Source organism: Manihot esculenta, chromosome 4 (assembly GCF_001659605.2).
Source record: "Manihot esculenta cultivar AM560-2 chromosome 4, M.esculenta_v8, whole genome shotgun sequence".
In the NCBI taxonomy this organism is placed as follows: Eukaryota; Viridiplantae; Streptophyta; class Magnoliopsida; order Malpighiales; family Euphorbiaceae; genus Manihot; species Manihot esculenta.
Genome location: NC_035164.2, coordinates 2,370,923 through 2,495,848, shown reverse-complemented (window position 1 = coordinate 2,495,848; position 124,926 = coordinate 2,370,923). Strand labels below are relative to the sequence as shown.

The 124,926-nt window shown below is 31.0% G+C and overlaps 10 protein-coding genes across 22 annotated transcripts; 3 read left to right on the top strand and 7 right to left on the bottom strand.

The window, feature by feature from the left end:
• The first annotated feature begins 720 nt into the window (after positions 1-720).
• Positions 721-5,340, top strand: LOC110613486 (double-stranded RNA-binding protein 2). 2 transcript variants are annotated; one of them, XM_021754641.2, is made up of 3 exons: positions 721-1,242; positions 3,498-3,717; positions 4,190-5,340. In XM_021754641.2, the coding sequence occupies exons 1-3, from the start codon at positions 997-999 to the stop codon at positions 5,116-5,118; spliced, it is 1,395 nt and encodes a 464-aa protein (XP_021610333.1). In that variant the 5' UTR covers positions 721-996; the 3' UTR covers positions 5,119-5,340. The 2 variants fall into 2 exon arrangements, with proteins under 2 accessions (XP_021610333.1, XP_043812014.1); XM_043956079.1 differs by having other exon boundaries at positions 1,105-1,242; positions 3,415-3,717.
• A 26,884-nt stretch (positions 5,341-32,224) lies between these two features.
• LOC110613525 (homeobox-leucine zipper protein REVOLUTA) lies at positions 32,225-40,038 on the top strand. Of its 2 annotated transcripts, XM_021754699.2 has the most exons (18): positions 32,226-33,315; positions 33,864-34,023; positions 34,418-34,497; positions 34,588-34,678; positions 34,795-34,890; positions 35,018-35,131; positions 35,226-35,309; positions 35,476-35,631; positions 35,703-35,777; positions 36,326-36,432; positions 36,606-36,789; positions 37,351-37,539; positions 37,660-37,740; positions 38,101-38,235; positions 38,428-38,762; positions 38,964-39,069; positions 39,317-39,466; positions 39,724-40,038. In XM_021754699.2, the coding sequence occupies exons 1-18, from the start codon at positions 33,083-33,085 to the stop codon at positions 39,871-39,873; spliced, it is 2,526 nt and encodes an 841-aa protein (XP_021610391.1). In that variant the 5' UTR covers positions 32,226-33,082; the 3' UTR covers positions 39,874-40,038. The 2 variants fall into 2 exon arrangements, with proteins under 2 accessions (XP_043811932.1, XP_021610391.1); XM_043955997.1 differs by lacking the exon at positions 37,660-37,740 and having other exon boundaries at positions 32,225-33,315.
• A 2,250-nt stretch (positions 40,039-42,288) lies between these two features.
• On the bottom strand, positions 42,289-46,996 carry LOC110612908 (CASP-like protein 5A2). Its single transcript, XM_021753760.2, has 4 exons — positions 46,798-46,996; positions 46,172-46,507; positions 43,634-43,766; positions 42,289-42,787 (listed from the first exon to the last, which is right to left on the bottom strand). The coding sequence occupies exons 2-4, from the start codon at positions 46,390-46,392 to the stop codon at positions 42,596-42,598; spliced, it is 546 nt and encodes a 181-aa protein (XP_021609452.1). The 5' UTR covers positions 46,393-46,507; positions 46,798-46,996; the 3' UTR covers positions 42,289-42,595.
• Positions 46,997-50,835: 3,839 nt separating this feature from the next.
• On the top strand, positions 50,836-60,045 carry LOC110613287 (serine/threonine-protein phosphatase 6 regulatory subunit 3). Of its 2 annotated transcripts, none has more exons than XM_021754339.2 (19): positions 50,836-51,226; positions 51,989-52,092; positions 52,228-52,314; positions 52,404-52,479; positions 52,572-52,646; positions 52,759-52,812; positions 53,000-53,059; positions 53,150-53,266; positions 54,267-54,361; positions 54,469-54,677; positions 54,982-55,079; positions 55,295-55,398; positions 55,544-55,709; positions 55,879-56,001; positions 56,379-56,461; positions 57,833-57,974; positions 58,138-58,167; positions 58,390-58,460; positions 58,954-60,045. In XM_021754339.2, the coding sequence occupies exons 1-19, from the start codon at positions 51,188-51,190 to the stop codon at positions 59,765-59,767; spliced, it is 2,547 nt and encodes an 848-aa protein (XP_021610031.1). In that variant the 5' UTR covers positions 50,836-51,187; the 3' UTR covers positions 59,768-60,045. The 2 variants fall into 2 exon arrangements, with proteins under 2 accessions (XP_021610031.1, XP_021610030.1); XM_021754338.2 differs by having other exon boundaries at positions 58,951-60,045.
• Positions 60,046-65,100: 5,055 nt separating this feature from the next.
• Positions 65,101-68,721, bottom strand: LOC110612806 (auxin response factor 10). The gene is made up of 5 exons (XM_021753612.2): positions 68,532-68,721; positions 67,321-68,426; positions 65,767-66,674; positions 65,563-65,631; positions 65,101-65,448 (listed from the first exon to the last, which is right to left on the bottom strand). Exons 2-5 carry the CDS (start codon positions 68,383-68,385, stop codon positions 65,367-65,369), a joined length of 2,124 nt encoding a protein of 707 aa, XP_021609304.1. The 5' UTR covers positions 68,386-68,426; positions 68,532-68,721; the 3' UTR covers positions 65,101-65,366.
• A 7,411-nt stretch (positions 68,722-76,132) lies between these two features.
• Positions 76,133-82,639, bottom strand: LOC110613871 (protein-tyrosine sulfotransferase). 8 transcript variants are annotated; one of them, XM_021755239.2, is made up of 15 exons: positions 82,314-82,639; positions 82,177-82,211; positions 81,844-81,912; positions 81,531-81,692; positions 81,365-81,436; positions 80,165-80,453; positions 79,234-79,374; positions 79,031-79,135; positions 78,766-78,913; positions 78,615-78,664; positions 78,466-78,534; positions 78,258-78,377; positions 77,288-77,422; positions 76,493-76,570; positions 76,133-76,406 (listed from the first exon to the last, which is right to left on the bottom strand). In XM_021755239.2, the coding sequence occupies exons 1-15, from the start codon at positions 82,341-82,343 to the stop codon at positions 76,383-76,385; spliced, it is 1,527 nt and encodes a 508-aa protein (XP_021610931.1). In that variant the 5' UTR covers positions 82,344-82,639; the 3' UTR covers positions 76,133-76,382. The 8 variants fall into 8 exon arrangements, with proteins under 8 accessions (XP_021610931.1, XP_021610932.1, XP_021610930.1 ...); XM_021755240.2 differs by having other exon boundaries at positions 76,133-76,400; XM_021755238.2 differs by having other exon boundaries at positions 76,133-76,570.
• A 2,923-nt stretch (positions 82,640-85,562) lies between these two features.
• Positions 85,563-88,886, bottom strand: LOC110613273 (UDP-xylose transporter 1). Its single transcript, XM_021754325.2, has 9 exons — positions 88,637-88,886; positions 88,491-88,541; positions 87,855-87,997; positions 87,592-87,776; positions 87,219-87,286; positions 86,991-87,123; positions 86,343-86,504; positions 85,817-86,089; positions 85,563-85,672 (listed from the first exon to the last, which is right to left on the bottom strand). The coding sequence occupies exons 3-9, from the start codon at positions 87,973-87,975 to the stop codon at positions 85,583-85,585; spliced, it is 1,032 nt and encodes a 343-aa protein (XP_021610017.1). The 5' UTR covers positions 87,976-87,997; positions 88,491-88,541; positions 88,637-88,886; the 3' UTR covers positions 85,563-85,582.
• A 3,093-nt stretch (positions 88,887-91,979) lies between these two features.
• LOC110612949 lies at positions 91,980-98,390 on the bottom strand. Of its 2 annotated transcripts, none has more exons than XM_021753813.2 (15): positions 98,257-98,390; positions 96,458-96,577; positions 96,211-96,322; positions 96,054-96,131; positions 95,860-95,964; positions 95,407-95,490; positions 95,184-95,299; positions 94,879-94,980; positions 94,678-94,791; positions 94,522-94,578; positions 94,364-94,430; positions 93,813-93,866; positions 92,902-92,976; positions 92,423-92,458; positions 91,980-92,311 (listed from the first exon to the last, which is right to left on the bottom strand). In XM_021753813.2, exons 2-15 carry the CDS (start codon positions 96,475-96,477, stop codon positions 92,219-92,221), a joined length of 1,113 nt encoding a protein of 370 aa, XP_021609505.1. In that variant the 5' UTR covers positions 96,478-96,577; positions 98,257-98,390; the 3' UTR covers positions 91,980-92,218. The 2 variants fall into 2 exon arrangements, with proteins under 2 accessions (XP_021609505.1, XP_021609506.1); XM_021753814.2 differs by having other exon boundaries at positions 98,325-98,381.
• A 3,190-nt stretch (positions 98,391-101,580) lies between these two features.
• LOC110613266 lies at positions 101,581-107,008 on the bottom strand. 2 transcript variants are annotated; one of them, XM_021754312.2, is made up of 4 exons: positions 106,843-107,008; positions 104,754-105,887; positions 103,146-103,816; positions 101,581-102,883 (listed from the first exon to the last, which is right to left on the bottom strand). In XM_021754312.2, exons 2-4 carry the CDS (start codon positions 105,854-105,856, stop codon positions 101,862-101,864), a joined length of 2,796 nt encoding a protein of 931 aa, XP_021610004.1. In that variant the 5' UTR covers positions 105,857-105,887; positions 106,843-107,008; the 3' UTR covers positions 101,581-101,861. The 2 variants fall into 2 exon arrangements, with proteins under 2 accessions (XP_021610004.1, XP_021610003.1); XM_021754311.2 differs by lacking the exon at positions 106,843-107,008 and adding an exon at positions 105,993-106,789.
• A 3,798-nt stretch (positions 107,009-110,806) lies between these two features.
• Positions 110,807-114,777, bottom strand: LOC110613255 (cytokinin riboside 5'-monophosphate phosphoribohydrolase LOG1). Its single transcript, XM_021754297.2, has 7 exons — positions 114,516-114,777; positions 113,863-113,960; positions 113,550-113,580; positions 112,281-112,380; positions 111,338-111,408; positions 111,092-111,235; positions 110,807-111,010 (listed from the first exon to the last, which is right to left on the bottom strand). The coding sequence occupies exons 1-7, from the start codon at positions 114,633-114,635 to the stop codon at positions 110,918-110,920; spliced, it is 657 nt and encodes a 218-aa protein (XP_021609989.1). The 5' UTR covers positions 114,636-114,777; the 3' UTR covers positions 110,807-110,917.
• Positions 114,778-124,926: the final 10,149 nt, after the last annotated feature.

Sequence of the window (124,926 nt, the reverse complement as noted above, 5' to 3'; positions counted from 1 at the left end):
ATTTTAAAGAGTTTAAATTTGATTCGTTAAAATTTTTTTAAATTTAAACCGAAATTAAATTTTAATCATTTCGAACAGTAGTCGAATATTAAGAAATTCGAGTGAGTATTAAGAAATTCGAGTCGAGTATTAAGAAACTCAAATTTCAAAATAAGTCGAATATTAAAAAATTTAAGTTTTGTTCGTTTAGCAAATAAAATTAAAAGAGTCGAGTTTTTATCGAGTTTAATATTATATAGTTGACGAGTATGATTTTTAATTTAAAATTAATAAATTTAAAATTAAAATAATTTTAATTAAATAAATATATTTATAAATTAACACATAAATTTATAAAGATAAATTTTTAAATCTTAATAATTTAAATATATATAACTTTAAAAGTATAATTAAACTCTATATATAGCTTTAAGTTTCACTTATGAAATTATATGTAGGTTTAGACTGCTCACAAATTTTAATAAGTAGAATACTATAAAATTTAAATTTAATTTATTTAAAAATTAAATTAAATATAATTAAATTTTTATAAAAATAAATTTCAAATACCTCAGCAACGATTTGATTCACATCATCGTTAAATTTTCTACATTCACAATAAATATATATTAGAAAATTCTTATAAAAAAAAAAAAAAGGAAATTCTCATTAAAGATCACATCCATGCAGCCTAACGTTCAGTTGACTCAAAAAAAACTAAAGCATTAATAAATCCCAAATATTTTAATTAAAAAAATAGAACTAAAAGAACTTCTCCACTCACTGAAATTACTCATTTCTCCTCTCTCTCTTCCATCTGCTCTGCTCCTTCTTCTTCATCCTCTCTCAAATCCCCAAAACAAAACCCTAAAACCCTTGATCTGGCCGGAGCATTCCTTTCCACCTCCGTCCTGATCCCTCAATTCTCTTTCCCTCCACCTCAAATAAACGAAACAAACACAGAGAAGGAAAGCAAGTGACGGAAATTCAACAAGATAGAGAGATAGACAGGCCGAGATGTACAAGAACCAGCTGCAGGAGCTGGCCCAGAGGAGCTGCTTCAATCTTCCGTCGTATACCTGCATAAGGGAAGGCCCTGACCACGCCCCTAGATTTAAAGCTGCTGTTAACTTCAACGGTGAGATCTTCGAGAGCCCCCACTATTGCTCAACTCTCCGCCAGGCTGAGCACTCAGCTGCTGAAGTCGCCCTCAACTCCCTCTCCAACCGTGGCCCCTCTCATTCCCTCGCCGCTCGCATTCTCGTAAGCAAGATACACTCGCTTTTCTTCTTTTCACTAAATTGTTCAATAATTTTTTGGAATTTTTTTTTCTTTTATTGATGCATATCATTGTTCTTTTCCATTTGATTCTTCTTCTTCTTCTTCTTCTTCTTCTTCTTCTTCTAAGCTTGACTGCGAAATGGATTTTTTGCTAACGTGCGCCGGGAGCGTTACTATTTTCCCAGATAACTTTTAATTTTTCTTTCTTTTTTTTTTCTGGGCTTGGTTAGCGTGTTGCTGCAGCACCCATCAATGCCCCGGCGAGTCCGTTATGGACTTGACGAAAATGCCCTCGTTTGTGGTCTCTTCTCCTGTTCTTGCCGTGCCTTGTGTGCTATACTGAGCTTTTATTAACGCCGGCTTTAATTTATTTCGGCTATCGTGCCTGAAGGAGTCAAGGAGAACCAACGGCTTATCTTGCGTACGCGGCTCATTGATGATCGCCGGCCGGTTTTTTTTATAATCGTGTGGACGAGGTTGTCTTGAGGCCGAAATGACCGGAATGCCCTCAGTTCCTTTTCGCAAAGCGCCGTGTGATTTTCATTTTCTTTGACCTTTAACAATAAATTGAATGTCTTTCATATATAATAATTTATAGAAAACTGTGGGAACTGAGGAAGTTTCTACGATGTAGTAGTTTCAGTTTGTCTATATACCTGGAAAACAGCCTTACTTGCGTTGTTTTCTTGGGTGATGAAATTGATTTGCTCGCTGATAGGGTTAGGGGTTAGGGGTTAGTTTGGTCACTTCAAGAATGTGGGTTTTTGGTCCTTTTCCTTTTCTGGTAGAGCCTGATTGGTTACCAAGAAAACGGAACGCAGGGAAAGAATAAAAAAATTTTAAAATTGTTTTCCCTCATTTGAATTTGGTATCTGATACAAGATCTTATACTGGATAAAGATTTAGCTAGAAATTATATTGTCATAAATATATTAACAGCTTTATTACGATGTTGTTTCCCTGATATAGATGCTTGAACAGGGAATCTAGATGTCTTGATTCATGAATTAAGGGGTTTATTGTTTATTGGCTGGATGATCAAATAAGTTAAATCTTTCAATTAAATCATGGGGGTAGGAATATTAGATTATCATGCACCAAGATAGTAATACCTTCAAGTGCCTAACTTACGCCTCTTGCATCGCCAATTTTATTATTTGTCAAAGACTGCGGCACAGATCTTCTTGGACATGCTACATCTATTGTTTTCTCAAATAGCACAATCCTCCCACGACTTCATTTTCCTGCTTGTTTGCAGTCTCAAAGTTTTAGGGATTTTCCCTGCTTTTTACATGTTTAATTTGACAACTTCCTTTTTAAAATAATTATTCTCTTACAATCCTGTCAACCTTTTATTTTGCTAGTTATTATTTATGAGGAAGTAATATGGTAAATTAAAAGGTTAGAAGGATGAATTCAACCATGCAAGGTGAACTGAAGTTAACTAGTGTTTATGAACCATTTGACAACAGTGATTCAAAGAATCCTTCTGATTAGTGAGCTCAATATGACATTCACATAAGATGGGCATTTAACCAAAGAGCTATACTTTTTAATTGTAGAAGTTTTCATATATTATAATCTCAATTGCAATTAAGATTCAGTATCACAGGGGCTTAAGAACTTCAAACCTAACCATAATGACATGGGAAAAGGGGGAATATTTGTAGCCATGTAGCTAACTGCCCAAGTAGGCCAGATTAGCTGAATTTAGAGATTGAAAATTTATTTAGGACTTCTCATACATAATTTTGATTCCTAAACAGTGGATGGTTTTCTCTGAAGGCTCAAGGCTGTCAGTAACCAGAACTGATAGGACTGTAGGTTCTTAGTGCAGTTGAAATGAACTTCTAACTTTATTTTGGTAATGACAGCTGGTATGTCTGCCTTAACTTATCTGAAAAATAATGAAACATATGTGGTGTTCCTCTGTTTTGTACTTCATCTCACAAACATGCTTGCTCATCTTTCATCAATTTAGACTTGCATAAATTTATGTAACTTGCATCGCATAGCATTTTATGATTGTGCCCATTTAGTGGCTTTTTTCTGTATGCTTGCTAGTACAAGTATCTTTATGAAGGTTTAGCTGTGATGTTATATTAGTATGTTATATCTTTGGGCTGTTCCTTTTGAATCTTGTGTTATTTTCAGCCTTCAAGCTCAGCATGAAGATTGTCCATTATTCCTGGCTCGTTAGTTTTGTGATCTTCTTGATGTTAGGTTTCTGTTGTCAGGATGAAACTGGTGTATACAAGAACCTTCTGCAGGAAATTGCCCAAAGAGTTGGCGCTCCATTGCCACAGTATACAACATTCAGGTCAGGCCTGGGGCATCAGCCTGTTTTTACAGGGACAGTCGAGTTGGCTGGAATTACATTCACCGGAGAACCTGCCAAGAATAAGAAACAAGCTGAGAAGAATGCAGCAATGGCAGCTTGGTCATCTTTAAAGCAATGTAAGTCCCTGTCAAAATTTTCATTTTGTATGTATGTATATAAATAGATATTAAGTAGCGATATCTTCTCCAATTGGAGGATGTTCAACAAACCTTTATTGATGTCCTAAGAAAGATTTAATATTTCACAATAAGAAAAGAAAGGAAATGCCACCAATGAGAGTTCCATCTGACTTGGACATGCATGTAACATTGCCCTGCCTTGGTGCCCTGAATTATAATTTTGAAAATTCTTCACAAGCAACCTTCTGTTCAAATATTTTAGATGATTTTTCCTTATTTTATTTAATATGCATATGTTAGTATATCCGGAGGAAGATTGTCTTCTGGAAATAAATAGTGACTTGTCCTGCCTTTGGCACTCTATGCCAAGCCATAAATGTTGGTAAACTTGTCTCTGAGTTGTTAGCATTGCATCTCTGTTAATGCCACTTATGGTTAAAGTGTAAATGTGTGTGTTCTTTATGGCCAGTGGCAAAGGAAGATGCAAGTTCTTCATCTGAACCAGAGAACATTGATGAGATAGAACAAATCACAATAGCACGTGCCTTATTGAATTACCGTCTGAAGGAAAAGATAGCGATGATAAACTCTGGCAACTCCCCAATACCATTTTCAAAAAAGTTTCAAATTCAGAACCCACGGCCAACTAGTCCACTACCTGCCCATGCTACCTCATCTAAAATCCTTCCCTTAATTTGCCATAAGACAACTCCTCGAAATAGACCTACTTCAACTGCAGCAATTGACAGACCTGTTCCCCCCAGACCCACATCAGCCACAACAAACGATAGAACTGTCTCTCCACGACAATCACCTGTTCCAGAACTTTGGGCAACTCATCATCAGAAATTTCCTGCAGCAGGAGCGGCTCCTTATGTCCCTATCCGACAATTTGGGCCACATTGTCATGGCATGGCTCAACCAGTTAGAATAAGAAGTGTAGTGCCTGTTTTCGCTGCACCTCAACGCCAATCACCATCATTCTCTCCTCAGGTGATGCAAGGGCTACCTCAACAACCTCCTCCTGTTACCATTAGGCAAACTTCACTAGCATATGCTGCTCCACCTCCAATTCGAAAAGAAGATCCTATGAATGTTCAAAAGGTTCATCCAGCTGTTTGGAAAGAAGAATCCCTGGCTGTTGAAAAAGATAATCTGGCTGCTCGGAAAGATCATCTGGCAGTTGAAAAAGATCATGCATGTGTTCTGGAAGAAGGATCTCAGGGTGTTCAAAAGGAAGATCCTCTATACATTAGGAAAGAAGATCACCCAACTGCTATTGCTGCTGCTGGACCAAATAAATCACCAGATCAAGTGGAGGAAACTTGGAGCCTAGCTATAGATACTAAGCTGAAAGAATATGAGACAATACAAAGGGTGGAACAACTCAAAATCTGATCATGGCAGGGGAAGAGTTGGATCCATGGAGACAAACTAATGATTTTTACGCTTGTCTCACTTTTGTTGTAGTATCTCCTCTCGTCTTATTATATGAGTGTTTCTATTTCAACCTTTTTTGCTTTTCCTTTCCTTTTTTGCTTTTAATGTTTTCCATTTTGTTCTCTTAGAACTGCAGGCTAAATTAGTATGAGTAGTGCCATATCCTTGCAATTCATTCAAGAGTTTGCTTTATATTAGTAGGTGAATGGCCATATGGTGGTATAAAAATGATGTTGATAATGTTTTCGCTCAACTCAGATAGCCTTGGGATGAAAATAAGTTTTTAAATCTCCAAATGTGAAATGGATATTTGATTGCGCCTGGTAAGATTGGCCGTCACTTTCCAGTAGCGTAGGATAACTCTTGTTATTGTGTTGGTGCTTAGTGATTAGGTCTCTCTTAGAAAATTTATTATTTAATTTTTATATTATTAAAAAATTTATTATTTAATTTTTATATTATAAAAAAATTTATTAAATAGTATTTATATTATAAAAATATTTATTAATTAATCTCTCAATTTGAAATATATATTAAAATGATTTTTAATATGTTTAAAAATTTATTAATTAATTTTTTTATTAATTTAGCCGTTTTATAATGTTTTATTATTTAATTTATGTTATTCAAAAAAAATTATTATTCAGTTTTACAGTTGTATTTTTAATTTTTTTTTTTAATTTTTTGATATGGAGAATATTTTAAATGTTTTAATATATTTTTTAAAAATTAAATGATTAATTAATAAATTTTTTATAATATAAGAATTAAATAGTAAATTTTTTCTATTATAAATGAAACTATATAAATGTTGAATTCAATACAAAGAGATTTTTCATTAAATAAACAATTTGTCCATTATAAATGAAACTATGTAGGTATTTGAGCCAAATACAAAGAGTTACTGAGCCACTGGGTTACAAAAGAAATTGAAGTCCTTGATGGCCTTGGACACTGGGGAATGGGCAATATATTGGATTTTGCATGGCTAAGCAGGCTAAGAACAAAAACAAAAAGGGTTAAGTGCAGTCCAAGAAGCTAAACACACCATCAACCCAGCAAAATCCATATTACAATCCACACCCCGTCCCAGGCTTCAGGCCCACAACCTAGAAGGCACGAACCAACAAAACCCACAATGAACTAAAGCCCACAACCACAACCACAACCCACAATTCATAAGCACAACCCAACCAACCAATCGACACACCCTGTCCCAATGCACCATTCTGCTAGAGCACCATCCACTGCCATCACACGACAGAGCAGCGACACCCACCAAAACAATACGCAGCAGAAGACCCAACACTGTTTTCCAATGACAAAAGACAACCAAAGTTAAAAGAACTAGCCCTGCATGCACCAAAACAGAGGAGGAAAGCTCTCAGGAACAAATAGGAAAGCTCAAAAGAAAATCAATCGCGCAGAAGGAGATGCCGTTCGATTTAAGAGAGCGTGAAATTACTGGATACATCAGTACAGTTTCGAGCAGGCAGTGTCATATCGATGAAAGTTCTCTTCAAATGTGAGCCATCAACCTTCAAAATTAAGTTCAATGAAAAAAACCCTCCTAAAAATTGCAGGAGACTTATTTGGAAGGTATAAATAAATACAATTGGAGCAATTTTAAAAAATTAGATTTTAATTAATAAAAAAATATAAAATGTAATTATAACTAAATTAAAAATATATGCCATTAATTTTTTTTAATAATTAATATTTAATATTAACCATAGTATATAAAAAAATTGTATGTAATAATTTACAATGTTTTGACATTTAGCGGTTTAGGGTGTTGGGATGGGAATTCTATATTTCCATATATTTATTATAAAGCATTCACCATTCGGTCGATTCGATTCAAAACCGAACTGAATCGAGTAAACCGAAAATTGAAATTTTAGTATTTGTGAAAATCAAATCAAATCGATTTTGATCAGAAACTGAATTGAATTGAATCAATCTGATTCGGTTCGGTTTGATTCGGTTTGATCGGTTTTGATTTTTAATAATTTTTTTATTTTTTACACTTTATTTTTAATATTTTAAAATTTAATTAAAATATTTTAATTTTAATATGATTTAATTTCTCTATATTATTGAAAAAATATATTATTATCAAATCGGTTCGGTTTAATTTTTTCGATTTTTTCTGATCAAAATCAAATCGAATCGAAATAATTGAAATTTTTGAAATTAAAAATCGAACTAAATCAAAATGTATAAAAAATTGAACTAAATTTTTAAATCAATTAGATTCGATCGATTTTTTCAATTTGAATCGAATACGGCGTACCGCACATTAAATTGTGAATTGTAAATTCCAAAACCAAGCCCACAATAGGAGGACCAAAGTTTGGGCTCCAGCGACTGGATTTCTGGATCTTTCTTTAAGTTTATTATTTCTTGAACCCCATCTCAATGGAAATGCAAGGTTGCTAACTGCATGATTGCCTCATCAATGAAAAAATTTATAATTATTAATTATTAATTATTAAAAATACTAGCAGTAACTTAAAATTTGGTGAATTGTACAAGTCTCCATGAATTTAATATGAATTTAAAAAATATATTAAAATAATTTTTTTTATAAAGAAATCTATTTATTTATAGTGTAATTCATATAGACGAGGTAAATATTTTTTGCCGACCTTGAATTAATTAGCTGCTGCAAATCACATGCAGGGCAGCCTCAGTAAATAGTGTGGGGGCGGCCCACTTTGGACTATCACTTTTAATTAATTTCGGCTGGGCCCAGCGTTATCATAACATCACGCCAATCTACTTTTATACTCGTTTTTTTTTAAGAAAAAAAAACACACACACGAATTAAATAATAATATTAAAACATAAATTAAAATCATAGCAAATTATTTATTTTTAATCCTTTGTATTCATTTTATTCTCCTATATATAATATGGCAAATTATTTCTACTTTTATTATAATTATTAATTATTGATAAAAAATCATTTTAAATAATTTAAGTTTATTTTTTTACTGATTCAAAATAATTAATTTAAATTATTTAATAATTATTAAAATTTGCTATATATATATTCCTCACCATTTTTGTGAGATTTTCTTTCAATTCCATAAATTGCTGACTCCGTAATCTTTTATCAGATCAATTCGGTTTAAATTGAATAAATTAAAATTTAAAATTTTAATATTTATAAAAATTAAACTGAATCGATTTTGATTAGAAACTGAATTGAATTGAATCAATTTAATTTAATTAGATTCGATTCGATTTGAATTTTTAATAAATTTTTTATTTTTTATATTTTATTTTTAATATTTTAAAATTTAATTGAAATATTTTAACCTTAATATAATTTAATCTCTCTATATTATTGAAAATAATAAACTATTATCACTAATCAATTCAATTTGCTTTTTTTAATTTTTTCTTATAAAAATTTAACTGAAATAATTAAAATTTTTTAAATTAAAAATCAAACTGAATCAAAATATATAAAAAATCAAATCAAAATTTTAAATTAATTCGATTGGATAAAATTTATGATATTATTATATCATGATAAAATTTTTGAATATTGTAATTTTCTAATAACTCTATCTCATCTAGTGTCCTTTTAATTAATTAGGTGAAATACTTTTAATAATATTATTTATTAAAAAAAAAGAAAGTGGAGTTCATCCATAATTAGGGGTAAGCCGTATTCAGTTCAAATCGAAAAAATCAATCGAACCGAATTAATTTTAAAATTCGATTTGATTTTTTATTTAATTCGATTCGATTTAGTTTTTAATTTCAAATTTTCAATTATTTCGGTTCGGTTCGGTTTTTATCAGAAAAAATTAAAAAAATCGAACTGAACCGATTAGTGATAATAATATATTATTTTCAATAATATAGAGAAATTAAATTATATTAAGATTAAAATATTTTAATTAAATTTAAAATATTAAAAAATAAAATGTAAAAAATAAAAAATTTATTAAAAATAAAAACTGATCAAATTGAATTGAATCGAATCGAATCAGATCGGTTCGGTTCGGTTCGATTTCTGACCAAAATCGATTCGGTTTGATTTTTATAAATACTAAAATTTCGATTTTTAATTTATTCAGTTTGATTCGATTTTGAACCGAACCGACCGAATGCTCACACCTATCCATAATAATTCATGAGCTAAGCCTTTCACCTCATTATGAATTATCCACAAAATATGGATGAGCTCTTTATTTTCCTTTTCTAAAGAAGGGATATAAGTTCAAGAGAGTGAAGACATTCAATTTAATCATATATATATATATATATATATATAACAAAAAGCATATCTATCTCTTTTGAAGTTGAATGGTTTGAGCTTAGCCGACTTATTTAAATCCACAGCTCAATCCAACACTAGTTTTGCTATTCACATCATTATTACAATCTTGAACATCAATAAAAGTGAACATAAATAAAAGTTGACAACGAAGCAATTAAATTTAAATTTTATGACAAATTTGAATCGAACTTAATTTTTCCTATCGATAGAGATCTATGATAATTTTTCGAAAATAAAATTTTGAAACATACGACTTTCAAAAGTGTAACGAGAGCTCCAAAGTTGTCACAAAGTTTCATGTTAAAATTTCACCATTTAGGAGATTAATTTTACATTTTAATTATTTTTTTAGATATTTTTATAATTTTACATATTATGATTTTTTCTATTATAAATAATTTTACTTAGATTATTTTAGACTGACTTTTTAATTTTTGAAAAATTTCAATAAGATTTTTTGACTTTTAATCTATCGTTTCTTTTATATCATCTTAATTAAATAACATTAATTAAAACTCTCAACGGAATCTAATCAGTTATTTATCAAATGTCTTTTCCTTTGATAATTTCTTCGTCAACTATTCTAATTCTCCGTCCTATTCGACTAATTTTGATTCGAAACTGTCCATTTCAATTTAAAAATATACATATATAATTATTTTCCTTCAACAACTTTTTCATCAACTATTCTAATTCTCTATTCTATTCAACTAATTTTATTTCGAAACTACAGATTTCAATTTAAAAATATACATATATAACTAATTAAAATTAAATTAAGGTTTTTATCTAAATTTTGAATTGTGTTAAAATCTCAAATTTTTTAAAAATATAAAATTGATTCAACACTCTCATACTTTGCATGTAAATTGATTCAAATCAAATTGATAGAATATGATCTAATTCAAGATTGATTTAGTCGATCTCTATTAACACTCTCACATATTGTATGTATGTAAATGACATTATTCGACTAATTTTAAATAAAAAATATTAATTTCAATTAAAAAAATAGTAAATTATATATAGCTAACCATTATTATAGAAAAATTTAATCTAAATTTTTATTTTAGTTCAATCATATTGAATTTGACAATTAAAATGTACAAAATTTCTTCCATATCAAATTCAATCTAATTCAAAGCTGATTAATATAAACTCGATCAATTTTCAATTTCAAATTATATCAATTTAGGAATTATTTCGAGTTTATAGTCGAATCAACCATATAATACACAAAAAGGAAATATCATTTGAATTTGTATATGATCAGCAATCCATGAAGTTAGGGATATGGGTGGTAAAAAGCCAGAAATTGAACTTACCCCCATAAGCTTATAAAGGCTAATGATGAAGCAAAGGGTCCTTGTTTCTACAAATAGAAAATGAGGGAGCATCACAATTAGTGAAGCTTGTATGTATGTTGTCATTTCCATTCATTAATTAATTGGTATTGAGACTATGCTTCTTTTAATGTTCTTTGTTCATAAATGAACACTCAATTCAGGACTTGTTTACACAGAATTAGCATGTTGTGTAAGGACCCTCCACTTTCTTTTTTCTTTTTAAAATCTTTATCAATCTTCCTAAATTAATGCTCCCAACATTATTCTGTTCGATACTTTGAACCACAAACATCCAAACCATTTACCCATCTTGCATGTTGATGAGCATTCTATCAATTTAAATCGAATAAGTTAAAAATTAAATTTTAATATTTTTGAAAATTAAATCAAATTAATTTTAAATAAAAATTAAATTAAATTAAATTAATTAAATTTGATTCGATTTAGTTTGATTAGATAAATTTTTTTAATAGGTTTTTTTATTAAATTTGATTAGATCGTAAACATATATCATGATCCTTAAAAAATTTTACATCTCATTCATTATAATAATAAAAATAAATTTTACATCTCATACATTATAATAATAAAAATTAATTCTACATCTCATACATTATGATAAAAATTTTACATTTCTAAAAATAGACCGGTCTATTATTCCGCCCTTCAATTTATAATTAAAGTAAACCGGACTAACCCATGTGTGGGTCCGTGAAAATGGCTTAGCTCAGTGATTTGATAGAAGATAGGAGACCATATCTAGTTATCTTGCAGTCTTACCAGTACGTATGTTGGAAAAATTAAATAGCCGTCTGATAGAAAACAGTACGCTGACATGTCCGTACGTATGGATTCGAGTGATAGAGACATATAATACTGCAACAGAATGGCGATTATACGTTACCAGAATGACAAAAGGAAAACAAATAAAGGAGAAGAGGCGTGATTTTCTCTGACTAAATTTACTCCCATACTGTAAATTCTACTTTTTAAATTTCAAATACTTTTTTATTATTAGGTTCGGTCAGACTGTAAACACGTATTTTGATTCTAAAAAATCTTATATCTCATATATTATTATAATGAAAATTAATTTTTAATTTGTTTTAATGAAAAAACATAATGGTAGAATAACAACTGATTGGAAGACTTAGAACTTACTCATTTACTTGCTACACTTTAAAAAATATATAATATTTTAATTAGGTGTCTTTTAAAATATTTTTTTTTAAATTAGAAAATAATTAATATTAGGGGATTATAATTTTAAGTCAAGAAACTTTTCCTTAAAAAAGAAATTGTAATTTTGTTAAATAGAAGGGAGGATTCTTGACTAGTTTTGGTAGAACAACATCCATAACCACCAAGAAAGAGCAATGGCATCTTTATCCATATGTGGGTTAAAGTTTTTATAGTGAAAACAACAGAGCATGAAGAAGATTACAAGAGACTGAAAATGATGTTCAATTTTTTATTTTTTTTTTTAAATTAAAAAGAAAAAATAAATTAAAAAAAGTAGTACTCTTGCCTCCTGCACAAATAATAAGTGTGTCATAGAAGCAAAGGTGGACTTTTGAGTGGGACCAAGTCTCCACTTCAACGACACCAATCCCCAAAAATAATGCCACGTCAGCGTTCTATTGATTTACGCAACATTCTTATTTTAATTTTTCTGAAAAGATTTTGTGCGGGTGTGGATCTGGCCCAGACAATATGGGCCCACATGATTGAACCTAATGGATGGGGCCCAATAAGAGGGATTAAGGAAGCACTGCAATTATTCCTTTCCTATGAGAAAAGCAATGGCTCATGTCAAAAGCAGATAGCAACCCTCCACCCATTAGGAAGAAAGGTGACTATCAATAAATAAAAATAAAAAATAAAATATATTTAAAAAATATATATATATAATAATGTCAATAATAATAAGAAGAGGGGACAAAATGGAAGGATGTTAATCCCATCACCTAAAGTTTTTTTTTTTTTTAAAAAAAAAAAAACATTTGACTTTGTTATTGCTCATCATTTACAATTGATTGTAATAAATTATAAAATATATTATATTTTTTAATTTAATAAAATTTTTGTTAAATTTTATTGATTGTTAAATTAAAAATCCTTCAAAAATAATATATTTTTGAATTTAATAAAATTAAAATATAAATATTTATTTTTAATAAATTAGGATATAAATATTATAATTGTATTATATATTTAAGAGTTTATGACCATTAGATTTTATATGCTCCGAGGGAGGCCGAAACTAAGAGAATAATGCTGATCTAAAATCTATCAAACCCTTCTTAAGTTAACCGATCCAACATCTTAAGTCCTGATTTAGACATGCGGAACAAGCCGAATCCACCACAAGTCCAAGTTCCACTAATCTAGCCCGATGATGTAATGTGAAGGAAAATAATTGGTCCAGTCACTTCGCAATTCTACTCACATGCACGCCGAGAAATTAAATAATCGTCTGGAGTATAGAGGGTTCTGACACATCCGTACGTACGAATCTAAATAATAAAAACAGGTGGCACGGTAGCAGAAAGACAGTTATACAAAAGGAAAATGGATAAAAAAAATGAACGCCTTCTTCTCCGATTAAGCTCACACAATCACTGTAAAATTATTTTTTTAAATTTCAGAATATTAAGAATATTTTAATTATTTTAAAAATAATTAATTAAAAATTAAATTAAAAAACTACAAAATTATAATATAAAGATTAAACTACTGAATATTTGCAAATAGAGAAATATGTGGGTTAATTTTGGCATATTTTGAAAATATAAATGCAATTTATCTCTTTTCTAAGTTAATGGTTGATTATAACCTAATCACCTAATTATTTATATTATCTATATATTTTCATTTTTATTTTTTATATGATTTTTTAAAATAGAATTAGATCCTAATTAATAAAAAAATATAAGATTCACATATATTTAAATTCATAAATTATAATAATTAATATAAAAAAAAAGTAGTAAGAAGATTGGTAGTGGGTTTTAGCCAAGTGAGTGGCAAATCAAGAAAGCAAGATGGGTAAATCTTGAAAGATTGGGAGACAGAATTTAATGGAAAAAATAATTAATTATATAATATTTGTTTCTTAATTTGAAAACTAATAACTACACTAATTACAATGCCATGTGTCATAAACCACTTAATAAATACTTAATGTTGTGTACCATTAAAATATATTTAGAGATAATCCGTATTTGTTTGAAATAAACAGTTGATCGAATTGAAATAATTTAAAATTTTAGTTAATTTAATTTTTAAAAATAATTTAATTTTTATTTTTAAAAAATTTAATTTAGTTTGATTTTAATAAAAAAATTATTTAAATTAAATCGAATTATTTTTTTTGAAATTCATGATTTGAAATTAAAGAAATCAAATTTGAAATCTATCAAATATAATAAATAAATTAATAAGAGTATAATTATATTTTTTTAATAAAAAAATTATAATTTATAATAAATAAATTAATAAAAGTATAAAATATTTTAAAAAACATTTATAAATTAATTATTTTCTTAAATATTCAAATAAAAGATTACGTTGAAATTAAAACGGTCATAGTTGTTTAGACAAAAGTAGGAGCATTAATTTTGGTGTGCTTAATTTATACCAAGTCTACTTATCTTGTATGGAAAATTACATTTAAGTACTTTTTTTATTATTGTGTTTTTAACATTATCCTTGATTTAATGCCAAATTTTTCATTTGTGTGATACATTTATTAGAAGTAATAATTTTTTTTATCAACTAGATAAAAATTGACATATTCTTATTTTATACAATTTATTATGGATTATAAATTAAATAGTTCTTATTACATAATTATTTATATAATTATAAGTCTGAGTGAAATAATAAATTAATGATAAACTAACCACTCAACAAGTAATATTATTTATAATTTAGGACAAATAGACACAAGAAGAGTGTGAGCATATAGCTAGGGGTGAGCATTCGGTCGGTTTGATTTAAAATTGAACTGAATCAAATAAATTAAAAATTAAAATTTTAATATTTATGAAGATCGAATCGAATTGATTTTGACTAAAAATCGAATTGAACCGATCTGATTCAGTTCGATTTAATTCGGTTTGAATTTTTAATATTTTTTTATTTTGTACAATTTATTTTTAATATTTTAAAATTTAATTGAAATATTTTAATTTTAATATGATCTAATTTCTCTATATTATTGAAAATAATATATTATTATCACCAATTGATTCGATTCGGTTTTTTTAATTTTTTTTTCCGATCAAAACCAAACCAAACTGAAATAACCAAAAATTTTAAAATTAAAGTCTGAATCGAATCAAAATAAATAAAAATTTAAACTGAATTTTTAAATTAATTTGATTCGATCAGTTTTTTTAGTTTGAACCGAATACTACTCTTTAAATCAATAAAGTGTTTAAATATATTAGAAATACAATGTGTCAGGTTCTTATTTATATGATGTAAAAATAAGGTGAGCGTTCATCAGTTTAGTTTAAAATTGAATCGAATCAAATAAAATCAAAATCAAAATTAAAATTTTAATATTTATAAAAATTAAATCGAATTGATTTTGAATGAAAATTGATTTGAATCAAATCGATCTAATTTTTATTTTTTATATATTACTTTTAGTATTTTAAAATTTAGTTGAAGTATTTTAATATTAATTATAATCTTATCTCTCTATATTATTAAAATAATATATTATTGTCAGTTCGATTTTATTAATTTTTTCAATAGAAATTAAACTAAATTAAAATAATTAAAATTTTAGAAAATAAAAAATTGAAAGAAATAAAAAAATAAAAAATAACCAAATCAAAAAGAATAAAAAACGAACCAAACCGAAAAGAATAAAATCAAACCGAATTTTTAACTTAATTTAATTCCGTTGATTTTTTCGATTTGAACCTAGTATTACTCATTTATATATAAAAAATGACTATTATTATAAATGCATAAAAATAGAAAATTATGGATATTATTATTAATATAAAATTAATAATTTTTTTTTAAAATGAAGATTGGAAAAATAGAATTTGAGATCTATCAAATTTAATGAGATGCATTTACCATCAGACTAAGAGTAATAAATTAACAATGGTCACTTATCATATGGTTAAGAATTTAAAGTTGTATCCATTAGTTTTTTACTTGTTATTATAGTGGATAATGTTATTTTTTAAAGTATAAAATTAATATCTTGTATAAAAATTAATAATTTTAATTTTTCTTAAAAAATAATTTTTTTTATGTAAGTATAAAAATAGGAGATTTAAAAATTAAATATTAATTTTTGTACGTAATTAAAAATTAATCTCTATGTTTAGGAGTCCGTTTAAATTGATTTTTATATGTATAAAATTTTTTATACTTAACTAAAATTAAAAATTAATTTTATACTTATATATTATAATTGAAATCTATCTAAATTGATTTTTATAAGTATAAAATTTTTTATATTTATAGAATATCAATTTTTTTATTTTAAAAATTAAAATTATTTATAATGATAATAAATATAAAAAACTGTAATGGATAAAAACTATAAATTCACCAATTTTTAAAAATTAAAATAATAATAAATCAATTTTTTATTATTAAAATAAAAAATATTAACTAGTTAAAAGAGTATTTTAATTATTAAAAAACATAAAATTTATAGTAATGGTCAAATAATTATAATTTATACTTTATTAATGAAAATTTATTTTATTATTTTTAATATTTTTAAATTGAATTATATTGAATATTATTTTAAATTATTTTAAATATTTTATAACTAATATATTTAATAAGATTATTTTATTATCAATAATTTTAAAAGTAATGTTAAATAGTAAGTATATTAACTAGATTTAAAAAAAATTGTTTGATAATAATTTTAATTAAAATAAAATTAAGATAAATTATTATTATTATAAAATTATTAATAAAAAAATTAAAAAATTGAATAATAATAATTTTTAAATATATTTAATAATAAAAAAGATTAATTTAATAATTTTATAAGTTTTCAACTATATAAATAATAATAAAATAAATTTATTCAAATATTAAAATAATAGAATTTAATTAATAAAAAATTAATAACATAAAGTGAAATTGTAATAAAATAAAATATATAATTTTTTTAATAATTAATTTTAAATTTTACTAATGTAATATATCGATATAATATTGATATAATAAATAATGTAGTAATTTTATTAATTTTTTAATAATATAAATAACTGTAAATATAATTAAAATATTTTAAAAAATTAAATTTAATTAAAAAATATAAATTATAATTATAATAAAATTAAAAATAGCGAATCTCATTACTGTTAACTCTAGCAATAATAATAAATTATTGTGTATGAAGTGTGAAGGAAGAATGTCAGTGGGCAGCACGTGATGCTACTTTTACCGCATGCCGAGAGGACGGAGGCAAGAACTTGAAATTTTGTAGAAAAATATACGAATTACGTTTGGAGATATTGAAGGAAGTTTAGAGTTATGAAAAAAAAAATTTTTAGTATTATGATAAATTTACTACTCACTCACTATATTATAAAAAAAATTTATTATTTAAATTTATTAATTTTAAAAATATATATATAATATTTTTTAAAATATATTAATTTATTTATTTTATTAATTTTAACAGTTAAATATTTTATATTTCATCATTAAAATTTTTTAAAAAATTATTAATTAATTCTTTAATTTTATAAAATATAAACTGAAACAGCAAAGAAAGAAGGTACAATAAGGACACATATCGTACCAGCAACCGAAAAATATTTTAAAGGGAATGAAAGTGCCGCAGCAGCGCAGTTAGTGCCCTACTAAAAGGAAACTCCTGTTTCCGCCACTGAGCGGACGGACAAACGTACGAAAATGGGAGAAGAAGGGGGATTGATTGATTGATTAAATTTGAAGCCAATTGGTGATTTTAATATACAATTATTTATTTTTCTTAAAAAAATAATATTTATTTAAAATAATAATGGTTGGAGCTTTTTTTTTTTTTTTAATTTTTTAAAGAGTGGTCTGGAATTAAGAAACTGTCCTTTAACTTGTTATTCAAAGAGGAAGAGAGAGGTTGCGTCTGTCGTGGTCCTGTTTTTCTCATATTTTTTTAAGCTTTTGGATCGAAATTGTCCTTGTTCTGCACAATAATCTCGAGACTGCCATTCTTCCATCCAATTTTTATATTTCTTAAATTATTATTTAATTTATTGAAGAATATTCTTATCTTTCGGCTTATTATTTTAACTTTTTCTTTAATCTTTGTTTTATATTATCAGCTATTACTTCCTCATTTCACTCCCATTTTATATTTGAATAAATTATTATGAGATTTTAATAAAATTAATTAATTAACCTTTATTATTCTTATAGCTAATTAAAAAGTCTTTCATTATTTTAAAATATAATTATTTAATCCTTTTTAATAAATTCAGTTAATTTTAAATAAAAAATTATAAATACGTTTTTAATTGAGAAATTTAATCAAATTTAATTAATTAAATAAAAAATCAAATCAATCGAATCGAATCGACTATATATATATATATATGTATAATTTTAAATAAACTCTATTTTTCTTCCGCCGCAAGCTTCACCTTCATTTTTCTCTCCCTTCCCTCTCTTTGTTGATAGACACTGAAATATGATTATTTAGACTCCATTAAAAATTTTAATCAATAATGTTTAATCAAGATAAATTTTAAAAAATGAAAGGTTAGAATTCGAAATTTTTTATTAAATTTTTGAAAATTCAAATGTGTGTCCAACTATTAAAAAAATTACTATTTATAATAAAAAAATATTAATATGAAAAATTATGATAAAATTTAAACAAAAATTGTAGAATTAACTCCTTAAACGATGAATTTTCTCTTAAACTTTGCAACAGGCTTACGACTTTTATCACATTTTTAAAAGTCATGTGTCTCGAAATTTTCTTTTTAAAAAACTATTGTAGACCTCCAACGGACGTTAGCAGTAAAAGTTAAATTCGGTTCAAGTCTGCTATAAAATTTAAGACTAATTGCTCCACATCATTATTTTCCATTTGTAAAGAACTCGACTTCGAGTTGTCATCAGCAGGATAGTACTGAAATAGATCTGTCACGTTAAACGTCTTGGAAATTTTTATATGACTTGGGAGGTCAAGAACATAGGCATTGTCATTAATCTTCTGAATAATCCAAAATGGACCAATCTTCTTTGGATCAAGCTTTTTCTATCCTCTACCATATTATTTGCACAGATACACCATAACTTGATCACCGACATTAAAGGATTTGAAACGCCTATATTTATTAGCTGCAACTTTAAACTTGTCATTGGCTTCCGCAAGGCATTGTTATACCTGTTTGAAAGCGTCCACATGCTGATTTGCCAAGTTGTTTGCTGCAACACTATTATGAAAACCTGTAGGAAGAGCAATAAGATCAACTGTATGTGCTAGCATTCTCTTGTACACAATGGCAAATGGTGACATCTTTGTAGAGCTGTGAACAGAACTATTATAAGCAAATTTTGCTTGGATAAGAGCAAGATCTCAAGCAGTTTTCTTATTACTATTGATGCAACACAGAAGATTGTCAATAGTGCGATTCACCACTTTAGTTTGGCTATTAGTTTGAGAATGAGCAGCACTGTTGCATCGAAGTTCAATCCCAAAACACTTCCATAAAGTCACTCAAAAGTGGGCTATAAACTTTACATCTCTATCAGAAGTAATGGTCTTAGGAATGCCATGTAAACAAACAATCTCATAGAAAAACAGTTTTGCAATATGAAAAACATCATTAGTTTTCTTACAATAAATGAAATGTGCCATTTTGGAGAACTTGTCAACGATAACAAAAATAAAATCAGATCCACATTGAGTATATGGAAGACCAATAACAAAATTCATAATCAAGTCCTCCCAAGGGTATTTTGGAATAGGTAATGGAGTATATAAGCATATGTTATGGGCATATGACCTTTATGAGTTTCACAAACTGGGTACTTCTATACCATCCGTCCTGTATCCGCTTTTATTTGTAGCCAATAAAAACGCTCATTTAAACCAGCAATAGTCTTATTACGTTTTAAATAACCATTCAAACCTCCACCATGGACCTCTCGAATTAATTTTTTTCGCAAAGAAGAATGAGAAATACATAACCTGTTATCCTTAAAAAGAAATCCATCATGTATCAAGAATCCATCAGCAAGCTGACGAGTTTGGACCTTTGCCCATATATCAGCAAAATCATCATATGTAGCATACAAATCCTTCAGAAATTCAAAACCCCGACCTCTTATCTAACTGTAATCAACAAAGTAGCCCTCCTACTCAAAGCGCCTGCTACCTTATTACTATAGCCAGCCTTATATTTTATGACATAATGAAAAACGACAGAGCTTCAAAATAAGTTTCTCATTAAGCATGCATCTTATTTATATATTTTTTAGTTTTAAAATAAATCAAAGATTGATGATCTATGTGAATAATAAACTCTCGTCCCATCAAATATTATTCTTAAGTTTTAAAGGCCCCGAACACTGTATATAATTACTGCTCATAAATAAACCACTTTTTCCTAGTATCATTCAATTTTTCACTAAAGAAGGCAATAGGCCTATTAGACTGCGATAACATACCGCTAATCCTAATGCCACAAGCATCACATCCAACCTCAAACAGTTTATCAAAATCAAGTAGAGCAAAAATAGCGACAGAAATAAGCTTATCTTTAATCTCCTTAAAGCTTTTGTTGGAAGTGTCAGTCTAAGTAAATTTTTGCACTCTCTCTTTTTTCAAACAATCTGTGATAGGGGCAACGATGCTGCTGAAATTTCTGATAAACCGTAAATAAAAAGTAGTAAGTCCATGAAAGCTGCGAATTTCTGAAATATTTATGAGAATGAGCCAGTTTCGTATTGTTTCTACTTTCTTCTCATCAACATGTATCCATTTTGCACTAACAATAAATACAAGAAACAGAACGCGCTCTGTCATATGGATGCATTTTTTAAAATTAATAACCAGCTCATTTTCTTGCAAGGCTGTCATGACTTGACGAAAGTGCTGTATATGTTCTTATTTGCTGCAACTAAAAATCAAGATGTCATCAGAATAAACAACCATGAATTTGCATAAGAAAGGTTGCAAAACCTAGTTCATAAGTCGTATGAACATGCTAGGTGCATTCGTCAAACCAAACGGCATAACCAACCACTCGTACATGCCTTCCTTAATTTTAAAGGTTGTCTTCTATTTATCTCCCTCCTTAATTCGAATGTAATACCCGGCTAGACTCCGGTATCGAAATTCCTACCGTCCGGTGGAATCTCGGATATCAGAAGCCTCTAGTAGGGTAGAAACATGTTTTCTTAAAATGTTTTAATGTATTACATGATTTTAAATGAAAAGGAAATGAGTTTTTGCATGAAAACAACCTTGGAGGAAAACCCAGGTTCGGCCGCCGAACCTCAAGTTCGGCCGCCGAACATGGCATGCATGCGGAGGCACGTTCGGCCCCTGAACGTGGCCTGGCCAGCCACTATAAAAGGGTCCCTTAGCCGAAAACGGGCGAGTTTTTCTCCCCATTGTCGGCCAAGGTGAGCTCTCTGCCGTTCCTCACCAATCTTTGAGCTTTTCCTTCAAATCTTTCACGATTTTCACAAGTTTTCATCTTGTTTTAAAGATTTTCAAGTTTTGAGCAAGTTTTGGAGCTTTGAGGTCCAAGAACTCAAATCTCTCCCATCTCCGAGTTTAGGTCATCTCTCTCTCGATCTTAAAGAGGTAAGAGCCGATCTTAAGCTCATTGCATGTTTTAAGTAAGTTTTATGTAAGATCTATGAGGTAGAATGCATGTTTAGCTTATGGTTAGGTTTATGAGCTTATGTTGTGATTTTGAGCAATGTGTTGTTGTTGTGTGTTGTAGTTGGAGTTTAAGATAGTTTGAAGCCCCTAGGAGCCAATGTATGTATATTTGCATATGTTGGTATGAGAAGGAGAGGTTTTTGTGCAAAGGGAACCAAGTTTCTACCCTTTGGCAGAAACCAGGTTCGGCAGCCGAAGGACTTTCGGCCGCCGAACCTGCCTGGGAGGCAGGCCTTTCGGCTGCCGAAGTTGCCCCCGAAAAGAGACTTTCGTCTCTGTCTGGGACTTTCGGCCGTCGAAGGTGCCGCCGAACCTGCTTGGGTTTCGGCTCTGGAGGGACTTTCGGCCGCCGAAGGTGCCGCCGAACCTGCCCTGTTCAGCCTTCCTTTGCATGTTTTGCATGATTGTTTTAAGGTGTTTTAGGGGGTTTTTGGGGATGTTTTTAGAGTTATGTTCTAGTTGTTTGGTCCCTCATTTGAGTCCACCTATGTAGGTTCGGACCCGAGGAACCGAGGACCCCAGCAGTGAGTCAGTTGCTTCAGTCAGTGTCAGAGCTAGCCAGAGGTGAGTAGAATAACTCCTTATGTTTCAAGTAAATAAATCAGTTTTGAGTATGTTCATGCATCACGGATGCCATGTGATATTTTAGGTTGTTTGCATTAGAAATCACGAATATGTTGCATTGCATAATATGTTGTTGATGTGGATGAATACTGAATGATCCATTAGCCCTCATATGTTATGACATGATGATATGGTATGGAAGTCCAGGTGTGGCCTGCACTACGCCCCTGGCACTATGTAAGAGAAAGACCGGACGTGGCCTGCACTACGCCCCCGGCACCATGGATTATATATTTTATGTTATGTATAAGAGAAAGACCAGGTGTGGCCTGCAATACGCCCCTGGCATGATTGGAATATGTAGAGGGCTAAATGGTGACAAGTTCATCCTTGATATGATTAGTTGTGATGTGATGCATTTCATGTTATCATATGTTTAAATGTTTTATTATTCTGCTCACTGGGCTCTAGTAGCTCACCCTTTTCCCAAATTCCCCAGGTTTGCAGGTACAGGGTAGACCAGGAGTGTAACAGCCCGAAAACCGAACTGCCACCGGCACTAGGATCCAGATCGACTTAAGGTCGCCGGAACCCGTAGTAAGCCTGCTATCCTGTCTGTATACCTGTGAAATCCCATACATGATCATACATTTTCTGTAAAAACATAAAACTTTTCTTCATTCCAAGGCTTAACCTGTGCATGCACTCTCTCTGTTCTCTACTAATCCCTACTAGAGCTCCTCATGGCTCTAGGCGGATCAAACTCATAAAGTAAGCCTGGTTTTGCTCATAAACATACAACAATACAGAAACATACATAAACTGATCATGTGACTCCACAAAGGGATTACAACTCTTATACGTCAAGCACTATTCTATACACTGTACAGATACACTATCTCTATACATTTACATGTCCACACTAGCTATTACACCACTCTGTAGTCTTCCTGTACCCTGCTGAGTTCTCTCTGACCTCTGAACCTGCATAACTGGAGTTAGGGGAGAGGGATGAGCTACTATAGCCCAGTGAGTAGAATAGTAATAAAAGCACAGGTGCTAAAACATGCTCTCATGGAATGCAACACATAATCACATCACCTCGGCCGGACGGATCAAAACTCCCTCTATCTCATCTGGGGTACCGGAGTACCATGTGCCTGGTCCCCGTAGGGCTGTTCCAGGTCTTTGTGCCTGGTCCCCGTAGGGCTGTTCCAGGTCTTTCCTTTGAGGGCTAATGAATCCTCACGAAGTCCGTGCCGTCTCACATAAGCAATGTACAAGGAGCCATGCCAAGTACAAGGATAGATGCAATGCGTCATATTCGTGTACACTAATGCACTCACCCTATAGCATATGCATGATGCATGAAGCATGATAAAAAATTCAGTTCTCATCTTACAATATTAAGTTAAGTTCCACTCACCTTTAGTTATCTCTGAACTGACTCTGCAGGTTCTGACACTGGACTCCCTGCTGACTTCCCTGATTCCTCTGGTCCGTACCTACACAGGTGGACTCACATGAGGGACCAAACTCACTACGGCACTCCCCAAAACCCCTCTAAACAATCCTAAAACCATCACAGAAAACATACAAAAGAAAGCTGGACAGGGCACTTTCGGCGGCAGGTTCGGCGGCCGAAACCCCACTCCAGAGACGAAACTCATGCATGTTCGGCGGCACCTTCGGCGGCCGAAGGTCTCGTCCAGAGACGAAACTCACACACTTTCGGCGGCCGAACTCCCTCTTTCGGCGGCCGAAAGTCTCTTTCGAAACCGAAAGCCTAGCTTTTAGGGGCAACCTTTGGCAGCCGAAACTGCCTCCACAAGGGGTTCGGCGGCCGAACCTTCCTTCGGCGGCCGAACCTGGTTTTGCCCGAAGGACAGAACCCTGCTCTGTTTCATGCAAACTTTGCCCAAAAACCTACAAACATGCATATCAACTACTCCCAACTAGCATAGATACATATATATGCACAAAGGGGTCTAAACCTACCCTAAAACCCTAAACAAACATAGCACATAACATGTTGGAACACCACCAATCATCAAAACCCTCACCTAAACCTAAACATGCATACTACCCATACAAACTTCATAAAACCTTTCAAAATCATCAAAGAAGCTCAGGATCTTCACTTACCTCTTACACCACTTGAGGATGAAGGATCCTAACGTGGAGATATGAAGAAAAGCTCTTCCAAAGCTCCAAGCTTCAAAACTTGGTTCTTTTGCTCAAAACCTTCAAAAGTCACCAAAACTCTTAAACCTCTTGAAAGATTTGATGAAAATCATGAAAAACATGAAAGTCAACGTGGGAGAGGCTGAAACTCACCTCTGGCTGCAAGTGGAGGAGAAATAACCTCCTTCCACCGACCCTTGGCCCTTTTATAGGTGGCTGGCCAGACCACCTTCGGCAGCCGAACGTGAAGCCGCAACCATGCAATGTTCGGCGGCCGCAAGTGACCTTCGGCGGCCGAACCTTTGCATTTCTCCCTTGTTGCTTTTCTTTCAACTCAATGCTTTTAACACATCAAAACATGAAAACAAGTGAAACTACCTTGGAAAACATATGTATTACCCTTCTCGAGGGTTCCGACACCCGAGATTCCACCGGACTACAGGAATTCCGATGCCGGACTCGCGCCGGGTATTACATTCTCCCCCCCTTAAGAACATTCGTCCCCGAATGTCCCTAACACAACATAAACACATAAAAAAAGGGAAAAACTAACCTTAAAACAGATATGGGTATTGCTGGAGCATGGACTCCCGAGTCTCCCAAGTGCACTCTTCTAGGTTGTGGTGGTTCCACAGAACTTTCACCATTGGTATCTCCTTGTTTCTCAGCTTTCTGATCTGGGTGTCAAGGATCCGTACGGGCTGCTCTACATAGGTGAGATCACTTAAGATTTCCACCTCAGGTTCACTAAGAACCTTCTCTGGATCTGACACAAACTTCCGCAACATAGAAACATGGAATACCGGGTGAATTCGTTCCATAGAAGCCGGTAAATCTAGCTTATACGACACAGGCCCGATCTTCTGCAAGATCTCAAAGGGACCAATGTACCGTGGGGCCAGTTTACCCTTCTTTCCAAACCGAACCACTCCCTTCATCGGAGACACCTTAAGCAATACCCTATCCCCCTCCTGGAACTCTATCTGCTTCCTACGGATGTCTGCATAGCTTTTCTGTCTGCTTACAGCTGTTCTGATCCTCTCTCTGATGATAGGCACTAACTTGCTGGTTATCTCAACTAACTCTGGCCCTGCAAGAGTTTTCTCTCCTACCTCTTCCCAGCAAACAGGTGTTCGGCACTTCCTCCCATACAGAGCTTCATAAGGAGCCATCCCTATGCTAGCATGATGGCTGTTGTTGTAGGCAAACTCCACCAGAGGTAGATGCTGCCTCCAAGAACCGCCAAAGTCTAACACACACATTCTCAGCATATCTTCAATGGTCTGGATGGTTCTCTCTGACTGACCGTCTGTCTGTGGATGGAAAGCAGTGCTGAAATCCAACCTTGTGCCCATTTCATTTTGCAGACTCTGCCAAAACCTGGAGGTGAACTGAGGTCCTCAATCTGATACGATCGACACTGGAACTCCATGCAACCTTACGATCTCGTCTACATACACCTGCGCCAACTTGTCCACAGAGTAGTTACTCCTGACTGGAATGAAGTGAGCAGATTTAGTGAGTCTATCCACAATCACCCATATGGAGTCTAGTCTGTTAGACGTCGCCGGTAACCCCACTATAAAATCCATAGCTAGGTTCTCCCATTTCCATTCTGGAATCGGCAGTGGGTTAAGCATTCCAGCCGGCTTCTGGTGCTCTAGCTTCACCCTTTGACATGTCTCGCAGGCTGACACGAACTGTGCCACTTCTCTCTTCATTGCTGGCCACCAATACACCCTTCTCAGATCTTGATACATCTTGGTGGCTCCCGGGTGAATGCTATACCGCGTATTATGAGCGTCCCTCATAATGTCTGCCTTCAAACTGCTATCATCTGGTACACATAACCTCTTACCGTGCCGAAGAATCCCCTCACCGTCAAATCTGAACTCTGCACTGTTGCCCGGTCCGCAAGAGTATTGAAGTCATTTTTATGTAATAGATAGAATGTGGACATGATGAAATTGTAATGTTATGAATAGTTATGTAATGTAATGATATTGAGGATTAGAGATTGTGCTTGACCCTATGTGTATGGTATCCCTTTTAATACATGATCTTAGAGGTTTTGTAATGCTTATGTAAACCAACTCAACACATGTTATGCCACCCATTGGGGGCATTGATGAGGTCCCACCGAGGGGCAAATGTTTATGATTTATGATTATGTTCAGTGCATGCACAGGTTGAGTTTGATGTATGAATGAAAGAAAAGTTTTAATTTTTATGTATGTTGTTGATCATGTATGGGATTAAACAGGTTTTCAGGTTGCATGTCAGGCTTGCTACGGGTCCCGGCGGCCTTAAGCCGACCTGGATCCTAGCGCCGGTAGCGGTCCGATTTTCGGGTCGTTACATCGAACTTGGTGATAACTACTTTTAAGGTTGATCTTAGAGAAGACTTTAAACCCTGATAATTGATCTAGCATGTCATCTAGGCGAGGAATAGAAAATCGATATTGAACTGTAATGCTATTGATGGCTCTGCTATCCACACACATTCTCTAGGTTCCATCTTTCTTTGGAACCAATAAGGCAGGCACTCCGCAAGGGCTAATGCTTTCCCGAATGTGCCCCTTCTTGAATAACTCTTTATCCTGTTCTTGAAGGATTTTACTCTCCTTTGGGCTCATCTTGTAATGAGACAGATTTGGTAATTTGAATTCAGAAATGAGATCAATCTGATGTTGAATATCCTGTAAAAGTGAAAGCTTTGAAGGCTCCTCCATTATCCTATGAACCTCCGCCAACAACACTTTGACTGATGGTGGTAAAGATAGTACATCATCTACTTCTCCTTTTGTTCTCACCAATAAAACCAGTGTGCCTCCATATTTCTCAACTGCGCCTGATAGCCTTTGCACTCCCGCAGAAATAGCAATAGTAATTTTTCATTCCACTTTAGATGTTTCGTAGAACCAAGAGGCAAAATAGTAATATTCTTTCGATTCCATGTAAACGTGTATGAATTCTTCTTCCCCTTATGCAATGTATCAACATCAAACTGCCAAGGATGACTTAACAAAATTTCGCAGCAATCCATATCCACAACATCACAATTAACAGATTCAGTGTAAGATTTACCGATCGAAATAGGCACACTATAAATTCTATTGACCTCAATTATTGGACCTTAATCCACCTAACTTTGTATGGTGAAGGGTGAGACTGCGTATGCAACTGCAGTTTCTCTACCAATTACTTAACTATCAGATTCTCACAACTATAACTATCTATAATTAGCCTACAAATCGCTTATCTTCGTCGAGCATAAAATTTTCTTCACCACATAGGTGACATCCCCATCTTTAGAACCAACAATAAACCCTGCATCTTCATCCATTTTCTTCTTAGATTCAACCACCTCCTCAACCACATTAATCTGTTGACGATCATTATTAACTCCCCTACGTTCTGGATAATTATTTGATCGATGTCCAGGTTGCTTGCAGCGATAACATATGTCTTCAATTGGTTTATGATAAGAAATAGTTTTGCTTCATTTGTCTGCTGTATTGACGATTACCTTTCTCTTGCTGTCTCTCCTTTCTTCCATAATATTTTGATGATTACCAGAATTTACAGCTCTAAAAGTTTGTCTGTTGTAATTATCTCTATACTGCTAAATTCCTGTCGAACTAAAATTTTTATAATTAAAATTTTGATTAAACTGATGTTGAGGCTGTCATTCAACATGTTCTTCCGCTCTTTTCGCCATCTCAATGGCATCTACCAAAGTGAAAACCGCAGCTATTCCCATCATACAATGAATTTCATAATTCAATCCCCTATAATAATGAGCAACCTGCTGGGCTTCATTCTCACAGCTATCACACCTCGCCTACAACCGCAAAAACTCCTCTGTATATTCTTCCACCCTTCGACTCCCTCGAATACAGTCATGATATCAGTTATACAAAACCTGGCGGTAATCACTGGGAAAGGACTGCTGTTCAATCATTTGCTCCATCAACAGCCAGTTTTGTATAGGTTTTTGGCTCCTGCGATAGTGTTCATTTTGAACAGAATTCCACCATGCTGCTGCACCACCTTATAATTTAAAGCCACAATCGGAATCTTTTGATCCTCCTCAACGTTTATAACTTTGAAAAACCGATCAACTTTCGCTAACTAATTAAGGACAGATTCTACTTTCAACGATCTAAAAAAGTTTTGAAAGTCTATCTTTATTTTGTAATATTCGTGATAATCCTGTTGGAGATTTGCGGCCATAGAATTTGAATCTGGCTATGGGCATTCGGCTGTGGCGGGTTGGTTGTTATCTCATTGTAAGGCTACCTGTCCAATCATCTCCCTCAATTCTATCAAGGATGCCTCAATTGCAGCGAGTCGCACCTCTTAGTTGTTAGCGATGGTGAAATAGGACTGTTTAGACTCCGTCTGAAATTTTAACCAATAACGTTTAGTTAAGATGAAATTTACAAAATAAAAAATTAGAAGCCGAAATTTCTTATTAAATTCTCAAAAATTGAAAAGTGTGTCCAATAACCAAGAAAATTGCTATTTATAATTAAAAAAAACCCTAATATGAAAAATTATGAAAAAATTTAAAAAAATAAAATTACAAAATTGACTCTCTAAACGATGAAATTTTCGCATCGAACTTTGCGACAGACCCGCGGTCATTGTCACATTTTTGAAAGTCATACATCTCGAAATTTCATTTTCAAAAAACTATTGTGGGCCTCCAATGGATGTTGGTAGCAAAAGTTAAGTATAATACAAGTCTATCATAAAATGCAAGGCTAATTGCTCCGCATCAGTCACTCTCCCTGTTGATGGTTGCTCTCTCCCTTGATCCAATCACAGGTCAATATTGCTTTCTTCGCCGATGGTTGCCCTCTTTACCGATGGTTGCTCCCTTTATCTAATCAATAGTCGATGGTCACCCTATTTATTGTTTCATATCTCAAATGTTCTGAGGGTTTAGTGATATGGAATTTCTTAGTTTGATTGTTTGGATGTTGTTTACAGGAGTTTTAATGTATTGATAAATTATTGCTTAAATGAGATTTGATTATAGTTTTTTTCACACACTTGATATTTTCAGGAGTTTATGGATTATAATTTTTATTGATTTTAATTATAAAATCTGGAGTTTAGTTTCTTAGATTGTTGTTTATATGATATTTGATGCTTAATTTGTGTATTTGATTTAAATTTTTAGCTTAGATCTATATCATTTCCTGCCTATATCTTTTTGCCTCTAAAATTTAGTTTTAAGGCTTAATATATATTTATAGATTTTTCTGTTCATTCAATTGATGGAATTTGATGGACTAAAAAATGAAACCAAATTAATCAACATAGAATATGGGATTATTTTTTAAATTTATAAATATTCTCTCCCTTTTTACTAACAGATTCTTCTTTTTACTGGCGAAATTATTAACAGAATGATCACATAGTTATATATTAAGATAATCCAAAATATTTTAATTAATTATAAAAATTATAAAAATCAACTGGTTAATTTTATTAAAATCTAAATAACTATAGTAATTGGTGTACTACCTTTTTTCATTGGCTCAAGCAAATACTATGTGACTCTTAAAGACACTTTTGATTACTTAGTTTGGCATTTTGAAGAGAGTGGAAAATATACTATTAAGTTTGGCTATCAATATCTTATTCAACAATTTTCTAACTAAGTTTCTACCTCATAACCTTCATTTTTGTCTTGTATTCCAAAGTCTATCTAGCAACGTACTTGGACCCTACCGATTCAGTTTAAACTTAAGGTTTTTCTCTAGCGTTTATTATGTAATGCAGTTCCTATCTTACATAATTTAACGTTGCGTAAAGTTAGAGTTTTTGCTATGTGTCTCTTTTGCTTTGCATGAGTAGAAATATGAGAGTATGCTCTTTTCCTCTATCCACATGCACGTGCCATTTGGTCTCTTAATCCTTGCTCTTACAAGCTTGATATTGTCGAATTTATGAGCTTTCTAGTGTGGTGGAAGACATTTTGAGATTATTTTCGACAAGAATCGGACTCTGTAACTATTATGCAACTTATTTCTCTTACCCTTTGGAATATAGAAGGCACATAATAAATGAGTTTTTTTTCTTTCAATTTTTCTTTCTTTAATATGAATTTTTAAGCATAAGTTGCATATGTAGATCTTTTGCTTTTATATTGAAGATGCTCAAGTAAGATGTTTTTTCAACTCTTTAGAATATTTCTAGAGAGGTTTTTTCTTTTGCCTTACTTCTTTATTCTTTATTTCTAAGAGTTCTTTTCATGCTTATATGAGTTCGTTCCTCTCCATTTTGAGTTAGTTATGAATAGGCTTTTATTTTCTTTCTTTTTTTATTACTTTTATTTATTTATTTAATTTTTTATTATATAACGTGAAATCTATGAAAATAATTGCCTATTTTTACCTTTTAGAACTTTGTTGAATAGTCTGATGATGGTTACTGGCAGATCCACTTTATTTCATAGTTAATCTATTGAAGTTGTTGCTGGATCTGACTCGGTATCTCTGTTAGTTATTTTTCGGAATAGAACTCAGTGCTCTTTTTATTGTTATTGCTGTGGTTGGAGCGAAATATTCTACTTTTTTGAGATGTATATCTCTTAGAGATGTTCCTAATGATTTTTTATTTTTCACATGTTAAAAGGATTTTGCTTGTTGTTCGCGTTTGCTCCAGACTCATATATACTAGCCTATGCTATGTGTGTTCATCATTTTTTCCTAACATCAACTCTCTTGAAAATAGTTGTTATGAGAAATACCTTTACTTAGTGTTTGAAGCTTCATCGATCTCTCTTCTCCAAGGAAATTGTTTCTAGGGCCACTGATGCTTGATGGATCGCTTGAGATTTTTTTATATGGATTAAGCTCCTGTTGGCCTTGGACTTAGTTGTATTTTTTTTTATAGGCTAATTGGTCTAAATCATATTTGGGTATGTTTGAAAAAAAAATTCAAGTAAATATCAATTTTTTTTTAATTTTCAATTGGACCAGAAACCCTAGTCAAATGAATCCCTACTTTTTCAATTATCAAATAATAAAATAGTTTTCTTTCCATAGAAATTAACCCAAAAAAGCCAATGAGAATTTGCCATGTATACCCATTTTGCTTCTTTAGAAAAATACAAAACTGGTTTCAAGCTTTGAATTGTCAGTCTCCAAATAATAACAAAAAGAAAAGATAAATATTCTTCTAAAACTTCTCTCTTATAAAGTTGAAAACCCAATACTTACCACTATCATATACTCAAGAAAAGGATGGTTTCTCCCCCAAAAAAAAAAATTTGTTTATGGAAAATAATCTATATTTAAAAAAAATATTTTTATTTTTTATTTTCAACACGATTATGTGTTTTATTATTTAATCTTAATTTAAAAAATAAAATATATTAATAAATTTATATATAAAAATTTAATAAAATTATTAAAATTAAGAATATAATCAATATAGTTGAATTAAAAAATTTTATATTGTATTTTATAATATATTATTCATAAACTATTACAATTAATAAAAGTTAAATTGTGCAATGGAATGTGCGCAGTTTAGCATGCAGAAGAAGAAAATTGTTCACAATATTTTTATTTTTATTTTTTTTTTGAAATTTGTTCACATTATGGATGAGAGAGAGGAAAGAGGAAAAGAAGATCTTAGATGTCAATACGAAGAAAGTACAGGGAGAGAAATGTAAATGCGGAGAAATTATTAAGAAAACTGGTGATTTTGTCGGTATGCGTGCAAATGAAACTGCTCTGCTCACTCTCTCCTTTTCTTTTTCCCCACTGTTTCAAGCTCAGACTAGATCACTCGCTCGCTGTCATCTCTCTCTCTCTCTCTATTGAAGCCTCTCCATTTTTCTCTGGACTCTATCGACAGCCATGGTTAGGGTTGCGCTCTCTCTCCACATTTTTCCTCTTTTCAGCTATCCACAAGCACCCTCTTTTTAATGCTACCACCCAATTGGGCTCTCTTTCTGGAGAGAGAGCTTCCTGGTTTTATTCTAAGCTCACTTGAGTCGGGAGAGACACACAGAGGGTAAATATTTCTGTGACAACTAGCTATTTTGGTTAGATTTGAGATCAAGGGTAGCAAAAAAAAGCAAAAGAGGAAGCTTGGTTTTTCGATAGACTGAGCTGGAGAGGGGGGAAGGAGAGAAATTTTGTTCAAAGTTTGGATTTTTTGAGCTTATTTGTCCTTTTTTGTTAATAATTTTCTCTGCTTTCCCCCTCTTTTGGGTTAAAGCAGAATTGGGTTTTTTGAGAGGTTCGTGAACAAACAAGGAGGAGAAGGTTTCTCGCAAAAGTACATACTGATTCTCCGTGTCTGTATATATTAGCGTTAACTCTGCAAGACCCAACTCCATTTGGCTTTTACCTTCGTCTCCAATCCTTCTTCTTTTCTTTTTTAAGTCTCAAGATTCTTTGTTAAGCTCAAAATCTTTGAAGGAACGGACTTTACGAAGAGGAAAGAATCTTAACCCATAAGCCCTAAAAGAAAAAGGAAGGAAATCCGGGAAAAATTGCTCCTTCTCTCTTTCTGGGTCTCTTGCTGTCTGTTTTGGTTGTCTAGTTGGTGGGTTTGTTTTTCCTTTTTTCCCCATCCCTTTTCCCAGCGGTGGAAATGGCGATGGCGCTGGCTCAGCACAGAGACAGCAGTAACGGAAGCATAAACAAGCACCTTACTGACAGTGGAAAGTATGTCCGGTACACCGCGGAGCAAGTGGACGCGCTTGAAAGAGTCTATGCTGAGTGCCCCAAGCCCAGCTCCTTGAGAAGACAACAGTTGATCAGAGAGTGCCCCATTTTGTCGAACATCGAGCCCAAGCAGATCAAAGTATGGTTTCAAAATCGCAGGTAAAAGATTTGATACACTGTTGAAATAGGAAGTTGTCATTCGTTTTGCCTTTTTAGGCACTTGTGTTACTTGATTCTTATGTTAAGAAGCTTCGAAGTACTGTATTAATGGAACTTTAAAGTTTTAAATTTTTGAGATGCCAAATGCGCTACTTTTGGTAATAAGTTTTTATACCAAGGTTGAGTTTCTTAAAATATTAGATTAGCTAATAGTTAGTTTCAGTTCTCAAATTTCAGAATTTTAGGAAGAAAAAGATTGGATGATCTCTGTAATTGGGTTTCATTTCTGGAGCCAGGTGTAAAGTTTTTTCCTAGTAGAATGTTAGCTTTATCAAATAAATTGTCTGTAATTTCTGATTCAAGGTAACTCACCTGAAGTACTGAGTGATTTTCTTTCAACTGGGTTTTTCATGGAATCCTGGTTGGCGTTTAAAAAGTAAGTAAAAGAAAAAAAAAACAAGTATGGAGGTTATGGAGCTAAGCTTGTTTTCCACCTTTGAGGTGAACTGGGCTTCGGGGGAAGTTAATAATCAATTTTTGCTATGCAGGTGTCGAGAGAAGCAAAGAAACGAATCTTCTAGGCTCCAGACCGTGAACAGGAAATTGACAGCAATGAATAAACTGTTGATGGAGGAGAATGATCGGTTGCAGAAACAGGTATCCCAGTTGGTATGTGAGAATGGCTACATGCGTCAACAATTGAATACTGTAAGTCTGCGTTTTTCCTTACAATTTTATTCTCCACTTTAACTGGGGACGTACCGAAAAATGTACATTCAATATGACTTGATTATTGTATTCTGACTTAAGTTCATCTAAATATTAGACATCATTCTTGATAGCTAATCCAGTTAAAACAAATTTAACATGATACAAAGTTTTCAGTTTAACTTTCAATTGCTTCATTGACACATTAGATTTTTGTGCCAGCTAATGATTGCACACCTGTTATATAGCTTGATTTTCCTGTCATAGCCTTTCTATATTTACTCAGGCTGTAGTACCTCCTCATTCTCTTGCGCGCCCAGTTTTTTCCCAAGTGCGATTATCATTTCTTTATGGTTTTTAATATCTTTGTACAATTCTCACTTTATTGCTTCAGGCATCAGCAACTGATGCAAGCTGTGACTCTGTAGTGACCACTCCTCAGCATTCATTGAGAGATGCCAATAACCCTGCTGGGTAACCTCTCCAACTCATGGCCCTGATCTCTTTATTTCTCTCTGCATGTTTGTAACTAAGACCATTTTTGGTTCTTATATTCTTTGGTAGACTGCTGTCCATTGCAGAGGAGACCTTGGCAGAGTTCCTTTCAAAGGCTACAGGAACTGCTGTCGATTGGGTCCAGATGCCTGGGATGAAGGTTTTTCACTTTCTTCCATGTTTTATTCCCTTTTTCCTGGGTCATTTTTCCATTCAAATTTTTTGAGGTATGATTCATGATATTCCGGCTGACCTTAATGGATTATTTTTTGATAGCCTGGTCCGGATTCGGTTGGGATCTTTGCAATTTCACAAAGTTGCAGTGGGGTGGCAGCTCGAGCCTGCGGTCTCGTAAGCTTAGAACCTACAAAGGTATGCTTTCTTAAATATGTAGATTTTCAAGATGTTTCTTGCCCTTGGTACTGTTATCTTTTTTTAAAAAAAATTATTATCTTGTAGTAATGCATTTTTGCTCTCTGAATATTATATAAAATGACAGATTGCAGAGATCCTTAAAGATCGTCCATCTTGGTTCCGGGATTGTCGGAGCCTTGAAGTGTTCACCATGTTTCCTGCAGGAAATGGTGGGACAATTGAACTAGTATATAGTCAGGTAAACGAGTACGATTTGGAATTTTTATTCATTCTGCTTTACTTTATGGGATTTTACTAATCTTCTGGAGCAACTGAATTGAAAATTACTTCAGATATACGCTCCAATGACTCTGGCTCCTGCACGGGATTTTTGGACTTTGAGATACACTACAAGCTTAGAGAATGGCAGTCTCGTGGTACGCAATTTTTTGTTTTCAGTCATCTATTCATTAATGGATAAGGATAACTATGTAACTTTTGGTATAGACTATAGAGGTCAGAGATTGTCAACTTATTGCAATTTAAATTGTGGAGGGCAATGAAATGTCTTATTTATGTTCCTTCATTTTCTGTTTTTGTAAGGTCTGTGAGAGATCTCTTTCTGGTTCTGGCACTGGTCCAAATGCAGCAGCTGCTTCTCAGTTTGTGAGGGCTGAAATGCTTCCCAGTGGCTATTTGATAAGGCCATGTGAAGGTGGAGGTTCAATTATCCACATAGTGGATCACCTAAATCTTGAGGTACAGTTTTTGACAATCGTGTCTTGAATTAAATGTCAAGTAATAGCTAACTTCATTCACGTTCTTTTCAGGCATGGAGTGTTCCTGAAGTGCTGCGACCTCTTTATGAATCATCAAAAGTAGTGGCCCAGAAAATGACAATTGCGGTGAGTTGACTTTGGTTTGCTTGACATATTGGGCTGTGTTTCTGAGGTGTGTTTTCTTAAGGAAAGAGTCCTGGAGATGTTCCACTGTCATTTAAACAAATTCAATAGTTACCCGTTCCTAAGGCATGATTGAGCAGTTTTTGACCCTCCATGATTAAAAATAAAAAGGTTATTTATAGAATTTGTAGGTAAATGACTAGGTGCTGGTGCATCTTGTAGACTGTTAAATTTGTAGGCCGCCTTCTTGAAGATGAGATTATGACTTATGTTGAAATGTAAGCGTGGTCATTTTTTATATATGTGCTTTGTCTCGTCTTATCTGTTTTTATTTTGAAAAGAAAAGTAGATTTGCCCCCTTCCATCTGGAGTCCCTTTTTTCTATTAATTTGAGTTGGGTTTTAGCTGCCATGGATGAGACTTTTTCTTTTTCCCCTTTTCCGTCTTCTTTTATTGGGAGGGGAAAGTGGATTGGACAAAATTCGACAACAGTCTCTGCCTTTTTTCCCCAACTACTAGGAGAAGGTACTAACAAACATGTTCCTCTGAAGGCACTGCGTTACATCAGGCAAATAGCTCAAGAGACTAGTGGTGAGGTGGTGTATGGTTTAGGCCGGCAACCAGCTGTTCTGAGAACTTTTAGCCAAAAATTAAGCAGGTAGCTGCATGATTTTGTCTTTTCTTTTCTTTCTCAATTTCAGGCGCTTTTCCATTTCTGAAGGCAAATATATGTATGTTACATCTGTCAGTCAAGTGATAAATATGTGTGTTTAAATGTTAAACTGTGTTACCATTTCTTATCTGTATCTCTTTTGATGTAATTTTCTGTAGAGGATTTAATGATGCTGTAAACGGCTTTAATGATGATGGCTGGTCACTGATGAGTTGTGATGGAGCTGAAGACGTTATAATTGCTGTTAATTCAACCAAGAACTTGAGCAGCACTTCCAATACATCTAATTCCCTTTCATTCCTGGGAGGGATTCTATGTGCAAAAGCTTCCATGCTATTGCAAGTAAGTCTGGAACTAGCATTGTGGATTTTCTTTGGCCCACAGTCTGAAATTTTGGGCCTGTTGTTTTGTTTGACTTTGACATGTGATGATTGTGACTTTGACATGTGATGATTGTGACTTAGTTCTTGCATTATAGCAAGACCTAAATAAGAAAATATTCTAATGTAGTTAATGTCATAATTTAGCAAATCCTTTAATTCTTTTTCTAGGCAAATGGTATTTAAATTGTATGAAAACCATTGTTTGTGTTCACTGGCAAAACCTGGCAATGGAACTGATGCTTTGTAAGAAATTGGCAGAATGTTTCATGGTTATTTCTTTCCTGCTATATTGTACAAATACTCGGTGTTAGAAATAGTCATGTTTTAGTTTTGAGATTCATAAATTTGCGTCTTCATTTTCCTTTCAATTTTGTGCATGGATATACAGGGAACTGTGATAACATGTTCTTTGATAACTTGTAATTCATAGTAGTCATGTATGCTTAAGGACATGAAACGATTCTGTAGCATTCTCCTGGGTTCAGAACTGATGAGATTTTTGTTCCTTTTTTGATGCTAGAATGTTCCTCCTGCAGTCCTGGTTCGGTTCCTAAGAGAGCACCGTTCTGAATGGGCTGATTTTAATGTTGATGCCTATTCTGCTGTTTCGTTGAAGGCTGGTTCATATGTGTTTCCAGGAATGAGAGCCACAAGGTTCACCGGAAGCCAAATCATCATGCCACTTGGTCATACAATTGAACATGAAGAAGTACGTTGGTGCCGAGTGCCTTAGATCTTTCATTGCTATGTAACAAATGCAATCATTTAAGTCCTCATTATGTTGTTCATGTATTTACATGCTTTATTCTTAAATGAAACCTTTGTCCAGTTGCTTGAAGTTGTTCGACTGGAAGGCCATTCTCTTGCACAAGAGGATGCTTTTATTTCAAGGGACATTCATCTCTTACAGGTACTAGTTTTAGTATCTTAGAGCCATTGTTTCTTTGGCTTGCAGCTTTTGAACAGGGTTTGTTTGGTTTAGTTGAGTTTGGGGGGTTCATACAATTGCAATTGAAATGTAGATGGGTTGGTCGCAAATGATTCTCATCTCACATCTTTTCTAAGTTTTAACATGTTCAACCTGGATGTATATTTCGGGATTATTATTAAAATTTAGTTAAATACATTTCCTCTCTATATTGAACAAGTTTTTGAGGAATGCCCTGAGGTACTTGTTGCCATGCTGTTTTCATTGACCTTAAGAAGCCTGGTCATGTTCTTCAACTATATTCATGTGCCTTAATGACCTTTTGTTTTATTTTTTGGGCAGATATGTAGTGGAATTGACGAGAACGCTGTTGGTGCCTGCGCAGAACTTGTTTTTGCTCCAATTGATGAAATGTTTCCTGATGATGCTCCACTATTGCCTTCTGGTTTCCGAGTCATTCCCTTGGATTCAAAAACTGTTAAGTTATACTGAACTTTACTTTTAATTTTTACCTTCTTACATTGTATATGCTTGTTGATTTAGTATGCTTGTTAAAATTACAACATATTAGTCTTTCAATAATCTGTCCAAATTCCAATGCTCAATAATACCTGTGTTTGTATTCTTGACATCATTTTTGTTCAGTGTACTAATGGTGAAATTGTACAGAAGGATGCACAGACTGCTGTTAACACATCTCGCACCTTGGATCTCACAACGAGTCTTGAAGTGGGTCCTGCAACAAATCATGCTACAGAAGATGCCTCATCATCTCATAGTACACGATCAGTCTTGACTATTGCCTTTCAGTTCCCTTTTGAGAGCAATTTACAGGACAATGTTGCTAACATGGCTCGTCAATATGTCCGAAGTGTGATTTCCTCAGTCCAGAGGGTGGCCATGGCTATATCTCCATCAGGATTGAGCCCATCTGTGGGACCTAAGTTATCACCTAGCTCTCCTGAAGCTCTTACCTTAGCTCACTGGATCTGCCAAAGTTACAGGCAAGTTCTGCTGGAATATTTATCATACATTACTTGGCAATTATATGGCTGTTTATTACATGTGGAAGTTGCCTTCTGTCAGATGTCTATAACATGTTCTGTATGGATCATCATATTCCTATTTTGTTGAAAGATCAAACTCTGCATCTTCTAAATTGGGCTTTATAGAACATTCTAATTGTTTTTCGTCATTTTCCTCAGTTACTATCTAGGGGCAGAATTGCTGAGGTCTGATTCTCTTGGGGGAGATTCGGTATTGAAACATCTATGGCATCATCAGGATGCCATTTTGTGTTGTTCATTGAAGGTACAATATATTTTATTATACAACACAGGCATCATAGATTTAGCAATAATGCAGCTCAAAAATTGCATTTGCTACAATCATATTTCCTCTGTTTGGCATGATTCATTTTGCAAGAAAATAGTTGAAATGAATTGAAATCTAGTGAAATCTTTGATTCCAAACAAGGGGATTACAATCCATCTCTAGCACGGACCATCATCTTATTTAAGCTACTCAATCTGAGCAAAGTCATTCCTTTTTGTTGTAGTCGCTGCCGGTTTTCATCTTTGCCAATCAGGCAGGGATGGACATGCTAGAGACAACTTTAGTGGCTCTACAAGACATCACATTAGATAAGATATTCGATGAATCTGGACGCAAGGCACTTTGTGCAGACTTTGCAAAGTTAATGCAACAGGTAACCCCTTTTACGTGGAAATATATTTACTACTTCTGTTGCTGTCAACGAGTAATATCAAACATTTAACATGCATTTGCTTTGAAATTATCCAGTTAAGATAGTTCTTAACTGAATTTCTCTCTTTTTTATAGCAAATTATATTTCTTATATATCAGCTTTTTGACGATTCGTCTAAAGAGCTGAGAGAACTTCTCTAGAAACTAAATGAATATTTGATGTGAATCCTAATTGGTTAAATTTATACATAATGTCAGGGATTCGCTTACTTGCCTGGTGGAATCTGCATGTCAACAATGGGGCGCCATGTTTCGTATGAGCAAGCTGTTGCATGGAAAGTCCTTGCTGCAGATGAAAGCACTGTCCATTGCCTTGCATTCTCCTTTGTAAACTGGTCTTTTGTGTGATGAAAATTCATTCATCTGATGTCCTCTTCCTCCCCAGAGTTGCGTATGAAAAAAAAAAAAAAAACTAATGGTGGGGAATTTTGAAAATTGGTAAAAAAGAAGTTTTGTAATATTTAAATTCCCAGGTTTGCATTATATTAATTTAATTAATTTTTATTTAGTGCAGCCAGATTTGCTTTTTCAAAATCTCACAAGAAAATACAGGTATTTGTAATCCCTAATGGCGGTCTTTGCTTTCTTCTCTCAATATAATTCGGGTCGAGGTTGGGCGACAATTCAAGTTTACGAGCTCAAATCCCAACCTTTTGCCTCTGTGCAGCAAATCATTTGCAGGATTTCAATTTGCATTGCTTGGATTTTTCCTTGCCACCGAGTTTTGTATTTACGAGGCCTATCAACAGCTCTCTGTTGCTGACTCTACTCATGACTTTGTTCTTTATTTTCTTATGCCTGAACTTTGTGGAATTCTTGCAAGTTGCCACCTTAAATCTTAAAACTATTCAACAAAGAAAGAGAAAAAACGGAGCATTGTTCTGAGAAAAAAAAAATTAAAAAGAAAAAACAGAGCATTAAATAAAGGCTTTTGACTTTTGTGTCTGTACTTTCTGCCTTTTGGTTCATATTTCTTTTATTAAAATTAAAAAAAAATTATTATTTAATTTTTATATTATAAAAAATATATTAATTAATTCTTTAATTAAAACATTTTGAAATTTTAAAAATTTATTCATTAGTCTTTCTTTTAGTTTTATTTGTTAAATACTTTATTATTTAATTTTTATATTTTATAAAAATTTATTAGTTAGTTGTTAAATTTTATAATAAATTTATTAATTAATTTTTTTTATAATATTTAAGGGTTAAAATTAATAAATGAATTAATTAATAAATTTTTTAAAATTTAAGAAGTTTTAATTATATTTTTTAAAAAATAATAACTAAATAAATAATTTTTGACAAAACATATGTACCCAATAGTAATCTACCTTTATCTTTTTCAGCGGCAACTACTATAATAATGCTAAACACAGATTAAAACAAAGAATGAGAAATTATTTTGTTAACATATTTTCTTGAAGAAATCATTATTATAATTAGGAAACAAGAAAATATTAATCAAGCTCCTAATAAGCCAAAAAATTAGCTATAATGTTGATTGTGGTTGTGGATTATTTTCAAACTCACTGTTGAACACACTTCAAAAATCAAGTCAAAATAATGTTTGCATCTGAAATTGTGAAAAAATCCAACAAAAAAAAACATGCATAACATCATCTAGCACTAATAATGGACCTAATTAACCTAACCCATCATCAAGTTTACTTTATATTGAAAAGGAAGACTACGAAGAAGGCACACTTTTTCTCTTTGGTAATCTAGACATAGACTCCATGGGTTCTCTAATCTGATCAAGCAGTACCACTTATTTTAGGCTTGGTGAAAAGGATGGTATGAAAGTTATCTGGACAAAGTAAAATTAGACTGTTATAATGGATATTAGAGATAAAAATTATGCGAAACTAGTAATTCTATAATAAAAGAATTACTGTAAAACGAGATAAAACTATCAAAAATACTAGCCAATAATAGTCGATGTTGAATTAGTGTTTAATAATCATATCCGATATAGAGTTGCCTAGTATATCACGTCCGATATTCATGGAATATCGACAAATGAAAGATTATATAATATACTAGCTCAAACTGTAAGAAATGAACTTATCAGATTCTTGGTTACAAATCAAAATTCCCAACAATAAGATGAAGAAAGGAAATATTTGTGGCTGTTTCACAATTTCTTCATATTTCTTGAAACAGATATAAAGTATGGCATTATCATCGTCTTCTTCCCTAGACATTTCTGTTTATTGGTAAAATATGTAAGACCTGAAGAGAGTTTAGAACTTGAAAAAAAAAAAGGCATAATTCTTAGAATAATAATATAACAATAATTAATCCTAATTTCAAATTGTTTAAAAATTTTGTTTATCACATCGAATTTTTTTATGACTAAAATATGATGAATTTAATATATATATATATATATATATATATATATATATATATATATATAATCTAATCTAGTTGTAAAAAACATGAATGCTTTATGAATAATTCATTAACAAATTCAAGATATTTTCAGAAAAATATTTGGTCTGAAATATCTTTTATGAAAAAAAATTTTCAACAAAATATTTATTTTTTTATTATTTGATTGTAATTTAAAAAATAATAAATATTAATAAATTTGTATATAATAATCTAAATAAAGTTCTAAAACTTTAGAAAATGACTTATTTTCCTTTAAAATGTCTCCGTTTTCACTTTCACTTAAGAAAATATTTTATATTGATAATTTTTAATGCCCGAAATATGAGAAAAATGTAGGAAATATCGGAAAGTATCAAGCATAAGAGAGAAAAATAATATCGCCTTTCAAACTTACACTCTCATTTTTGAGATGTTCCACATTGAATATCTACACCGCAGTGGGAAAATCAAATGCGCTTCCTGAGTACTCAAAGTCCCCCAACAACAAAGAACCCTGAATACGTTGACCATTTTTTACAAAACATTCGCAATGGAAGAGAAACTGAGTTTAAATTGCACACATCAGGTAACAAAGATCAAAACAAGACCATGTATTTCAGTTTCTCTAACAAAAATGGCCACTATCATCATTCTCTTCTCTCCTCTTTTTAAGTTTTTTTTTTCTTTTTTGTCATCGGGATGCCAGCGACCAAAAGTTAAGGAGAAAAGAAGGTAATGCAGTGAACCAGCTGATGAAAGCCATGGCTGTAGAAGTTTCAAACTGCACACAGTGATTCTGAGAACAGCTGCCTAGGTCATTATCAATAAGGACTGTGATGCCAGCAGAAGCACAAGCTGCAGCAAATGTAAGTGTAGATGTGATCTGCATAAAAAAATGTCCATGTCATTTCAGCCACCACAACTCATGAAAATTTATGTTTCATGGAGATAACTACACTAACAATTTAGACAAACAAGTCGACAAATGTATACAAGTGAATCCGAACTTTTTTCATGGTTCCACATTCAAACTCACGCACACAATTGGAACAAACATAATAAAGTCGCTCTCTGATCAATTTCATGTGAGAGAAAGAAATAGCTGAATATAATGCAGGGACATCCAAAGCAGAGACATAATGAAAATATCGCGTGATCTTATCTGTCTTGTAAAATTCAAACAACAAATTTTCAAAGGCCAAGATTAATGCAACTGTTGCTAGAGCACTTGCACTTGTGAAACATTGTAGCAAATCCTGTTTCTTGCCATGCACAAGGATACTAGTCAGATATATTAGTCCAATCAACTAAGACTTGAACCCAGACACACATGAGTGAGATATGATTTGCTGAACTTGTCTATCTGCTATATATGAGTCAATAAAGACCCAGCTCGCCAATGCAAGTATGGTAAGCTAAATGTTACTACAAACTGGAAATCATAAACGAAATGGAAACAAAGAAAGATGGATAGCAGAATAATCAAGGAATACTACATTAATTGGAAAAGTTGAAAAAACTTGCTGGGAAGAATTTGCATGAGCAGCACCAAGCAGTTCAGAAAGCTATAACATTCAAACAGTATCAATACTTTGTTATTGATCCATGACTTAATAGAAGCCAGACAAAAACACTGATTCCAGGATCTAAATATACCACTGAAGTACGCAGCAGCAGCATGTGTAAAAGATAAAAGGTCCCACTGTTAAATTCAGCATTGTAACCTTACCCCATCACCAAAAGCAAACAGGCTGACAACTCGATAATTCTGCAAGGAGCGCATCACTAAGAGAGCATAAATGTCCACAATAGCTAAGGTAAGGCTCCACAAACACTGCAAACCAGCAGCAGCAACAAGGTATCTGAGCATACAGCAAAAAGTTTTGATGTTATGCAAAAATCACTAGTGTGACGGTCACATACAAAAATATAAAACATATACAAAAGAACAAGTTGTTTATTTTCCTACCCAACACAAGGACAGTTACAGTTTCAGCAACAATGGGAATCGGGAGGTTTTATTAGGGGGAAAAGGACCAAATCAGCCTTTGAACTTTAAATCAATGGACCAAATAAGCCCAAATTGACCTTCTCGTCCAAATAAGTCAAAACTACCCATTTAAGGTCAAATAAATCAAACTTCTAACAGACAAAAGACATCTGCACACACGCTCACAAAGAAACAATTTTAAATAGAAGAAACATTTTTTTATAATTCATAAGTACCAAGATTCTACAACTGGATTAGTTGACAACACATCCCAGAAGTTCTAGAGAGACACAGGCAGAAGAATTTCATTGAATGCAAATGCATCCAGATTTCATGTCCTTGAGGCTGATGTTGCGAGTAACCTGAATCTTGCTCTTTGGTTGAAGAGGAGAAAACATGTAGCAATGACAATCAAAACTCTTCAATAATGAATGGTGGGGAACTTGAAATAAATGTCAGTTTCCATGAAAAAAGCCTCATTAAGGATAAAGGTAGAAAGTCATTGGTTGCTTCAAATGATGCAAAACTTTAGAAAATGAAAAAATGACACAAGTGCACCACATAGATGGTGTCAATTTATGTCATATTTAAATCTAAGCAAGAAACCATGTTGACTCGTTAAGAGTATGAAGCAATCTGGCTAAGCATTCAGTCTATATCTCTCAACCCCGTAGAGACATGAACTTTTCATTGTTAGGCCAATTAAACCGAAGTAAGTTTCTTACCATTTAAGGCCAAATATATCAACTTCTAACAGACAAAAGACATTTGCACACGCGCTCACAAAGAAACAATTTTAAATAGAGGAGCTGGAGCAGAGCCAAAAGAAGGCGAGATTGAGCCAGCTGCAGCAATGGGAGCCAGAGCCGAAGCAGCTTCAGGAGCAACGACTTAAGCAGAAAAGTGTAGAGAGTATAAGAGCCATCACAGCAATGAGAAAACTCTTGGAAAAAACTGCCATTTTTCCTTCAATTTCTGATTAGGGAGTTTTTGATTTTTGAAAGAGAAAGGCAGACAAGAAAACTATAGCCAAAGCTTTTTTTTTTTCATCATCATTATTTTATAACAAGAAACTCACCTTCACTCTCTTTCACTAAGCATGTATCCAGAGCTTGATTTTTGTCAGAAATTGGACTAATTTAACCTTATAACTGGACAGTTTTAGACTTTTTGAACGGAAGATAAATCTGGAATTATTGGATCCTCAAAGAAAAATTGGGCTCATGATTTGGATTTTTTCCCCCTTGCACTAGTCTTCACAGCAATCCTTTTGGTTTTCACATAGAGGCAACTATTAAGCACAAACCATTCCACTATTGACTTAAAACAACTTTCTCATCTTATCACTTGCTAGTGTAAGCATGTCAAGAAAAAAAAATATCAACGTGATGCTTGATTTGTTGTCTTCACAAATGATATGAAGAGAGGCTAGACCAGGAGATCCAATTGTATATAATACTATCTTCACGTAACAGACCTTTGCTAGTGCTCATGGATCCTAAGTCCAAACCTAAGAATATTTGTGCTGCAAACTTAAGTGCAACTGTAAACCTTGTTATGACCGCGGAAGTTAGAGTCCAAATGCATAGCCAGGTATTGAATCCCATATCGGCTTGCGATAGGGGTAATGTGCCAGACTTTAGGCACTCCTCCCCTTTGAACTAACTTTTTAGGGCGAGTTAGACATGCTCAAATTTAACATGGTACTAGAGCCTTCCAACTGATACGGGGCCTCCCATAAATATTTCACGGTAGCCCAAATTTAATACCAGGTCATATTGAGAAGTAGGTTACTTATTCAAGTTCATTACTATATATCATTTACAGCATTGGATGTTCAATCTTCCCAACCTTTAGGAGGCATCCAATATAAACTAGTCCAAACTAACAATATTTTAGCAAATTTCCGACCTTTTTCCTTGTCCGGTTCATTGGCTTATAACTAGGATTTGAACTGAGATCTGCATCCGTAGTGACAACTCTAGTAACAGAGTATCACTTAGCTAAAAAGTAAGCATTCTAGTTTACTTTTATTTCCTTTACTTTTGAAAAAAAGAAAAAGAAAAAAAGAATCATTGGACTGGGATTCATGTCAACAATAATCTAGAGCTCATTAGTGAAATCCCCATTTTCTATTTTCCACATTTTCAAACAAAGTTTCTCTGGGAACATCTGAAGCAATCCTAATGATTCATATCAAACACTCGATTCACCGAACTTAATCTCCACAAAACCAAACATAAGAAAGTAAAATTGAGAATCACAGTGACTGTTTACCGGAAAGCAGTCACGGAAGGGAAATCACTGGTGGCGGCCATGACAGCAAGCGCCGCAGCCGCAAAGAAAAACTGAAAGACGCGCAAAGTGAGGCCAGCTTTCGTGCCAGGCATTCCTTGTATGTCCTTCATTCTCACTCTCGGCGCGTTGTTATTATTGTTTCCACCGTCCGTCGTCGGAGGATCTTCCACTGGGTGAACCGACGCATGACTCACATTCATCTCTCCGCGCCACGCGCTCCCTCCCTCTCTGTCTCTCCGTCTCCTTCCCTCTTCACAAGCAAACCCCCTCAATTCATTGCTTTCTCTTCCTTAACATCAAATATTTGCGTATTCACTGCATTCAGATAGAAAATCAATTTAATTTAGAAAAAGTCGATTGTTACGTGTAAGTTAGTAATAAATGAAATCTTACGGAAGCAGTTTGATAGCTAAGAAAATGAAGGAAATTTTCATTTTAGAGAAAAAAAAAGAACAAAATTACACTCAAATAATGAGACGCTATTTTTGTTATTTTCGACACAACGTAGAAGAACAACGAGAACTATATTTTAAAAAAAATTAAAAAAAAAAACTGATTCAGTAAAATTTTCTTTCTCGGCAAACAAACAGCATACAAGATCTCACCTTAACAGTGAGAAAAATAGAAAGCTCTAGATTTCGAGGACGGTTCTGTTGCAACAGATCTCGTCGGATCTAGAGAGTCTACCAATAGGCTTTATCCTCTTCCTCCTCCTCCTCCTCCTCCTCCTACTTCTTTTACAAGAGGTTATAAGAGCAGAAGAAAAGGAAAATGGAAAGAGAGAGCGTCAAAATGAGTTTGCAAATAATGGTCAACTGAAGTTCATATTTACTGTAAGTTAAGGCTACTCGCGATGGGATTGGTTGTGTAGTGCGCGTGCACTAATTCCCTGAAACTTTTCCAGCTGCATTTGGCGACTACTTTACGTTTATTAGGACATTTCGTTAATTAATTTTCAAACGCTTAGGACAGGGACTTTAATTATTTAGAGCCCCCGAAAATTGTTTCTTTTTTAAAGAAAAAGTACAATGCAGTTTATGAAAAGATGTTAGACAAAACCGTTTTTATTATTATAGAGATCGATATTCGTTTATTTTTATAATGTGCATTAAGTATGGTGGTTGCCAAATTTTTGTAAAATCATCTTTCCTAAGCTCTAGAAGGAAGTTTGTCATCATGGATAGAGTATATAATATTTTCTTCTCATGTATGGTTTAAGGACTTGCCTCGAGTAGGGTTAATATTGTGAGCTCTGAGCTTTTTCTTTATTCTAAATAGGATTAGTTGAGGCTATATGAGTTTCAATTGTATTTGACCTCAAGCCATTTTCATTAATACAAATCTATATTATTGATAAAAAAAAATAATAAAAAAAAGTGAGTGATAGAATAGACATAAAATTTTATGTTTTGGCAGGTAAAAAAGGTGATAAAAAATTTTTACCTTTCGAATATAGTTTTTTTGTTAAATAAAAAAGATATAGATTTCATTACCTAGACTCAAGCCTAAAATCTAAACCATTATAAAGTTAAACGACTTTAAAGTCTAAATATGCAAAAGCCTAACCCATAAAAAAACAAAATTCATGACTCGAAAAGAAATATCAATTACCATTGTTGTCCCTACTCAACCTCTATCCACCGTAACTACTAAAAAAGTCTTATCTTGAAAACTAAAACAAGAATAATAAAACTCAAAAATGTCAGATGCACATCGAAAAGAAAAAAAAAAATCCATAAAAAGCGTCTCTCCTTCCTCAAAACATATTGAAACTTGTGAAGCTTGATAACTAAGACTCTCACCTTAGACCCTTTGCTACATGCAAGTACACTACCATATGAAAACTATAGTAAAGGAGCCACCTTTACAAAGCGGCAATGCAAGACCAAGCATTTGGAAAAAAGGGCTAGAATAAAGGAAGGTTGGAGTTTGAGATAAACAAGTGCACAACATTTTTAAATAAGTGTTAAGCAAAGCTTCTTTAGTAGGTTTTTAGCTTTGAGGATCATCACGATAGCATATAGCTTGGTATCGATTTCATAAGTTACATACCGCTAAAAACTATTCCCCTTACATACCTGATAGCCAACCAAAATAAAAGAATAAGTGATAAATAAATTATAGTCTCAGAGCATATCTTGTAAATAAAAACCCATAAAAATAACCAAACACCATAACTAAATAAAAGAAAAAAAAATACATGTTTACACTCTTCACTAGAAGATGATCAGAAAAAATAAAACAATCACAAATATTTTTTTTATTATGGATCTACTATCACCCCATCTCCACTAGATCTGTTTTCGGGAATACTCTAAAAAAAATACATTTTATTTTTTCAGCCATTTTAGGTTAAGAAGATGCGAAAGCGTCTCTCTCTATAAGAATATAGTATAGATTAACCAAAAGAAATATGTATACAAATTTTTATCCTAAAAAAAAATCATAGAATTCCGTCTATTTTATGAATTTAGAAAAGTATGAATTTTTTTTTAAAAAAAATCTTATGATATGCTGAAAATCTTTTATAATAATCATCCGCATCTGAAATATATTTTAACATCGAAAAGTTGAATTGGGTGGCCCTTACGGTCCGGACAAAAAGAAATGACTCCTCCTAAAAGTTTATTTGAATGAAAAAGTATATTTACACCCTCCATTCATACATGTATATTTCCTTATAAGGCTTTTCATTTTTTTTTTTAAAATAATAATGGAGTTATATTAGGCCTGGGCTTGACCCATTAGTTGGAATGTCAAGGCTGCTGCCCCAGGTATTGGAAAGTGGGTGGATGTTCAATTTCAACATGTAGCTGTTTTTGTAAGACAAATAATGGACCTTCAACTTCCGCCGGCAATTTAAAACATTGTAATATTTTCATTTTATGAAAATTATTTCATATTTATTTTGGGATTTGATACAGTACTTTTATAGTGGATGAAGTAGCTACCTAGATACCTAGCCAATAATATGTGGTGGATTCAATGACAGGAGTTAAAAAGGGTCGGTAAAACTATTTTTCCCTTAAAATTTTAATTTTTAAATAAAATTAAATTTGAATATAAATTTATTTTTAATAAATTACCACATTCAGCCTTTTAAAATAATTTTTTAATAAAATTATAAAAATTAATTTTAATTATTAAATATGTATTTTAACTGCTTCTAAATATTAATATTATATTTTTTATTAAATTTAATACACAATTCTATTATAATGTGAATTCACTAATTTAATTAATCTAAATTTACACCCATAAATTCATAAAAATTTAAAGTCCGGTGATTATGCTTTTATCGTTTAAATTTTACTGTACAACTCTCTTGATTCTAAAATCATATACTTAAATTTCTTTATAATCAGTTCGTTTTCATCTATTATAATTTAAATATTTTAATCATTCATTTTTTATTCGAAAGAATACTTAAGTCGTTATTAACTTTTCTTTATAATATCTCATTTAGTTGAATCTCATTTAACTAATTTTTAATATTTTTTATTTTTTAATTTTCATTTATTAAAATATTTTAATACTTAAAATTTCAAAATTTTCAGAAAATATTTACTAACTTCAACTATTTTTAAATGATTCCAAATAATCTTTAATAAGTTGTAAATTTTTATAAACAGTATTTTAAAAAAAATTATATTTTCAAAATAAGTTTAATCATCTAGTTGTAAAGTAATGTTTGTAATAAATAGAATAACTCTAATTTTAGACGGATTAAATATTATTTAAAAATTTAATTTTAAAAATATAAAAACTGATCTACCAATTTTTATAAAATTTAAAAACCAAATAATAATTTATATAATATAAAATTCTTCATTTATATTAAAAATGATTTAAGTGTTGATTCGGATATTTTAGTTATTTAAAATGATTATTCTTCTTATAATCGGCTGACTAATAAAATTATGGATGGAATCACTTTCAATTTAAACAGATTGATTATAAATATTTAATTTTAAAAATATAAAATAATTTTATTAATTATGTTAAAATTTAGAGACTAAACTATGAATTATAAGTACACCGTTGACGATTAAGTAGTTATATATGTCTTTAATAATCTAAAATACTGTCTTTAATGCAAAAGGTAGACTTAATTTTCTTTTTGTTCTTTCCAAATTTATATCCATCTTTAAGGGAATAATTTATTTATCTTTTATATATATTGAAAAAGTAAAATTAAAAAATTTTTAAAATAATTTGGTAACATGAATTGTACACTTATATTAGGAAATATTAAATAAAATTTATTATTTTTAATTATATTAACTATAGTTTATTAATATTAGAAAAAGATTTATCTTTATGGTGTGGAAGTATTAATGATATTCTTTTATGTGCATACATTGTAATAAATTTTGTCTATCCTATCAAGGATTTAAGATTGACTAAATATTCGTTAATAACTTTGCTCAAATTCTAATTAGTTCATTAATATTTAAATTAAAATTATAATAATTAATATAAATATTCGTTAATAACTAAATGATTTTTTTAGTTTAATTTTTAAAATTTTTAAGTTACATTACTAAAAATTTTATAAATTTAATATTTAATAAATGAATATCAAATGGCAATGAGTATCTATTTGGCGATAAAGACATACAAATAGGAATTGAATTTGATTTTGTGAATTCCGGAGTGCCTCTTTTGTACTTTTCCAACTCTGTCTCTTTTGTTCTTCATAGCTGTTCTTACGTTTTTATCTTTTACCTTTGCTGCTTCTCTACTCTCGATCTTCATGCTCTCACTGTTTATCAATCTCTCTATACTTTCCAATTAGGGTTTCAAGCTTCAGCTCTCTGGCCAACTCTTACTTCAATCTCAAGCTCTTCTTTGCTTTCTTTTCCCTTTTCTTCTTCTTCTTCTTCTTCTTCTTCTTCTTTTGAATAAGACCTAGATTTCTGCTCATTATTTTAGGGTTTACAGATCTACGCAGCTCCTGCTTCTACCTTTGCTGATTCTCTTCTCTTTTTCAAGATGTTTTGGAAGCTCCCAGTTCTGTCTGCCTCCTCTCCTGTGAGTGACAATTCATGCTCTATTTATTATTATTGTCCTTTTACTCTTTTTTTTTTTTCAAATTTATGTATTGATATTGAGCTGCTGAATGCATATAGTGGCCGTTTTTTTTTCTTCTCTTATGTGAAGGATTGTTGAATTGCTGTAAATTTGTCGATTCGAATTTCAAATGGAAGTTTTTTGTTTTTCATTTTTTACCTCTTCTGTTTATTGTTGAATTTCTGTTTTGAGCTTGGGTGTGATGGTTGCTGGGTTTGGTTTAGGAGTCAGAGACTTGGGCTTGGGCAGTTTTGGTCTCTGGGATTTATTTGATTCTGTTGCTGTAGCTTGCTTTTTTTTAATTAATGGTGTACCTTTAACAGTAGAAGAACCACGGGCAAATACAGGTGTTCTACACTTGCATTTTAAACTTCTGTATTGGCTGTTCAATTATTAATGATAGGATCCCCCCCCCCCCAAAAAAAAAAAAAAAAAAAAAAATCATGGGAGCACTTCGTTGAAATGATTGCTGTTATGGTATATATGAAAGAAAGGACATGATATGGTATACAGTTTGAGTTAGCAAGGTTTTAAATTCTGAATTATGCTAATTCTATGGTCAATGACTCAATTCTATTGCGCTGTAAGTTTTTATACTAACGTTGGATTCTTCGTGGTCAATGTTGTTTCAGATATAAACAACCAGCAAAGTACGTAGTTTATTTGCTTTCTTTTTCATGATTTCTGGTTTATCTATTATTTAACATGCTATTGCTTTTGTAGGTGGAGACAATACTAGACAAGGAAAATTTCACATTGGAAGAGCTTCTCGACGAGGAAGAAATAATCCAAGAATGCAAAGCTTTAAACAGTCGTCTTATCAATTTGTAATATTTTTTACTCTATTTCATGTCAACTCTGTCGTTACTCTATCATGAATATCACATTTTTTTTGGAATTATTTGGCGAATATGTTATAAAGTTGATTGTGCTGCATGGTCATTCTGATTTTTGGTTTGCAGTATAAGAGATAGAGCACAGGTAGAGCTGTTACTACGGTATATTATTGAAGAACCTCCAGAGGACGCTGAAAGCAAACGCACCTTCAAGTATCCCCTTGACTTGTAAAAGAAATTATGCTTTGGTGTCGCAGGGTCCCTTAGTTAGCTTCTGATGCCTTCTCTTTTATTTTTTTAAGGCTTCCCTTCATTTCCTGTGAGATATTTACATGTGAAATTGATGTTATTCTTAAGACTTTAGTGGAAGAAGAGGAGGTAGGACAGTATATTCCCTTCCACTGTGTTTTAATCCTGGAAGTTAATGTGAATGATTTCTCCCTAATCTTTTATTTTTCTTGCTATTGTAGCTAATGAACTTACTCTTCTCTTTCTTGGAACCAAATCGACCTCATAGTGCTATGCTGGCTGGGTATTTCAGCAAGGTATGCTGTTGAGCGCTTTATATCCAGCTTATATCATGCTTTATGAGAAGTTTTTGTCTTGCATCTCTTTTTGTTCAAACACTTGTTTGATGCTTTTTCTGTTGCATTTTAGGTGGTTGTCTGCCTTATGGTACGCAAGACTGTCCCACTTATGAAATATGTTCAAGTAAGTAACTGTTTTTCCCTAAAATATGAATTCCGTTACCAGTAATGTGTTTTTATTTATGTACAGTGGAAGTGATGTATACCAACATGCTGGAATTGTCATGCTGTTGGTCTATGTTTTGTGAAAACCAAGTTTGTTATAAAGGCCAGTTTCATGAATTTTTTTTAACATAATTTAACTTTTACAGGCCCATCAGGATGTTTTCCGTCAACTGGTTGATTTAATTGGAATTACATCAATCATGGAGGTCGTTGAGATACTTGAATTTGTATTAGTTTCTAATTATTAAGTACTTATAATTCGTTCTGTTGATTTTGATATTAACTTCTTTATTCAGGTTTTGGTTCGGCTGGTGGGGGCAGATGATCATGTGTATCCCAATTTCATTGATGTGATGCAATGGTTAGCTGATAGCAATTTGCTAGAAATGATTGTGGACAAATTGAGTCCTTCTGTAAGTGATTGCTGTATTGCAAAAGGAATTCAGAAATTTATTGTTTCACACACAGACACACAGAAACACAAGCACACACGCGTGCGCGACCACACCACGCGTACAGAGTTGATAGTATTTATTTGAATGGTGAAGTGATTCACCTTATATGTTTTTGTGAGCTGTTACTGATTTGGCTTAGTTCGAGTTATGTATATGTATCTTCCCTTTTTTTATTTTTCTCTTCTTCTTTCTCTATTCCTGGTACCATGTATTACGTGTGTTTGTGGTTTGTATAACCAAATTACCAAATTATGGCAATTTCTTGGAAACCATTTAAAAATGATTGATTCATAAATGAGACTACCTGAAACTGAATTTTGTGAATTGGTAAACCAGTTTCTCCCAGCCTGGCTAGTTTTTTGGGGTTTATGTGTATCTGTCTGTGTACATAAACACACAGTTATGTTCATGTACATGTACTATTTCAATTTTGGCCATACGCATGGAGTACAGACAAGCATATCAGTTGCACAGGACAGCTGCTTCTTTTGAACAACAGTCAATTCTGTTTTCAGTTCATTTTTCCAGTTTTTGATTCTGACAAAATTATCATGGGTTTGGGGTTGTCTGAGAGGTGGAAGCTGTATTTACACATAAATTGGCAAGAATCCTGCCATAAATTGATCTTGAGTTGGTTTTCTTGTGCTGCAAAGCGGGTGGCTTTCAGCGCACCGTGTGGAGTTTCTGAATGGGTAGGTTTGGAAATTGTTTTGCCACATTGCACTGTTTCCTTGAGCGTGTGCAGATGTAAGTAGAAATATTCTGGTCTCTGTCTTTTGGCTTGAATATAAATGTGCATTTGATTCATGAATGAGAGAATTCCAGAGGTACAAGGTATAGATAGAAACATTGAATCGAGCAAACAATATAGAATTATTAGCAATAGTAGATCTTTAGATTGGGTGTGTTTTAGAATCCTTTGCATGTATTTCAGCTGTCTAAAATTTTTATAAATCAGAGCCCTCCTGAAGTTCATGCCAACGCAGCAGAAACATTATGTGCAATAAGTCGAAATGCTCCCTCAGCTTTGGCTACTAAACTCTCTAGTCCAAGGTACTTTGTGGTTCTTAAAATTGATTGCAAAATTTGGAAAATATTTCTTTCGCTTTCTTCACATGTGCATTTAATTTATGCTAGCCTTGAAATTTTCCTATATGCAGTTTTGTTTCAAGAATATTTAGCCATGCATTGGAAGATTCACATTCAAAATCTGGCCTTGTTCACTCACTTTCTGTGTGTATATCTTTATTGGACCCAAAAAGATCTGCAATTTCTTCCCTCTTGCTGCATTCTTTTCGAAGTCAACATATTTATGAGTCCCCAATCCCTGTAAATCCAGAGACTATTGATGCAATGCTGCCTAAACTTGGTAAGTGCTTGATGTTTCTGACCAAATAAAACATCAAATGAGATCATTTGCTAGTGATGTCAAAATTGTTTTCCAATTCTGGAGACTAGCTTCCTTTTGATTTTCCTTCTCTCTCTCTCTCTCTCTCTCTCTCTCTCTCTCTCTCTCTCTCTCAAGAATTATAGATCACATTGGGATTAATTCTGTTATTTCAGTACTGTGAAAGGGTGAAAAAGCATTTGACAGGAGTGTGTTAGTTTTATTATTTTCCCATATTTTCACTTGTTTGTTGATGATATTTAAGATTGGAGGTCTCCTTTTGCAGGTGACTTACTTATGCTATTAAATGTGTTATCTGATGATAAAATTTTACCTACAACGTATGGAGAACTGAAACCTCCTCTTGGGAAGCATCGCTTAAAGGTTGGTCATGCTTTTTTCTATAAACTTGATACAGAAAATGGTGCAGAACATAATCCTTTTCTGTAACGCAATGGAGTTAGATTTTCCGGAGTACGGGATAGTTGCTTCGTATATTTTTATGTCTTAGATCTTAGTAAGTTTCACTGTTATAAGAATGAATAATATGTTTTTAGTGCAAGTTGTAGTTTATACTTGGTGGAATTTGTTTATTATAGATTGTTGAGTTCATTGCGGTGCTATTAAGAATGGGGAATGAAGCTACTGAGGAGGAATTGGTCAGCTCAGGAACCATTAAGCGTGTCCTTGATCTGTTCTTTGAGTAGGTTTCTATCCTTCTTGCGATTGTGAATTTATGAATATTGAAGTTGGCATCCAGAAAACATTGAATTCTTCTCAAAGAAAATCTTTATATTTTTGCTCCCTTTGCTAATTTTGCAAAATTTTTGCTGTTATAATTGATACAGGTACCCATACAATAATGCGTTGCATCATCATGTGGAGAGTATCATATTGTCATGCTTGGAAACAAAGAGTGATGCTATGGTTGATCATCTTCTTCGAGACTGTGATTTCATTGGAAAGATTCTTCAAACTGACAAAAACCCCATTATTTCGGGCGATATCAATCAGGTAGATGGATGTTGGTCTTTCATGTTTTGCAACTTGAAGTCTAAACTGATGAGAAACTTGCATAAATTTGTGATATGAGTCAAGTTCTCTCTCTCATCACTAAATATGGCATTTGTATTCTTCAGTCGCTTTTTTTGAGTTATAGATAAATCTATCTATCCCTGTGCAGCCAACTGTTCCTGCTGCTGGAAAGCAGGCACCACGGGCAGGAAACCTTGGTCACATTACGCGAATTTCTAATAAACTTGTTCAGTTGGGAAACACCAATAGCCGAATTCAGACTTATCTACAGGTGAGTAGTTAGATAGTGCGGTTTATCTGTCTCTTGAGGATTACAAATGTGTATTTAAGAAGTCTGCAGGATTTAATTATCCTAGGGATTTCTTACTTACTGTGGTGATGACACTAATATCTCTTCCTCCGGATACACTTACCTTTTTCGCCTTGAGAACAACTTAAAATATATTATGATTTTCTTTGCTGCGATGTAGATCTCTTTTAGCCTTCTGAGTTTACCTCTTTGATTGGTATAATTATATTTGCACATATGTAGTTTGCTTCCCCAAATAACAGCCCTTATCAATTGTTAGCATATCTTTGGTTGTTATGTTAATAGAAATGTTATTTTATTTTAATGTTTTTGCTAAAACAACTTCTGTTTGTATCTAGGAAAATAGTGAATGGAATGAGTGGAAAGCCAGCATTTTGCAAGAGCGTAATGCAGTTGAAAATGTTTACCGATGGGCATGCGGGTATACTTTTGCCTATATTTCTGATATATTTGCTGTTGAAACTTATGTATCTTTTGCATTTCTAGGGTAGATACCTATATAATATCTGCTATTTGCTGCAAACTGATTGAAGGTATATTTCTACCTATTTTACTCTTGATATATATATTTTTTAAAAAAGGCCGAGTTCCCTCATGAAGGGAGAGAAATTGGTATCAGTTCAAATTTCCCTTGCAAAGTCACAACTGCTAACCCATTGGACATAACAACCGCACATTCGCTTCTTCTCTAGTCATTTTTAGTATCTTGTTGTGTTGTTTTTAGAGGCACTGAAAGGCGCTAGGCGAGGCACCCTTCAATGCGGCACTCACCTCACGGCAGAAAGGTGCCAGGAGCTGCCTGTTCAAAGCAACAATAAGTATTTTTTTTTTTTTACTATTTTGTTTTAATGAGTTAAAACCCTAGCCTCCTCTCTTCCATTCCAAAGACCAGCAGCAAAAAAACTCTCATGCTCCTCTTTGTTCCTCTCCTAAGTCCTAATAAAAGTATTATAAGTATGTATGTATAAAATTTTGGCTCTGGCGCCTCATTTCAATGAAGGCCCTCGCCTTGCCTATCACCTCGTGCCTAAGGCCATAAAATATGCTGTCGCCTTAATGTTGCCTCACGTCTTAACAGCTTTCCGTTGTTGGTTGATATTTGACTGGGGGTGGAGCAATTATAAATAATAATAATTGGAGTAATTTTCTAGTAGGCCATATCCTAGTGGCTCTTCTACTGGACTCCATCTCTCTAGTCACTTAATATGGTGATGGTTGGTAATATGGTGGCTTTCAACTGACAGTTGAATTGCAGATGTTTGATGTTGAATTTGGTTCATTTTTAGCTATAATTTGATTAATGGTTGGATGTGTGGTGGTGGCAAACTGGTAAATTTTTGAATGGTGGGAGAATGTTAGAAGTACAAAAAAAGGATGATAAAGTTTTTTTTTTTTTGTGTGTGTGGGGGGGGGGGAATTCTGTGATGGCTGAAGAGTGGAGAATTATAAATATATTTAGAGCGTGGGTGCTTGGGTGGTGATAGTAGCTCTAAACCCCATCTGAAGAATGTGAAGGTTGCCTTTTAATTTTTCCTTCATCTAAGGATCCTTGTAGTTATACTATTTCCTTCAAATTTGTTATATTACCTAGGATTTACAAGTTACAACACATTTCTGCTTCTTATGGTGATAACAAGCTAAGTTATGAGGAAATGAAGTTTTCTTCTGTAGGGTGTGCAAGTGTGGAAGAGAGACATTAATTCTGATATTCTCTTGTGTTTGAATGTGTTGTACGCTCTGTCGTTCTTATACTATTGTTGCAGATTTTCATTTTGTTTCTCCTGTTTTGCAGCCGCCCAACAGCATTGCAAGATAGGACAAGGGACAGTGATGAGGATGACCTTCATGACAGAGATTATGATGTAGCTGCGTTAGCGAATAACTTAAGCCAGGCTTTTAGATACAAAATGTATGGGAATGAGGATAATGAACAGGTGTGTTTGGGCTTCACTTTATACCACAATTTGATGCTTTGCTTAACTTCTTCTCTTTTCATTATCTTCTCTGATTCTATTACCGGGTTTGTGTTTTTTAACCATCTTTTCTTGTTAAGAAGAAAAAAGTAGTGGCTTTAACTTACTATTGTTGTGGTTGCAGGACAATGGCGGCCTTGATCGAGATGATGAGGTAACGGTTGGATTCACTCTCTCTCTCTCTCTCTCTCTCTCTCTCTCTCTCTCTTGTGTTTTCTGTCTCTTAATCTGGGTGTTAATGATTGTAATTTTTTCCCATATAGAAAGATTGGTATTAACACGTGATGAAGTATGAACATATCACAATGAAAGTTTTTTGGGCTATCTGTTGATATCAAATTGGGTACTAACTGGATTATTTGATGTCGATTTTCAGGATGTCTACTTTGATGACGAGTCTGCTGAAGTTGTTATATCATCCTTGAGGCTTGGTGATGACCAAGGGAGGTGAGTCTTTTGGGCGTTGCATTAAAATGTCTCCTGTTAAATATTACTACAAATTTCTGTCATTTAATTTCTTTCAACTTGTGAATTGGAAATATACTGGGGAAGTTGACCTCATATTCTCTAAGTGCTGTTCAGTTTCTTTATTGACTTGTACTGAATCATTTAGGATGAGGAATGTCTTCTCAAATTAGGCTTCAGAGCAAAAATTTAAGGCATCTATCATTCATTGAGATGGCATGATGTTTTGGCTTGAACCTGTAATAGATAACGTCTGGCAGGTTCTGCTACATATAGAATTTTCCTGTTTATTTCATTTGCTTTGAATGTGGGAGTGGGAATTGAAGCAGTGCATTGTACACTGCCCACAATAAAAATAATGCAGCATTTTGGAAAAGAGTAAAGTCGATGAGAATTGAAAGCATGATTTTCTGCCTAGTTTTCGAGCCATCTGCTTCATGAGTTGATAACATATGTTTTATACTGAATGCAGCAGTGTATTCACAAATTCCAACTGGTTTGCATTCCAAGAGGACAGAGTTGGTAATGCACCTGTGAGTACATCACCTACAGAGATGATGGATGGGATAAGCTTGAATGGAATTGCTAATGGTGGTAACAGCAATAGTGATGATCAGGTGGTAGTTGGAGAAGACGACGAGTTAGCTGAGAGTAAAGACACCATTAATTCTACTTCCACTTCCAAAACAAACTTTGCCAATGGATTTTCTGGGAGTATTCCCATTCCTCAAACTGAGAAGGCAACTATTCCTCAGGATATTGGATTCTTCAGATTTGATACTCCAGACAATGGAGACTTGTTTGGAGAAAGGCCTTTCCCTGAATGGGTCGGGTGGGGAGAATCATCAGATTTGCAAGTAGGCGGGTCCAGTTTGAATCCATTTGAAGATCATGATATCTCTGATGTCAATCTTTCCGATCAAGCTGAGGTAGCAACTCCTGACGTTAATTCCCCGTCAAGTGGAGAATCTACACTACCAAATGGCTCATCACCCTCCAAGGATTCTAGTGATGGGTCAGTGGGCAGCGATACAAGCTGTAAATCTGCAACGGTGCCCTCATTGTTTGAAGAGGATGTTGAATTTGTTGGCGTGGAATTAGAAGGAACAGAGAAGGCAATGGAACAGGCTCTCAAGGAGGGTATAGTTGGTGAAGCAGGGCCTCTAAAGAGGAACTTGATCCCGAAGGTTCTGGAAAAAGAGAATTCTGATAATGGTGGAGCTGGGATTAAGGAGTTCAATGACGCAAACTATTGGAGGGTTGATCAAGAGGTTGCTGTTCTGGAGTGATGGTGGATCCATCCTGGTTGGGTTGGACCAACCTGAAAAATTTGACCTGTGGACCCCATTTTTGTTGGCAAGGGCTCAAGCAGCCGACTTATGTACAGAGTATCCTTTTTGTAACCAAATGGGGATTGGATGGTAGGTTGTGTTATGATTTTACCATTATTTGTTGTTATTATTATTACACTTGTTGTTTATTATTCAAGGTTTTTGTTCCTTTCCTGTCACTGACTAGTGGGTTTTCCCTCATCCAATCATATTTATATTTCATTATGGTACTTCCATTACTGGTCTTTTTATTTGTATATTTCTTCCTGACTGATCTTCTCTCTCCCCCTCCCCTTTCCTGCAGCAGAATTCTTGAGCCTAAATGCGTTGTGGTTGGGAAAAATTTATTTAGACCGGGTCTATATGGATTTGTAGTGTAAAATAATAATGGAACCATATGAAATTTCACACATTTACACAATATATTATGCATACCCACCCAATCTACGAAAGCATTACCTTTGTGGTTTACTCGACTTGTCTTCTTTTGGTTATAGGCAAGGGAATGAAAGATTTGAACTTGAACTACTTTTGCTATTAAGGAAATGGATGCAAGAAAAAATATTGTGGTTAGTGTCCATGTATGTCTAGTTGCTTACCAAATGTTAGATTCAATGTATATCAATCTCTCAAGTGGTTTGTGAATAGTTACCGAATTGCCAGATTCAACAGGCCAACGGTAACTATTTCTTTCAACTGCGGTGTTTGGGAAATTTCCTATGCAAGTATCAGCGCACATCCAACTCCCATAAATATATATATATAAAATAGAGGGTAAAATATAATTTAATTCATGTATTTTAATGAACATATACATCAATTTCTACATTTTTAAAAATACACTTAGTTCTTGTAATTAAAAAAAAAGTGAAAAACATAGTTAAATTGTTATGTTAATCTTCTAAAAAGCTATTTTGTTGTGTCCATTTAAATCGTGGGAACTTGTAGGAAATAAAGTGTAGGACTAATTTGTTAGTTTTATGGAATTACAAGGACTAAATAGCTAGTTTTTAAGAAATACAGATAGATTTCACAAAATTTAAAGGGTTTAAATTGTATCTTACATTCGGGAAAAAGGAAAAGATTGGGAACTTGGATATACCATTAGCAAAAGGCTTCTCCCACCCACTTGGAACTGAATCTACCCATCTGAAGATGGGAACTGATGAAACCATCTTGCTTGTTTTTGTAGAGAGAAGTCCAGCGACCATCAAAAGAAACAAACCCAGAAGAAAAAAGAGAAATAACAAACTCAGGAGATTTTAGATTCAATATTTCAATCTCCATCTTTTTTGTGGTAAAAAAAAAAAAGTTCATGTAGTCTTAAAACTGTTTATTTGTGGTTAGAAATAAGAAAAATATCTTTCAGTAAAAAAGAGAACAACATTTAAATTAAATATTATTTGAAAAAACAATTATAAATTTAATCACGTACATACTTATTTAATAACTACGGATTTATAAAAATTAAATATTAATTTCAGTCAAAAAATATATTCAGCCTTTTCATGAGATTTCTTTTTAAGTGCTCTTCTGAGACGTGATCTTAAAATCCATAGAGATAAAATTTGATGGAGAAAAGTTGGCAGCCACTTTGCCTGTCTGCCTCTGGTACTGTCGTAATGCTCATCAAATGGTGTCGTATCATTTACTTAGTTTTGCATTTCTGTCATCACCACCACACTATTCTTTGGCATTCTTTTTAAAATTATTATGTATTTGACTAATCTCAATATAATCTTTTTTTCCATTTGGGAGAGGAAACTTCATGCTGGTTTAGATGATTAAATGATTTGCATGTAGAATACAAAACTAATTAACAGTTTAAAAAAAAATTAAATTTTTATATTTTAATATAAATTTACCTTTAAATTATTATTAAAACGATAAATAAAGTCATCGCTTATCAAAATTTTTAAAATGTGAGCTACTCTCTTTTCAATTTATTTCAAGCAAGCATGCTTTGCCTCCCTATTATCTTTATTTTCTTCGATTCATGGATTATACAATGATATTGTCTCGTCTCTTCCACTTTCATAAATCTATCTCTGTTGGAACCTAATTCAAATTTGGATTCTCTTTATCCAAATTTGAACCCACATAACACCGAATTATTTTATAAAAGGTATCTATATTGCCTTAACGTTGAAGCATGGTTTTGGGATGTAATGCTTTTATATATGTATATGCAAAAAGCAAAAGGACTATTTTCAAGATTAAGTTGTGTATTGATGAAGTGGTATTTTTATAAAAGGGTTTTAAAGAAAAGGACAGATGATGTGATATAATACAATAATCGCTCAAGCGTAGGTCATACGCTTGTATTCGAAAATAGAGTCACGTAATGAAAGGATATTCACTTCTATCGAGAAAAAAAAAAATCTGAACACTTTCGGTCTTACTTTTTGTCAAAACTTGTTCTCTCAACTACGAGACGAAACTCCACAGAAATTTACCGTTGGAGAACATAACAGATCCCATTATACTTATAATTAGAGGACCTCATATTAATTAGTCAGTATCAACCAGAGAACACAATCTAGCAGATCCCATTACACTTATAATCACATAATTTCATCTCAATTAGCCAGTATCAATCAAATTTTTAGAAAATACGATAATTAATTTGATATTCTTAGTGCCAATGATCACGAAGTTAAAATACACATTTTTAAACAAATACTCTTGAGTTTTAAATAATTACTTATATTTGTCCTTATTTTTAATTTATTGACTTGAATATTAGAATGGCCGTTATATATGCACTAACTATTTCACATTCTCTTCAAATTAGAGTGGTTGTCACATGCACTAATTACTTCACTTTCTCTTTTTTATGAAGTAAGTAATCGTGACACAATCTCAATTCAATCACATCATTTGATTTTGTGGCGCCTTAGATTCAATTGAATCGCATTATTTAATTTTGTTGCGCATCATAATGAAGATATGGACAAATTCTTTAAATTTAGTGATATGACAAGACAAATTACCAAACAATTTAAATTCATAATGCAATAATTCTTTTTTTATTCTGAATAATGCAATAATTCATTATGAGATTATGGAAAAATACCATACAATATGCTCTCTTTTTAGCTGGCCTTTTAAATTTGTGATTAATGATCTTATAATTACATATGCATAATTTTCATTTGTGGACCAATCATATTGTTTTCTTTCAACCATTCTCATCATTTTGGATTTGTACTTTGGAAAACATTCTTTCTTTGTCAATTACTTACTATTTTAATTTTCTCTCATCCCTTACAATTAGCGGCGAGCATTCAGTCGGTTCGATTCAAAATTGAATCGAATCAAATAAACCAAAAATCAAAATTTTAGTATTTTTGAAAATTAAATCAAACCGATTTTGATCAGAAATCGAATCGAACCGAACAGGTCTGATTCGGTTCGATTCGGTTCGGTTTGATCTGTTTCAATTTTTAATAATTTTTTTATTTTTTACACTTTATTTTTAATATTTTAAAATTTAATTAAAATATTTTAATTTTAATATAATTTAATTTCTCTATATTATTGAAAATAACATATTATTATCGCTAATCGGTTCGGTTTGATTTTTTTAATTTTTTCTGATCAAAACTGAATCAAACCGAAATAATCAAAATTTTTAAAATTAAAAATTGAACCGAACCGAATTGAATAAAAAACTGAACTGAATTTTAAAATTTATTCGATTCGATTGATTTTTTCGATTTGAATCGAATACTGCTAAGTGAATATTATATTTTAAAGTTTTAATTTAAAATAAAAATACTATGCTTTTTTATTAATTTACTGACTACACTATTTTCTTTAAATTTTTTAATTAAAAAATATTTCTATAATTTTTTTAGTATTATAAATATGAGCATAAAATAATTGACCAAAATAATTATTTTATTCTAATTAATTACTATACATTTTAAAAGAATAAAATCCTTATTCACTTTTTGAAATTAAGAATTTCATAAAAATTTAATTTAATTATGTTTTATTAATTTTTATTTAAAATAAAAGAATTTATTTTTTTAATTTAATAAAATTTTATTTAAAAAAAATTAAAATCACGCTTGATTTTATTTATTTATTTATGGGACAAAGTGAAGAAATAAAAAACAACAGAAATATTCATCATGATAAATGGATTGTGTACATGTTGAAGTATAATTAGTTCTCTTAATATTATAATTAATAAAATAATTTGTTTTATTAAAAAAAAGCTTCAGAATTATAACCAAGGACTAAATTGAAATAAAAAATTACTATTTAATATATATAATATAAAAAACTTATCAATTAATTTTTTAATTTTATAAAATATATTAAAATATTTATAAATTTTTTAATAAAATTTATTAATTAATTTATTCTATAATTTTAATCATTGAATATTTACTATTTAGCTCATAGAATATAAAAAATTTATTAATTAATTTACGTATTGAAATATTTTAAAATTTTTTAATATTTAATTATTAAAATGGATGAAAAAAACTAATTACTAAATTTTTAATTTTAAAATATTATAATATATTTTTCAAAATTAAAAAATTTATTACACCGGTGATTAAATAGTAACTTGTCATTGAAATACATGGCAATAGAAATATTTTTTTGTTTTTTGAAAAAAGAAAAGGTCGTGTGAAAAAAGAGAAGTGGGCAACACAAGAACGACACAACTGGGACCGCACGTGACCTCTTCTCCTTTCCCTTTGGTCCAACTTGCAAGTGTTCTCATCCTTTCAAAAATAAATTTATTATTCTATCCTCCTATAATTTTTATTTATTTATTTTTAATTATTTTATAATTATTATTATTTTTTATATTATAATAATATATAAATTAATTATTATAATTTTATTTTTAAATTTTTAAAAATATCTTTTAATATTTAATAAAATTTAATATATTTAAAATAAATATAATTTTTAATATGTGTAAAAAATAAAGTGGATAAACATTATAAAATAAGGAGAATATTTAATTTGTGAAGTATAAAAATTTATTAATTAATATTTTAATTAATTTTTTAATTATAAATATGTCTATTACTTAATTTCTTTAAGTTGAGAGTATTTTAGATAAATATTTTAGTAAAATTTTTAAAATCTTAATAATGTTTTAATATATTTTTTATTTATATTTTTTTACATAAAATATAAGATTCTTCTTCATGTGAGAGTTTTAAGTCATCTATCCTTCTATATGACTAGACACATACTCTGTCAAACCCCACATTCCATTATCAAGTCAAAGTAAACCACCATTAGAGCATCAGACACTATACTAGAAGATTTTTTCTTGCTTTCACTTGCTAGCCATTTCTGTAGAAATAAACAAGATTTCAGGAAAGAGAACTTCACCACAACAATGGTGACGTTAATAAACATCGACACTAATAAGAAACGTTCTTGACAGAACAGCTTTATAGAGATGAGACTCATGGGAATTCTTTATCTTGTTTCTTCTATCTATACAACAACAACAACTGAAAACTCTTCAACCTCCAGCAAATGCACTTGCATTTACTCTCATATCCCACACATTATATTATGCAAAAATGCTCAAGGGACCTGTCTTATTTGAAGACTCTAGACCATTCTCAGTGTTTCGCATCCCGGTGATCCATGGCCTGCAAGAAAGATTATGAACTTTTGATAAGTGTTTGAGACAAAGTTTGTTTGCCAGGTGAAACAATTTTAAAAAATAAAGAAAATATTTCAGTTTGAATTTCCTCCTTCCTTACCTTCCAATATTGTCACTGCTAGTTAGATTCATCTGAATTGTCAACATTTTTGCTGTTTTTGTAAAGACACTGCATTTTGATCAAGAGTGAAAAATGTAAGTTTTTAATGCATTTCTACCAAGAAAACCCCACAGACAACTACTTAATGAACAGGGCAAAAGGTAAAAAGACGAGGAAAGAACTTTCTTTTCTTCACAAAGGTACCTGAAAGGCTCATCTCCCATCTGTTTAACAGCACCAGTTGCATCTTGGTAGAGGACACAGCTGAACGAATATGATCTGTCTATCCCAAACATTTTGGTCAACCTATTATGCAACTCTTCATAGGAACCAAGAATAGATAAGTCAAGTGTCCGACCTACATCCTCCGATTCTAAGAAAACCTTGCACAGACCAGCATCCAAGCTAGTTTCAGTGGCATGAAGACTCTGCCATGACAACCCGGTACTGGTTGACTTCTCTGGTGAAGTTTGTTTCTCAGGAGCATATCTTAAAACGTCACAACTTTTTGGCTTTTCTGGACTTTCAGCAGATGAAAATTTTCCATTAAGAACTTGGGAGACTCCATCAGTGGAATAACTATGAGAAATCTGCTGCTCAGTGAGTATTGGTTGACCAAAGAGTAAAAAGTGGTGCCCCTTTACACTATCAGATTCAGATTTCTCAGAATTTTTATTAGAGTTACCTATCGTCAATGAGCAAGATAAATTCTCATAGCTGTTTGTGTGACCTTTCATGAAACTTTCAGAAATTCTCGAATGTGAATTGAACTGCTGGAAACTGGACAAAAACTGCCCTGACTGTAGTTTGTTGTTAAGCTGGAGAGCTGATAAAGATATTCCAAATTGAGCATGCCTGGCTCCCTGTATGCCTACAGGAGTGTTATCAGATAGACAACAAAAGGGTCTGCTAGGCCCAAGAGGATTGCCTGAAAATGATGGCCATTGAAATTGGCCGTTAAGGGGAAAGTCTAATTGTTGCGAAAGCCGCAACTTCTTCCTCTGTGGTGAGAAAGGTAAAAGGTTGATGACTGGCATGTTCGACACCAATTCAATCAACCATGGGCTAACACGTTTTACATTCTGCAATAAATCCGGCTCATCCCATGTCACCTGCAATGAGGATTTGCAGAGATATGTAAGGACCAAAAACAAAATGAGACAAAATCAGAGATTTTTTAGCACAGAAAAGAATTCTCAATGCAAGAGAACTTTTGAAGAAGAAAACCATCAAGGCTCTTTAATGAGTCTATAAGAACAATCACCACTGCAAAATGCATGAAATGGCATACTCAATGCACCAAATGATCAATGTATTATAGTTCAATAATCTAAGACTAAGTGGATTGTTTTCAAAGAATAACAATAACGTAATTACTAAGTAAAAAGAAATCACAGAGACACATTTACTGAAACTGAATAACAGAAAGGAAAGGAAGATAAAACCAGAAGCAATTTTGACATATCAACAGGAGATGAGGCGACAAAAATGGTAATAGCATCCGCATTTTCATCCTCCAAGAACTTAATAAAGAGACCTATCAAACAGATTAAAAGGGTTGCAAATGACAGGCATACGAAGTCGATCAAGTTTCAGGCAACTAGCTCCTGGTTTAAATTTGAAAGGAAGTGATGCAAATCTGAATGTTTAACTTATAAAAGACTCAAATAATACAAAAATCCAAGAACTTTTAAGGCAAATGCTAACTGAGCAGAAGTTACAATGAACATTGATAACAAGGTGAAGAAAGTAGCCAACCTGGAGAAGCCGCCAAGGAGAATTTGGCCATCGAATGGGATCAGAAACCTGAACAGAGGTTACAGTTCCCATGAACCAGCTAATCCGTGAAGAATCCTCTGTCTCAAAGGCCATCTTGAACCTCATCCCAGAGCGCCACTGAATCCTCATTGCAGCCATCACCGAAGAGGCCTTAACACAGAACTCAGGGGTGCTTGCCCTTGGATAATAAACAACCTCAAACGGCTGACCATTGGCTGCAAGCTCCGCCGCCTCCATAACCTCTCCAGGCCTCACTTTTCCCCTCCCTTTGAGTCCCCCATTTCGTGTTCCCTTATTCTCATCTTCTTTCTGAAAAAGGGAAAATCCACCATATAGTTTAACAAAACTCGCATTTGTGGCCCATCCAGAGGGAGGTGACGACGACTCAGGCCCATTTCCCCGCTTGGCGCGGCGAATTCCTACGAAGAGATCGCCGTTTTCAGCTTTCAGGAACACGATTGAATCCCCAGCAACCAATTTCTTCTGGTTCACAAACGTGCTCCACCCAGTAGTCAACAAATGCCTTCTCGGCGTCCCTCTATAAATATGCCTAAACTTCCATATCTGGCCATGAACATCCTTGGCAATAACCGTCTGCACCGGAGGATCTGCCGAGTAATCCAACCGGGGAAATATAGTCTCTGCACAGTACCGTGGCACAGAGAAACCGCCACCATTATTAGCATCAGATTGGGTTAGCGTCTTGGCAAAAGAAGCAGGCTTCTCTGTGCCTTTGACATTACTATTATCACATATACCCATTTCTTCTCCAAAATCAAGCTCCCTATTTGGCAATGGGACAAGGCTAATCTTAGCATAAACTTCATCCGTTTCTAAATCAGCGAGGTACTTGACAGCGGAGATGCGACATAGTATAACCGCCGGGATTCGAGGGGAGGAGGAGAAATCGACCGGAGATAGGGAGTGCTCAGCATGGCCTTGAGGGAAGTAGAAAACTCTGCAATTCACAGGAGGGATATGCACCATGCTTCCTGAGCAAGCCTGCCATAGCTGTGGATCCAAGCTTTTCTCCAACTCTTTCATGGGTTGTAGCAGCAGCAGAATTGGTGATAGTGAAAAGGGTTCTCAAAATGCAAAAATGGAAGTGCAATCAAAACCAAATCAATACAAAGAAGAAGAAGAAAACCCAGTCATCACTAGACACTATCATTGCATATTTTATCTTTTACCTGTTGAGAAGTGAAAGAAAAACACAAACTGAATCAGAGAAACAGAGCAAAAGAGAACTCATCCTTTGAGTTCTTTTTCCAAAATTGAACCCCACAGGGCCTTGAACAATGTATAAATTGTCTATAGTGCCTAAGCCTTGAACCATGGTTTTGTGATGTTATGCTTTTATATATGCATAAGTAAGAGGCGGAAGGTCTATTTTCAAGATCAAGTTGTGCATTGATCAAGTGTTATCTTTGAAGATAAAAGGGGGTTTTACAAAATGGAAAATTACTGTTAAATCCTTAGTTTTTTAGAAAATTAGCTAGTTCGATCTTATTTTAAAATCAGTTAATAAAATGCATTTTTATTTTTGAAATTAAAAAAATATTAATTAATTTATTTTAATATTAACTAAAGTAATTAGATAATGTGAATATTTAAAATTATAAGACTCGAGTAATATAAATAATACAAAATAATTAATAAATTTTATAAAAAAATTAAAGAGTTAAATTTTATTAAATATAAAAATATTTTAATTAAATAATTTTAAAATAAAGGTGAATTAGTTAATTTTAAAAAATTTTAAGAATTTAATAAATTTAAATAAAAATAAAATTTAATAATTTTTAACTTTTATTTTGACCTTACCACCGTTGAAATTGCATTTTATGATCTAAATGGCAAAATTTACAGGAGAGAGAATTTAAGTGTACGTTGGGTTGCCTACTTGACGGAATTGCGACACTTGACCGTCCACATCGAAAAGAAAATAGATTTGTATATAATAGTTAGTGTAAAATTATTAAATAATTTGAGTTAACCATTTTAGACCAAGTGAAAAGTGGGTCTAAAAGTTATTTGGGCCAGTTCGGACCCGACTTTCAATTGGTATCAGAGCCATCCTGAGTCAGACAAATTGTGCAGAACTAGTGGGCCTGCAAGGAAAGGGCTACCCGTGAGAGACGAGGTGGAGCCACCCGAGATACTAGCGAATCATAATATCTGAGGGTTCGATCCTGATTAGCAATTGTAATGGATTCAGTTGCGAGTACGTCGCAAAATTTAGCAATTTAGCGGGACCGAGTGTAACGGTCAGCTGCCTACTTGATGGAATTGCGACAACTGACCGTCCCACATCGGAAGATTTAAAGAAAATAGATTTGTATATAATAGCTAACACAGAATTACTAAATAATTTGGGTTAACCATTTTGGGCCAAGTGGAAAGTAGATCCAAAAGTTATTTGGGCAAGTTCGGATCCGACTGTTTCATTAAATTTGATTCAAATAAAATAATCTAAATTATTGAAATTCAAGAAAACTAATTCAGTCCACTAATCAAATCCTGACCTAATAGACTTAAATCAGAACCAAAAATCATATGTAAAAATCGCTTCAGCATTCCATCCCATCAAATTTTACTACTGTTACCAATTTCGAGCTAAACAACCCTCTGATTATCAGAAAAATGAATATCTCTAACAGACATTAATTGAAGATAAGACTGTCCACCAACACTGGATGAGAAAAACACCAATCAAAAGCAACAGAAAACACAACTCAACGGGGCAATGGAGCACTCACCGGACTGAACTCTGTAGCCCAGAGTTAGCTAGACTTACAATGATCTGAACATGAAAATTTCAGAGTTACCACTATCGTTCGCATGCAACGAACTCCTATCAAAGAGGACAATGAAAACTTTTTCCATAAACAACCCTCATCCACAAAGCCACTAGCCACAGCGGCTGCAATATATCCCTATGGACAGGGCGGAGGGAAGGTACGGTAAGGGTACGTGCCGTACCGACAATCAGAAAATGCTTTGAAAGATAGTGCCGCAGCAGCACAATCGGTACCCTACCAAAGAGAAGCTCCTGACTCCGCCACTGTCGACAGATTCTCACTACCAAAAATAAAAAGATAAAAAATCAAAAATTTCAAATTTACCGCATTAAAAAATATAAAAATTTAAACAACACAACAGAAAATTTTAATTTTATACCCAAAATAACTTCTGAAATGAAAACAATAAAATGTATAAATATAAAATCAAAATCACCGAACGAAACAAAAAAAAGAGCCTGAGTTTGAGGTCCCTGTTCACCGGTGCAAAGCCACGCTGCCCTTCTTTTCTCTTCTCTCATTCAATTTTTAGCTCAGTATACTGTTGAGGCTCAAATTTAACTTTTTTACTTGAGAAAAAAAAAGCACAAAAATGATGACGAATTTTTATTTTTCAAGAAAGATGATGAAGTAGGGACAAATCCTTTGAGTTTAGTGATATGACAAGACAAATTACCAAACAATTTAAAATCCATAATGCAATAATTCCTTTTCTTTTTTCTGAATAATGCAATAATTCATGATGAGATTATGGAAAAATACCATACAATATGCTTTCCTTTTAGCTGGCCTTTTAAATTTGAGATTAATTCTCATCATTTTGGATTTGTACTTTGGAAAACATTCTTTCTTTTTCAAAGACCTACTAGTTTAATTTCCCCCATACAAATCTTTAATTCAATAATATACTTAAAAAGTCTTAATTTAAATCTAATTTATTTTGGCTATAACCCCAACAATCTATAATTAGGTTTTCAGGATATAAATCATACATGTAAGCAAAAAAATAAATTTAACTTATCATAATTTCTATTTATTGAAAAATAAGTATTTTAGTTAAAGATTCGATTCTTCTAACTTATAACATTTTTAAAATATGAAAATTAACTAATAAAAAGAAATTAAAATTAAATAAAATTATTTTTGATTTTTTGAAAGATAATGGTATGCCAGAAATTATTGAAGTTTTAACTTTTTGTCATTGTTTATTTTTTGCGACAGAACTTTTGCCTTTTAATAGCTGCATTTTTATGGACAGTTTATAAGTAATTCAAATTTTTCGGTCTCTATATTTAGACATTTCTAAACTTGATTTGATTTTGAATGATTGTAAATCTCTAAAACTGATATTTGTGTTAGATAAATTTGTCGTCATGTCATTCTAACTACTCTTTGGCTAAAGAATTTATTAGGATGATCGTCTTTCTGTTCGCCTTTCTGTTCGTCTTTCTATTACTCTTTATTTGATAAAATTTTATTAATATAATAGGCAGTTTTATTTTTAAATAATTTTAAAATAATTAAAAAAATAAATAAAAACTATGAAATAATGGGAGTATTATTAATTTTAATTAATGATATTAATTATTTGTTTAAAGAATCTAATCATCATTACCATTTAGCAAGAAATTATAAGTTTAAACCAAATACCCATTTGAAGAAATAAGAAATTGAAAGCTTTTGGTGAAGTACAAACATCATTACCGACATAAAACATCAAGACAATTAGTTAGACAATTAAGACCAACTTGAAAAAATCTCCATGTTGTCGTCGTATATAAACAAACTCTGTTCGGTTATCAGTGGTTTAATTAAAATCTACAATGATCATTTTCTGTAAATTAGTATTTAATATCTTAAAATAGTTGAAACATTAATATTTAAAGATTTAGGTATTGAATTATAAAAAATTATTTTTTTAATTTTTAGCTAATTATTATTATAATAAATCGATTACTAAAACAATTAATTTTACTTAATATAATTAATAAGTAACATTTTATTATTCAATTTTTTAAACTTTTAAATACTCATGCTTTGATTTAAATACTAATTAAAAGTCTTTGTTGAATGGATAAAATAAGTAAAAAGTGTATAAAAGAAAGATATAATAGATATATAGAATAAAATTCAATTGCAATTTGCAACCGCACGTGAATAGTATCAATTTACTTTGTGAATCTTTGTTTATACCCTGCCTTTCTCTTCAAAACATTACTTTTTCATGGTTTTTTTATTTTTTAACTAATTGTGTTTATTCTTTTTCTATGCATTATATGAAATTACGTCCATACTTTTTGTGTGATTTCATTCTATTACCCCACTTGCATGGTTTTCAATCTTTTCGGTACTTATAATTATTAACTTCTTATCTGCGTGTCACTGTACCTACCAGCGTACTCTCACTCTCACAAAACGGCGCTATCTCTTTATGAGATATCATGGTACCGTATTATATTGCTATTAGTTCTTCTCTAAAAAGGAAAGATTTTAAAAGAAAAGATCTCCCTAAAAAAGAAAGATCTCAAAGAGAAAGATCTTACTAAGATAAAATCCGAAATGATAGACTACTAATGTCAGGCTGGAAAAGCAAATTATTAAGGTCAGGTTGGAAATACAAAATTATGTAGGCCACTATACCTGTCAGTGTACTTCCAACCTCACAAAATGGTATTATCTCCTTATGAGATATTACGATATTGTATTACACTGATATTGGTTCATTCCTCAAGAAGGAAAACTCTAAAAGGAACATTAAAAAGGAAGATCTCATAAGATAAGACTCTGAAGGGTAGACCATTAATATTAGATTGAAAAAGCATACCAATAAAGCCAGATCGGAATGGCAAACCATTAAGATCAGACTTGAAGGACAAACCATTAAGATCAAGTTGGAAGGGTAAGTTTCAGAAGGGTATACCACTAAGGTCAGGTCCAAAGAGTAAGGCCGAAAGACTAGATCATTAAGGTAGATTTTCCAAAAGGAAGATCAGGAAGGTCAGGAAGGTCAGGGTGCCTTTCAAAAGAAAGACCATCAAGGTCCGACTTTACAAAGAAAGAACACTAAAATTAGATTTTTCAAAAGGAAGGTCACAAAGGTTAGATTTTTTAAAAGAACATACCGCCAATGTTAGATTTTCCAAAAAAGCAGACCACCAAAGTCAAACTTTCCAAAAGAAGAACTCTAAAATTAGACATTCTAAAAGAAAGACCATCAAGATTAAACTTTCCAAAAAAACATACCATTAAAATCAAGCATTTCAAAAGAAAGACCACCAAGAAGCAGACCACTGAGATCAGACTTTTTTGGAATAGCAGACCATTAAAATTAGGTCAGAAAGACAAGACCTGATAAACCACTAAAATCAAATCGAAAGGGAAAGACTAAAAGAATATATAATATATGACAGTAAATATATATAATATATTCATTAACAAATTTTTAATATGTTTTAAAAAATATCACCGTGGGTTTAACACTATATTGAATATAATGTCAAGTTTAAAAGTATATTCTTTCATAAATCTCATAAAAAAATTCCCGTCGGACATACTGCAGGCTTCTTAATTACAGATAATATATAGTTAATTTCATAACAACCTAATAAGTTTAGAGAACTATTAACCTATCCTCATCATTTTGGATGATTTTCAACCACTCAACTTTTAGTATATTTTTAATTTAATTACTTAATTTTAATTATTTTAAAAAATTTTCAAACTTTAATTTACTTTCATTAAATCCGTTTTACCTATTACTATAGGTTTCAAGTTAATATAAATAAAAAATATATTTTTCTCCAATTTCCTTTTAAATTTTTTTAAAAAATTTAAGTGCAAATATTATTACATGAAAAGTCCAATGGGTCAAAATACAGTAGACTGATGGCCTGAATACCAAAAAGCCCAAGAGTTCTAAAATAAGCCCAACCCAATAAACAGTACTCAGGGTGTTATCTTGCCGACGGAGAAAAAACTACCAGCGCCGCTGATAATTACGACTTGTGCCAACACCAAGCCAGTCGCATCCTCATGGTAGCCTTTGAAAAAAGAGAAAAAGAAAAAGAAAAAGCTAACACAGAGCCATGCAAAGTCGAAGCAACTTGATCAACACTTTGTAAACAAGAAGCTATAACCAGAATCATCATCGCCACCAAGAGAGCTATGGGGGAACTATGCGAATGATTGCTTGAAGATAGGAAAACAAAGAATTTGGCTTCTCACTCTCCCGTGCCACCATACTATTTAGCTCATCAATATATTACTGACTATACTAATGAGTTTTAACTCATTGGTAGTGTAAGAATCTGTAGAACTGATTCCATACGAATATGATTTAATTATGATAAAAAAAATTTTAAAATAATTTCGATTAACTCACTTGATTCCTATGTTTGTAATCATTGGAGGGTAAAGATTTAATTTGAAATTGATATCAATTAAATTTAAAAGGGGGTATAATTAACTGGTTCAATTATATTTTACATAAAATAAAATTAAAATTTTGATTAAAAATTAAATGAAATTGAATTAAATCAGGTAAGAATTCATTGCTATACAGGAGTAGCATTCTTTTATGTCCGAAAAAAAAATATTAGCATTCTACTTCCTATAAAGAGGAGAATTGAAAGTGTTTTTGCTTCAATTATTTTTAGTTGATGCATTTGAACAAAGTACAACAAAACTTAACTCTTGAAAATCTGTTTTTTTTTTGTCCGAGAAAAAAAAAATTCATTGTAATAAAAGGTTGTGGAAGCCGAAAAAGTCAAGAGTTACAGCTATAGGCTAGAGTCCCAATACATTTGAAACCAAAACCCCATGCTCAAAGAAAGGACCAAACCAACATCAACTCTAAAAAGAAAAAGGGTAAATGACCCAGACTAGAAGATCCAGTTGGTGATCATAGCAACGCCACAAGCATCAAACGGCACCAAGCAACCAAGGAGAAAGACAAAAAAAAAAATGCATGGTTCTATGAGAAAGGTCTAGATTAGCAGGAAGCGACGGTGAAGCCCAAAAGAAACAACTTCAGAGAATATCTGGAAGCTAAACCGCGAGGTAAGACTTGCAAAAGCTAAGCAATAAAAAGAACCCTAATAAAAGGACTCCAGGGAGAAAAGGACTGAGAAGGAGAATAGCCTCGGGTCTCTCAATCTCATATAGTCGGAGGATGGCTAGAGAGGGAATCTTGGACAACTCTTAAAACCTCAAGGATACTCCAACTCACTCATAGCACCAGATTTAGCACACCCTGAAGCCAATATCATTAAAGACTAAAACAAAGGAAACAAAGAATATGCAGATTTGTAGAAAGAAGCCCTCACCAAGAAAAACATTAGATTTATCAAAAACACACATAAAACTAGCTATACACACCCCATCTCAGAAGAGGGGAGGGACAACCCACTTCCGAGCGGAGAAAGGAACTCCTCACGGGCAGGGGAAGCTGCAGTATCGACAAAGACAAAAGGAACGAGTCCTAGGAATGAAAAAACTACAAGAGAGAAAACTCTCTCTTCTCCGGGAAAAAGAGAAAAGAAAATGAAGATTAACCGAGTGAGTTGTATACCTTTTAACTACCGGAACAAACTAGGTGAGATTAAAATTTTGAATCTTAGGTAAGCAATCTAGTTTGCTTTTTAAGGACAAGGAACATGTTTGTCCAAAAAAGCTTCAAACTCTCTTTCCATTGTTGCAACTAGAAAAGTTTTGCTTTGCCTTTAATTTTCAATGGTTTCTTGAGAAATGATTTTAGCTTTTTATTGGGTTCATGAAGAAAATTATGGCAGCCTCATCCTAAGGACTAACTTATGGAGAACTAAATTATTTGAAATGAAATAATTATGTAGTTTTTTTTTAAAAAAAAAAAACTATTTTGCTTTTATAAATATTTTTCTTTAAGAAATAGGGTAAACAAATAGGTTAACTTATTAAAATCTTAAACTTGATACAATTATAACTATTATTTAAAAAAATTATTAGCACATATAGAGATTAAATAGTTATATTTTATAAAAATTACAGAAAGAAAAAGAAAAAGGGTCCCACTGACCATCAAACACAATAATAGAAAGACACCCTTTTCAATATCAGATCAACGTAACAGTCTGTATGATTTTAATCTAATTTGGAAGGCCATCCCTATCAAAACCACCTTGCTCCATGACTAAGCCCCCATATAAACCAAAGCATAGCCATCCACCAAAAATGGAATCAAACTCGTACCTACTTCCCTATCTTCTATGCAACTTTTGACCCCTGCAGCTAGTAAAAAATTAAAGTACAATTCATATCTTGACTTTTGATGTTTTTCTTCTTGCATTTACAAATAGGAGGAGTACAAGGAGTACCACGATGCCCATGACCGATGAAACTGCTTTCCATAATGTGATGCCACCTGAATTGTTGAATAAATCCTCCAATACTTCCTGCAATTTTAAACCTTGAAAATACATTAGACATGAGTGTGATACTTGCTAGAAGCAATCAAGCTTCCATGCCAATAAGGCCAATATACTTCTGACCCCTTGTGTTATTTATTGCAGGCATTTAAACACAACCAAAGCAGAAATACAAAGCAAGCAGAACTTTCCGAAAACGAGGAGCAACACAGATTTCAAAACTGGGTATAGCCAAAGAACTCAAGCCCATTTATGTTTTCTATCGTTATAAAATGGCTATAACAGGAGGCAGTTGAGGACATCTAATGCTTTTCATACAAAAAATGCTGAGGACTCTTTCGTGTGTTCTCAATCTTTCTTAAACAAGTAGTCAAAAGCTATTTACACATCGAGCATATCTGCATGCAATATATATTTGAGATTCTTTATCATCCTTGACTATTGAAAATGTCATGCATTTAGGAAACTATGAGGCATTCGTCATGGATTCAAAAACATAGAGTACTACAAGCACATTTTCCAATTTTTTCAGAGAAAATGAAAGAATGAAAACAGAAAACTACATCCTTGAACAGATTCTAAGTTTTCCTTGACAAATAAGTAATGCAAGTGTCATAATTACTGGATCACATAAGTTCTATTTGAAGATGCAACCACAGTAGATAAGATGCAACCATAGTAGATGAGGCGTAACTGGTAGAAACACAAATCACGAATTCATGTCCTTAGCAGAAAAATACTTACTGTGCTGGCCAACTTTTGCATACTGTACTTGTGTTGCGTTGCAAAGATGTCTTGAGCATATTTGTAAAGCTCCAAGTCAAGATTGTTAAGTGATCTTATCTGCTCAATAACCACCTCAGAAACATGGAGACGGTCCTGTCAAGATTTCATACATTGAAATGTTAGTCATAATAATAGGCTCTTTTATCCAAACGCATTAGGAAATTATAATAAATCCAACATCAATATAGCAACTTGGAAGGGTTGTAAAAAAGTGTAAGCATGTCGTTTAATGATAACAGTTGAAAATGTTAGCCTAAATCAGCAAGCATGGGCTTCAAGATGTTTTACATAAAATTGAGATGTTTGGAAATATACAAATATAAAAAGACAACTCTTTCTTTTAAATTTTGAGACCTAATTCACTGGTCCAATTAACAGAACCAGTGTAAAACTGAGATGCTTTACAACCCGTTAATTGGACCAGTTAACTATTAACTGTTTACCTTAAGGAATCCAATAATTAACTGGTCCAATGGTTGAGCATACTTTTTTGCTCAAGTATTAGTATTAAGCATTATTCTTTACTATACATATAGTTATTTAGCTTAATTGATTAATGTTACTGAAGTCAAGGAATAATATGATGTCTTTATTTGATACATTTATGCTTATCATTTGGTTGTCTATTCATTTCTTTAAACATCTATTCATTTCATGAACTTTGCAAATTTTTCAATAAAAAAATCACATAGCAAAGGCTGTGGTAAAGGATGATATCAAACAGAAAGTTTTCAGTATTCTCTGCTCTTGCCCACACCAACTCAATCATGTGATCTGACAATTCACTTAATTATCAAATCTCTAAAGAAGCATGGAGAATTCAAAAAAACCTCACAACAATCATGAATCAAACTGCTATGCATTCAATAATTTGTTTACATGAGACAAAAAATGGAAATAGTTGAGAAAACATATGATGGAAGAATACCTCCTTTGAAAAGTTTGCTGGAGCTATTCTCTTTAGAGAAGAAGTACGACGACGTGCCTGGGTTTTCCGTAAACTAGAAATGCAGTCTTCATAGGTTGTCATAAGTTTCTTTACAGTCATCTACCATGGAGGATAAGAAAATCCAAGTCAAAACTTTTACATTTTAAAGAGTGCACTATCCTTTATGTCCAGAAACAAAGTGCCTTACACGTTCTTTCTTCCCTTCCAGATTTTCCGTAGAAGCAATTTCACTTGCCTTTTGGTCCGAGTCGCTAACCTGTTGTCCAGTAAAAGCAATAAGATTACCCAAACTATCATAATCTCTTGTTCAGATGCAAAGGGTTCACAACCACTCACCTGATGATCATCATTTTCAGGCTCAGAATCTGAAATTGAGGAGCTCTGCTCTGTAAAATAAATGAAAAATGAATTTGGTTGAGAAATGGGGAAAATAACTGAAGAATATTGTTGGCACACAGAAAAAGTCCCTTGCCAGTTGCACACTAACCTGATTTACTATCAGCTGCAGTCTCCTCACTAGAGTTTAACGCCAATGCCTGGGAAATCACCTGTGCACCAACCACATTTGCAAACATTGTTGCAGATTCTCTGTGGTCCTCAGTAAGGCCAACATATAGCATCTCATCTAACCTCTTCTGCAAGAATTACAAACATGTAACATGAAAACAGTATGGGGAGAGAGAAAAAAGAAATCAGAGAAACACTATCATGACAATGCATTTCCCAAGACATGAAAAACCTATTGTGAATACCTTTGCAACTTGCAGTACGTGTTCACCAAGAATCTTATACTTCTGCACACAATGGCGCACTTCATGTGATTCCACATAATAAGAGTTGTTGGTCAATCCTGCAACCTGTTAATTAAATCAGTTGGACAAAATAGAAGTAACAAGAAATATATATAAGGAAAAATAAAAGTACTACATGCAGTGGGATTAAACCAGAAATATACCTGGAATGTTGCTCCATTGTGAACAATGTCATATGCTACCGGGTCCATGATATATTCATGCAATGGCATAACAATTTCCTCCATGTTGTATGGATCTTTGCTCTTCACATGATTTGAACCCCTAAATTTCCTAGTATCTCTCTGTCCAAAAAAGTAAACATATATAAATATGAAATGGACTGCAGGGTACAAATAGCCCAGCCCTTCCATAAATCATATCTAGTCCTGGTCCAAGATTTTTTGCTCATGGAGTAGGTCCTATTTATAATGTAAAGCCACCCATGCAGCTGTGGTGTATATACACATGGAAGTAAGCAATAAATTGTCCTCTTGGTCCTCTTATACCATGCAGATTATATAAATATCTCCTTCAAAATAGCCAAGAATAATTAAAAAATTATAGACTTGTTTACATGTGGAAATTAGTCTTCTATTTTCATTTTCCATTTTCTAAGAAAACTCCACTTTTCATTTTCCATGAAATGAGCTAAACATGGAAAACGTGTTCAACTGTCAATAATACAGGACAATTTTCTAACTAAAAAATTAGTCATATTTTTTTCATGATTAAAAAAATCAATATAAAATATATTTAGAAACTTATTTATTAGTTTCCATTTGGAAGCAGAAATTTTGTTATAGAGGAAAACAATTAAAGAAAAAAATCTAAATTTGTTTTCAAAATCTTAGTTAAATTTTGAAAACATGAAAAGTCCATTTTCCAGATCTCTAACTAGAAATCTGGCAAATGTGAACATGATACTCTGTTGTCTAGTTCTTAGAAATCTTTTCAAAAATAAGCAATTGTGTAAAGAGCATATTGTAAAATGACTATGACCCAGCAAATTAAGCAAAGCTAAATCCTTTAGCATTGCAAAGCCCAAATAAAAATAAGAGACATGAGATGCAACTGACTACAAAATAGACATACTCTAGCAAATAGGTCTTCCCTCATCCATGGAACCAGATACTTCCAGGGCCATATATCCAGTGTACTAACTCCACCATTCCTTGGACGTAACCGACCAGCCATTCGTGTGGCAGAAGTTAAGTTAGGATGCACCAAGAACCTGGCCGCCACTTCAACTGAAAATTCGTAAGTACTAAACACACGATCAACTGGATTCCTGAGTATGGTCACCACTGAAGTTTTTTCCTTTGGAAGTTTGGACATCATGCTATAGTCATCATGTGTAACCAACAATTTGCACTTCTGTTTGCTGCACAAAATCTATCTACATAAATACAAGATGTCATAGAAAAACATTGAGATAATAATGTAAGCAACCACATAAAGTAACAAGAATTCCACTCCTGAGGCTTCCTTTCTTCCCCTGGAATTATAGTGTTATGGTACTTCAATAAAAATTATTATAATTGTTAAATTTGGATCAGACCTATCTCACCCCAAGACCTATCTCACCCCCAAAGCTAACTCAAGGGAGGAGGAGTGCCTATGGCCCATTAAGGGGCACATTACCCCTTTCCACAACTGATGTACAACTGATGTAGGATTCAACACACTCCCCTCACGCCCATAATTTTACTGGTGCATGGGAGGCCCAACATCGGATGGGAGGCTCTGATACCATGTTAAAAGTTATTAGCTCAAGAGGGAGGAGTGCCTATAACTCATATAAGCGGCATATTACGCCTTTCCACAACCGATGTGGGATTCAATAATAATCAAGCCTTTGCATTTCTTCTACCCTTCTTCTTTCCTAAATTTACAAGAAATTTACTAAATCAGATGAAAATCTAACTGAGGTACTTGGACAGTATTACTCCTCGCTCCAACAGAAAAGGAAAACAAGCCCTTGCATGAGCTCATATTACAACTACAAATTATTTTCATACAAAGAGAAAAAAAAAAAAAGAAGAAGAGATTGCTTGAAACGCAAGCCTTCAAAGAGACACAACCGAATCTGTTTCATCCTAATCCTCCATGTATAACTGAAAGTTAATAGATAAAGAAGCAATGTGTAGCTAATTTAAAAATAATATCAGTAAAGATAAAATAATAGATAAAGAAGCAATGTGTAGCTAATTTAAAAATAATATCAGTAAAGATAAAATCAGTATTCCATAAACTTTAGGCATAAGTAAAAGATGAGAAATAGATCAACTGTACCTTGGATCAAACCGCAGCTTATCATATGAACGGGGACATTCCTGAGAGTTATGGTACAGCTTTCTCAAGAAACTGCAGGTTCAACATATAGCAGAACGCAGAAGTTAATATGATCGACGGAAATGGTTAGCTCTATTTCATGTGATAGTGTGCCCACTATACTTACCAGTGAAAATATGTACGCCCTCCAGTTCTTGGGACATGGAGGAAAAACAACAAATCTCGCAGCGTGTGTTTGCCCTTTGTAGCTTCTTCTTCAAGAGAAGCAAAGGCCCACTTCTTGACAATTTTTTCACAATGGCTAAAATCATTTTTCATGGGAGAGGCACTTGCTAATACAGAAACAAGGATTAGCGTCAGAAGAAGCAAAGCTATCAACTGAAACTTGCAACAATGTCCAGGCCCAAAAAAGGCAAGAAGAACATATAAAGGATTTCATGACAAATAAAAATTGAACAGCAAAACCTTCAGACACATACCCAATCCAAGCAGCATCAAAATCATAGTGAGCCTCATTGTAGGATCCATCCACATAATTGCGATAACAACTGCCAAAGTAGACAAAAACATACATGAAACAATGACAATAACATAACAACATTTCACACTGTTAGGCCCTTCGATTGCCTTTAGTCTTGCTTGTTGCATTTCTGCATAATAACAGCAAATATTTCTCAAACAGAACATAAAACAAAGACCCAAAAATTTTAACTTAACAAAATGTCCAATAATTCTTCTACTTATTTTCTCTCTCAAACTATAAGCTAACAGAAAAACTTTCCACTTCTAAAGGAGCAGAACATATTACGAACCAGAAATGATGCAAAAACCACCAATAACCAAAACCCTAATCAGAACAAAGAAGGGGATTAGAAGAAAATCTAGAAGACAAACAGAAAAAAGAGACATTAAAAAAGAAAGAAAAGAGGGACAAGGATTAGTGGGCTACCTGTATCGGGTTTAGGGATCTCGTGCTCATAAATTCGTTCAAGTCAGTGTTGGAACTCTACCAGACAGACCTCGCAATCAATTAGGTCCACGCCAAACAGAATCACAGTTTTCCAGATATGGTTACTCCGGATTTTCTCGCCGGCCAAACACAAAAAGTCAGAACTTTTTATAATTTTCCCAGGAAGTGGAGAAATTTCTCTTTCTGAATCTGTGTTGCAAGTGTGTGCGCTTGAATCAACACAACAACACAGATTCAGAGAAAGCTTTTCAGGAAATAATTAGCAAGTTATCATCTGCCACTGAATTAATGGCTAATTAGCTGTTAACACTAATTTTCAAAGACCAGAATTAGTGCTGGATTATTATTTTTTAATTGTTTATTTTATAATTTTTTTTATTTTTAATGATTTTTTTAATAGAAAATATATAAAGAGAAAAATACCTTTACATTTCTAGCATATGTTAAAATTAACAAGTATATTACTGTATTTTTAAAATTTAATATTTTAATTTTATCAACCCGAATGTTCTATGCAAGAAAATAATTATTTTTGATTTGATAAAATTGAAATATAGAAATTAAAATATTTATTTTAAAAAAATTAAAGAATATAAAAATTAATTTTATATAATAAAAGGATTAAAAAAATATTTTTTAAATACCTATAATCTGTCATTTAACGTTTATAATCTAAATTAATAACACTAATTAACAATTTTAATTTTTAAAATTTTATAATAATTTATCTAAAATATCTAAACTTTAGACAGTCTTATTTTTTTATATGTTAATATTAAATAATATAAAAATTTTAAAACGATAATTATTATAGGATAAAAATAATAAAATTTAAAAATGTGAATATTTTAATTATTTTAAAAATAATTAATGAAAAAATAAATTTATTAAATTATTAAATTTTATAAATAAGAATTAATATTCAGAAATTCATAAAATAGAATCTATGTATAAATTTAATTAGAGAAGATTTCGTCCTCGTCTTTGTTACTTTTTCTTTTATTATCCAGTAATAATAACATGTGATGTGTGACTGTTTTTCTGCTACAATATCATTAGAACTACAAAGTAACTAGATCGATTATTTTTTTTTAAGTTATATCATCGGATTAAATTATTTTTAGATTTATATTTATGACTGATCCGGCCAATCCCACGTATTCGAATTAGAATTTGCAATATTGAATCGATCTACTTAAAAATAGCTTGATAAGTTTTAGACTTATAATTTTTTAAGATTCGGCCTATTATCAAGAAAATATATTTTAATTTTTTCTTATTTTAATAATATAAATTTTCTTGAAAAGAAAAAAAATTCGAGAAACTTACAATTTATCATATTGCTCGTGTACGATATTTTTTGTGAGTATGTATTTATTAGAAAATAGAACTATAAAATAAAATAAAACTTTGTGATTTAATAGAAAAATTAATTTGATTTTCTAGTTAATTTTTAACCAGAAAAATATTGCAATTGTCAAGATAAAATTATTTATTATTAATTTTGTATTGATAACATAATAAATTATGTTATCTAAAACTTTTAAAAAAACTATATTATTTAAAATTTTATATTATTTTTCAAATAAAAATTTAAATAAAATTATAATAGTTAATTATATGTTAAAAAAATTATGAAATAAAGAAAATTATTTATTAATTACATATTTTTTACTGTAGATTTTTTTTTAAAAGCAAAACTATTTATTGTATTAATAAAATTTTATCAAATAAAGAGAGATATCTAATAAATTCTCTAATTAAAGTATGGGCAGCTAATCTAATAGAAATATCAGTTTTAAGATCTAACAAAAATTTACAATCATTCAAAATCAAATCCAGTTTAAAAATATTTAAATATGGAAACTGAAGAGATTGAACCAAACAGTTTATAAGAATACAGCCATTAAAAGACAAATTTCATACAAAGAGCAAACTATAACAGAGAGCTAAAACTTTTATTTCTATCAAAAATAAAATATTTTGCTTGTAACTAGTAATCAAATCCTTCAATCCATTAACTGTCCGAGAATTGCGGAGTTCTCAGCAGTTTCAACACAAAACGATAATTATTTTCGACTATCTCGACTTTTGACGGAATGAGTCGCTTCACTGTTACATGTCAAATTACCGTTCGCAGAGGTGTGGTTAGAGACATCCTTCGCAGGGATGTAGTTAGAGGTATTCTGTTAAGAAGATGGAAAATCTGTAGTATCATCATCCTGTTGAGAGAAAGGAAAATCAATATTGTTAAAAAATCGAAACAAATATCTTTTTATCCCTAATTCTATAATAGATATCTCCTCTAAATGATGCTATAAATTTATCTATGAAGTCTACATATTCTGAAAATTGATTAGATTGTATTTGAGAAATATCCCACCATACAAAAATCATAAATAAGGATCAAAATATTTTTAAACTTTTTCATAAAGACAACATGATCTTTTTATTTATTAATAATTAATTAATACAAATTATTTTTTATGAAAAAAGGAAATGGAATTAGATATAAAAAAAAGCGATCACATCGAACCATAGAAGACCACAGACAAAAACTTATCTTAGAAAGTTAAATTATAATAGTTAAATTATAATACAGCAGATGCATTTTTATAAGTAATTTTTGCAGGATAAGTGAAATATCAAAACGCATCGTTTTGCACCCATTTAGTAATTAGTGCCATCAAGTATTGGAGAGTGTGTAAATGGGGGAATTTTGAGTAGTTTCAAAGAGTCAAAACCCTACAAGTGGAGTGGTGGAACTCTACCCAATACCCATCTCCACCTCCTACCTAAATTCTATAGTGTTGGTGGTGGCCCCCACCCCAACAGTGTTGGCATTTGCTGGAACCAAGACCACGGCATTGGACCACTCATAAATTATTATTAATGAATTAAGTTTTTGGTTAATGGTATTCTGATTTTTTTAAAAAAAATTAAAATTTGATCTTATATAAAATCTCATTAATTTATTTTTTAATTTTAAAAAATATATTAAATTTTTTAAATATTTTAAACGGGTTATTATTAAGTTTTTTTATTAATTTAATAATTAAATATTATTATAAAAAAATTTAAAATATTTTTTAAAAAAGCAAATGAATTGAACATAATTTAAAAAAGCAAAGGAAATGAGTGTTTATTTAAAGAATCAAAATCATTTGCTTACACCCATCAAAATGTCTTACACCAAACAGCATATTTATATGGAACCTTTTACATTAAAAACAAAATTGGCTATTTACTTAGACAAGAGAGTCCTTTGCTGTTTTCTTTGTCTCATGACTTTCTTTGTCTTGCATTGCTATGAGTGGTGTGTTGTCCTTCTCCTTCATCTGAAACAAGATATGGTCATTTTCAGTTCACATGCATACATTCAAATTTATTTCAAGGACTAAAAAGTAATAAGTTTTAAGAACAGAAGAATATAATATTTCAGGGACTAAAAAGTAATAAGTGGGAAAGAGAAGTGGGAGTACCTGAGGTCCTAATGAGAGGTCAAGAGATTGTTTCTTCTTGTTTTCTTGGGTGCAGAAATAAGAATATAAGCCCATACCAAAGATTGCAATTATAATTCCAATGATATTTCTGAGGGTGAAAGGATCATGCAAAAGTGTATACCCAAACCCAAGAACAAGACTTGTCTTGAGATGGCCAAGAACTTGATATGTAACTGGTGATGTCTTCCCTATTACCATGAATGTGCTGAAGTTCACTGCCACTGATATCAGGCATGACAGGATGATGAATGCCTGCAAAATCACTCAAAATATTAACATATTGCCCACATCTCTTATTTGAATCGTCTTTATTTTTAGTGACATCAGCGAATTGACAATATAATTATCTGCATAAATAATTATTTGACAATACAATTTCGCATTGATAATAGGTTTTTTACGTGTCGACAACTCAAATTTAGTGATCATACATCGTATGATTATAAAATTTGAAAAAGAAATTGAGAAAGAAATATGAGAAAGAGAGATAAATGATGTATATTACCAAGACTATAGAAGAATATTTGTAAGCAAAAACATTCTTTTTGGTGAGGAATTGATCAACCAAAGGGCCTGAGACAAAAAGAATTGCAGCCTGAAATGGAGCAGATTGATAAAGCAGCTGAGTTGAAGACACATTGAGCCTCTTTTGTATTGTATTTGTCAGCTGAATTTAGCATTAATTAGGTTAAGAATGAACATTTTCTCTTATTATTGTGATCAATTCAATAATTTCATCGAAATTATTATTACTATTTTATCCCTAAATTACATTAAAACTCACTAAATAGTCTAAGTATATCTGAAATTTTAAAAAGTTTACTAATCAGTCTCTCCATCAATTTTAGTCGCTATTATAAAAAAGTCTAAATGCCTTCAATATAGAGAGATTAAATAGTAGATATTTTTATAAAATTGAGAGATTAATTAATAAATTTTTTCATACTACAGAGATTAATTAAATAATAAAACACTTAATAGTTAAAACTAATAAAGAGACTAATTAGTAAATTTTTTAATACTTCGAAAACTTTTAAAACTGAGAGATTAACTGATAAATTTTTTTATATTATAAAAATTAAATAATAAGTTTTTTATAATTAAATTATAAGGTAAGATTAAATAAATCTAAAGAAATTAATTAAAAGGATACAATTTGGCCAACACAGGTTGTTACAATGGCTAGCATTGAAAGAATAGTGCCAACAAGATTGAGCTGAAGATCAGTCACAGAGGCAATGCCTACCCCAATAAGCAAGAGGAAGAGAGAACACTTAATATTCTGGCTGCAAGAATTTGAAAAAAAAAAAAAATTAAGCAAAATATAATAATAAATTTAAAAAATTTTAAGTGGAAATATTTCAAAGGCAGAATTGATTACCTGAAATATTTTTTGAAGAAAAGAGTTTCCAATAGAACAGTGAATGGTATGATTGCAAGTTTGGTCATCTGCAGTAATATAAAAAAAATCCCAAAGAAAAATAAGTACATATATAAAGGGAAATCATTCTCGTGGTTATGATTTTAATTACAGAACAAAGCACGTTGTTGTAACAGTACGATCCAAATTGATTTAAATAACTTTTAGATTTATTTTTTATTTAATTTAAAATAAATTCATTAATTTTTCTGTAACGATTGTTGCTGCTATAATTTTAATTTTTTTAAATAATTCGAAAAAAATATTTTAAATGTTATAATTAAATTAAATTTGAATACCCTTTAATTAATAAGAAGAAGAGAAGAGAAGATACCTGGTAGAATCCAATGGAATTGAAACCCAGGCTGAGGTTGAGCAATCCAATAGAAACACCATTAAGAATTCCAAAGAGCATTACAGTCTTCATGTCAATGGGCTTTGACTCAAACAGATTGAAACGTTGTGCACAATGAAGTGTGCAGAATGTTACCATGAGGTGCCAGCTTGTGAGGGTTGTTGCTAAAAACCCAAAAAAAAAAAAAAAATAAATAATAATCATAATATCAAAAAAATTAAAAAAATTCATAACTTAATTACCAAAAGGGAAGCCGAGATTGCTCATCAAAGCTTTGTTGCATATGACAATGGAAACAGATGATGCCACTGAAAGAAACAGTGCACCAATAACACCCAGCTGGAAGCTTGACATTTCTCCCATATATCTTCCACCCAGAAAATAACTAAATAAGAAAAATTAACAAGGTTAGAAATCCATTATTATAAAGTTAAATGTAAATTTATTATTAATTAAATTTCAAAAGGTTGCTTCAAAGGTCAACTCTGTGAAATTATAAACAAATCTTTATGATAGCTAACTCCTGTGAATAATTAAAGTACACAATTGATAAGCAATAGGGTAGATCTAAATTTTAAAAGGGTCGATAATAAAATTTGGATTCGTGCCGGGTAAGTTAATAAGAAATATATGGCTCACTCGTAAATTTTTAAAAGTATTTAAATTCGAGAACTCTTATTAAAAGAAAATGGATCGGGCCATCCTTTTCATCCCTAGGATTGAACTTAAAATTTTTAATTAGGGAGAAATCATAATCTCTTATGAAGCTACGAGATTATGAAATCTCCATAGATGCCATGTAGAAGAGAAGTTCATATATTGGGAGAGAGAGAGAGAGGAGTTGGAAAGAAAAACTGAAGAAAGAAAATAAACCATACCCTCAAAAGCTTCAAAGAGAAGAAAAAGGATTCTTGGAGTTGCGGGAAGCCCTGAAAATTCACAAAGAAAACCAATGCATTTAATCTCAAAAACAAGCACACAAACATTCCTAGAAAAATTAAGAATACACATATATCTCCCATACCTTTGGAACTGTGTATGTACAGAAACCAGTTATGGACGTAGGGCTCCTACAACTCCATGCAAAAACCAGAATCCGGCAAGGCTAAGTAAGCTAGCCGGTGGTGGAGATATAAATGGCAAGAATCAGAAGGGAAGGAGAGAGAGATGAAGTGGTCCTGGCTTGAAAGAGAATGAAAATTCAGCAGATTTATTGTTAATGGAAGGAGAAGAGTTTGGTGCCTAACTCTGATATTATTTAGTTATTGGTTTGGTTTTTAAACTCTTTTACCAATCACATGTGCTATATATCTTCTCACTTCCAGAAGGAAGTTGGTTGACCTGTCTCCTATTTAAGATTTTGTTTGGTCGGAATAATTTAATTCAGAAAATTCAAATTCTCATATTATTTAGTTGATAATTTATTTTTTTTAAAATAGAGAAAATAAATTAATTTCATTCTTTTTTCTGAATTGAATTCTTAAAAAAATAACCTATTTAAATCCAACGACATCTAAATTTAAATAAGTGCCGAATATTTAGATTCGTGTAAGAAATTAATATATAATAGAAGAAGAGGGTAAGAGTTATATGTCAAATGATAAAATTATCATTTTCTTAATATATAACCTTTGTTTTTATTCATCTAACTATTATTTTAATTGGAGGTTGGAGATTAGAAATTAAAAAATATGTCTTTGATTGGTGTATTAAGTCAGACTAGGCTTTAATTTTATTATTATTTTTTGCCAATGTAACAATTGAAAGGCTTCAAATTAAATTTGTCATGATATAAGTGTGATGAATTAAATATGAGATATTTTATTTTTCATTTATTTTTAAGAAAATGAGACCACGTATATTTTTATTAGGGTGAACATTTAGTTGGTTCGGTTTAAAATCGAATCGAACTTAATAAATTAAAATTTTAGTATTTATAAAAATCGAACCGAATTGATTTTAGTCAGAAATTAAATTAAATCGAAACGGTCTGATTTGATTTAAATTTTTTATTTTTTTATACTTTATTTTTAGTATTTTAAAATTTAATTAAAATATTTTATTCTTAATATGATCTAATTTTTCTATATTATTGAAAATAATATACTAGTATCACTAATCGGTTCAGTTCAATTTTTTCAGATAAAAATTGAATCAAACTAAAATAATTAAAATTTTTAAAATTAAAAATTGAATCGAATCAAAATGAAATGAATAAAAAACCAAACCTAATTTTCAAATTAATTCGGCTTGATCGATTTTTTCGATTTGAACCGAATACTGTTCACTCCTAATTTTTATCCCTTGTCTAATTACTTTGGCATATTTTTCATTAATTATTTTTTTTCCAAGTGAAAAATTTATAAAGACATATATAATAATACGATCATGATCTTAATTAGAGAAGATAAATTAACTGAGTTGAGTTTAAATTTCGAGTCAATTTGATTATATATTAAAAAGCTAAATATAAATAATTTTGAATTATATATGATTTCAATTAATTTACAATCACGTATTATTTCGACTCAAAATATTTTTTTGATAAAATTTGGAACACATGCATAATATAATGTGTTGAAAAAATTTCCCATTTCTCCTTTGTGAAATAGAAGATGGAGAAGCTAGTATTCATATTAGGTTCAATATGTACTTGGTAATGATTTTATTAGATCTTAAATGAGTCTTAGCACAGAAGCTAGAAAGGTGAGACTTACATTTCTAAAATGGAGAGTGAGTGAAGTTTCTGCCAATGCAAGCAAAATGCATTGCCATTCTCAAACTCAATTAGTGTTTGGTGATAATAAAACTTGAATTTCACTCCAAAAAATATATAAAAAAAAAAAAAACTTTTTTTGGGTTTCCTTGGAATATCACAATCACCAACCAGGCAAATTTTGGAAAAACCATTTTCACATTAAAGAAATCCCTTGATTTTGACATTTATTTTGCACCAAGAACCATAATGTATGGATTATATAATTTAGGCAATCATGATAATATTCAGGTGAGTCTATACAATTATGTATTTATCGAATTCATCCATATTTTGTAATTAGGGAAATCTTTGCCCACATGTATACTTACACATCTAATTACTGAATGAATAATATTTTTATTGAAATCATGATTAGTTTAATATTTAAATTTAGACTATATTTGAAGAGGAAGTTTTTAAAAATAAGATATGATTTTTTTAATTAAAATAATTAAATTATTTATATCCAAAGGTTTAATACGAATAAATTTGAGATATCTCAAATTTTATTTTCATCAAAAAAATATATATATATTTGGAAGGAAGAAGGATACGGGTTTGAAAGTTTTAAAACCTCTAAAAATACCCTCACTTTTTTAACCTACTAAATTGGTGAATTGGGAAATTTTTAGAATTTTACCTGGTAGTGCTAATTATTGGGGGCTTGCACAGTGAAAGCATTATGGAATCCCAGGTGAACAGTGGAGGGATATACCTCTTATTTATGCCCCCTTTATGTAGGCTAATTATTTTACCTTTTTTTTTTCAATCTTGAATTATTGATCGAATACTGATTGATAGGTTAAATACCAGAAGGCTGCCAAGTGCCTCCAATCAACCCTGATTGACCAAATCATTCATTTAGTTGAAGCTTTAAGCCAGAATTTAATTACCAATTACCCATTTTGTTGTTTTATTAGTATCACTCATACTTGCACTTGCACTTGCACTTTGGACAAAAAAAAGTATCACTTATACTTGAAATTTAATGGTGGGTATTAAGGTGACAGTACGTTGAAGCATCACTTTTGCTTGGGTTTCTCGTTCATTAGGGACTATATATGATGTATCATTATCAATATTATATGTATCTTTCAATCGAATCTTGTTAAATGGTGTACTGTGGGCTAGCTCTTAGAATAATTTTGAATATGGACCACTTGCATTTGCATCTAGCTGTTCTGATAACGATGACCTACCAGTTACCTGTAACTGCTGAAACTTCATCAGATGGGAGACCAGAAAACTATTTCCTCGAATGTTTCTCTTCATGGCCGCTATTATTCTTCATTGCAGAGAGCGTGAGAAAGCTGTCAGCATTTCCTAAAGTATGAGATCGTGAACAGGACCAGTAGTTCAATGATAATTTTGAATTTGGGTACGGTTTATTGAACTATTCAAACTCTATTACTTATCCCTCAACTATGCAATATTTGCAACTTACCATGGTTTTAAGGTGTGAATGTGACACCTAGAGTAGTTGATGTGGGATTTCATGTAACATATAAATCTAAGTAAAAAAGACTTGGATTAATAATTTTGGATCAAATGAAAATGTATGAGTAAATTTAAACAAAAAAGGGCATTTTTTTAGCCACACTACATAATTCATTGGCAAATTTTATCATTTTATCCTTAGAGGCCAGAATGAAAGAGAAACACAAAGAAAACATGAAGGAGAGGAGACTATACAGCAAGAGACCAAAAAAAAAGTTCTTCTATACATCTGTGAATGTCCTACCAGTTTCATTACTTGCCCCTGAAACTACTACTATCACTAAGTATAAGTATTTAAATCTAACGTCTCTCAAGGCTAAGTGAGACAGAAGGGTGCCAAGGATGCAAATATCACTCTTTACTAGTCTGAGAAGCGTATGCCTGGTCTGCTTCGGCAAGACGATTCTGGAACATAGACCACTCGTTTCTGCACCTTGCTCTCACCTGTGAAGAGTTAAAGAAAAAGGAAACCGGGGGTTGGAATTGTAAGTATTTTTCAAATCCAGAAATTAGAAACTATAGGCTCTAAGAAGACAGCTGAGTTCTCGTATATACCCCTTCCCATGGAGCTTTCCCATTCTCGGGCTCTCCCTGAAGATTTTGCAGAATAATTCAATCAGTATTGGGACTATAACTAATACAGAAACAACGAGAGCATATTAAAAATGAATTATGCCAGGAAAAATACGCTTGCACTGTCCATCTCCTAATTCATAGTTTGGCATTCTTTTGGAAAAATAACTCTAGTAAACAGCTTTCACAATGATCAATGTTTAACCACATAAAGCCAAATTAGAGGTCAATTGCCCAGAACCAAAATGCAACTTCTATTTCTTTTGGCTCCACGACTTCACCCATAAAAAACTTGGTTGTGTCATTCATGGACTGCATTTTCTTCACAGAGTAGACTGAATTCTGAAGAAATGCTATTGTTTTCATTTTCTCTTTCTTGCAGCCCATTTTTCAATGATTTCTCACTAAAATATAAAGACATAATCCATTTTTCTGACATTTGCAAGTGGACAATGGCTCACCTGATTCCCAAGAGAAGGAACTATTTGATGAATAATCCACTGTGAATCAATCACTCCAATTTTTTCATGTGCAGGCTGTTGAGTAAAACAAAAACAATCAAAAGTTAACTCAAAATGGCAGTGACCAAATATATTAAGAGGCTTTCGCTGTTTAAACATTAGAAACTTGCTTGGCATATTGCAATCTAGTTATAAGAGAAGTTTTCAAAGTAGCATCTTAAGCCCTTGAACATTTTAACATAGCCACTTAAATTGAAAACTCCAAGCAGCTATTTTAAAAAGTATAAGGGCTTAAGCGGCTATTTTAAAAGGTTCAAGGGTTTCCATGAACTATTTTATTTGACCTAGGTAAATGACGTTTCGCTTATTTATCAAGGGCTTAAATGGGCCTTTTGTCGCCATCTAAATTTCAATGTTACATGTTCGCCAGTACTCTCACAAAAGACTGATAAAAAAGCTGCCAAGAGAAGACATGTAGATGCATGCCTGTGCGAACATACATACAAAAGTAGACAGACAAAGATATAGGTCATTTGAGATGGACTTTCTAAAGCACCTGTCCTATCCTCTGTATGGTTTAATATTTTAACAGAGTCAGATCATCAATTGGCATCCATAATCTGATGCCACGCATACGCCTCTCTGACAATAAAAAAGAACAAAATCCTCTGTGTAGATTATATAATAAGCTTTGACAGAATTTCTTACTCTTATATTTTTCAGAAAATTGTACCGAGTTTTCCTTCCCACATGAGATGAGGAAGGTAGAAACAACAACTGGGCCTAAGTGAAAAGTGGACCAATGCTACCACCAACAAGCTTTATCAACATAGTATTTATCATCTCTTAAATGGGCACATTCACAAGAAAGTAAATGAAAACATAGGCCAGGATAGATGACAACCACCAACCTCTACACATCTTCTGAGAGCAAAATCCAATCCCCATCCATGCACCAAATCATTCTACAAGCACATTATTACAGCAATATTTAAAGAGCAGATAAAAAATGAAAAAAATTGTGAAAAGAGATTGTGTGCAGACTATGATGCATTCCAGGCACATGCATCTTGTCTCATTTTATCTTCATATATAAGGAAAATTAAGCCATTTTAAAGAAAATGACTTCCTTTTATTCAAATGAGGAAATCATTTTCTACACTTTGAGGATCTTATTAAGACCTCAACATATAAATTTGTTAATATATTTTACTTTTTAAATTAAAATTAAACAAGGAAGAATAAGTTATCTTGTTGGAAAATATTTTCCATAGAAAACATTTTCCAAATACAAGTTATTTTCCGCAAACAAATGGAGCCAAAAGAACAGAATTTTATCTTCAAGTGAAATGAAAAAATTGGCTTTTGCATTAAAGTTCCTGAGAAATTTCTAAATTAATGTGCAGAAGCATGTTACTGTCTAAACAATAGTATAGCAATGAAATCCTAGAATACAACATACCTGAATCATATGCCACACACATCGCCAAGCCTCTCGAGAAAACACAGGGGCCATGATTTCCACAAAGCTGAGTGAACACAAGTACCAATTAGAGCAATCACATTCATGTGCATGCAGACACACACACACACACAGACAGGGAGATAGGGCGAGCCTACGCAGCACATGGAGGCAAACGTGGGTCACTACACCATCCTGGTTTCTCCTCTGTATCCCTGTCCAATCCAAAGATTAGTAAAATCTTTAAAAGGTAAAGAAAATGAATTTTACAAGATATCATGAAACCTCAACCAATTTTACAAGAGAGGGAGTACTTGTGAACTTCTCTGTCACCTCTCCTCTTCGTCATCTGCCATGTAAGTCCATTATTGGGCTCAAGAGCAGGCTGAGAGATCTCCAAACCATGTTTTCTAACCAACTCAATATACCTATAGATTCATAAGAAAAACTGAAATGCTGGTTGAAAGAGTTGAGTAACTTGAGTTCAGCCAAGAAGATGACAAGTTAAAACTTACTTCTCTGCATCAAAATGCTCCACTCCAAGATCTTCGTCCCATATGAAAATATATTCATAGGCAGCAATAATATCAGGATGAAGAAATCTCTTTGCATACCACCTGAAAAACATATATAGCATAAATAAGAGAGCAAGCCACAAAAATTACCCTCCACTGCATGATAATCATGCTTAGCAGCCTCAATAGCGAGACATGGAAACAGAAGAAAAATAAGCAAACTACCAAATCGTTGTTCTACATCTGAAAGTTCAATGCAATGAAGCCTTAATCTTAAACAAGTTTGGACATGCCATAAACTTTACCATTTTGTTTGTCTTCTTACACTGACATGGATTGCTCTTTTTGACCACTCAAATTGGTCCCATTCACTAGCCCGACCATCATAGTGAAAAAGCAAAATTGTGAAATCATCAGAAAACTACCACAAGTACAAGAAGATAAGAGTAAGTATCCATGGTAATAAAGATTGTTGCAACGGTTTTTGCTGTCAATAAAATAGGATAATAAAAGGTTTGCCCATATAACCTTTTTAACACATGCAGCAATAGTATTCCTCTGATCATAACCAACTGTAAATGTTACCAAGTATTTTGGCTTCTTCTGTAAATCCTGCAAATTAGTAACATAAGACAAATATGCAAAAAATATTACGCTTCTCAACAACAAAGAGCTAGCCTAAAACCATAAATTATCCAAGATGTTAAGCATGGATTTGGAAAGACATGACAGTTAAACTCTTAAAATATAATTCCCTAATTCTTTAACATTCTAGAGTTGAAACTTTTACTTACAACCAAATAAAAGAAAAGAAACCTTCCTCAATTTGCACACTAGTGAAAACGCATGGCATGGCCTTTCCTATGTTTCACAGTACTAGAAAGAAAACCAGAGGAAATAAAAAGACCAGCTTGCTCCAGCTATTCATCACAATGATAAGTAATAAGAATCCATAATAATCACGTTTGTTTTGTTGCATACCTCACTAGGTTCACCCCATAATCTCCGCAAGTAAAAATCAGATTCTGACACAACTATATTTGGAGGTAATAACTCTGCACCATGAGGATTTGTTGGAACATAAATCTGGTAGCAAATAAACAAGCAATGAGCATATTGTGGGTTAAGCTTAGAGAATTTTTTTTAACACATACATGCATAAAAACATTTAGTACCCTAGTTTGACTGTTTGATATGCTTCTACTATGTCCCTTTGCATCATGAGATGATATTAGGCCTGAAGACAGTTGAAACTGCAATAGTGAAAAACAAATCAAATGATTGACAGGTCCCTCCTGAGAAGAAGGTCAGGCTAAGTGAAGGTCAACAAACCTTTGTAAGTGAAACTGACGGAAATGAAATACCAATGAAAAAACCAAATGCAACTCCAAAAATTGTTGTGATAATGAACCTGACACTATCACTTGTTTTCCTATAAAGTACACTGCAGGGAAAAAAGAAAGGAATCGAGATATTTTGGCCAATTGATTTCAGTATGCTAGAAGACTGGACACAAAAACATATGCCCACTACTTTCCAAATACAAATGGGAAATAAAACGAAATAGATGTAATCAAACCTGCGGTGTATAGACCCCATCTTGGTATTTTTCTTTTCTTTTGACACTCAAGTCAAGAAGATTAGAAGCTGAGAAAAAGAAATCACATCCTCAAGCATGTTGTTGCGCAAACATGGCACTCTACAATTTCAAGATGGAAGATCCAAGAAAACATAAGCAACTGATAAGCATAACCTTTCCAGCTTCAGATTAGGCAAGCACACATTAAAATTAGAATTGCATGAAAATACAAATAGGTTTGTCCACATATTTTATCTCAACTTTTTTCAACAATTACAGGATATGAAAAAACAGATATCTACAAGAATCATAATGAAAAAGGGTCACCCATGCTAATCTATCATTAGAAACTGAGAAATTACCGAAATTTCAAATTTAAATCATTCTTCCATGTTAAGACATCAACCTTCCTCAGACTTCTACTAAGTAATTGTTAACTAGTGACTGACTTAAAAATAAAATTTTCATGTCATTTTGACAATCTTAAGTTACCCAAATATCTTTTTGCACTAAACTCATCAAGTTGGATAACCTTAAATTACTCAACGTCATTGTTTTACATGAATTGTAATTTTGCATAAGAGTGAATTGATGACAAATCCTCAATGTAGATAAATTCCTAAGATAATAATAAACACGTACTGTGCTAGAATTGTTCCATTTATGAACTTGGAAGTTGGAAGAGGTGGTTAAGTAGAAGCATTGCCCAAATTATGTTACTTTTATTGAGTATGTAGTTTATATTAAACTAGGAAAGTGTGCACTTAAAAGCTACAAGGAAAAGGAGATTGCACATGTAGGGATAATTTTATTGGCCTAGACTGTTTCTAATAATAAAAGATATTTTTGTAATTTCATGTTTTCTCCTATAATTTTATATGAGGAGTATAGGCTAAATTAATAGATATGGAGTTAAACAGAATTCCGTTCATTGTTAACGTTATGGCTCAACACTTTTTTCCTTGATCTAAAACTATACTCTTTAAACTTCATTTAGCTTTAATCATTCAGAAATTTAAAATTTAATACTTTACCATCTAAGTTGCTAAATTAATAAAGTTATTGAATTCCTCATAGAATCAATAACTTTGAAATAATAAAAACCAAATACATATCACCGCCAACCTAAGGAGATTTTTAACATTCTTAAGAAAAAACCCTGAAGTTTGCAAGGGCAGTAGCAACTTTTTCCTATACTTTGGAGAAATTCATAGCGACCAAGAAAATACTGGTAATTGATGAGCAGAAACTGCATAAAATTTCTTATATTTCTTGTTTCTCACTTCTTTATGTTTTTGAACTCTTCAAGGAATTTGTAGCCTGGTTTTTTACCCCAAAAATTCTGCTCTACACCCTCCCCACCCAAAGAAAAATAAAAGGAGGGAGATAGAGCACGTTCCCACATAGAAGCTCTCACACACTTTTCTTCCACCATTTTCCAGCATAATCAACCGCCAATAATTTACATAAAGGGAAAAATAAAAGTTGTACGGCTGATCAATGCTCAATTCCCCACCTTAAGTCATTTCCAATCACACAAAACACAATTTGATCCGACTATTATCACCGTTATTATTATGATTGAAATGAAGAATGAGAAATGAAAAATTAAAACCTATAAATAAATCACATTACACTAAATACAAATTAATTTCATATAATAATCAATCACAGACAAAACAATAATCAATAATCAACCAATTAAGGATTAAAAGATTGAAAACGAGAGGGAAGAAAACCAGAAAAGAGATAATGCAATTGAAATCAAATACTGGAGATGCTAGGATTTTGAATCATACGTGCTTCAATCGATCAAAATGCAGAGAGAGACAGAGCCCGCGCAAGAGGAAGAGGAAGAGTCATGTACCCTTTATATACGCAGAGAGACAGAGATTTGCTCAGACATGGTATCTGCAGAAATTGCACCCAAAAGTAAATAAATTAATTAATAAAAATAGATAAATATGGTTAACTGAATATCTATTTGACGATATTACCCCGCTTTCAGTTTTGAATTTCCATTGGAATGTGAGGGTGACGTGGCTGCCCTAGCAGCTCATTTGACAGCCTATGATTGCATGCCACGTTAGATTTTCTTCAAAAAAAAAAAAATGTTCACATAATAATAAAAATAAGAATAATAATTTTGTAATGAAACTAAATTTTATTATTAAATTTTTTAAATGCCTGTTAATTAATTTTAACAATTAAATATTTAATATAATTTCTCTAAAATAGGCAGGTGTTTGGTCATTAGAGGGCTACCTTATATTTTTCAGAAAAAAATGGTAATTTAATAAAGATAATATTAGTTTATTTGGTAAATGGGTTGTCCAAATAAAAATCAAATATCCTTTGTTTAATTTTCTACCTTTTTAAAAATAATAAAATCTAGTGTTTTTTAGGCAATAAATTGGCCTACAAGGGAATTAATTTTGTAAATATTTACTTTTTTTATTTTTAAAAAAATGTGTTTTTTTTCTGTTACATTTAATTGAGATTTTTAATTATAAAATGCTTTATTTTTTATTTAAAAAAATGAAAAATTGTTAATGGTAATTTAAAAACATTATTTTTTAAAAAAATTATGGTTAAATTAACAAAATTAAAATAAATGAAATGAAAAATGATTTTCTCCCTTTTTCGGTCTTAGTAATTTGAATACTGAAAATAAGTGCAATTTTTATTTTAGATATCCGTGTAAATTAACCAAATCGTTAGTAAATTATTTGAGATTTGAATCCATAAAAACTCGATTCAGTTTTTAAATGAATTAAATTCGAACTTAATTTTTAGACTTATTTGGTAAACGAGCCAAACTTAAACTATATAGTATTTAGCTTGTTAAGACTCGTGAGCTTCACTTATTTTTAAATTCATGAGCAGACTCGCGAATAGACTCATGAACAGTTTTATTAAATAAGCTGAAATTATTATTATACGATGAATAAATTCAAACTCTGTCTATATTTTCATAAGCCAAATATAAATTTTCTAATATTTAGCTCTATATAATTTATTACACTATGAAATTTGCATATATTTATATCATTAAAATTTAAAAACTCATTTTTATAAGTTTATAAACTAATTTGTAGATATATTCATTTAACTAAAATTATTTTAATTTTAAATTTATTAATTTTAAATTAAAATTCATTATATACTCGTAAACTATTCAAGATTAAACTCGATAAAAACTCGATTCTTTTAAACATATTTACTAAACGAGTCAAACTTGAACTTCTTTATACTCAGTTTGAGTTTGAAATGAGTAAAATTTAAATTCGGCTAGAGTTCGAAAAAATTTAACGAATCAACCTTGAACTCTTCGAAATTCAACTCAATTCGATTTGATTTGTTTACTTAGATCAATAATAATTAATGTAATTTTATTTTTTATTATATTTAAAAATTAAATATAATTTTAAAAATTTTTAAGCGCACAAGCGCAGAAATATATATAATTATTAAAATATATTACCATGTCACGATAAATAACTAATTTGAAATTATTAAATTTATTATTTTATTTGAAAATAAGGTTGGTAAAATAATACATTTAATTATTAAATAATTCTAAAAAATATAAAATAATAATTTTGATACTTAATTTAAAGTGAATGATAATTTTATTATTTAAATTAATTTAAAATTAATAAGAAATTTTAAAATTTTAAAATATACATAAATACTAAAAATCAGAATTTGGAGATGAGAATATTAAAATAGAATATTTAATTCTTAAAAAATATAAAATAATAAATTAGATGTTATAAAATTGATGGACAATAATTGATTTTTTAAATATTATCGATTAATTTTAAATTAAATATTAAATAATTTTAAAAATAATATAAATAGTAATTTACAATAGTATTTAATTTTTAAAGTAGTTAATGATATTACTGTTTAAATTTGAATTTTTAAAATGGATAATAATTCAATTATTCAAATTATTTGTAGAGTTACTAAAAAAAAACCTCAAAAGATATATTAAAAATATAATAGAATTATAATTTTTTAAAATTAGAATACTTTATACTAAATGATAAATTTATTATTTAAATTAATCGTAGAATTTATTATAAAAAATGAAAATGATATATAAAAATACAACAAGATAGAATTTCAAAATAAGGATTATTAAAATAGAATACAATAAACATTTCATTACAACTACGTAATATCATAATTAAAATTAATAATAATATAATAATAATTTATATGAAAAATAGGAAAATTTGTTTTAATTTTTAAGGTAATAGATAATTAATGAATTTGTCTCTCTATGTTTTTAAATTGAACATTTTTAATTTTAAAATTTAATTTTATCAAAATTTAAGATTTTTTTATGAAAAATTTATGTTGAGTAAGTGATTTTCGTTTAGTCAAAGAAAAATAAATAAATAAAATTTTAAAAATAACTTATAATAATAAAATAAAAAAATTACTATTTAATCTTTATAATATGAAAAAACTTGCTATTTAGTCATTTAATTTTAAAAAATATATTAAAATGTCCTTAACATTTTAAAAAGTTAATTTTATCACTATATATTTTATTATTTAGTCTTTATAGTTTAAAAAAAAATATTAATCGGTCATTCAAATTAATAAAAAATTTACTAATTAGTCCTCTATATCAGGGATATTTTAAATTTTTTCATAATATTTAACTACTAAATTAATGGAAAGACTAATTAGTAGACTTTTTAAAATGTTAAAAATATTTTAATGAATTTTTCAAATGGCCAACAATGTTCGACTGCGCACGATATCACAAAAATAATTTCTATTGAGTTTTTAACTTTTTATTTTTAATAATTTAAATTTTATATATTTTAATTTTTATTATTTTTACTAAATTTAAATATTAAATTTATTGAAATTTTTATTTATTTATGGAGATTGAGTTTGAGATTTTTTTTTCTTGAATTTTTATAATTTAAATTAATTAAATTTTGTGTTTAAATTAGACTGTTATAATATAATATTGTGTAGAGCGAGAAATTATTTTATAATATCTTAGAGTCCGATTTAATAATTTTATTTGATTTAATTTGAATCGGATTGTTAAAATATAATATTTAGGTATCTACAAAGAGCTGAACAAAATTGTAGAAGAAAAACATATTTGTTTCTTTCTCTTGTTCGGGAGACAATAAAGAAAAGCCATTTTTGGCTTTCATACAATGGACAAATCCCATCTTCCTCCCAATATATTAATCCTTGTTTCCTTTCACTCACTCAAGGAAGAAACAGTATTTTGCATATCCCACTGTTTCCTCCACTTAATCTCTCAAACAATCTTGTGTCAACAACAAAAAGCCAAGAAGAACATTACAAGGAACATATCTTCAAAGAAGCAAAGAATTATCAAGTGGCATTTTCTCAATACTTGTCAGAATTTCATGCACTGAATTGGCAGACCTGTTTCATGATCAACAGACACAATTTCTGTGACATTGTCGCATCTTAGTACATCTTGCCCCAACTTAGCTCCAGCCGCTTTAAGACCCTTAAGCGAAACAGGCTGATTAAAAAGGTTCAGTGATGGCAATTTTGATGCTGGAGGCAACTTACCATTAGGCAAAAAGTTTCTGAAATCTTCCTTTAACAATGGAACCTCAAAGTCTGACTTGTCATGTCTAACAACGTTGTCCTTTGCACTAATGTGAGCCCCTGGTTCCATATGGTTGGTTGAAAAGCTTGCTTGGTTTGGAAAATTTGGATAGAGACTGACATAGCCTCTAAGATACATCATGTCAATGAGGAATTTTTTCCATGAAGCTTGCCACCCATTTGTTCTAGACTTTGGAATTTGAACTGGGTTTGATTTAGCATCTTCAGTGAATCTCATGTTCATGTAAACATAGAATTCTCTCCATTGCTTTGGGAAGAACACTGCACCCCAACTGCAGGGTAGTTGGTGAACATATGGCGTGTTCGGATGGATTCTCTTGAAGAACTCAGTTGGATTCCATTTAGGCCTTTCTTTCACCACCTCAACCAATCTGGGTGTGTATAAGGAAATGGAGGAGAGCTCAGGGAATGAAACTTGAGGATCATAGTGATAGGCTAAGAGTGCATATTTGATCCATAGATAATAATATGGAGAGACTTCGATATCATCTTCGAGTAGGAGTCCGTAATCATCATCAGATGCAGGATACCAACTTTCGCTAACTGCTCGGATTAGGCCTCCTTGGATGATTCTTCTTCTGAAGGTTTTAGGACCATGAGGCCAATCAAATGAACTTACAAGTCTTATAGTTGCTTCATCTACTTTACTGTCCATGTTGAAGCTGATAGGTATTTCATCCCCAAGATAATATGCATTTTTGAGGGAATTGAGAAGCCTTGTTAAAGAATGAGCACGGTTTTGGGTGATTATGTTAACAGAAACGCGCATTTTATTCCAATCTGCACAGGCAAGTTAAGCAGATTGTTAACCATTAGATAAACATAGAACAATAGAAGTTATCCTCCTCTTGGAATTAAGAATTCAATTCAATTGATTTCTTTTCTTGCAATCATCTTATTTAGAATAATAGAATTCAATTCCTTTTAACTTAAAAAAAATTTCATCATGCATGAATATGAAATCATGCACCATTTTGCAAGATTTGAATTCTTTACTTGCAAAATCATTCATGCCAAACGAAAAAGTAGGATGCGTTCTTACTTGGCAAAGCAGTAGATCTTAGGTCTGCCATCCAAAGAACCTTGGATATAGAAGGCCTTGGCAGGAGAATCATTGTTGTTCCATTAGTGCTAGTCTCAGTAGCCATTTTTAGAGCTTTCTTCAGATTCGGATCAATGTCAGCAACTGTGATTACCACACTGGGATTGTGAATTTTGATCAATCCTTTCATGCTAGAGTATACTGCTTGCATTACTGGCACTTCAGAGTTTGATAATCCTGACAGTGCCCCGACATCCAAATCGAATATCTTAAACCTTCGCTCCTTGCAGACCAACTTAGGCCATTTTAGAGCAGTTGCAGCATCTTCACAAGGGCAAAATTTGCCTCCTGAAACAGCAATATAAGCTTTTTTGCCAACAGTAGTCCTAAACTTTTCAAGGAGAGGTGCCAGTGCTTTAACTTCATCAACTGAGTGCGCATAAAAGAGTGCATCTATTTTCTGAGGGTACATTGCAGCCCACTGAGTCACATAACCAGTTGAAAGTGTCTTCCACCATTGATCATCTCGGACTTGAACAATGTCTTTGAAAATAACTGTGGTCTCAGAAACATAAGCAAGCCTGTGCTCACTATCACCCCATGTTTCCTTGTCATTTGGGTCTACTGGAAGAACAAATGATCCTGCATTCCTGTACTTCTGAAGCTGATAGCTGCACATGTTTGAGCAAAATTATACCATCAGAAGCTCAATCAGGAATCATATACAGTTCACTGCAATTACTCATCAGGACTTGTGATATTCCACTGTTAAGCATTAAATCATTATGACGAAATGCACACGAATTTAACATACTCCCATCCGCACAATCATGTAGATAAATAGAAAAAAAAAAAAGGAAAGAAAATACAAGAATTTCCACTCTTTTTTTTTTCCCCTCACCAAGCCTAATGCTTGATAAAGTGCTTATGGTGTTATAAGGAATCTCAAAAAGGAAGTGTCTTTTCCAACTAAGACTTTTGCTTTATCCAGGAAATTAAACATGCATTTTATGTGCAGAAGTAAAATAATTTAGAACAGACAAATTAGTGGATACAAAAATCTTTGTAGTGGAAACAGGATGCAGAGTGCCCATCATGAACTGGGAAATATAGCTATTCATTTCGCCTTGACAAGTATAATATAATAAACAGGATTTTTTTCAGAAAAAATAAAAAAGAAGGTTAAGCTAAGAAGATTCCTGCATTAAAAATACATTGCATCAAATAAAAGCTCATTTAAGTGCAAAATTAGTACTTCAAATGCTTGCCAAGTCGATTTTCAACTTCATCTGCATTTTCTACTATTTCTGCTTTAAACTTATGATTAATTTGTTTATATAGTATTGAACAAGTTATCAACCCAATATAAACTCAATTATTGTCACAGTCAAACCCAAGTAATACAATCAGAAATAGCCTCTTCCAATACTTGCCTAATGTTTCATAAAATGGCATGCCTACAACTATTAGCTAACTGATGGCAATTGATTATTACATCATATTGTATCAATGTTCATGAAAATTATCATTGATAAAAGGTACTAAATGCTATTTAATTTTCATTAACTTGGTTAAAACGACTAGCAAATGGAAGTAGTTTGAACCTACCTTAGATGCAGATCTTCTCCAGTCATGAAGGTCATTGGTCCTTCGATGAAAAGTGTCTTAACAAGTTCTGCAGATAGAAACCACGAACTGGAAAGGAAATCCACCTGCACTATTTTATCAACTGTTATATCATAAGCAGGGTCAGGCAGGTATAGACCTGCCTCCTTCGATCGAAATTTTCGATAACTTGGGAACGTGAAGTCTTTTTGCCTGAAAGGCAAAATCCTCCCTATGCTTCCCAAAACTGAGTTCTGATACTTTTCAGTGCCTGCTACGTGGGATAAAATCTGCAGCATTTTCTTACCAGGAATCATATCATCATCAATAATATATACAAGATCTGCTTCAGTTTGTAAAGCCATTTGAAATCTCCCATAGTATTTAAAATCATAACTTGAACCCATGAAGCTGATTCTTGAATCATTATAACTATCTACAATTCTCTTAAGTGAGAGCTCATTTGGGCTCCCAAATGCAAGCACCCAAACATGGTGAAAAGGAAGTGTCTGTTGAAGCAGTGAATCAAGCTGTGAACAAAGTGTCTTTCTCTTGAAATGATTCAAGATTACTGTAACCTTTGGTCTATTTGAACCTCGCAAATCCCACTTAGATTTCATTGCCATTAACTCGGACAGAGTTTCTGTGCCAATAGACTTGCTCTGAAAACCCAAAATTTCATCGTACAGCTCTCTTTTCAACTTGATCATTTGAACATCATTAGACTTTTTCTGCTGGAAATCAATCTTTTCATGCTCACACACTTCTGATGGAGTGATGGGTTGGATTTCTGTTCCAACAATAGAAGCAGCTTCTTGGTATCTACCAAGGACACGTGGTGGAACTACGAATTGTTTCCAATGTTGTGCAATTCTTGTAGCCCATGTAAAGTCTGGTTTTGTTCTTAAATCTAGTGCTGGACTCATGTAGTATAATAACAAAGTAGCATAAACAGCAAAGGCGAATTGCAGACAAGTAAGAGCAGTGACAAGCTTAGCTGAGCCACTCTTGTTAACTTTCAACTTGGTTCTGCCTCCAACATATTCACTGAGCACCCCTTCCAAGTAATCCCCACTTCTCAGAGTTGAATTCCGGATTAAACCCATTTCATAAATTCAATTACAAAGGATGTGACACCTGCAAGGAAACAAAACATCAAACACATCATGTTCAAATCTCAAAACTAGAGCTTTAGGCATTGACCAAACCACAATATGAAGAATTTTAAGCCTTGATACTGACCAAACTCAAAACTATGATCACAATCTTTCTTTAAGCACCAAAACTCGACAACCAACCAATCAATCAGTGAAAAACCAAAAAAACAAACTTTCTTTGTTGAGGAAAAGCTTCAAACAACTCCAGCCCAAGATGAGAGGAAAAGTTGGCGAAGTTTATGTTGAAAGTTTGAAGAGCAATGGATCTTGTGCCTATGTATTTATATAAAATAAAAGAGAAATGGACAAAAGCTCACATGGGCTAAACGTTTTAGTAATAATAAAGTATCCATAGATAAAGCAGGAGCTGTTCATTAAACGCGTTCACTTCACTGCTTCTTCTGAACAACTTAGCCATTAAAGGCACATTTTTAAGCCGGTTTTGATGCCGGAGAAAAGGGCTAAGCTTGCGTTTTTGGCACTGCCCTCTTCCCTACTTTGTGACCTATGACGGCATTTGTTTTTTTACTCCATAGATCTTGTAACTACCTTATCAAGACCAGAAACCAATGAAAAAAAAAAAGAGCAAAAAGAGAACAACTTCAACTTGCACTGAAATTCAGGGTTCCATAGTCAATTTTTAACGAAGAAAACCAGAGATCATTAAAAACCCATTTCCCAATATATATCAACCAGACAAGGGAAGAACATCTTTATCCCAAACTTCAAAGTCAAGAGTATCTTTTGCACGGGAAGGGTATCAGCATAAGAGACTTCTTACAACTGGGTTAGCTCACACTAAAATAATAGCATTAATTAAACATCATTAATTTTTTTCAATATTAGTTTTTATACAGAACCTTATAGTAGATGTGGTTTTTTCCTGTATATGAAGCCCATGCAAGAAGGAGAAAGAATGAGAATTCTGTACTGACCTTGTTTGCCAAGAAATGAAGACAAGAGTATTCAAGTTAATTAAGGGACTTCTCTTCTTAAGCAAATGATGCAAAAAGGCTAAAGAAAGCCTCAAATTCACACAAAAACTCTATCTGAATGGCGTATATATACAAGAGGACGGATGAGAGTTGCAGAGGAAGAAAGCAATTACCATGAAGCTTAGATTCAACTGTGAATGTGTGTGTATATATATATATATAGGAAAGGTTGACTTTGCATGTAGAAACGTAGATAAGATGAGAGCAAAGTTGGTTTGAGTGGGGTTTGCCAAACTTGCTCAAGTTGTAGAAATGCTAAAGAATCGGACATGCATAGTCCATAGACTAAATTTTTGCTTGCAGAAGGGAGAATTCAAATGAATTTGGTCGGTTTCTCAGGGATGGAAAATAGGCAAATTAATTAGAGGATTGGAAATTAATTAATCTGAATATTAAATTATTAGTGTAATATTGAGATATACAGCATTATTAATAATTTGATGTCTTAGTTTTAAAGCTTATATGGGAAATGGCGGCTCTCCTATCTCACTTAATCACCTCTTCTCCTCCCCTATTTCAAGAAAAATAATTTATAAAGAAAAGTAAAAAAAAATATCTTATTTCATTTGATTTTACTTTTATGGATTCGGTTCGGTTTTTAATTTTAAAATATTCTTTTATTTTAGTTCGATTCGATTTTAATAAAAAAAATTAAAAAAATCAAACTGAACCGATTAATGATAATAATATATTATTTTTAATAATATAGATATTAGATCATATTAAGATTAAAATATTTTAATTAAATTTTAAAATATTAAAAATGTAAAAAATAAAAAATTTATTAAAAATTCAAATCTATCAAACTAACTGAATTCAACTGAATTAGGTTGATGCGATTTAATTTAATTTCTGACCAAAATTAATTCGATTCAATATTCATAAATATTAAAATTTTAATTTTTAATTTATTCAATTAGTTCGATTTTAAACGAACCCACTGAATGATATTCCTAATTTCTCGTCTCAATTTTTAAATATTTATTTATTTCTCTTAATGCAAATTCTGTTATTTTTACATAAAATAAATTCTTAACAACATTAACTAATGAAGGAAATTATAATGCTTTTTGGTAGAAAATAGTATGATCTGAAGTGCGCAATTCAACCTGCATTCGGCGGACTAGCACTTCCCATTCAGAAAAGTGCAGGCTTACCTTTTAGACCCAAATCTCACCTTCCAAGTCCAATTATTCCCCTTGTCTGCTATGGCTGGCTCCCATTTACATCACAAAAATACTATAAAAATTAATAATATTATTTAAAAGAATTAAATCAGAAAAAAATTACCGTATAGAAAATTCAAACTGTATTGTAAAAAATAAAAAATAAAATATTTTAATTGAATTTTAAAAAAAATTAAAGTATTTTATATGTGAAATTTTTAAGAATTAAATCAAAAGAACTAAATCAATCATCAACTTCATTTAAATTTTAAGTACTATAAGAAATCAATCATTAGTTTCTTTCCTCGTTAATGTAGCCTCAATTTTAATTTATTAGATGTATCAAAATAAAGATCAATTCGTTAATTATACTAAAATTTATGAATTAAAGTGTAATTTATCTAAATTTTTATATTATAATTAGCTGAAATGCAAATCAAATTTTTTTTTAAATTTTAAGTATTTTTTCTCTTTTGGGTATTGATAATTTGATGAATAATTAATAAAAAGTTTCTTTTAATTTTTTGTCGTAAGTCCTTTATTTATTATTTTTATTGAACTCATCCATAAATAAAACTAAATTTTTTTAATGTCAAACCCATACTTGTACTTTTAAACTTTAATAAAAAAAATTTTGTAGTATTTTAAACTTTAAAAATAATACATAAATTATTTAAAAATATAATTAAAAAAATCTTACAATTTTAAGTATAAGATAACAAAAACTATACTTTGACATACATTCACAAATTTTAAATTATTATTTAATTTTATCATTAATAATAATAATAATAATACAAAATATGTAAATTTTGAAATTAAATTTATCCAATATATTTTACATTTAAAAAATCTTTTCTTTTTAAAATTTAAATTAATTTAATTATGATGTATAATGACCGATAGGTCTCTACAATTCGGACCCTAGTAACATGGAAAAGTTAAAAGCATAATTCATCAGAGTTTAATAGGTAAATCTGTCAATTAGCATGCAGTCAAATAAATAAGATAGAATGGAGTTGGGACCCGACAGAAAAAGATTCATTTCATTTGAATTGATGAGTTGGCGGAGGAATTGATGGTTCATTGGAAAACAAATCCTTCACATCTAAAACCATATCAATACGGATACCAAAAAAAATTAAATAATTATCTTACGATAAAAAATAGATAATTTATTCATATGTACAGTTCTATAATAATAGTGATATGTGATTTTATAATAGAATTATGATTATATATTAATAGATGATAAAATAAAAAATAAAAAAGAGAACGTAAATTATTCCTATTAAACTTATACACATATCCAAAATCCAAATCTCTTCTAATTATCATATCATCACTGTACAAAATTTACAACCGGCTGCAATGCCATCTTAAATTTAATTCTTAAATAATTCAAGCATATCACTGGACATTAATTTTTAAAAATTAAAGTGGGAGGAGACTTTTAAAAAAAATTATGTATGGAAAATATTGATTTTACTTTTTGTAATTAACGGTGGGGATTGAGTCTTAAACTCATGCATGTAATATGATTAGTGGAATCATTTAATCCAATGATTAGACGATATAATTATCTTATTTTTTTGCATTAACCAAAATAATAATTACAGGAAAAGTCAACCTTCAATACAGTTAGACTTTGTAATCCTTGATAGTTTGACTCCGGCCAAGTGGCGGTATTTGACGCACAGATTTAGGCGTTGACGAAGCCTAAACATGGCTTAGTGGAAGCCACGTTAGATGGATGCAAATTTTGGTGCTAATTTAATGTATTTTTTACTAATATGAATATAAAATAACCGTATTTGTATATTTATATTTATAAAACATTTTAATTATAATTATAATTAATAAATATTTAAATATTTTTAAAATTTAAGTATTTATTAAATTAAATAAAATTATTAAAATTACGGTAAGAGTATTCTATTCAAATAAAAAAATTAATAAAATTAAATTAATTTAAAATTTTGATTTGATTTTTTATTTATTTTGATTCGATTTAGTTTTTAATTTTAAAAATTTCGGTTATTTCGATTTAATTTGATTTTGATAAAAAATTAAAAAAATTAAATCAAATCGATCAGTGATAATAATATATTATTTTAATAACATAGAGAGATTAGATCATATTAAAGTAAAAATATTCTCATTAAATTTTAAAATATTAAAAATAAAGTGTAAAAAATAAAAAATCATTAAAAATTCAAATCGATTAAATCGAATCGAATTAAAATCAAATAAAACCAATTAAATTCGATTTGATTTTAATTAAAATCGATATAGTTTAATTTTTATAAATATTAAAATTTTAATTTTTAATTTATTTGATTTGATTTTAAATCCAACCGATTAAATACCAGACCAATTAAAATTAATCGATGGAGGTAGTCTTGATATGTGTGCTTTAATTGAATATTATTGTAAGTGGGTTGATAACCAACAGGGCTTTTTGATGCATCTCACATGATTTCATCACGTGTATGACTACAATATAATAAATTTTCACTTTATCTTAATTCCTATTTTTTTTTTACATTTAATCACATTTTAGATTTTTCTATTTTAAGCTATGATTTTTCGTATTATGAAAAAATATTTCCCTTTGAAAAAAGTTTTGAAGTATAATAGTGTAAGCTCTAAAACAATTACTAAACACATATACACGTCAACTGCTTTCAAATTCAATGTCAATTTTGTTTAGTTTACAACAAAAAAGAGAAATGAAAAAAAAAAAAAAAAAAACAATTTGAGAACATATTGGTCATGTAAATTAGTCCAATTTCATTACCAAAATCCCTATTCTACGTTGGATTTGTCTTCCAATATTTGAAATCTCTTCATCTTGAAATTTCACATGTTTGAGAGTATCCTAATTGTTCATTCTCCCAACTGAGCTTTGAGGCAACTATTTCATGCCGTGGAAAATACTCCTAAAATCAAAGAAATTTAAAAATAATTATTGTTTAAAAAATAAAAGAATATAATTAAAATAAAAAAAAAAAGCCATTTACCTCCATTTTCTTGACCAACTCTTGTGAGGTAGGGGCAGACACTATGATGTGGCGAGCACTTGGACTAATAAAACCTTCCTCTACTGCTTTGTCGATAAATGACAATAAGGAGTTGTAATATCCATCTACATTTAGCAATCCCACCTGCAACCACGACGTTTGTTTTCAAGAAATGGATTTAAAATTCTAAGGAGCTAATAGTAATTTTCCATAGAAACAAATTAGAGTGTGGGAAAGGTGGTTTACCGGTTTGTCATGGATGCCAAGTTGGGCCCAAGTTATGACTTCAAGAAGCTCCTCAAGGGTTCCATACCCACCTTCGAAAACGTCCCCATGAAATAATTTTAACAATCAATTATGCCTAATAGGGGCAACAATGCAAGCTTTGAGATTCTTCAAGGGATCATATGAAAATTTTAAAAGAATCATTAATGGGTATTTGTTTTGAGTCTTGAAGCTTTAATCAACTGTCCAATTTGGACTTAAGCCCATACTTGGTGTCCCAGTTGGGTTAACCTCTCTATGTTTAATTATTAATAAATTAAAATTTTAATTTATATATTTAATAAACTACTTTTAATTAATATAAAAATATAAATATATATTTAATTTTTTTTTATAAAATTAATTTTAATTTAATTATGATCGAGATAAGTCTGTAGCAGACAAAGAAACACGTGCTTAATGTGTTACAATGGGGAACCAAAATTGTACTAATTTCCAAAAGAATAGCAGTCGGAAGGACCATTTGATTGAAGAGTTCACAATTATTTATGGAGGTTGTAGCTTTCTGGGTTAAACAGTTAACGTATAACAACAAATGGAAATTCATATTAACCACAGAAAATTTATAAAAAAAACCCTAATTGTCAGTGTCAGAGTCTGGTGATAATAATTGAGAAATAAAGTCGGTGACTAGAGTTTGCTACTTGCAAGCTTTGGTTGCTCTCTAAATCACATGGGTCTTTGCTTTCTGTGTCAAGCAATTCTCTTTTTTTAAAAAATTATTTCCTAAACCTGAAGAAAAAATATTTTTTTTTCATGAAATTAATATAAAAAATTAACGAGAAAAATTTAAAATCTCTCATATTTATGTAAATATATTTATTTTTATTCGTCAACTAACCCATTTTAACAATCACTTGTGTTAGAATTATTAATTATTATAATTTGAGGGGTAAAAAGCTACCAGGTAAGGCAATGAAGGCATCAGAATGTCTAGCCATCTCTGCTTTCCTTTGGTGCATATCAGCAACCGGCTTGACTTCACCTACTGTTTCTCCAGTTATCTGGCAAATTGCAGAAATCAAAGTCAATTTCAAAAACAAAACTAATTCTAAGAGACTTATCCAAAATAGAAGTAATGATGGAGTGGCAATGGTGGTGGGTCCAAACCAAACTCATAAAGCTTAAAAGAAAAGTTTTTTTTAAAAAAAAAGACACGTCATGCATGCCTAATTGTATATGTCATGTTTTTTAAGATAATTATGAATATTAATTAAGAGAAAAAAAAGTCTTATATAACCTTCAACTAATCTAATTTTAATTCAATTTTTAGAAATTAATTGTGAATATGATGTTTTTAAAGATCAGAATATTTTAAGTAAAAATTTTTTAAAAAAAAGGAAAATTAGAGAGTGAATAAATGGGTGAAGAGTATGGTACTAAGTAGTCAAACGTAGAAGTGAGCAGTATTCGGTTTAAATTGAAAAAATTAATCGAATCGAATTAATTTAAAAATTTGATTCAGATGAAATTTATTTCAGTTCGATTTGATTTTTAATTTTAAAAATTTTAGTTATTTCGATTTAGTTTGATTTTAGTCAGAAAAAAATAAAAAAATCAAATCAAATCGATTAGTGATAATAGTATATTATTTTCAATAATGTAGAGATTAAATTATATTAAAATTAAAATATTTCAATTAAATTTTAAAATACTAAAAAGTTTTAAAGTGTAAAAATAAAAAATTTATTAAAAATTTAAACCGATAAAATCAAATTGAATCAAATTAATTCAGATCGATTCAATTCGATTCAATTTCTGATCAAAATCAACTCGGTGTAATTTTCATAAATATTAAAATTTTAATTTTCAGTTTATTCAGCTCAATTCGATTTTAAAATGTTGACTTTAATTTGGATGGATGGACTAAGTTCATAGAAACCTAAATGTGAAACCCTAACAAAAAAAATTCTTGGAATCAATAAAAAGTCTCAACAGGAAATTGTATAAGCCTCAAATGAAACAAGTGTGAAATCTCATTCTTAAAGATAACAAAGGAAAGGTGGAAATTCATGCAAAGTAATCACAACATCAGATTAAACAAACAAATCTTAATCGAATTAAAAAAAAAAGAAAATACCCATTTTAAATAAAAGAGAAAAACATAAAATTTTTGGGAAATTTAAAATTTTACATGTTAAAAAAAAAAAAACCTCAGTAAGATCAAAAATACCTCTCTTGGCATGAGAGTCTTGGGGATAACTCTGCAATAAAAATGCACATAAACAAATTTAATTAGTTTCAAGAAGCAAGAATAAATTTCATATTTATACAAAATATTTAATTTTTTTAAATTTAAATTTGTAATAAATATATGAGATCTCTAATTAAAAAAAAAGATTCGTGTCATTCCATTTTAATTTTTTTTAGAATAAATGTTTATATATTTTAGTGATTATGCAAGGAGAGAAACAAAGAGCATCAAGAATCAAAGAAATGATAAGAAAAAAAAGAGAGAACTCATTGAATAGGGTTAGATGCTTTACCCAATCACATGGCGGCCACCATTATAAACAGCTTGAGAAATCAATCCCATCAAACCAATACTTCCTCCTCCATAAACCAGATCAATATTTCTTGCTACCTTTTAAAGAAGAAGAGTAGGGGGAAAAAAAAGCTTTAATGAAGCAACCATTGATGTACATTTTTGGTAATTGTAATTCAATAAAAGAAATTAAAAAAATAAAGGAAATTAATTTTATTTTCAGTATTAATTCAATATATTATTTTAAATTCAGAGATATGAAATTGTCTAGAATTGACTACTATGTAAAATGTGGCTCAGAAACAGAGAGAGAAGAGGTCTTAGAGACCCAGTGAGGTACAAGAAACAGAAAACATCCAAAAATTGATGACAAATTTATTGAATTTTGAATCTCCTGAAAACCCATCAAGGAAATGCAATTTTAATTTGAGATTAAGAATTGAAAAGATAACAAGAAGAAAACAGAGCAAAACAGGGGAACAATTAGTAATTCCAGGAAAGTGGAATTCAGAAAACATGAAAGAAAAGAAAAGGTTGAAGAAGGTGTAGAAAGCAAGCAAAAAATTGGGAAGTGAAAGGAGTTTCCAAGTTGAAATTACAGAGAAAAGCAGAGAGAAAACAGAGAAGGGAAGCATTTTCATTGTATTTGATTACCAATTCTTTTCCAAGCTCAATAGCAGCATCTTTATAGCTATTCTTCTTTCCAGGACTACTACCACAAAACACACAAATTCTCTTGAATTTTGAAAGCTCCATTTCCTTCTCAATCTCCATATCTGTAGGTGTTTGTTTCTGTGTCTGTGAAGAAAGAAAAGAAAAGAAGAGAAAATAGTATGCAAATATCCTGTTTCACAAGTGACCCACCACTGCCTATGGAGAGCTACAAGAGCGGCTTCATGCATATATAGTGCTCCAACACAGGCGAGTATTAGCACGCTTAGAATTTCTGTTATGAAGGCTCCTGGTTCTCTTAATTATAATCGTCATATATTAAAAAAATTAATTTTATTATTAAATATTTAAAGCGTTGAATTATCGTAAATATTTAATTTTTTTATTTAATATTTTTTAATAAAATATTATTTATTGTAATAAAATTATCCAAATAAACGATATAAAAATAGTAATATTTTTTACTGGTGTCTTGTTCAATCACATAAAATGCTTTTTTTTTTGAAAAGTTTATTTACTTATTTAGTAATTATTAATAATATTATTATTATATGTGTCTTATAAAAGTACATCTTAAAAACAATTCCATTCCTTTGGATAGAATATGTTTAGTTTCCTATTCGTTCAACTTAGCTCACCGTCCAATCATATCTACCTCCATTTTAACTATGGGTGTGCATTCACGTGGTTGGGTTTGAAATCAAATTTAATAAATTAAAAATTAAAATTTTAGTATTTATAAAAATCAAACCGAATTAATTTTAGTTAAAAATTAAATTAAATTAAATTAATTTAATTTAATTCGATTCAATTTAATTTGATTTAATGAGTTTAAATTTTTAATAAATTTTTTATTTTTATATTTTATTTTTAATATTTTAAAATTTAATTAAAATATTTTAATTTTAATATAATCTAATCCCTTTGTATTATTGAAAATAATATAATATTATCACTAATCAGTTCGATTTGATTTTTTCGATTTTTTTATCAAAATTAAATTGAATTGAAATAACTGAAAATTTTAAAATTAAAAACTAAATAAATTAAAATGAATAGAAAATTAAACTAAAATTTTAAATTAATTTAATTTATTTAAATTTTTTGATTTAAACTGAATATGGTTTATCTCTAATTTTAACCACAATGTCAAATGTTTTTCTTTTTAATTTCCTTTGGTTAACATAAAAAATGATTTTTAATAAGAGAAAGCGAATACTCAGACATTGAGTTTATTAAGTGAATAATATATTTTCTATTGTTAAATTAAATTAAAATTTATATTCATAAGTTTAGTCTAATAATAAGTGCATGTGACTAAATTTGAGAGATCTCATGTTCTCTCAATCTTCTATCTCCATTTAAAAAAAATAAAATTTAATAAAAATAATTTTTTAAAATTAGTTTTTTATTTTTTATATATTTAATTGAGCATTTTTTGTTTACATTTATTTACCAAAGTTTATAATTAATTTTTCAATAATGTCATCTGTAATAAATCAAATTAAAATTATTAATTTTTTTATCATATGCATAATTATACATGAGTAAAGCACTCACACATTTAAATCTAAAAAATTTCATATTTTACTTCTTCAATCTCTAATTTTTATTTAAAAAAAAAAATTATACATGAGTAGAACAACTTATTGTATAATATATAATAAAGTGGTATATTAAAAATTATTTATTATACATGATTAATAGAATTTTTTTATTAAAATTAATTAAGTGTACAATAAAAATAAATTAATAATTTTTTTGAAAAGAATAAATTAATAAATTTTAACGTTTAAAATTAAAAAATTAAACTATAATAAAAAAAATACATTTTAAATTTTTATATTCAATTGAAAATAGGAAAATTTATTATTTAGTATCTGAGTACTGTCATTATTAACAAGTCAATATCAGTATTTTTAAAAATTTATTAAAACGTACTTATCTTTTATCTCTATTAACAAAATAATTTTTTCGTCCTTTTTTCCGTTAAAAATAATAAATAACGATTAAAAAAAATTTAAAATTTAATTTTACTCTCAAGTAAAACCTATTTGAATATTATTATTATTAACAAGTGACTCCCTATATTTTTAAAAATATATTAAAATATTTTTATTTTTTCTCATATCTATTAAAACGTTCTCATCGTTTCTTTTCGTTAACGAAATAATCTCTTCCCATTCTCTTTTTAAAAAAAGAATGAAGAGCAGAAGAAGAAAAAGAAAAAAAATGGAGAAAAAAAGAAGGAGAAGAAGAAGCTGATGATGAAGAAGAAAAAGAAAAGGAAGAAGAAGAAGAATCACCTATTTTTGAAAAGAAGAAGAATAAAAAGAAAAATCGAAAAAAAAGAAAAAGAAGAAGAATCAAAGATGAACAAAAAAAGAAATAAGAGGAGGAAGAATCAATGAAGGAAAAGGAGGAGGAAGGGAGCAATTTATTGTTTTGCTATATTTTTAACATAGAAATAGACGAAATGACTATTTTGTTAATGGAGAGAAAAGATAAAAAAATTTTAATAAATCTCTAAAAATATAAAAATTTATTTATTAATAATAATAATATCCAAAAATTAAATTGTAAATCTCTCTAATAAAAGAGTTTTGATGAGAACATTTGATGAGAACATTCACAAGAGTTTCTCTTGATAAAGTAATATGAAAAGGAAATCCAAGAGGAAAGAAGAGGGAAAGAAGAAGAGAGATTCTCACCTCCAAACATTGCATAATCACCGTTCTTCAAGTACTTAATATTCCACAACTTGGGTTTTGAATGAATCAACACAAACCTCTTTTTGATTTTTCCCACTGTTTTATATACATATTCAGTCTACCAAAGCAGCATAATGAATCTTATTTCTAATATGGCGGTGGTAAAGAGACTTTTCTTTTCTTTTCTTTTCCTTTCTTTTCTTTTTTTCTTATTTTCTTAACGAATATATTATTTTCGGCTCAATTTATTTATCATATTTATTAAAATTGGTATATCTATTAAAAAAAAGTCTAAATCAATAAAGAGAGTTAATTTACCAGCTTATATTATGATTTATGAGTTCAACCACGAATATACATAAATTCTACATATGAATAAAAATTTAGTTTAGTGATGTTAAAATTATTTTAAAATTTATGAGATTATATGTTTAAATATCTTTAATTAGTGATTTAAATACTCAAAAGAATTTTGACAATATTTATAAATTAAAATTTTTATAATAAAAAAGATAAGATGATAGAAATGAGCTTCTTCCTTCTTTCAAATTGAGGAAATACCCTTTACTATGGGTAATAAAATTTTGTCCTTTTGGCCAACTCCATTGAAAATAATAGCAATAATGATGATGAAGGAAAAAAAGAGAAAAAAAAATCCAACAGGATAGAAGGAGGAGATTGAAGTTGCAGACAGTGGATTCAAACGAGGGAACTTTTAATTATGCGTAACGACCATTTTGGTTGGATTTTGGACAGCCTTCTCTTACTACACATACTTGTGTCTATGTCTAGGAAGCATTATTATTTTATTACAAAAAGAAACAAACTTCTTCCATTTTCCTTTATTCTCACTCTTAACCAGCATCCAAACGTGGTGTCCCCAAATCCATCCTTAGCCATTTCTCTACACCCTTTTTTCCTTCCTTTGCATTACATTTCTTTAGATTTCAATCATTCAAATGCAATAATCTGAACAAATTCTCATGCTGTCCATTTGAAATTAATAATTTCGCGAGAATTTAATTCATTTTTTAAATAATTTTTTTATTTGAAAGAAAAATTTTAATTTAAATATTTTTCATTTAAAAAAAATTATAATCTTATATAATTTTACAAAAATTTATTTTAATTTTTTTTATAAAATAAACCATATCAAATGAAGTGATAGATTTGTGGGCTTATTGATTTTTTTTTCTTATAAAAATTTGATTTTTTTGATATGGTTAAAAAATCAATCGAATTAAATTAATTTAAAATTTTGATTCGATTTTTTATTATTTTAATTTAATTTTTAATTTTTAAAAATTTCAGTTATTTTAATTCGATTCGGTTTTGATAAAAGATTTAAAAAATCAAACTAAATCGATTTATGATAATATTATATTATTTATGATAATATTATATTATTTTTGATAATATAGAGAGATTAAACCATAATTAAAGTTGAAATATTTTAATTAAAATTTAAAATATTAAAAATAAAATGTAAAAAATAAAAATAATTTATCAAATCGAATTGAGTTGAATCGAATTAAACCAGTTCGATTTAGTATAATTTCTATTCAAAATCAGTTTAATTCGATTTTCACTAATATTAAAATTTTAATTTTTAATTTATTCGATTCGATTTTAATTCAAACTGATCGAATATTTATCTTATTTCAATTTCATCAATTTTATTATTATTATTATTATTATTATTATTATTATTTTTATTTTTATACAAGCACATAAAAATAAAATTCTTTCCTTAGATTGACTGTATTGGATTACTTGTGAAAAAAACTTAATTTCCAATTCTGCAGGTTAAGTTTTTCTTGGAATTTATTTAATAAAAATATTATTTTTTTTGTTAAACAAACATTCTTCAGTTTTCTTAGTCATATTTGGTTTGTTTTAATTGTTTATCATGATTTAATAAATTATCAATGAAAACATGTTAGAAATTGCAAATGCAAAGTGACAAAATATATATATATATATTAAAAAATATTGGTCTAACTCAAATTTTAATATTAAATAGAAATTTAAATACCGTATTAATAGTTTAATGTATTTTTTAATATACAGAGAATAATTTTTTAATAACAAATTAATACAGTTTTACACGTAACTACTTGATTGATTGCCCATTTTAAATGTATATAAATTCAGTGGAGTGGTCAGCCCCGAACATCTGGATAAAGACTTGTAATATGTAACAACTAGTCTTAGATTTTACGACTCATTTGAATCGACCCTAATTTTTACTGTCGACATTCGATGGAAATCAACGATAAATTTTTAGAAAAAGAATATCGAAACGCATGATTTTAAAAAGTCTAATGAGTGCTATCATAAAATTTGATATAAAAATTTTATCCTTTAAAGGTTAATTTTATATTTTAATTAATTTTTTTGAATATTTCATAATTTTGTATATTAAAATTTTATTTTGATTATAAATGGTCTTCCATATCTATTACAAACTCACTTTTTCAACTTTTAAAAAATTTTAATAAAACTGTTTATTTTTTCAGTCTATTTTTTTATATAATTATTATTTTCATTAAACACTATTAATTAAAATTGTTAATGGAATATAATCCTTTATCAACTTGATTGGATGAAGAATTGATGTAGGTGGTCTGATTTTCGTAATTTATGAATCAGAAGGGTTCACATAACCCTTTTAGATCCTGTACATATGAGTTTTGATTTTAATAATTTTTATTTTTTTATATTTTATCACTTATCATAACAAAAATAATTACAATTCTTACGATGAAAGTAAATTTTGATGAATTTCATAAATTCAACGTTTAGAGAGAGATAATCATTGTCCGTCTTGTTTTTAAAAGCAATATGTATGGATGTAACATGTACCATAAAGATGGTACTGAAAAATTGTTGTCTTCTCAATTTTATTATGGTTAAAATGCAAGGACATGTATTTGTTTCTTTGCTTGAGCAGACATGAATGTGCTAAAACATGGTGGGCTATGCCTCGTCAGCTCACCTCCACCCTTTTTGTGTAATGTTGCTTTCTTTTCGTAAGTTTCCCCCTTCATCTTTTTACAAAAGATTTATTTTTAAAATAATATTTTAAAAAAAATATTTATCAATGTAACATGTTTTTGGTTATTAAACCAAATTAACTGGACATTTAATGGTTGAATTATTAGACGGATAATTCAATTACTTAATAGGGAGGGATCCCTTGGGTCACACGTGATTCTTCCCCAAACGGCATGATGATAGACACGTAGGCTTTCTTCAGAAAAAAAAACTCTTTAAAGATACCGACGTTTTGAAAAAAAATAAAAAAGACATCGATGTATAACCCAATTAGGGAACGAAACCTCATACAAACGGGACCCAATTGGCTTCTCCAAATTTGGAAATGATGGCTTTTCTCCTCACGCATTAAAAAAAAAAAGATATAAATCCAATTCAATTTTTATATTTTTATTTAAAGATTAAATAAATTAAATTAATTTTTTTATTAATTAACTTTTTATATTTTTCTTTGAAAGTCAAACAAAAATATTTTTTCAATCTCTTATCTCTTTAGGTGGATGATGATGCCTCCTTCTTCACTTGAAAAGTGAATTTTCCTCCCTTTCTTTTTGGATGAGCTGTAAATAATTTTGTCCTAATTTTTCATTGCAGATCCAAGGAATTTGATGACTTGTGTTAAATTTGAGTCACATTTAACTCACCCCAAAAGTTAGCTCAAAGAGGAGGATTGCCTATGGCTCATATAAGGGGCACATTACCCTTTTCCACAACGGATGTGGGATTCAACAGCTTGAGAGACTTGCTTATAGATATGTTTTTTTTTTCTTTTTTGGATATTTTTGTGGTGTTGCATGCAGTGAAGGATTCATCAACATCTGTTTGGATGAATTTCTTTTGTACATTTTTGTTTTCTTTTGGATAAATCAGCAAAATTGCTTAGTTTATTTTAGAGACATTAACGACAATTAACTTTGATTCGATTCGATATTTTAAAATATTTAAATTTTAAATATATAAAATAAGGAATTGTATCGTTATTTTAAATATATTATTTTAGCAATGTATTTTAGAGTTTCAGTGAGAATATTGGAGATCATTATTATTAACAGAATAATAAACAAAATGATTTGAGTTTCCACTTGAGAAATGGTGGAAATCCTACTCAAGAGACAAAACAGATAAACTCCACACTTAACTCCCACTATCCTTGTGTAAGACAAAGGCATTATTTGCAATTTGTGGGCATGCATTGCATGTCCTTAATTATTAACCACTTAGCCATCTTCTAACCTTTGATGTCCCTTCTCATAGCAACACCTCTTCAAAAAGCTCATAATTTCTTTTCTCTCATCTCATCTAACTATTTAATAATTTATCTTTCATTTCTGCATTGTTTTTCTACTACATGTATGCCTTATATATATATATACATATATGTTAGTTGTAGAAAATAAGTGATGTACTATAATCGCTCAAGACAGATTATGAGCTGTTGCTACAAAATAGAATTACATGACAAGATTTTAATAAGCAGGTATGTCGTCCTACCAGAATAAAGAAAGACCCAAATACCATGGCAATCGATTTTTTATCTGACTCGCTCTATTCAGAAAAACTCTAATGTAACATAATATTTATCTAAAATAAATCATGAGTTATTACCCTAAAACAGGATTATGTAGCAAAATTTTAGTAAACCGGTACGCGGTTCTGTCCGAGTAAAGGAAGATTCGGACATCGTGATACCATCGGTTCTTCACCAAGACTCGCTCTATTCAGGAAAAGTCGAATTTTCACATAAAGTTACTGATATTGGATATCGTACCGTAGATATCCATTACGTCTGTAATCGTGGGATCACTGATTAATCAGCCGGCAAGATTTCTTATTAATTTGCCTATAATATCATTATCGGATTTACATAAAATACTGTAATTGACTCTATTTTCTTACAGTATAAAAGCTAACGATCATAGAAATAAAGGTATACAATTCTCTTACCAAACTAATATTAAATTCTAAATAATTCCTTATACTCACCTCATTTTTCTATTTATTGACTTGAGTATCGAAAATACTATTTACTGACTTAAGTATCGGAGTGGATATCGTAGGATCAACCATCTCATATTCTCTTTTTTACAGAATTGATCAATCACAATACAGTTCTGTTTTAATTAGATCGTAAACTTTATTTCAACAATATTAATAAAGTTGATAAAAGACAATACATATATATAATAAATTTTTATTTGCATCTTATCCACCATAGATTCAAATATATAAAAATAGATTCAATTTAATTTTTGTCATAGAGACCCATTTTTCTGTAATATCAACTTTAAATAAATTTTTTCATATATATTTAAATACAAATTTAAGAGAATGATTAGCAAATACATTGTTGGATATTTTTAATAAGTTGGTTTTTATATTTTTAAAAATTCATTAAAATATTTTCAAGTAATTTGATTTTATTAAACACTTTAATTCAATGTATATTCCAGCATATTTCATTAATAAAATTTCAGATTTAGTGACTATATAATCATCATATTCTTTTATTATTATTACTATTAACACTTTCGCCCATCTAATTTTAAAAATTAGATTAAAAAAATTCCTCTTCTATTAGAATATTTAGCCTTTTCTTTAAATTTACTTAATTTTTAATTATTATTAAAAAATAAATTTAAACCAAAAAAATAAAATTTAATATTTTCAACCATTATATAATTTAGAACCTTTTTCACATTCGTATTCCCATCAGATGAAAGCAGCTGCCGGCGATTCTTTCTTTTTTGACGTTTATTTGGTCGTTGGTTGTTGCACCGCCATTCAATTACACCTTTAAGAATTTATTTTTATCGTTAATTCTGGATGAGTCTCCCTTTTCTTCTATCACTAAAATAGGACCCAGTTGCATTAACTAACTTTAATTTAATAACATTAAAATATATATATTTTTAAAAATACCATTCTGAATTTAATTATACCCAGTTTGATACTAAAATTTTTATTATTTATCTTAAAAATACCTTTTTTAAATTATTTTATAAAATTTTTATTTTACTATAACAGTTAAATAATAGAATTTGATTTATTTTTTATGACGGCCGAGTCTCATTTATCCAAAATGAAACCGGATTCAAGAAAATAGTGCTAACTCAAAATCTAGAATGCCTTCCTTCAGTATTCAACGTCTCAAGTCTCAGTCTAAATACGTGGGTAGGTCAGGTCGATCGCAAATTTGTGATCAGTGAAAAATAATTCAAAATTAAATAGTTATCTGGCGTGGAAAGAGAGTCTGACACGTCCGTATGTACAGATTTGAATAACAGCGATAGATTGTACTATAACAGAAAAATCGTTAAAAGAAAAAATTTTAAAAAAAATAAAAAAAATAAATATTTTTTTTATTTAAATTTACACTCAGACTGTAAATCCTATTTTTTATATTTGAGAACATCAATTCTGTTATTCACAAGATATATTAATTTCTTTATATTTGAAAGTGTTAATTTTTTATTTATTTATTAAAGTGGTCATTATTTTTTCTTTCGTTTAATATTTTTAATATGAAATAATTATTTTGTATAATTTATTATAAATTTATGTAAATTTAAGTAATTTAGAAATTTATTAATAATAAATATTTTTTTTTGAATCAAATTAATAATAAATATTTATTACATCCAATATATATATATTTGAAATATACATACAATATATTTATTATTATGTAATAAATATAAAAATATATTTACTTTGAATGGCCATGTTTTCTCTCTTCTTGACTTGAATGTCCAAAGGTGATACGCCCAGCAGGAATCATTATCACCGTCTATTCATTACCCATCAATAATCTCTATGAAATATGAATATTGTACAACTTCATCGTTGTCCATGTGAATGAAATCATGTCTTTTTCCACAACGGGAAGAAATAGAATCAGCGATCTTTTCTATCCAGACATCTCAAGAAGAGATCTTTAAGGCGGAGGATTGTCTGAAAATAATCCACCCTTAATTTCTTTCTTTCTTTTTTTTTTTTTCCAAAAATGAAAGAACAGGTTAACTGGAAATACAGATGAATACACATGAAATTGGTGAATAGAATTGTACAGAAAGTTCAGGTCTTTGGATGTCACAGATGATTCCCTACAGATGATTCTCCTTCTTTGTGATAGCTTCTTCTTCAGTTAAGACCCCTCCGCTCTCAAGCCGGAGAATGTATGTCAACCATTCCCAACTTGAGGATAAAGGATTGAAAGCGTGACACAAGGAGAGCTTTGGTGTAAATATTAGCCAACTGAGCACTGGAAATGACTGGTAACAGATGAATAAATAGAAGCATCTTCTAGAGGATCACCTGTATCATTACTTAACTTTGAGTGTGGATCCATTGGTAGTGCTGGCTGGCTTGCATGCCAAGTAACCAATGTCTGAAAGAATCTCAAGTGCATATTTTCTTTGACAAACTGAAATCCCTTGCTTAGTTCTAGCAATTTCTAGTCCTAAAAAAAATCTTCAAAGTCCCAAGATCCTTGATCTTGTAAGTACTATCAAGGAAATGTGTCATTCTTGAAATTTTTGTATTATCATCCTTGATAGCTTGTACATATGTTTTTGGTTCAGGTATACAGAGTTCCATAGATGAACTTCAGTTTATTTTTAGAGGAC

Bases quoted from the DNA above. Each gene is read 5' to 3' on its own strand.
- LOC110612908 (XM_021753760.2), bottom strand. From the start codon at position 46,392: ATGAATGTGAGTCATGCGTCGGTTCACCCAGTGGAAGATCCTCCGACG. The intron at 43,767-46,171 runs GTAAACAGTCAC...CTGTATGCTCAG, and splicing joins CCTTCCGTGACTGCTTTCCG to ATACCTTGTTGCTGCTGCTG. The intron at 42,788-43,633 runs GTAAGGTTACAA...TTTTTTATGCAG, and splicing joins TGTTTGCTTTTGGTGATGGG to ATCACATCTACACTTACATT.
- LOC110613255 (XM_021754297.2), bottom strand. From the start codon at position 114,635: ATGGAGATTGAGAAGGAAATGGAGCTTTCAAAATTCAAGAGAATTTGT. The intron at 113,581-113,862 runs GTAAAGCATCTA...TTTTTATTGCAG, and splicing joins GGTGGCCGCCATGTGATTGG to AGTTATCCCCAAGACTCTCA. The intron at 111,236-111,337 runs GTAAACCACCTT...TCGTGGTTGCAG, and splicing joins TTGGCATCCATGACAAACCG to GTGGGATTGCTAAATGTAGA.
- LOC110612949 (XM_021753813.2), bottom strand. From the start codon at position 96,477: ATGGGGTCTATACACCGCAG. The intron at 95,965-96,053 runs GTACTAAATGTT...ATTTGCTACCAG, and splicing joins TATCAAACAGTCAAACTAGG to ATTTATGTTCCAACAAATCC. The intron at 93,867-94,363 runs GTATGTTGTATT...ATGTGCTTGTAG, and splicing joins GTGTGTGGCATATGATTCAG to AATGATTTGGTGCATGGATG.
- LOC110613871 (XM_021755238.2), bottom strand. From the start codon at position 82,343: ATGAGCACGAGATCCCTAAACCCGATACAG. The intron at 81,693-81,843 runs GTATGTGTCTGA...TGTATTAGCAAG, and splicing joins TTTGATGCTGCTTGGATTGG to TGCCTCTCCCATGAAAAATG. The intron at 77,423-78,257 runs GTATTCTTCCAT...AAATCTTGACAG, and splicing joins CAGCAAACTTTTCAAAGGAG to GACCGTCTCCATGTTTCTGA.
- LOC110613266 (XM_021754312.2), bottom strand. From the start codon at position 105,856: ATGGGTTTAATCCGGAATTCAACTCTGAGAAGTGGGGATTACTTGGAA. The intron at 103,817-104,753 runs GTAGGTTCAAAC...AAACATGTGCAG, and splicing joins GGAGAAGATCTGCATCTAAG to CTATCAGCTTCAGAAGTACA. The intron at 102,884-103,145 runs GTAAGAACGCAT...TTGCCTGTGCAG, and splicing joins AAGATCTACTGCTTTGCCAA to ATTGGAATAAAATGCGCGTT.
- LOC110613486 (XM_021754641.2), top strand. From the start codon at position 997: ATGTACAAGAACCAGCTGCAGGAGCTGGCCCAGAGGAGCTGCTTCAAT. The intron at 1,243-3,497 runs GTAAGCAAGATA...TTCTGTTGTCAG, and splicing joins CCCTCGCCGCTCGCATTCTC to GATGAAACTGGTGTATACAA. The intron at 3,718-4,189 runs GTAAGTCCCTGT...CTTTATGGCCAG, and splicing joins TTGGTCATCTTTAAAGCAAT to TGGCAAAGGAAGATGCAAGT.
- LOC110612806 (XM_021753612.2), bottom strand. From the start codon at position 68,385: ATGAAAGAGTTGGAGAAAAGCTTGGATCCACAGCTATGGCAGGCTTGC. The intron at 66,675-67,320 runs GTTGGCTACTTT...TCCTCATTGCAG, and splicing joins CTCCTTGGCGGCTTCTCCAG to GTGACATGGGATGAGCCGGA. The intron at 65,632-65,766 runs GTACCTTTGTGA...ATCAAAATGCAG, and splicing joins ATGGGAGATGAGCCTTTCAG to TGTCTTTACAAAAACAGCAA.
- LOC110613273 (XM_021754325.2), bottom strand. From the start codon at position 87,975: ATGGGAGAAATGTCAAGCTTCCAGCTGGGTGTTATTGGTGCACTGTTT. The intron at 86,090-86,342 runs GTAATATACATC...GTGATTTTGCAG, and splicing joins AATATTCTTCTATAGTCTTG to GCATTCATCATCCTGTCATG. The intron at 85,673-85,816 runs GTACTCCCACTT...ATCTTGTTTCAG, and splicing joins ACCTCTCATTAGGACCTCAG to ATGAAGGAGAAGGACAACAC.
- LOC110613287 (XM_021754338.2), top strand. From the start codon at position 51,188: ATGTTTTGGAAGCTCCCAGTTCTGTCTGCCTCCTCTCCT. The intron at 57,975-58,137 runs GTGTGTTTGGGC...TTGTGGTTGCAG, and splicing joins GGAATGAGGATAATGAACAG to GACAATGGCGGCCTTGATCG. The intron at 58,168-58,389 runs GTAACGGTTGGA...GTCGATTTTCAG, and splicing joins GCCTTGATCGAGATGATGAG to GATGTCTACTTTGATGACGA.
- LOC110613525 (XM_021754699.2), top strand. From the start codon at position 33,083: ATGGCGATGGCGCTGGCTCAGCACAGAGACAGCAGTAACGGAAGCATA. The intron at 34,498-34,587 runs GTAACCTCTCCA...ATTCTTTGGTAG, and splicing joins GATGCCAATAACCCTGCTGG to ACTGCTGTCCATTGCAGAGG. The intron at 36,790-37,350 runs GTAAGTCTGGAA...TTTTGATGCTAG, and splicing joins AAGCTTCCATGCTATTGCAA to AATGTTCCTCCTGCAGTCCT.